A 140,871-nucleotide genomic window follows, 5' to 3' on the forward strand; every position below is an offset into this window, starting at 1 on the left:
GTGGCCACCAGCATCCCCTCCCCTTCTGCCAGTAACTCACCCACTTTCTCTCTCACACACGTGCACACACACATGCATGCCCACACACGCACACACAAACATGCACACACATGCACGCCCACACGCGCACACGCACACACATGCACGCCCACACGCGCACACGCACACACATGCATGCCCACAGGCGCACACGCACACACATACATGCACACATGCATGCCCACAGGCGCACACATGCACGCCCACACACATACACAATACATGCACACACATGCATGCCCACACGCGTTCACGCACACACATACACGCACACACGCATGTCCACATGCAGGCCCACAGGCGCACACACATACATGCACACATGCATGCCCACACACGTACACACACACATGCATGCACACACATGCATGTGCATGCATGTGCGTGCATGTGGAATGCAGGACTTTTGCCCGGCCAATCACAGCACCAAATTCCCTGAGCCATGGGGACTGGCTCAGGAGTGATCACATGACCCAGCTGGTTCAATCAGAGTGACTTCTAAGATGTCTATAAAAGCTACTGAGATACTTTTTTTAAAAAATAAATTTATTTATTTTATTTATTTGTTTTTGGCTGTGTTGGGTCTTCGTTGCTGCGCACGGGCTTTCTCTGCTTGTGGGAAGTGGGGGCTACTCTTCGTTGCGGTGCGTGGGTTTCTCATTGCGGTGGCTTCTCTTGTTGTGGAGCACGGGCTCTAGGCACGCGGCTTCAGTAGTTGTGGCGCATGGGTTTAGTAGGCGTGGTGCACGGGCTTAGTTGCTCCGCAGCATGTGGGATCTTCCCGGACCAGGGCTCGAACCCGTGTCCCCTGCATTGGCAGGTGGATTCTTAACCACTGTGTCACCAGGGAAACCCAGGAGAGATACTTTTAAAATTTCTTCTACTGGACCCAAACTTGAGAGGATGTGAGCCTGGAGTTACCCACGGTCACCACATGGAACTGGAGGAAAATGAAGCCCATGGCAGAAGACAACGCAAGGGATGGAGAAAATGTCCCTAAAACACTGTGCATCTGGATCCAGCTGTACCTGAGTGCAAAGATCCAATAAATCCTCTTTTCTGCTTAAGCCACTTTGGGTTATAGATGACCTGTCACTTGTAACAAAACGAGTACTGATTTTTTTTCTTTGAAAGATCAGTGGTATTGAAACACGATGAAATCTTCCTCAGTATTCTCTACTTTAAGAGAATGAAACAAACAAGCCCACACTGTTTTTCTTTTTGATTGTGGCACAAGAAAATGAACTTCATTTCTGAAAACTCTTTGGGGGAGATCTGGCTTAGAACAGAGCTATGACGGGCACCAATGGACATCAGCCCTGCCCTGCACTCAGTCCCGACCTCTCCCCTCCAGGAGAGGCAGTTAGAAGTGGTGACACCAATGCTAACCCAGCAGGGCCCCTGAGGACGCCACTCTCCCCTGATCCAAGCTTCTTCTCCATGGCCAGAAGATAACACAATATTTCAATGAAACTGGTCCACTCCATGTTGCCTGATTAAATCCCCCCGATCTCCCCCTACTCCACAGTTCATTTCTAAATAGTAAAACAGTATGACAACAACATGAAAGGACTTAAGTTTATGGGGTAGCGGGGAGTCTCCCACTACCCTGTGTGCAACTTTTATTTCTGCACACTCTCCTCCAGTTTTGCCCACGTGCACCCACATTTGACAAAGTCGTAACCAGACTGCACGCCCACGTACGTTTTGTAATCAGCTCTGTCTGCTCACCCACCACCCCACCCATCAGCCCAGAGCACCCCAGACCCCGGAATAGTCAGCCCAACGCCCAGGCCACCAGCAGCATGGGCAGCACCATCTGGGATGGGAGTTGGTGTCTCTTGCTGCAAAGAGGAGGGAGATTTGGGGGCAGGAAAGGGGTGTGGACAACACGGCTGTGTCCAGGCACAGGTGACGTGCTCCCCATAGACTCTGGTGGCCACCACCGCAGTCAGGCAAGCTCAGCACCACGATGGCGGGACAGCCTGACCTCGGCACCTCCAGATGTGCTGCGATATTCATGCCCAAAAGACCTCACCTGAATCTAATTAAGCCTCTAGCTTTATTGTTCCAGAGGAAGCACCCCAGCGGACCAAAGAACACAAGAAATGACACCATGATGGGGGAAAACAAATCAGACAAACCTAGGGGAGCTTCCTGGTGGCCTAGTGGTTAGGATTCTGTGTTTTCACTGTTGTGGACCAGGTCGGGGAACTAAGATCCCACAAGCCGCGCAGTGTGGCCAAAAAAAAAAAAAAAAAAAAAAAAATCAGACAAACCTAGAATGAGAGCCATTCTACAAGGCAATTCATTGGCCTGGTCTCTTTAAAAGTTGATGTTATTTAAAAAAAAAAAAAAAAGCAGGGGAGGGGGCGAAGTGGGGGTGGGTGCACTGTTCTAGATTGAAAGGAGGTGGAGAGACATAGGACCCAACACAGCACGGGAACCTTGATGGTTTATAAAGGAGCAGTGAAGGGACTTCCCTGGTGGCGCAGTGGTTAAGAATCCGCCTGCCAATGCAGGGGACACAGGTTCGAGCCCTGGTCCGGGAAGATCCCACATGCCGCGGAGCAACTAAGCCCGTGCACCACAACTACTGAGCCTGTGCTCTAGAGGCCGCGAGGCACAACTACTGAGCCCGCGTGCCACAACTACTGAAGCCCGCGTGTCTAGAGCCCGTGCTCCGCAACAAGAGAAGCCACTGCAATGAGAAGCCCGCACACCATGGGGAAGAGTAGCCCCCTCTCGACACAACTAGAGAAAGCCCACGCGAGCAACAAAGACCCAATGCAGCAAATAAGTAAATAAATAAGTAAATAAATAAATAAATAGAGCAGTGAAAACATTCCTGGGGCAACTGGCACAATTTGAATGTGGCCTGAATGGTTGATGACATTAAAGGAATTACGGTTAATTTTCTTAGATGTGAGAATGGTATCGGGTTATACAAGAGAATGTCTTTACACTCAGATGCTAAAATAGTCAGCAGGGAATGGCAGGAGGTCTGCCACTCACCTTCCAGGAGTTCAGCTAAGAGAGAGAAAGACAGAGACAGAGAAAACCCATAACGAATGGTACCAATTTCCAAATCACGGTAAAAAAATGTGTTTTCTTACATGTTTCTGTACTCTGAACAATTTTCTTAAGAACAGTTGGAGACAGATGGAGGGAAGGAGGGAGCAGCCCTGGCGTGGCTCCATCACCCCATTGATCAGAGAACAAAACCAAGGCCAGTGAGGGGCCTATGGTGGCTCAAGGTCACACGGCGAGTCAGCCCCAGGACGCCCCCTAGGACTTCTGCCTCTACGGCTTCTCTTGGCACAGGTAAGCCTGGGGTTTTGGTGTTTCCCTTCTGATGGCTCTCCGCTGTCTAGGGGCCATGTCGCCAGTGACCGTTGCCTGGCTCGTGTCCAGTTTCAATCAGCCTCCTCCCTCCACCCCCTGCTGTGCTCCACACCCGCCAAGCACTCTTCCCAGCCCGGGCCACCTGCTCCCTCAGGGGGACTCTGCTCCCACAGACGGCTGTGTGGCCTTGCCCAGGCTTGTGCCCTCTCTGGGCTGAGGTGGGAGACCCTGGGCAGGGTACAAGGGGGGAGTGCAGGACAGGCGCAGGGAAGGGAAAGGGGGGCAGAGACCCCAGGAACAGGCAGGCGAGGTCTCAAGGGTCACTGGCACAACCTTCTACACCGCCCCCCGACACGCACACATCCTGGCTCCCCCGTGCCTGCAGTTCTGGGCTGTCACGTCCAGCAAGCCGCTCGCTGTGACACCCCTTCCTAGTCCAGCAGACGACGATTCCAGATCAGCCCCCCAACTGCCCACACTTCATGTCGGAGACTGGATCTGCCACCGCCCCTGCCCGTAGACCCCCACGCCCGCCCGGGCCCGGGGCCTGCATCCCTGGTGTTCTTCAGTGGCCACAGCTCCCAAGGGCCGGGGGCGGGGGCAGCTTGGGCTGGGCCGGGTGCACACAGAGGATCGGGTTTGCTCCTGGCAGGATGCAGGGCATGGAGCACCAGGCAGGGGAGGCCCCGCGCTACCCCACCCCGGCCCGCCGCCCACCTTCTCCACGTCAGGGACACAGGTTCACCTTCCAAATGCTGCCTTCCCCAAGCTGGGGACCTGGGAGGGCAGCGGAGGTGACCCCAGGCCCGGGAGCCTGTACCCAGGCCTGGCAGGGAGCCACCCTCTAGCTGCAGTGACTCTGGACCCACCGGGGCAGTTGGTCTGAGAACACTGGCCGGGAGCCTGTGAGCTGCAGACCTGGCGCACGTCGGTCATCTGTCCCCGGTCACCAACGAGCCTGGATGCCAGGCACAGGGGCCCGGGGGCTGTTGCCACCCTCGGGGGGCACCCGGTCCTGTGGGGGACTCGCGGCCGCCCTGTCATTCCACTGACACCTCACGACAGGTGAGAGGGGGTCCCGAAGTCTGAAGATGGGGGGAGGCCACCCTGGCCCCACTCCACCCTCGGCCCCTCCCCCCAGCCCCCAGCCTCCAGCCCTGCATCTCCCCCTTTGGTGCGCCAGCCTGGAATAAGCCTGTCACCAGCCTGTTAACAGCTTGAAAGCAACCTTCTGAGGGCACCAGGGGCCCCTGATTGAAAAGGCAGGGGCACCTCCTGGGCGACCCGCCCGCCCAGGGGCGGGAACACGTCTGGAACGTTCTTGCTTCAAAGCCTCTCAGGAGGCACTGACCACTGGGGTGAACCACCGAGGGGCCCCAGGCCTCCTCCTCAGCCCCCGGGGGGATGGGGGGGACTCCAGCTGCACTGAACCCAGCAGCACAGCCTGAGGCCCCAGAGCCTCTGAAGCCAAGAAGGCTTTGCTTTTCCTCCAGACTCTGCTGTAACCAGAATGCTTGTCACTCCTTTTTTTTCCTCTGCAAGCTCAGAACCTTTCCCCGACCGCCTAGCCCAAACAGCAGAGGCAGCATTATTTGTTTTGAAGCTTGTGTGCTTGGGCCTGAGCGTGTCATACATAATCTGTGCTTTGTTGTGGTGACGAACGGCTAGCTGGGGGGTAACTGTCAGGGGAGCCCTGTGAGCCCCCAACCCCGCAGGCCCATAGTCGAGAGTAAAATAAAGCTCTCCTCCCATCATAGGTTGCTCCCCTGGCCTTGGATCAGAGCCTGGTGGCCTCCCCTGGCCCCCTGCTGCGTATGGCCAGCAGGACCCCACCCCGTGCAGGACGGGCACACAGCCAGGGCAAGGGAAGGAAGCCACCCCCGTGCTGCCCAGGCGATCCTCGGGAGGCCAGTGTCCTGCTCCCACCAGGCACCAAACAGCTGGTCTGTCCTCTCCAGGCCCAGGAGCCCCAAGGGGCTCTTACTGGCTGGGAGGCCCCCACGGAGCGGAGGGCTCCTGCACCTGGTCAGGCTGGTCCCACCAGCCTTGTGATGGTTGACTTTATGTGTCAGCTTGGCTGGGCTACTGTGCCCAGTTGTTTGGTCAAACACCAGTCTAGATGTTGCTGTGAAGGTGTGTGTGGATATGATTAACACTTACAATCAATTAACTTTGAATAAAGCAGATTACCCTCCATGGTGTGGGTGGGCTTCGTCTAATCAGTTGAAGGCCTAAGAGCAAACACTGGGGTTTTTCGAGAAAGAATTCTGCCTCAACACTACAACACAGAGTTCCTGCCTAAGCTTCCAGCCTGCTGCCCTGCCCTGCAGATTTCAGACTCGCTGGTCCCCACAACTGCATGAACCGATGCCTTAAAACAAATCTCTCTGTATAAATGCCTCCTATTTTTTGTTTCTGCTTCTCTGGAGAACGTGACTGATACAGGCCTCTTACACACTCAGATTCCTCCTTCCCACGAACTGTCAGAATCACAAAACACTGGCACCAAGAAGGATCACAGTGAACATCTTGTGCTGTCAACTGTCATTGTACAGCAGGAAAACTGAGGCCCAGAGAGGGGAAGGGGCTTGCCCAAAGCCACACAGCAAGCCCATGGCGCTGGATCTTGAAACCAGGTCTCTTGACTCCAGCCAAGAGCCAAAATGACTCCAAATTATGGTAGGAAATGTCAAAAATATATATTTTTAATGCAAGGAGGAAAGTAACCATGGGCACATCCCACCACCCGGCACCAGCCATGGTTGATTTGACTTGGCTACAAATCTGGGGGCTCCCATGACCCCCAATCTGGTTCAGTAATTTGCTAGAATGACTCACAGAGCTCAAGAAAGTGCTTTACTTACGATTACCAGTTTATTTTAAAGGCTACAACTCAGGAACCGCCAAACAGAAGAGATGCACGGAGCAAGGTATGGGGGCAGGGCTGTGCACAGAGCTCCCAGGCCCTGGCTGGGTGTGCCACCCCCCAGCACAGGGATGTGTTCACCAACCTGGAAGTCTCCTGGTTCCAGAGTTTTCACCCAAGTTTCATTACACCGGCATAATTGATTAGACCACTGCCATTGATTAAACTCAGTCTCCAGCCCCTCCCCGCTCCCTGGAGATTGAAGCGGGGGGCTGACAGCCCTAACCCTCTCATCAGGAGGGTGGGTCCTCTGGCCGACCAGCCCCCATCCTGATGCTATCTAGGGGCCCCACCTTGAGTCATCTCATTAGTATGGCCTTAGGTAAGGTCAAAAAGGGCTCATTATGAATAAAATTCACTCCCATCATGCAGGAAATTGCCACGTTTTAGGAGCTCTGTGTCAAGAACTGGGGACAAGGATGAAATATATATTCATATTATACAGTAGCCCCCACCTTCAGGGCAACTCCTGTTCATCCTTTTGACCTCCCTTTCCAACCAGAGTGTGTCAGGCCCCTCCCCCACACTCTCCCAGCACCTGGACCCATCATTCACCCCTCTGGTACCCATCATTTGCACCTCTGGTACCCATCATTCGCAGCTCTGGTACATATCATTTACCGCTCTGGTACCCATCATTCACCACCCTGGTACCCATCATTCACCGCTCTGGTACCCATCATTCACCGCTCTGGTACACATCATTTACCGCCCTGGTACCCATCATTCACCACCCTGGTACCCATCATTCGCAGCTCTGGTACCCATCATTCACTGCCCTAGTACCCATCATTCACCGCCCTGGTACCCATCATTCACTGCTCTGGTACCCATCATTCGCAGCTCTGGTACCCATCATTCGCAGTTCTGGTACCCATCATTCACCCCCCTGGAACCCATCATTCACCGCCCTGGAACCCATCATTCACCGCCCTGGTACCCATCATTCACCGCTCTGGTACCCATCATTCACAGCTCTGGTACCCATCATTCACCGCCCTGGTACCCATCAATTGCAGCTCTGGTACCCATCATTCGCAGCTCTGGTACCCATCATTCACCGCTCTGGTACCCATCATTCGCAACTCTGGTACCCATCATTCACCACTCTGGTACCCATCATTCGCAGCTCTGGTACCCATCATTCACCGCTCTGGTACCCATCATTCACAGTTCTGGTACCCATCATTTGCACCTCTCCACCAGGTACGAGTGGATAGCTGGTTCTGTGATCCTTTAGTTAACATGACTAGGGGGCTCCCTCACCGCCCCCCACCCCCCCAAGGTGGGGCCTGGACTTGATGAAATGGGATCCCTGAGCACCAGGCCCGGCATATACGGGCCCATACGGGCCGTATGCATATACGGCATATAAATGCCGAAATAAAATGAGAATAAACCAGACATTACAAATGGACCGTTTTTCCTCGGCAGTGGGCTTCAGAGCAGCAGCTCCATCACCCCCGACCTGCCTTGCCCTCCACCTGAGTCCACACACGCCTCAACTCCTTCCTGAACCTCTCACTGCCAAGCCCTTTCCCTCTGAGCCAGGCTCTGTGGCCCGAGGATGGGGGACGTGGGCACCGAGGAGCCACCAGCATCGCGAGGCCACGCCGGCTAGAGCCATGGACCGGGGCAGGCGCAACACAGCCGGCGCGCAAAAGAGGCTTCAAATCACCCGACAGTTCTATGTATAATTCATAGCAAAATGGTTTGTTGCTATGAAAATATATTTGCACGTTACACAAATAGACCCTCACAGCAATTATCTTAATGCTGTAGCTACAAATTATCACCTACTTACCTCGGGCAAATTAGCACCAAATTTAATTTGAGTGGCGCGGACGATGTGCGGGCCGCACGGAGCAAGAGCCCTCGGCCGTATTTGTAGGACCTGGCTCTTGGCTTTAGGCTCAGGATGGGGAGCCTGATAAAGGGCTCTGCGGGGAAGAGAGGTGGGCTCAGGGCCATCCACGCCTAACCCTATATTTACAGGGCGGTCACGGAGACCCAGAGAGAAGGGGGCTGGCACAGGGTCCCACCTGGGCGGGGGGGCAAAGTCAAGGCATAAGGGGCAGGGGCTGAGAAGGGGGCCACCTGAGTTAGGATTCCAGAGTCTCTGGGTTGCACCCCACGAAGAGTAATTTTCACCCTTTTGTCTCAGCTATGTCACAAATTTATTTATACAGACCCCACTACCCACTCTTGATCACAAACACCATTGGGTCCCCGACACTGGCGAGAAGGCAGGTGTAGATCATTTGTGCAGGTAGCGGGGCCAGAAGCCACTGGAACCTGGGCGTGACACCCAAACGTGGCAGCAGCAAGGTCCAAATGAGCTGTGATCTGCTACAGGACTTTGTCAGAGGCCTGCCCACAAGTCCCAGGGACAGTGGGCACTCTGAAAAGACAAGGGGGGTCTGCAGAGAGACCTGTGGTTCTTGTAGACACCAACCTCGAGACTTGGGGCCGTTCCCCTCCCCAGCATCCCTGTGGCCCTGCCCACGGTACCCAGGTGCTCGCTCAGGTGTGCACCCCTCACCTGCACAGCCCTCCAGCTGCAAAGAGCTGACCCACCCCACCTCCCAGCCTGCCTGATTACCTAAGAGGAAGCCTATCTCCCCTCTCAAAGGTTTGTTGAGGAAGCCAAGTTGAGCCAATCAGCACACGGCAACTTTCCTGGCCACAGATATAGGTTCATTCAGGCCTGTGAGGTATCAGGAAAAGCTTTCCAGGTGCTTCTGGGAAAGAAGATCACTTGCTGTCCTGAGAGGGCCACTGGAGGAGTTTCTCTCCACACAGCTGTGTATAAAGATGAGGCCTGGAATGGCTGGAGCCAATTTGCTGCCACCCCGAAGATCCAGCAGCCCACAAAAAGGGCAGGAAATTGCTCAGCCTTGATCAAGCCATACCTGATCTCCATAGCATCCCCAGACCACTTCAGCTACATGGGCCAATATGGCCGCTTGGACTTTTGGGCTGGTTCAGAGCTGGGTTTTCTGTCTGTTACAGTCAAAAGCATTAGGATGCCCCCAGATCCCCTACCTACCACAGGCTGGGAGAGGGGCTTCCTCCAAACTCTGGCAGCCCTCATCAGCCTACACCAGGTGTCCATGTGTCCTTCTTGACCCATCACCGTGTGTTCCCTGACAGCCAGGGCCATTTCTGACTCACGCTTGAGTCCCAGCACTCATCCAGCCCAGGACATGAAAGGAACTTGGGGTGCCTGTTGAAGAAGAGAGCAGGCAAAGTGTACACAGCAGAGCCTAGCATTCAAAGCCTTCCTAGCCCGTCTCACCAACCCCCTCCCCCCACCCCGCCCCAGGTCACTCCCACTGCCCACCTTGCTCGCTCCACTGTCTGCCATCCCAGGCTGCTCTGTCCCGGAAGAGGACACAGCTGGGGGCTATGCCATAATCTCCATCATCCATACTCAGACCTGTCGGGTGGGGGGACCCTGGGTCCTCTCCTCTCCTCCCTAAGGGATATTAAATCCCAGGCTCTCCACCCCCAAACCCAGATCTCAGGCCCAGACCTCTCCCCCAACTCTCAACTCGAATATCCCAACTACTTACTTCACACATCCCATGACACCCTCTGAGTGCCAACAGCATCCTGTTGTTCTTAGAATAAAATTCAAACCCCTACCTGAAAGACTCTTGTGGCCTGGCCCCGCTGCCCTCAGGAACTCATCTCATACCGCTCCACGCCACCCTCATTGTCTCTGCTCCAGCCACAAAAGCCTCAGGGTTGCTCCTCAAACATGCCAAGCTGTTCCTGCCTCAGGGCCTTTGCACATGCGGTCCCCTCTAGCTGGAACACACAGCTCCTGCAGGGAGTAAATGATCCCTATGGTTTCTATTACTACCATTGGCTCAAGTCCAATTCAGTAATTCAGTCTGAATCCAAATCTACCTCCTCACTGGCCTCCTTGGAAAGCGAAGTGGTATCCACAGGGCCCCCATAAACCAACACTCCACCTTCAGATGCTTCTGTATAGAAAGATCTGGTTACAGTTTAGCCGGGTCAAATAAAGACTTACTCCTGATGAAGCCAGAGAGAAAAACACCCCAAGTCCCCGGGGAAGGTCAGGCCACTTGTACTTTCCAGAGCCAGGGATCTGGTTCTGATCCCCTCTGTACCCGATCCACAGACCCCTCTGTACCTCTGCAGCGTTGGCCCCCAGCCCCTGCGCCAGCACCGTGAGCATGCAGCACAGATGAAGAGTCAGAGGAATGGGTTCCAGCCCATGTCCCCCCCTACTCAAGGTGCCTCCTCAGTGAGGCCGGTCTGCTCTTCTCAGACCCCACTCCCCCATCTGTGAAATGGGCACAAGCCCTGCCCCACCAGCGCCACAATGAGGATCAAATAAAGGGTCAAATAAAGGTGTGACATCACGCTGAAAGGTCGGGCACCCTGGAGGCAAATGCATGGTAACGGTCACCAGGGCCGTGGAAGCCACGTACAGACCACTCCTAAAGAGGCCAGGCAATGGTCAGAAGACAGATTAACCTTATTTGGATCCTGGCAAAACATATAAGAAATGTTTATATTTGAGGCAATTGGGATTCTGAATACTAACTGGGTATTGGATATTAAGGAATCATGGTTCATTGTTTTAAGTGTGATAATAATATTGCGGTCATGTTATAAAAGTGGAGGCACCCTGCAGTATTTATGGAGCACGAGTATTAAAATAACAGGGGAGCAGGGGGTAAGCGGGGGGGGGGGGAGGGGAGAGCAGGTGGGGCTGAGCCCAAGCCAGGTTGGCTGCAGCGTGGGGGAGGCTGATGCTAGGATGTCTGCTTCCTTTTGAACATCTGAAATTCTCCATCATGGGAAAAACTTAAATAAATCCATCAGCTCTCCTACCTAATATGCAAGGTGTTATAACAGCACAGACCTGGGAGCTTTAGGGACACGGGTGGGAGCAGAGACTTTCACAGCTGCAGGGGCCTCAGAGGTCCCTAGAACTTGATGGAGATCGTGGCCCAGAGAGGAGGTGCTTTCCAGAAGTCCCACACATGCCCTGCTGGTCCACATCCCAACCACAGGCCGTTTTTCTGTGGATGACAAACGCCCCAGCCCAGACAGCCTCCAGGCCACTGGTTTCCTTTGCTTGTTTTAGTTTTATGACCAGGTTGGGGGAGGGAAGGGGCAGCTCCCCAGAAGCTTCTGGACTCCTGACCTGCCAAATCAGTTCCTTCAATGGAACAGTCACAGGCTCCGACTGAAACAAACTTCTCATGCCCTCCTCTGTCCAAGGTCACTGAAGAAAGAACCGTTTGGCCCCCACCCCGGGCAGGACCAGGTTCCACACAAGCTCGGTCCCCACACGTCTTCCCTGGTTGGGCGCAGGGGTCGGGGGGGGAGGCGGGACAACGAGTACTGCTAAGTGTAAACACCTATAAAGGTGCCCTGCCCTGTTTTAGGCACTTTGCACACATTAACTCATTTGTTTCTTTCTCCCGGGAAACCTAGGAGTAGGTGATGACACTGCCCATATTTTACAGATGGGGAAACCAAGGCACGGAGTGGCCAGCTCCTCTGGGTAGCAACTCACGGTCACATGGCCGGGATGGGGGTCGGGGCGTCAGGCTCCAGCACGAGCTGTTAACCAGCGTACACTCTGCCGGCACTGAGCACCCACGTTATTCCCTCTGAGCTTCAGGACACCCTGCTGCTTGATGCCCATTTGAGAGGTGAGAAAACGAGGACCCGACTCAGCCTGGTCTCCTGCCTTCCAGCGACCCAGAAACCTGGACAGTGGCCAGATCCAGCTGCCAGCAGCTCTGGGAGCCTCCAGGCAGATGGCTGGGACGGGACCCTGCAGCTGAGCCCCACACGGACATCTCTGAGGTCATCCCCCTCCCTCAGTGCCGGGCCCAGAAGGGGACCCTCAAATGTACCCTGGGCGGCCCGGGAAGCCTCTGGATACATGTGGCACATCTTCCTTGAGCATCAATTTTAATCAAAGGATTGAGGGAAAAGTTAAGTAATTTATCTGAAAAGAAACTGAAAGCATCATTTTCATATCCCAGAGCTATTCTCACATAGATTTGAAGGGCAGTCACTGGCAGGCTTGGAATGTCTCCACCCAGGAGACAGACCTCAGGGCCCTGGGAGGCGGCTGGCCCGGTGGGGAGGGCGTGAATGCTGCAGCCACTCCATTCACTGGCCATGTGACCTCAGAAAGTCATCTAAACACCCCTGCCTCAGTTTCCTCATCTGTAAAAGGGGACAGTAACAGCCCCTGCCTCATGAGGCTGGTGTGAGTGAGGAATGAGGCAATCAAGTGGACAGTTAGGGCCTGAGAGCCATTAGCAAAGGTGCCCGTGATGCTTTTGGGGAAGGATGGCCAAGGGCGGCCACTTTACAGGTCAGGAGGCTGAGTCCCCAAGAGGGAAAGTGACCTGCTCCAAAACTAGGTCTGTGACTCCCTCTGTGGTTCATTCTCCCCCTCCTGCTGCCTCTGTGCCTTGATTTCCCCATCAGTAAAAGAGGGTAAAATCAGGGAATGGGTATGCACGCCAGGCACTTCCAGGGTGGCTGAGCTCTTGCTGGAAGCCACCATCCATGGTGTGCCCACAACCGACTCAGCTGGAACTGGCTTGTTAGGGAGATGCCAAGATCCATGGGATGTTTAGGCAAGTTTCCAGACCTTAAAACATCTCGCCGCAGCGCCCATCAACAGAGGAGTGGATAAAGATGTAGCATATATACACAATGGAATATTACTCAGCCATAAAAAAAGCATCAAATATTGCCATTTGCAAAAATACAGATGGACCTGGAAGGTATTATGCTTTGTGAAGTAAGTCAGAGAAAGACAAATACTTTTTCACTTATATGTGCAATCTAAAAATTAAACAAATGAATACAACAAACAAAACATCTCACTGAGGTTGCACTTCAGTGACTCAATGACAACCAAATTCCTACCGGCTCCACCTGACCACCTGTCAGGTACTCTACAGGTATTTCTACCCCCACCTCACATGTGACTTATCCCCAGCCAACTACAGTCCCCCAGCCTCTGTGTAACCTCAGTGTGCCACACCCTTCCCTGCCTATCTCTCACCCATCTTCCAACTCAAAGGCCACTTCCTCCAGGAAGCCCTCCCTGACCTCCCACAAGCCCCTGGCTTCCCTCTGTCACACAGAGGCTAGACTTTGAGTCCTCCGTGGGCAGGGGACTGGGGAGGTGGCTGTCCACAAGGACTAGCCCGGCTCAGGCCAGTGCACTGTGTCCGTCTTCACCCCTCAGCCCCTGCCCTGCTGTTGGTTTGAGAAATGGTTTAACATCACTGCATTAAAGGAGAAACTCACAAACAAGACCCTAAAACCGCCAACAGAGACCGACGAAAGGATATTTACTGTTGAGTCTTAGATTTTGAGTTCTCACCAGGACAAATATCAACCCTGCATTTCACCATCAATAAGCACCGCGTGCTCTGGAATCCACACAGCCTCCGTCACAAAACCTCGAAGTCTGTGGCCTCCAGACAGCCAAGGCCAGGTCCCCACTCCGCCGACAAGGACTGAGGAACTCCTCCCCTCCCACCCTGCTTCCTTCTCCTGGAGCCTTAGCCTCCACTCTTCACACACCTGCCAGGCCCTGGGGAACCCCCAAGCCAGTGCTGTTGACAGTGGCGCCGGGCCAAGGTTTGGGAAAAGTGAAAGCGTCCAGGGCCTCTCCCCTAACTGGCGATTTTGGAGGCTGATTTAAGTTTTGGGCATATTAAGTCTTGGGGGTCCATCCCCTGTGATGAGCGGGCCCGCACCCCCAGCCGGAGCCTCTGAGTCTGAATCAGCGAAGCAACTGCTCAGCCTCAGTTTTCTCATCTGTGAAGCGGAGCGATGTTTCCCGCCTCCCAAGTTGGAGCTGAGGGAACTGATGTGTCGGCACAGTGTGCGGACCCGGCCGGATCGGAGACCCTGAATTTGGGGAGGAAAATGGGGGGACGGTGAAAGTTTGGGCTGAGACGGCCCAGCCGGACCAAACCAAGACATGAAAAGGCGGGAGAAGCGAGGGAGCAGGGAAGCAGGGGACGGGGGTGCAGGGAGGGTGCGGGGGAGCAGGACTGGAGGAGTGGGAGAGGAGCGCGCTCGTGCAAAACGGGGGGGGGGTAGGGTAGGGGTTGGGGTGTGGGAGGGGCCGGGAACGCGCGGGGGCGAGCGCGGGCACCGGGGTCCCCGCCCGTCTCCGCGCCGCGTCATGTGGCCCCGCCCCCCTCCCCGCCTCGGCTTGCCCGCCTGAGCAATGGGCCCAGCCCCAGAACCCGCGCTGCGTCCCCCCCTGAGCCCAGGCGGGTTCCCTCCCGCGGACAATGGGCCTTACCTGACTACAGCTCCGCCGGTGCCTCACCCGAGCTCGGCTCGGCCTGCGACTCACCTGGCCCCGCCCCGGACGTGGCTCCCGTGCAGGCCCCGCCCCTCGCCCCGCCCCGCGCGCTACCCCGCCAGCGCTGTTTACCTGGAGCACAGGACCTGAGTGGCCCAGAGTCATTGCGGGCTAGGCCTGCATTTCTGCGCATGGGCAAAGTCACTGTTCCAGCCCTGAGGCGGGGGTCATGTACTCAGGAAAGACCAGGCTGGGGCCCAGATACCCCTAGAGGTGCCACTGACGTTCCGGGGCCCCAGGCAAGAGGATGACTGGTCCTCCGATAGGATCGCATTCCCACCCGGAGAGCCGCTCAGGAGGTGGCGTTCTAAGGGTGGATTTCTAACAGGCCCGGTGTCTGTCGCCCCCTTCTGGCTGCAGCTCTGTCTCCGCTGCCTCCTCCCCGTCTCCCTGGTTTCTGAAGGTCGGCGCCCCGGGACTGGGTCTGCACCTGTTTTCATTTACTCCCCAGCCTCCTGCTTTCAATACAGCCTATACCAGATGATCCCCAACTAATGTCTCCCGACTCCAGCCTCCTGCCTCTGACTGCCCACCTGACATCCTCACACGTCCACGTGGGCTCCTCTCCTGGGCTTCCCATCTGGTTCTCCACCAGCCCCTTCCAAACCCGTCGGGGCATCCTTGGCTCCCCTCATTCCCTCACACCCCATGCGTGGTCCCTGGATGAGCCCCGATAGCTTTTCCTTCAAAACATGTCACAGTGCCACCACTTCTGTCCACCCACACTGGCCCAAGTGGTCCAGGCCACCAGCATCTCTCACGTGGCTCAGCGCAGCAGCCTCCTAATGCATCTCCTGGCTTCTGCCCTTGCCCCTTTCCATCTGTGTTAACACAGCAGCCAGGGGGATCCTTTCATGAGATCCTGCCCTGCCCCTGCTCAAGTGTCCCTCCCCCTCCTGCTCTTGGGGGAGGGGGCTGGCGCTAGCAGCTACACAATCCCAGGTTGCCTTGAGTGGAAGGTGGCACGGATGCTGGCAGCTCTGGGGTCACGTGTGGTGGGCTCTGTGGTCCCCAGTGGCCTGTGTACAGCAGCCAAGACAATCAGGTGTGTTGACCCCTCCCCATTTCTAGAGGGGGGATCTGATTGCAGAGGCCAGCTGGCATAATATCACATGCTGCTACAGTGACTGGTTCCGGTTCCAGAAGTCACTGGGCCTAAGCCAATCACGCAGGCCTTCGTTGGGCCACAGTGAGCAGTCCAGGACACTCCAGTTGGTGGGAGGAGCTGGACTTTGCCTGGAAGTTTGGGGAAGAACAAATCCTGCTCTGTCCTTTTCTCTCCCCCAACTTAGGTGAGAAGCTTAGTGCACTGGGAATAGCAAGAAGCCATCCTGTGACCACAAAGGGATCTGGGCTTAGGATAAAACAGAGATGGCAAGGAACTGGGTCCTTGGTGACCTTGCAGAGCCCCTGCATCAAACCCACCCTGGGGCCCACACTTCCTCCAGACTTCCTCATTAAATGCACCAATAAATTCTCTTATTGTTTGAACTAGTTTGAATTTTCTATTTCTTACAACCAAAATGCCCTCTGATAAAATATCTTTATACCTTTTAGCCAAATTGCAAAGAGTTTCTCTCCTGACAGCATTAGCAGAAAAAAAAACCCAGGGAAGCCCTGGATGGCTGAGCCCGAGACACATGACCATTCCAGGGATAGGAAGGGAGTTAGACCAAAACTTTATCCTCCCCAAAGTCAAGACAGTCAGCTTCAAGCCAGTCGTGCTAATGGCAGCCATGAACCATGAGGCTGTTTGCTCGCTGCAGTATCTCCAGTGTCTAGCCCTGCATCCGGCATGTGGTAGCCACTATCCCCAATCAGTATGAATGAATGAATGACCACTGTTTCTCTCTACCGTCACTCCTGTTTCTGTGCAAAGAATTTGTAACCATCCTAGCACATGGGCCTGTTCACCTCACACAGCACACTTGCATGTTATTATTTGTACCTTCCTTGCTCCCAAAGGACTTTGGGGGTGAGAAAGCAGAACCATCTATGGTGCTGCCTGACCTCTAAGTCTCATGCATACCTGAGCCCCTGGATGGATCAGGAAGAGGGCCTATTTCTGGATCGAAACTCTTCTTCCCTCTCAAAATTTGACAAGGAAATCGAGAGGATGCCTAATGCCTAACTCACACTTGATGGGTTTAGTCTAGTGCTTTGCGCTGGTTTCTCTTTTCCTTTTGTGGCATGTAAACACCTTTTATTATCAAAGTCAGATCGGTCTCATGAAAGCGGGATAATTTGCAGGTTTTCTGGTTCAAAAAGCGACTTTGGACAGAAGGAAGAGAAAACACCCCCCAGCTGGCCTACGGCTGGCAGTGTAATTTCATGGTATTAAGACATGTCAGGGGGAATGCCGCCCTCCTCGCATTTGTGTTTTGTGAAAATCTCATACAAATTCCACTACCATAGCTTAGTGATATTTAAATATATACAATAAAGCAATCATACAGAATGATTGTCAGGAAAAGAATGCAGGTGTATCCTGCCTTTCATAATAAAAGGAAAAAGAAGTAGAAAGAAACTGTGAGACCCAGGCCAGCTCCCTTTTTGGTTCTTCTGTTTTTCCCCAAGCACGTCTAATCAATAACCCACCAGTTAGTCATTTCCTTTTGTAGCTATAACAATAACTCCTTGCATTTCAAATGCTTTGCGATAGAAAAGAAAGAATAATAATGCAAAATGAAGGAATTACATCTGAATGGTATTATTCTCAGCTTTATTAAATTTGCTCTTGGTACAAATGTTTATGAAGTCGGAGAGCTGCTTCTCCCCCAAGCAGCAAATTCCACATCAATAAGCAGTGGGGGATGGGAGCTTGACGGAAGGAGGAAAGAAAGACCCCTGGTCCCTGGTCTTGGGCTTCTCATTTGTTTTTTCCCAAATTAACTCTCCCTGCCAGCTGCTTGAGCCAAGACGTGGTCTGCTTTGAACCTTATTAAAACCATGAAACCAAAATAGGTTGAGCCAAAAGGCATCTGGGAGATCGTGTTCCAACCCTCCCCCTTAAGGGCGCAGAGCAGCGAGGTAAGGGGTTTTCTCTGCTGCTGTGTAGCCAAGCCAGGAACCCCAGCCAGGTTTCCCGACTCCCTGCCCTCCTATCATGTGCCCTGGTCCAAGTTTTAGAGCAAATGCATTTGGTTGTTAGCATTGACTGCAAACTGAGTACAACCCATATGCACACTCCACGATGTCTTTGATTGCTTGGACCTAATTGTTGAAACTCTTTTGATTTGAAACTGAGCAGGTGACATTCTTGATGCCTTTTTTTTTTTTTTTTCTTGATGCCTTTTTGACATCAGGCTGGAGCGCTGGTTGTGTCCTCTGACACCGTGCACCTTTCAAATGCCCTTGCTGTATTGGGATTCCCTGCCTTACGAGTCTCTCCACCCTAGGTGGCCAGACCACGGGTTTACCCAGAGTCCTTTGCAGCCAGGACCCAGACATTGACTAGGCTCCACCATAAGAGAGGAGGTGGCCCTGCAATTTATTATGGGAAAGGGCAGCCTCGGATGTTCAGCTGGGGTGGGGTGGGGGGACACTGCAGTGGGTACACGTTTAAATACCTGGGACGTGATTGCTATTGATGCTGGTGACAGTTGTGGGTTTGGTCCACTACAACTGGAGCATCCTTGTGTGGTGGGAGCATCTCTATGTGGTATGCGCACCCCTGTGTGGTAGAAGCATCTCTGAGGGGTGGGAGCATCTCTGTGCCATAGCAGCCTCTCTGGGCAATGGGAGTATCTCTATGGGGTGTGAGTATCCCTGAGCAGTGGCGCAGTAGTGGCAGTTTTCCCACCAGGCCTGTCATATGCGATGGTTTGAGGCATTGTTCCTGGAAGGTAAGCCTCGAGCTTGGCCCTCCCACCTCCTGACAACTCTAGGAACTCCCAACATCCTTTAATAAACTCCTTCTCTGGGTAATCAGCCAGAATCTGCTTCCATTGCTTGCAAATAAGAGCCCTGCCTTATCCTGCATCCTCCTATTTCACGCTACCCTGTCCCTCCTCCCCTGCCAAACACAGGCTGACATAAATCCCCATAGTGAAAAGAGAAATGCCAACATGAGAAATTCTTCCTGTGATGATGTCGATGATACTTTACATTTTTATAGCTTTTTATAGTCTGTTAAAGCAGTTCTGAGTTTTCTGCAAACACGTCCATCAATGAGGAGAAGGGTTCTTGGGTGAAACCATCAGTTTATTAAGTCATCATCATCTTCAGGTCAAAATCCATTAAGTGCTTGTCGGGCCCCATACACTGTCCTCTGCACAGAGCTTCTTAATCAAGGATGCTTGGTATCTCGGGGTTTGTGATCTTACAGCCCCTGCTCTGCGTGTGTCCATAGTGTACAGACAAGCAGAGAAATATCACCGGTCACAGAATATTACATCTGGAAAGATCCTCACTACGGATGAGGAATCTGAGAATGAGTGACTGGCCCAATATTACACAGCAAGGTAGTGACCAATTCAGGATCAGAACCCCGGGTCCTGGCTCTGCCCACGAGGGGTATGCAACACACATAAATAAATAAAATGCCATATCCCAGTATCAGCCTTCTCCCCATCCACAGACGACCTTCCTCTAGAGTGTTTGGGAAAGAGGAGTGTATCAGTTAGTCATGCCAGGTTATGCTGCAGTAACAAACATCCCCAGTCTCGGGGGCTTACACCAAATTAGGTCTACTTCTCATGCACGCTGCCCATCCACAGCCTCCTGGGACCCGGCCTGCTGGAGCAGTCCCATCTGCATAGTGCCAATCATCACACAGAGAAAAGGAGAGCTCTGGAGGGTCTCTGCCTGGCAATGAAAAGATCCAGCACCAAAGGGGCCCTCTGCTCAGAAGTCGCTGGCCAGAGCTGGTCACAGCACCCCACCCAGCCCCAAAGGGACCAGGAAGTGTGGGCCTTCTGTGTGTTCGGGAAGCAGGGAGCAGACCATTGTGATTTTAGGGACTTATCTTGAGTCTGTGCCCGTTGCATCCCTGGCACATGCTCCTCTGCCCAGCAGCCTCCCCACTTCTCCCAGCATCCCCAAGAGTACTGCCCACTTCACTGCTGGACACGCCTGAGCTTTGGGAACACGATTCCCTGCTGGAATGCTGCTCCCCTCCACTCGGGCCCTTGCAGAGGGGCCCACACGGGCCGTCCACACTCCCCACGGCAAGCACTGCAGAACTGCAAGGAGAAAGGGAATCCTTCATTCCCCCCCCCCTTTCTTCCCTTCGTTCTTGTGTGTGTGCATGCGTGCGTGTTTTAATGTGGTAAAATATATGTAACATAACATTTACTGTTGTAACCACATCTAAGTCTGCAGTGAGTGTTGTTAAGCACACTGACATTGCAACACTGAAACTCGGGACCTCCCTGGCAGACCAGTGGTTAAGGCTCCGCGCTTCCAATGCAGGGGATGCGGGTTTGATCCCTGGTGAGGGAACTAGAATCCCACATGCCGTGCGGTGTGGCCCCCCTCCCCGCCAAAAAAAGTTTTTTTTTTTTTTTTTTAAGAGATTGGAGTTTATTTATTTATTTATTTTTTTATGGCTGCGTTGGGTCTTCGTTTCTGTGCGAGGGCTTTCTCTAGTTGCGGCAAGCGGGGGCCACTCTTCATCGTGGTGCGCGGACCTCTCACTATCACAGCTTCTCTTGTTGCGGAGCACAGGCTCAGTAGTTGTGGCTCATGGGCCTAGTTGCTCCATGGCATGTGGGATCTTCCCAGACCAGGGCTTGAACCCGTGTCCCCTGCATTGGCAGGCAGATTCTCAACCACTGCGCCACCAGGGAAGCCCCCAAAAAAAGTTTTTAAAAAAGAAAATTGAAACTCTGTCCCCATAAACACTGACTCCACATCCCCCTCCCCCTGCCCCTGGCCCCCACCATCTACTTTCTGTCTTGATGAACTTGACTCCTCTAGGTGCCTCATGTAAGTGGAATCCTACAATATTTGTCCTTTTGTGACTGGCTTGTTTCACTTAGAAAGGTTCATCCCCGGTGTAGCACATGTCAGAATTTCCTTCCTTTTTAAAGCTGAGTCATATTGCATTGAATGGATGGACCACATTTTGTTTATCCATCATCCGCTGATGGACACCCTCCCCTCCTGCAGCTATACATAGTTTTCATTGCTGTCCCATCACAAGGACTGTGTTCCCAAGAATATAGGTCCTGGGGACACACACACACACACACCCCAACAGCCAATTTCCCTTCCGCCCTCCCCCCCAACCCAGCAGGAGTTCCAGACTCTACCAGCAATGTTCCTGGAACCAGCTATCCCTTGAGACTGTGGGGAGGCCTCTAGGGTGGTGGGCAGGGAGCCTGTATCCTGTGTGCCCTTCACTCCCTGAAGGGCTGAGTCCAGCTCCTCCGGTGGGGAGAGGTGTCCAGCAGGCCAATCAACCTCACAGTGCCCGGAACAAGTGGCCAGCAGACACTGAAGGGCTTACATGGCCCCAGCGGAGGGGAGTGTGGAGTCCCTCCTGCCCAGAGGTGGGCGGCAGGGTCTGGAGTGCAGCTCTCAGACTCCCCGCTGCCTGGGGAAAAAACTTGGCAAAAGCGACAGCTTTGTGCTCGCTAACCGACCTCGGAGTGGCGGTCAGCCTCTCTCCGACAAATCGGCTTGTCACCAGCAGAGGTGGGGACTGTGGTGACGTCACACCCAGCGGTTGCTGGTTCCACTCATCGCCACCCCGACCCCGGTCAGCAGGTGACCGACAGGAGATCTGTTTACTGATGAGTTAATAAGGCATCACCACTCACACATTTTAAAGAGCCCTTCAAGGTTGTACGTCAGCATAGTTGGTTTCCTCGTCACCCTACGCATTTTATTGTGAAAACACTATTCTAAGACTGCGTCCCTGGGCTTCCTGGGACGCCCTAAGGAGATACACAGGGCAGGTCAAGACCCCCCGAGGTGGAGAATGGCCCCCACTCAGTGCTGACGGGGAGTCCCCAGGTGTGTTTTTTTAATAAAATCTTTTTCACTTCCCCCAGATCTCCTGGACGTGCAGCTCTCTGTGGCCCCTCGTACCCCCTTCACCGTGAGCACCCCTGCTGCAGGTTGCTGGACGGACGGGGCGGACGTCCTACTCTGACTACAAGGGATGTTCTGCAATCTGCTTTTTGGCTGTTTCGCCTGAAGTGCTGTTGACTTTGATTATTTAGCGGGACCTTCCATTTCAGATGCCTCCGGAACACCCGCCTCAGAACCCGAGCACAGCCAGCGTAGCTCACAGCACGCAGACCCCCAGCATCTGGCTGAAATGCAGATCCAGCATCAGCAGGCGTGGACTGGCCTGAGACTCTGCATCTGAGAGGCAAAGGCGAGCGTGGTCATCAGGGTCCCCTGGAAGACCTACAACAAATAAACCAGAAAAAGACAAAAACAGTGAGCTGGTCTCTTGCACCCCAGCCCTGGAGATGCAGACGGACCACCCTCTGAAGAAGGCTCCCCTGCTGATGTTGAGGCCGGATCAACCTTCAATTAACTGAGTAACCAGCGTGTGCTGGGCACTGACCTGGGGCTGAGGGCTCAGTGGGAACAGGGCAGGGGGGCCTCCTGGCCACATGGGGCTGCCTTCTAGTGGGGAGAAAAGCTAATAACAAATTCATTTCTTCCAGAGGGGTCTCCCATGAGCTAAAACCTCCGAGCCTCTCTCGGGCTGTGGTCCCTCCGAGGCAGATGTAGTTTATCCACTGTCTCTTTCCACTATGCTCTTAAAGAAAACCGCACCGCATAAGCTTCTGACCCCACAGTCCCTGTTTCCACCCTGAATTACAGAGTAACAAGCGCTGTGAATGGGTGGGGAAACAGGAGGTGGAAGAGAGGTGGGGAGAGGACTCGGGGCTGGGAGGGGGGTAGGTCGGTGGGACAGACACAGGGCCATAGGCCGGCCTTGGCCGCAGCTAGCTTGAGGCTTGGCCTGAGCTCCCTGGTGGCCAAAGTGAGACATGGTCGGTGATGTGACCTTCATTGTAAGGTTTGGTTCTTGGATGGGACACCTGGGTTTCATCTTAAACCAAGGCCCATACGTCTGTACGTGAAGGTTCTGTAGATTTGGGGGGACCAGCAATAGCTGGTTTTCTATCTGAATTTATGTGTTCCCTGGTCCTGATTTTTCATTTATAATTTACCAATTTATAGCAAGATGTTTTGATGTAGAGTACCTCAAACATTTTTCGAACAAGAGTGGGTTCAACACATGGACACACTCAAAGCCCACCTTGATGGGCTACCCCTTTATGGGGGGAGCGGGGGCAGCCCCAGCTGGAGGCCCCGCCTGGGTGTCTGGAGTTGCCGCAGGACCCAGGCTCAGCACCCATCCCCCTGGGTTCTGTCTCCTCACTGCTGGGAAGGCACGGCTGGCCAGCGTCTGGGGCTCCCCTACCGCCCAGGGTGGAGGGATTGGTCAAAGAGCTCAGGGCCGCCCACAGACAAAGGTCATGCCTGGGCGTGGGGCCATGTGCCAGCAGGTGTCAGCAGAGTCCCCAGGGATCAGAGCAGGCCCAGCAGCCCATGAGGTGGCAGTGCTCAGACCTCCACGATAGAGCCCCCGACACTCGGGAGGTGAGGGCAGGACAGGGCCCAGTGCCTGGGGGAAGGGGGATCAGAGCCCAGGCAGCCAGCCCCCTGCTACAGCCTCCGCTCTTTGCCTGGTCCTTCCGTCTCGAGGGGACCCTGCCCATAATGCTCCCCACCCCACCCCAGGCTCAGCTGGTCCCAGGCCTATCCCGGGTTCCATAAGGGAGCTGGGAGCCAAGCGGGGCGGTTCAGGGATCTCAGCCCCATCAGCGGAGCTGAGTGGCCACATTCTCGTTGGTCCTCAGACCAGGGACAGGCTTCCGGCCCCATCCCCCAAACCTGGTTCCTCTGAGGCTGGCTCACTTTCGCTCTCTCGGCCACCGCTCCTGGGCACCTTTCCAGTGCTGAGCAGCCACGAGGCCAGTGCGGTCAGTACGTCCCCAGATCAGCCCACGGAGCTTCGCTCCTACCCTGCCATCCCCTGCGCACCCCACCCTGGGCAGGAGCAGGGGCTCCTGGCTCGCTTTTCCCACTAGACAGGAGAAACTTGTCCCCCCAGGGGGCGCCCCCCGCAGACCGCCGTGGGCTGACGCTTCTCACCAGGCGCCCACCTCCCTTCCCCGACCACCCGACTCCCAGCAACCCCCAATCACCGGCTCACCCGCCCTGGGTCTGTCCTGTTATCTGCTCATAGGGCACCCCCTCCCCACCTCCAACAAAAAATTAACTCCACGAGAGGGGAGCCCTGGGAACGGGGTCGGGGGCCTCCCCACCCAGCCTGGAAGGTCCCCTCCAGAGGCCCAGAGCCGGCCCTGGGAACCTGCGCCCCCTGGGAGTGGGCAGGGGACACCCCGGTGAGGCCGGGTGCAGCCCGAGGGTGAGGACCCTGGAGGAATGTCCTCGGGGCCTGGCGTCGCAGACACAGCTCGAGAGCCGGGCAGACAAGCTTTATTCCACCCGCTCCCCACCCACAGCCACCCCAGGCCGAGCAAGGACAGGCTGCGTGGAGGGTCTGGGACAGAGGTGCACACAGGAGGTCACGCTGTGGCCCGAGGCGAGCGGGGGGCGGGGAGGCAGTTCTGCCACTGACCCTGGGGGTCACTCCGGGGGCCTGGCCGAGCTGAGGGGCTCACAGTCTCCATGGTGTGGACACTGGAGGGCTGAGCAGGCTAGGGCGCAGGGAACGGCCGGGCCTGCTCCACACACAGGAGGCTGCCCTGCACCTGCTGAGCCCCTGACGCCCCAGAACAAAAGCGCCGGGGTCTCAGGCGGCGACGGTCTTTTCGACAAAGACTCGGGAATGCCACAGTGGCTGAGGCCGACAGGGGACTGGATGGGACAGAGTAGAAAACTCTTGCACTCACGCACCGCACAGGCGTACACGCGGGGTCAGTAAAAACACAAGGCCTGGGTCACACGACGCTCTGCCGGCCCCCTGCCCCCTCGGACTCAGACGTGCCACAGCCACCGCCCCGGCCAAAGTCAATGAAGATTCCTTCCGAATCCGAGTCGACCGACTCCAGGATCTGGTCCACCAGGTTCTCGGGGCTGGAGGAGGCTGGGGAGCTGCGGGCCGGGCCTGGGCCAGGCTCAGGGGGCTGCGCCGGGGGGTACAGTCTGCTGGGGCAGGGCCCCGACGGGGGCGCCGGGGAGGGTCTGAAGGTCCCAGCAGGGTCCTGGCTGGGTGTGTCAGCAAAGCCCTGGGGCTCGGGGCAGGACGTCATCTCGGAGACTGAGTGCCTGCGGATGCCCGTGCCGCCGGCCACCGTGCCCTCGGCCTCGTGCTCCGCCACGGGGTTCAGCAGCGGCGTGTTGTAGCTCTTGGACCGCACCACCGGGTTCTTGGCCAGGATGTCCCCCGATCGGGAGCGGCGCAGGAAGTGCTTCTCTGCAGACAGACAGACAGACACGGCATCAGGCATGGGGCCAGGGTGGGGCTGGCCAGATGCTAGGGAACACCCACTGCAAGCACCTACTATGCGCTCAGCTCTGCATGAAGGGACCGCTACAGGGAAAAGCCTGACTGGTGTAGATCCTGCTGGGGCAGCCTGGAGGGGAGTCGGGGTTTCCACCCCAGCTGATACTAGGTCCATCCCTATGTGACCTCCTTCTCTCCTCGGTCCGGCCTCTCAGCCTGGAATGGGGGCGGGGGGCCTCAAGTCAACCGCCTGGGTTCAAACATGCACCTCGCCAGTGACCTGTGCACGTGCCTCAGTTTCCTCACCTGCGGAAAGTCAACAAACCCAAGCACTTGGTACGTGCCAGCATTTTCTTAGGCAGACACAGCCCCTGTCCTCAGAGCTGGAGTCCTACTGTGTGTGTGTGGGACTAGAAACCCCTCTGGGTGGGCCACAGGTCAGGCAATGGCAAGTGCCCGGATGGGGCAGCACGTGAGGTCAGGGCTGGGGTTTATTCCGAGTGTTGGGGGAGACCCCGGGGGTGGGAGAGGACGGATGTAGGGGCAGGTCTCAGGCTCCCACTCAGGACCCTGCAGTTCCAGAGAGTTGACCACCAGGTGGCAGGGCTGAGCGGGATGAGCCAGGGGCCCGTCCTGGACCACAGGAGACAGGCTCCCTCTTCGCCTGGCAGGGGTCTCGGTGTCCAGGGCCACACAGACCTCAAAGTTCCTCCAGTTGCTGGAGCCCTGCCTGAGCTGGGACATGCTAGCTGGGCAGGCTTTATACGTGCAGGTGGGTGGGCCCTCTGGACGGGGGGACACTCCTGATGAGCCCTCGTACTGCTGCCCCTGGGTTCTCTTCATGCGTTTCTTCCCAGGCCTGGATCCTCCGTCCTTCAGCTCCCAGTCTGGCCTTCCCTGAGCCCCCCGCCCATGGCCCTCATGCCACCTGGGCACTGGTCCCCTTGGGCACTCATCTGGGGATGGTTTACTCATTGGTCTGCCTCCCCTGGTGGTCAAGAGCTCATGAGGGTGGGGCTCGGTCTCTGCTGAACCCTCAGGGCCAAGAACAGGGGCTGGCGCACAGCAGGTCCTCAGTTTACAGTGCTGAACGAACCGACGGGGCCAGGCAGCCCGGGGACGCCCAGTCATGCCCACCTCACAACCCCTCCACCCCCCCGTGAGTCCCCAAGTAAGCCAGGACTTCTTGGGCTCCGGGCCTTTGCACGTGCTGGGTCCTCTCCCTCGCCAACTCCTGACTTTCAGGATTGAGCTCGGATGTGACCTCCGTGGGGGATGCGGGGGCCTCTGCCGGGCTCTCAGGGGAGTCACCGCAGCACCACTTGTGACGTCAGCCCTTGAAGGAGGGACCCCACGTGACCCACCCCCTTTGCCCAGTGCCCCGCACACAGCACGGCTGGTGGATGCTCAGGACAGGTTTGCCGTGGCTGCACATCTGGTTCTGCACGACTCCACTGGGAGGCCTGGGCCCCTGCCCGGGCAGAGGTGGATGGGGCCAGGGGTCACCCCGCTCCCACCCATGCCCAGGCGACCCCTACCCAGGATGCAGGAGTGTGTGAAGGCACCCTCGCTGGAGTAGAGGCCGTAGGTGCCCAGGTAGGGCGACACCACCTTCTGGATCAGCGTCTCCAGGCGCAGGTAGTCCTTGGTCACTCCCCGGGACTCGTGCACCCCCTGCAAGAGGGAAGGGTGTGGGGGTCCGCCGGTCGGCCTGTTCCCTGCATCCCTAGCCCAGCCGTGCTTAGCTCAAAGGGCACCACGAACAGCCCGCTCCCCCTCCCCCGGGGTCCTGGCCCCCAAGGCAGTGGCCCCGCACCCTCCCTTCCCAGCCGTCTTTCGGGTTGGGGCCTCTGAGCCACCCTCCTGCTTTAACGCCCTCGTGGCTGCCCGCTGCACACAGGAGCCAGCGTGGCTGGGAGACCATGATGCCTGCAGGAAAGGGGTCTGTGGCCAAATTAGGCTGGGCACCCTGCACCTCGTCCTCAGGACAGTTGTGTGTCCCCTTCCGTGAGCTGGCTTCCCAGAGGCTCTGGGCAGTCCTGGGGGGGCCAAGCTCGTTCACCTGGACCCGCACCCTCACTCCCTCACCCCATGGAGCACTGTAGGCGGGGAAGGCTGCCCCCTGGGCAAGGCCCAGGTCCAGGTCCGTATCCAAGCTGGGCGGTCAAGGCCCGTCCATCTGATGGAGCCGCCCCTCCCCCTCCCACACTGCTTCCCCTGCCAGGTACCATCCAGCTCCTCCCAACGCCTCCCCTCATTCAGAGCTTTGAAGGGTTTTCCACCTCCTCCCATTTCACTGGAGCCAAAGCCTGGAAAATGAGGCTGCCCACGGGACAGCCGTGATCTTGCCCACTCAGCTGTGAGCTGACCAGGGGGCAAGCTCTGGGTCCCCAGCACCCCCGGCAGAGGGCCGGGCACACAGCAGGTTTTTAGTGAGTGCTTGCTGAATGAATGATGTCTCTGAACGAATGAATCATCCTCAAGGGGCTGCCAGCAGTTAAGAAACAAGATACACCCAGGTTAACGTTAAATGACGGTTCAAGACAGTGAGAACCCAACTCTGTGCTGCCTACAAGAAACCCACTTAAACTATTAAAGACACACACAGACGAGAAGTAAGGGAGTGCAGGATTATACGTGATAACACGGATCACGGATCACAGATCATGATAACACAGATCACAGCGGGAGTAGCCATGTCAATTTCAGACAGGACACACTTCAGACCAAAGAAATTTATCAGGGATAAGGAAGGTCATTACCTAATGATAAAGAGGTCAATTCTCCGAGGTGACATAACAATCCCTAATGTGTACGCACCTAACACAGAGCAGGAAACTACGGAGGCAAAAAGTGATGGGGCTGCGAGGAGAGACAGAGAAATCCATTCTCCTAGTTGGAGACTTCAACACCCCTCTCAGAAATAAATCCAGCAGGCAGAAAATCAGGAAGGACACAGATGAACTCAACAACACCATCAACCAACTGGATATAATTGACATCTATAGACAACTTGTCCAATGGCAGAATCCATATTCTTCTCAAGCTCACGTGGGACATTCTCCAAGACAGCCCACATTCTGGGCCATGAAACACACTGCAACACATTTAAAAGAACAGAAATTGTACAATGTCTGCTCTCAGACCACAAAGAAATTAAACCAGGAACCCATAACACAATGATAACTGAAAACCCCCAAACACATGGAGATTAAACAACTCACTTCTAAATGACACAGGGGTCAAAGAAGAATTTTTAAATATTTTGAATTAAATGAAAATGAAAACGTAACGTCCAAATTATCGGGATGCATCGAAGCAGTGCTTAGAGGGAAATTTCAGCACTGAATGGATACATTAGAATATAAAAAGTCTACAATCAGTCATCTAAGTTTCCACGTTAGGAAACTAGACAAAGAAGAGTAAATTAAGTCCAAAGTAAGCAGAAGAAAAAAATAAGAATCAGCAGAAATCAACGGAATTGAAAACAGAAAAATGGCTGGAGAAAATCAACAAAACCAAAAGCTTTGAAAAGATCAATAAAATCCACAAGCCTCTAGCCAGACCAACTAAGAACAAGAGAGAGAAGACCCAAATGACTAATATGAGAAACGAAAGAGGGGACATCACTACAGACTCCACGGATCCAGCTGTGTTTGGACAAGGAGGGGGTGCCCCTGGAAGTCATCCAGATGAACCTGAAGGAGCCGTCCCCGCCCCCAGCAACAGTGCCGTGGATGTGGATGACGTAACTGCTGAGCTGTGCTGGGCGTTTCACAAACTTTATGTCCCTTCATTCCCAGAATTTGTTTCTGATGTCTGGTCTCTGCTCCCCATTGCACAGTGAGGAAATGGGGGCCCCGGGGCTGCATTATTTGTGTACGCTCATATGCAGGGCTGCTACTCAGCTTCTGGGACCCCGGTGAGAAGGAACTGTGATTCTGCAGGTGAAGCATGGGGCACACAGTAGGCCCTCAACAGATACGCTGACCAGTAGCTGTGACCTCAGGTCCATCTGGGACTTGAAAAGAGTGGGGACAAATTCACCGCAGGGCTGGGACAAGGCCATTCACAGTGGAGGCCAAGGCGAGAGCAAAGGGTTGAGGTTGGGGGTAGGGATCGCACCCAGGAGGGGCAGAAGGACACTCGGGGGGAAAATGGGGCCAAGCCCAGAAGCTGCATGAGGCACAGCGACCACCAGGGGGCAGCACCACCCCGGCCTGGCCGCCACCCAGGGGCTGTTCATGCGATCAAGATGAGACCTTATTCCTTGGCTTGAAATCCCAGCCTCATCACTTCCTGCCCCCAAGAGCAAGTGCACCATGGAGAACTTTGTGTCCATTTCTCCTCATTATCCTTGGACCTGCCCTGCCAGGTAGGTGGTCTTACTCCATCACACAGACGAGGAAATAGGCCGAGGGATGCAATGTCCCTCCAGTCGCTGCCCTGCGTGGCCGCCAGGATGACCACCGGCTCCCACCGAGTGCAGCCCCTCGACCCTGCTAACGTCCACGTTCATCAGCCCCTTCTTTGCTCTGGAATCTTCAACCAGCTGCCCTGGGCCCCAGGACCAACCTCACAGACATAAATTTAGAAGGACTTCCACGTGCATGGGTGGGTTCAGGACAATGAACAGGGTTTGGAGCCTGTCAGCCTCAGGGAAGGCCAGGCTCCTGGCCATCATAGCTCCAAGCAAGCGAGGACTCTACTTCCCCACTTGTAAAATGGGGTGGTTGATGGTGCCCATCCTGGTGCTGTGACAGTGAGATAGGCTGGCAAACTGTAGGGTGCTGTGCCCGTCACAGGGCTTGGGGTGCAGCAGTTTGCAGAAAGGTCCATCAGAAATGTCTGGAACTGCTGTGGGCAGTGGGAGGAGGTGGCCCCCAACCCCAGTGACTGACTGACGGGGGAGTAAAGGCCTGGCCCCGCTGCCCTCGAGGGACACTCCGTCCACACTCCCGGGCTCCCTGTGGGCTCCCGGGCCGGCCTCCTTGTGAATGAACCCACACCTTCGTCCAGCTCCTTCTCAGCCCCCGCTGCTTCCTTCTCCCTCCCAGGTTTCTCCTGCGAGTCCCTCCCCCCGCCCTCCCCCACCGTTGCGAAGTCATGTGGACCCACATCCACATCTCAGGCTCTGTCCCCGGGGCGCCTGGCCTGAGACACGCTGCCTGTGCCCGGCACCGGGCTGAGCGCAGCCCCCACGGGCCCCGCCCACCTGCAGCACCAGCAGCATCTGCACGACGGCGGGGGGCACGCGGGCGTGGGCCCGGGCCAGCGCGTCCTCCAGCTTCACACTGAGGGTGATGATGTTCCGGAAGTGCAGCAGAGCCAGCTGGCGCACCGACGGCTCCTTGCCCTGCAGACGTGGGGGCCGCCGCTATCACGCGAGACCCCTGCTCCCCTGCCCCCACCAGTGCTGGGGCCAGATACAGGGCCGGACCACGGACCCCCAGGCCCCCTTCCGCCCCGTCGTCCTCCCCAGATGACCCTCGCTCTGCGGGGACAGGGCCCCACGCGGCTCCCTCAGGTAAGGGAAGGGTGACTGTCACGCACAGAGCCCCTACTGCGCGCCGGGCACGGCCTACTGTGTGCTGCTCAGGGCTTCCCAAGGCTCTGAGCATGGAGCCGTCCTTAGGCCCACCTTGGGGGTGGGGAGCAGGCTCTGGGAGGTCCGGGGGCGAGCGCTGGCGCAGACGGCCCGCACGGGGCAACAAGGGCAGAGGTGTGCCCACCCCCAGGCCGGGATGGGCTCTCCCTGCGGCCCAGGAGCCGCTCACCTGCACCGGGTAGAAGACGGCCTGCAGCGTGGGCAGCACGTCGCTGAAGAAGAAGTCCCAGGTCTCTGCCAGCGAGTCCAGCAGCTTCTGTCCTGTGGGCACAGGGACCGTCACCATTACCCCAACGGGCGCCGGCAGACGCTTCCCGCCTTCCCAGGTCGCGAGTCACCTCTCCTGCCAGCAGGAGGACGCGGGAGCTGAGGGCTGGGCCCTGGAAGGCCCCCCCACCTGCCGGGGCGATGGGCCCGGACCCCCAGCTTCACCCCCCTGAGCCTCAGCTGCCCCACTAATAGAACGGGGCTGTAGCAGGGCGAACCCCTCAGAGCCGACAGGAGGAAAGGAGATGAAGCAGGGCCTGGGGCAGAGAAGTGCCAGTGGGTGCGTTTCCTCTGCACACGAGCCCTACAGGCACGGCCCGACAGGCGCTCCACTCACACCCTTGTCTCATCCGCCCTCCCCCTCCTTCCGCACACCCATCGGTCTGTCCCTCTGTCCACCTGACAGACATTCACGCAGCAGCTACGCTGTGCCAGGCCTGGCACTGGGGACCCAGCTGAGCCCAAAACTGCCCCAGTCCCACCACGTGACAGGGCAGCAGGACAGTGAACAGCCACCCTGGTGAGGGAGGAGTGACCCCCACCGGGCAGATGAAGTGCCTGGGCCTCGGAGACGTGCGGGTCTCTCCCTCAAGGGCCTGGGTCCCCACCACCCAGGCTGCCTGGGGTGGGATCTGGGGAGCCAGGGAAACCGCATCCAACAGCAGCTGTTGTCCCAGGTACGAGGGGGTCACGCAGGGAGAGCTTCCTGGAGGAGGTGATATCCAAGCTAATTCAGGAGGACCGTTTTGCCTGGTGGACACCCTTGGCACATGAACCATGGAAGCACATGTGTGGAAAGCAGGCATTCGGACAAGGTCTGTGGGCCTTTCTGCCGGCTCTGGGGAAGCAGCAGCCCCAGTCACAAGGTGGACAGACTCTGGGGGTGGGGACAGCTGAGATGCCCCCAAGCCGGCTCTGGGCTCCCCCAGGAAACGCCAAGTGCTGAACCCTCAGCCCCTCTGCCTGGAAGGAGAGGAGAGCTGGGATGAAAGGCTGCTGGGTCAGGATAAGCAGGCCTCCGGGACATGTCGCCGAGGCCTCTGCTGCTTGGCGGGACCCCACCTGGAAGCCAGACTAGCAGCTGGCTGGAGAAACACGGCCGTGGTGCTGGGCATCTCCAGGAGTGGAGGGGCCAGGGCCACGGGCTGGCCAGCCTCCCAGAGCGCACTGCCCATGTCCGACTCCTCAAGGTTTCCATGGGAACCAGGAGGTCGGTCAAGGGCCTTTGCCTCTTGTGCTCACTTTTCCTGGGCTCTGAGCCCCCCGCCCCCCTCCCCCCGTAAAGCCCCCGGGTCTCTGTAGGTGCCGGGCTCTGGGAGGGGAGCCTGGTGGGGGTGACCGTGGAGAGGGCGGGTCAACCTTTCCATGCAGCCCGTCTGCTGGCACTGGAGCACCCTGCCCGGCGGCCAGCTCCTGGTCCGACTGGGGGTCCACACCCCACACCGGGCTCTATGGAACCCAGGATGGTGGATGCCCGCCACCTGAGGAACTCTGCCTGCATACAAAGGTCCCTTGAGGTCCCCGCCGTCACTGGCGAGAAGAAAGGCGGCTCAGTTCCCTGGGCGGCCGTGGGGCGGCTCTGGGCGTGGGCCAGGCGGCGTCTGCGGAGCGCAGGCTGCTCTCCAGCCCACGGGGCGGAAAGGGGATGTCATACAGTCCAGGCCCCGCCAGAGCCACACGCCGACCAAGGGGCCAGGAAGCTCGGCTCCGTCCCCTGGCCGGGCTCTCTGCTGCCCGGGAACTGTGGTCTGGGGACACCAGGGTCGGCAGGGGTGAGTCAAGCACACGGCGTCGAAGCCCCTGCCTGGGGCCCCAGGGAGTCCCTCAGCCCGAGCCTCAGCGTGGTCCTCTGTAAAATGGGCATGATCAACGTGTCCACACTCAAAGGCCAAAAGCTGCCCCATAGCAAGTGCTCAGCTGTTAGCCTGGCGCTGACTAGTGGGCCCGCATGGTCTTGAGGCCGCGCTGACGCTCAGCAGGACCCACGCCACCCAGCGGCCGTGCCCTTGAGCTGGTTCTCCCAGGATGGGGTGTGGGTAAGCCTGTCTGTCTTCCTTTCTTCAGTCTGATTGTGCAGGCCCTGGAGACAGGAATGCACCAGGCTGATCTCAGCTCAGATCTCAGTGGTGACCACAGGGCAGTTGGAAAGGCCACAGCAGGGGCTTGGAGGAGGGTGGCCAGGCTCGGAGGTGAGCGTGTGAGGGCCGTCGCAGTGCAGTTTGGTGGCCTGACCTTAACAGGCTGGGATTCCTGCAGGACAGGCAGAGCCCAGGGCCTGGAACCTGCAGAAACCCCGGGCTCCCCCTCAGAGTCCCAGAGCGTCTGGCTGCTGAGAAGCTACCCCCGCTGCAGCCGAGCTCACTGAACCACCACCTTGAATGTGGCCCCAGGGAGGGAGGCCTCCACCTCAAGGCCCCTCCAGGCCTCCCACTTCAAGGAATCACTGTGCTCGGGTTCAAGGCCTTGCTGGAGGCTGGAGGGGGGCAGGTGGCAAGGTCCTGGGCTGCCCCTCGTGGGGCTACCCACCACCTCCAGCAGAGGCACGGGCTGAGGACATGGTTGGCCGCAGGGAGCAGTCTTAAGGAAGAGCTCTCCCTGGGACCCGGTAGAAGGCAGAAGGGGGAGGCTCCCAAGGCAGCCCCTCGGGGTGTGATGTCAGCCACTGTCCCCACTGCATTGGCTGAAGGGGGGCAGATGCCCTCCCGAAGAGATGTTTCGAGGCCTGACTCAAAGGCCGCCACTTCCACGCAGCCCTCCCTGACTGCCAAAGTGGAACTAGCCCTTCCTTCCCCAGGGCTTCCCTTCACTTTGACATTCATCACAGTGGACTCTCACTGTCTGGTCCACGTCTGTGTCCCCAGCTGGGCTGTGAGCCCCCGCCAGGCAGGGCCTAGGTCCATCTCCAGGTCCCCAAAGGCTACCTGGGGCCTGACCTGTAGTGAGCACATGGGTGGAGACTGTCTAACCCCCTGTGCTAAGGTGGGGACAGAGGGAAATGACAGTCTGTGGCTGGATGGGAACTGGAGGCCGGGCCCTCTGGCCCCCAGCCTGGGGCTCTGTGCCTGTCCCTGAGGCCAGGGGCGGTTGGATGGGGTCGGTGCTCCCTCCTGGGTGGCCTGGCGGACACGGCCACTGCGGGCAGGACTCCACCAAGCCACACAAAGCGCCTCTTCTCCAAAGGTCCCAGCTCCCCTGGGCCAGAGCTGGTGGGAGGGCAGGCACTGCCGGAATGTGCTGAGTCAGGAGAGGGGCGTGCGAGGGCATCTCCGCCAGCAAATCCTCCTGCTGGCTTGGTGCTGCCCCCTCCAGGAAGCCCGCTCAGACCCCCAACGGCCTGTGCCTCCTGCCCCCACGCCTGTGGTTCTCACAGCCCTTCTCAGCCTCCTGCCTTGGCTGCTTCCACCCGACACACGCAGAGGCGGTGCAGGAGGAACACAGGACACGTGGCTCTGAGTTATGCTGAGCACCCCAGGCCTCGGTCTCTGCCTCTGTGAAATGGGCTGACCCGTGCTTTCCGGGGTCATTGAGAACTCGAGGAGGAACCTGGAGCAGCAGAGAGGAGTGCAGGCCCAGGAGCTGGGCTGCCAGGTAGGGCTGTGCGGCTCGGGCGAGTTACTCAGCCCCTCTGTGCCTCGGGTTCCCCAAGTGTTCAGCGGCTACAACAATGGAACCTCCTTCACAGGGTTGTTGGGTGATCTAGGAGTCAGGCAATGGAAACTCTCGGGACAAGCCCAGCACAGGGTGAGGACGTGTGGGGGCTGGTGCCTGGCACACAGAGGGAGGGTCGTGGCCTGCACGGGGCCTGACACACAGCGGGCCCGTAGCAAGATGTGTCGGTTTGAGCTGGGTTCCCCCCATAATTTGATTTCTCTCTACACCAACTCACTCCTGCCAGGAGGTGTACACACAGTACTTGTCACCCCCAGCCCATGGACACAGGGAGCCCAAGGGTTGCGGGACCGGGCACATCCTGCCAGGGCTCTGGGCCTGGCAGAAGGAGACAGCGGCCAGCCAGGACCCTCCCTCTCCTTGCTGAGGCCCGAGCTGGGCAGCGAGGCCAGCTGTGACTTGTGGGCCTGCCCCTAGAAGGGCAAAGGGGGTACGCTCTGGAGTCGGGATGCCCTGTGTTCGAATCCCACCTCCCCCCCTTACGTGCACTGTGGCTATGGACAAGTTGAGGGCCATCGCTGCGTTGTCCCCCAGCTGTGAAATGGGTACAGTGACCCAAAGGCCTCACAAGATGGGTATGAGCATTAAAAGAGAAAACTTGCCCAGAAGGCCCCGCACCAAGCCTGGGTCCCAAACCCTGGCAGGGAGCCCACATCAGCTGGTCCTCCAGACGGCAGCTTCCAGCTCTACCTCTTCCCCCGGGTCTAGACCAGTTCCCCTCTGGTCCTCAAAGATCCTGATGGGGGTTCTCCCAGGCTGCTGGGACAGGGTTCACGGGGGCCAGAAGGCCTCGTGGGCAGTGAGGTGAAGCAGGGGCCTTCTCCCAGACAATCCTCAGCCCTCCTGGGCCCCAGCAAGAAGGGGGGCAGATGCTCTTCCCAGCAGGGTCCCCTCCCGGGGTCAGATCTCAGCCCTGCTGCCCTCAAGGCATTGCTTCTGTCCCTCTGGGCTCTCTCGACCATAAGGGCCACACCACCCACCCAGAGCCCCAGGTGGAGCCCGGGTCAGGCCACGGTTCCCAGCGGCCACACCCGCAAGCAGCGTGGCCTGGCACCCGGTCCCGGCAGTGGGCCACCAGACTCACCTTCGTAGAAGCGGATCTTGTCTCGCAGGATCACCATGCCTTTTGTCAGCAGCTGGTTCTGCAAGGCACACGTGGAAATGCTGTCACCGCCCCGGGGGTACCCAGGGCCCCCAAGGCTCCACCAACAGGCAGCCGAGGCCCAGAGGGGGAAGGACTCACCGACGTCCCAGTCCAGTTGTCGCAGAGCTGGAACCTCAGCTGCCTGGGCGCACGCGGGCAACTGACCCAACCAGGCTGTCCCAGATAGGAGGTGGTGCAGGGACCCCACCCTCACCGCCCCCAAGAGACAGGCCAGGCCTGGGCCTCCTGCTCCAGGCTGAGCGGGCGGGCAGGCAGCTGCCCCCGCCTCCCACAAGGAAGGAGGGACTTTCAGGCAAGAGGGGCCCCGGGACCAAAGGCCTGGCTTGAGCGCTGCCATCACCCACTGCCATGAGGCTCAAACGGCAGCCCCCCTGCACTCTCACCCTGGGCGTGGCTGAGTGACACCACGTGGTCTCAGCAGCAGTCACAGCAGCCAGAGTGGAAACAACCCGGGGACCACAGACGGACGGATGGATAAGCAAAATGTGGTCTCGCCACACAGTGGAATATTATTTGGCCGTAAAAAGGGATGAGGTCCTGATACAGGCACAACATGGATGAACCTCGAAAACTCTGTGCTCAGTGAGAGAAGCCAGACGCCAAAGGCGACGTGCTGTGAGATCCCACTGACACGAAATGTCCACACAGGCAAATCCAGAGAGACAGAAAATAGACTAGTGGTGACCTAGGGCTGGGGGAGAGGGGAATGGGGACTACCTATCTATAAACATGCGGTTTCCTTTTGGGGTGATGAAAAAGCCCTGGAATTAGCGGTGACGGTTGCCCAACTCTGTGAATACACTAAATACCACTGAATTGCACACTTTCAGTGGGTGTGCAGTATGGTAGGTGAATTACACCTCAATAAAGCTGTTAAATTAAAAAAAAACCAACCCTAAACCCACAGGATGGGCGGAGCCGCAGCCTGGTCCTCACCTCACCCTCTCCCAGGCGGGTGGACACCATGCTCCGAGCCTGCGTGAGGATGCCCCTGCCTGCAGCACCTCGGCCTTCCTGCCTGTGCGACCTCGGGGGTCCTCTCCCCTCCCCGAGCCCCAAGGTGCCATGTGTTCATCCACTTTGCAGGCCTGTGGCCGCAGCGCCTGGGACAGCTCAGCCTCGGCGACACTGGTGCCACCCTAACTTCATCACCACGCGGCTCAGGGCCCTGGGGTTTGTAGATGACCCACCCGTGGGCTCTGGGGACCCACACTGATGCTCCAGGAGGAGGCGGACAACTCATCACAAATCTGACCTCGAGCCGCGCCACATGCCAGGCAGAGCGGTGAGTCCTCTCCTGCGTCCCATCGTATAACCTACCCAGCAAGCCACACTGGCTAGACAGGGGAAACTGAGTCGTGGCCAGGCGGGGACCTTGAACCCGGAGCTCCACGTACCCACCGGGAGCCGGCGGCCCCTCCCCCTGGCCAGCTCAGGAAGCAATCCCTCAGGAGAGCAAACAGCACCCACCTGCAGGTACTCCGTGAAGAAGGACCCCAGCTCCGTCTTCAGCAGCTGCCTGTGGGCGGGAGGGCAGAGGGAGGGCAGGAGTCAGAGACCCCACGGTGCCAGCGAGGGCTGGCGGCCGCCTGCAGCGGGAGACCAACCCCCTTAGCCCAGTGACGTGAGGACATGACTAGATATTTCTCCAAAGATACACAAATGGCCAATAAGTGCGTGGGAAGATGCATCATCATTAGTAACCAGGGGAACACAAACCCAAACCCCGAGATGGCACTTCACCTCCACTAGTGCTGTGAGAATCAAAACCCCAGGCAGAAAAAAAAAAAAAAAAAAGCCGGGCAGTAACAAGTGTTGGTGAGAAGGTGGGGAAGTTGAACCCTCATACACGGCTAGTTGGAATGTAAAATGGTGCAGTCTGTACACAACAGCTGGGCAGTTCCTCGAAAGATTAAAGGTAGAGCTGACATATGACCCAGTAATCCCGCCCCCAGGTGCAGACCCGAGAGCAGTGAAAACGCAGATCCACACAAGGTCTCCTACACAGAGGCTCCCAGCGGCACTGTTCACAACAGCCAAAAGGCAGAAACAACCCAAATGTCCATCAACAGATGACTGGATAAACACAGTGGTGTTTTTCACACAGTGGGGTATTATCTGGCCATAAAAAGAATTGAAGCGCTGATACCTGCCCCAGCCTGGATGACCCCGAGTATGGAGGACCATTACGCTGAGTGAAAGAAGCCAGATGCAAAAGGCCACACGTATGTAGTACGACTCCATTTATATGAAATGTCCAGAATAGGCAAATCCATGGAGACAAAGTTGATTGGTATCGGCCAGAGGCTGCTGGTGGGGGGGGGGGGGGGGGCAGGTAACAGGGAGTGACCGGTAAGGGGTACAGGCTTTTTTTGGGGCGGGTGATGAGAATGTTCTGGAATTAAATAGCGATAGTTATACAAGCTTGTGAATGTGCTAAAAACCATGAACTGTACATTGTAAAAGGATAAACTATCTTAAAAAAACAAAACATCTATATATCTATTTGGTGTTGGCCTGGGGCTGGGGGGAGACAGGAATGGGGACTACCTGACTATAAATATGGGGTTTCCTTTTGGGGTAATGAAAAAGCCCTGGAATTAAAGACAGTTGCACAACTTTGTGAATACACGAAACCACACACACACACACACACACACGTATATAAAATGGCAGAAAACAAGAATGACGGCCAGACATCAGAGCCCTGTTACTCTGCACCGCCCCCGTCCCTTCCCATGGCTGGGCAAAGCCGAGGGATGCAGCGGCGTATTAGGAAAATGGGGGTCCTGGGGCCCCACCCCTGAGTGGCCACATGAGCCCGAAGAAAGCAGGACCCCCCTGGAATGGTCACACACATCAGGCCTGGGAGAGGCAACAAGGCCCTGCTGTGACCTCCGGCAGCCCCTTTCCCTCCCTGGGCCTCAGTTTATCTGTCTGTAAGGGCCATTTTAGCCATTTAGGGTTGGAGTGGGGGGACCCTGCCCCAATTACCCTTTTACTCCTGCCCCAAGCTGATGAGGTTTGCTGCCTATTTTTCCCAGATATTCTTTTGCTGTAGGGACGGGGTGGCACAGGCCAGGGCGTGAGGGAAAGAGCACACAGGCAGGAAACGCCTCCTTGCGGCAGCTGTGACCCCGGGCAAGTCTCTCGACCTCTCTGAGCTTCAGCCTCCTCCACTAAAATGCAGGACTAATGCCTTGGCTTCGCAGATTCCCTCAAAGCTGGTCCATCCTGGGCTCCTTCACAAGCGCTCAGTTCTCAGCTATTCACAGGAAATGAGGGGTACTCGGCGGGGCTGTGATTGCTTTTCTGGGAACAACACTCCCATCATTAGGCAGGTGGGTCCTTCCTCTTTTTTTTTTTTTTAACTTTATTTATTTATTTTTGGCTGCGTTGGGTCTTCGTTGCTGCGCACGGCTTTCTCTAGCTGTGGGGAGCGGGGGCTACTCTTTGTCGCGGTGTGCGGGCTTCTCATTGCGGTGGCTTCTCTTGTTGGGAGCACGGGCTCTAGGCATGTGGGCTTCAGTAGTTGTGGCACATGGGCTCAGTAGTTGTGGCTCGCGGGCTCTAGAGTGCAGGCTCAGTAGTTGTGGCGCACGGCCTTGCTCCGTGGCACGTGGGATCTTCCCGGGCCAGGGCTCGAACCCGTGTCCCCTGCATTGGCAGGCGGATTCTTAACCACTGTGCCACCAGGGAAGTTCCAGTCCTTCCTCTTTTAACAGAATAAATACCCCTTGTGATGCTTAACACCAGCCGGGCACGTGGGCGCTATCCTGAGCCATCGTCCCAGTCCCCCCCTGTCCCGTGAAAAGGAGTCTTCAGGAGGGTGGGGGTGAAGGTCACGGGACAGGGCCTGGGGTCAAGGTCCACATGGTGGTCACCACCCACCTGGGCTCTAAAAGCGGAACCTGAGGCTGGTGGACCGGGGTGCGGGGGGCAGGGGCCGGGCCTCCCACCTGGCACAGCCCTCCCACCACTTACAGACCCAGGCCCGGATGGGACAAACAACCACTCACCGGACACCCTCGTTGAGGCTGAAAAGCTCCTGGTCGGGCAGCCCCTTGCGCTGGAAGACGGCGATCACCCCGTTATGGATGCTGCGCGGGGGAGGGAATAGGAGCATTGCCGTCCAGAGGCCCTAAGACCCCTCCCCTCCTTCCCTCTCCCACGGAGCCCCTCCTGCTCTCCTCGAGGAACAGAAGGGGCCCGGTCAGAAGCAGGGCGCCAGTCCTTTCGCTTCGAAGGCAGGCCTGGAGCACAGGGACCGGCCGCCCCATTGGACCCCATCCGCCCCAGAGCCTCAATTCCCATCTTGAGCGCCAGATCCTGTGCTCCCAGCCCCAGCCTCCCTGGAGCCCCAGGCCGGTCACCGGTCACCTCTCCAGGCTGTCCTGGGTTACCTTCCACACACTCTGCCTCCCTTCCCATGTTCTTGAACCCTCTGCCCCCAGGCCAGAAACTAGGGGACACCCTCTGATGGTCTCTCACACCCCCAAACATAACCAAGTCCAACTGGCTTTCTCACCCTGTGCTTCCAGGTGCCCGTGAGCTGGCGCCTGCCTCACTGAACTGGGTACCTGTGTTATCTGCACCTGGCCCCACTGGGGAAGCTGCCCTCACCACAGGGCCTTTGCACATGACCTTTCTTCTGCTTGGTCCCCACCCTCACCCCCCACTCCCATCTACGTGGATCCTTCCTTCAGATCACAGGAGGTCACAGCGTTTACAACACTTGTCAGTGTACACCTACATGTTTATCCGTGATTCGTTTGATTGATTGGTTGCCACCGCTATCTATAAACCTCGGCGCACAGGGCCCTGTGCTGTTTATGACTGTGTGCTCTCACCTGACTCAAAGGAGCAGCCTGGTAGTTATCTGGTCAAATTCATCCTGTCTCTCCCTGGCCCTCCAGATCCAATAGATCCTGAAGCCCCACCAGTCTCTACCCCCTAGATCTCTGCTGCACCCTTCTCTCTCCTCCGTGCTCACCTGACCTCTGATCGCATAGGTACCTCCTCACTGCACTCACTGACCCCTGCCCTGGGCCCTGCAGACACAGCCCAAGGCCTGAATGTGGCATTCAAGGCTCGTCTGGAATGGTCCCTCCCCGCATTCTTGGGCACCCACTGCTCACAGAGTACTGGAGCTGCCAGGGGAGCCACACCTCAGGGTCTTTGTACCCACTGCCCTTCCCACCTGGCGGGGCCTTATGCTATCTACTAGGCAAGTAGCTATTCATACTGGAGCTCTGGCTCAGAGGCCACTGCCTCCAGAAGCCCTCCTGACCGCCTCCCTTCCCCGTGCAGACTCAGGTCCTGGCACTCTGCCGATTTACTTTGTTAGCCCTCACCACCAGCCGTAAGCTCCCAAGGGTGAGAACCAGGTCTGGGTGGCTCCACCGCCCTCGACTCAGGACTGGGTTACTGCTCTAAACTCACCACCGCAGACGAGCTGTGTGATTCTTGGTGTACAGGGACAGCTGGACACGTGCTGCCTTTCACATCATGGAGTAGGCAGGGGCCATCAAGCTCCTGCTGCCCCTGTCTGCTCTCACCAGCTCCACCCTTCCCAGCAACGTGGACTGGCCGCCCACTTTGCAGATGAGGAAACTGAGGCTCAGAGGGACCAAGTTCTGGGAGGCCACAGAGCTCACCCAACAGCTGCCCCCTCTCCCCACGGAGCCAGCTGTGGGCAGGGCTTCCAGCTCTGCACCCCGGAGGGGGCAGGGCAGGGTCAGGGCCCCGCATCCCAGGTGGGTGAAGGCAGCTCTGAGCAGTGCAGGGACGTGCCCCAGGGGTCCACAGCTGGTCCCGACCCGGCCAGGCCAGAGGCCTTGTCACCTGACCCGACGATGCCTGACTACCCAGGCACCTGGTGTTGAAATGTTGGTTATTTGCATGTCCAGGCACACACGCCCTCTAAGTTCTGTTTCCTGCCTGTGAAATGCGGGCCACGAACGTGCCCGCCCCCAGGTTGCCATCAGGATGAAAGCCCGGCCAGCGCCAAGCCTTGGTGTGTGGTCGCGGCCGGGACTGAGCTCAGCTCTGTCAGAAGAGCCTGGTGGGCTCAGGGGAACAGTCACAGCAAGGCTGTTCCCCATTTACAGACTAAAAAAAGGAAAAAAGTCTGACGGGAAGTCTAATGGCTGCCACCCTGAAATCCTAACAGATGGGGACTCGCGCCCAGCCTGGGGGCTGCTGGGGGCAGAGGTCAGACCCTCCCAAACCCGCAGGAGCCTGGGAGCTGGCAAATGGGGCATCCTGAGCATGGCCCCTCCTGAGGCTCAGAGGGGCCTTGCCAAGTCCTCCCTGGGGACCAGGCCTCCATCAGGCCGAGGGGACAGCGTGGGGGACCCTCATCAGCCTGCCAGGCCTGGCCCTGCTCTTCTCACCAGCCTTTCCAAGTCCCTCCTTCCTCCTCCTCCAGTAAAGCTTCAGGAGGGAGCACAGCCCACTCTGGTCCCCGGCCCAGAGGCACCTTAACCCCCAGTTTTGGATGGGAAGACGGGTTCTTTGGACGAGTCTTTCCCCGAGGCCCTCAGGGGTCCATCGCCATCTGTGTCACCTGAACCGCCCCCGCCCCTGCGTCTGAGCAGCACTGGCCCCCTCCTGCCTCAGGGCCTTCGTCCTTGCTGTTCCCTCTCCCTGAGGCTCACCGTGAGGTCAGGTCCCTCCCCCCTCGCACCTGTGTGCAGAGAGCATTTGATCCTGGCTTCTTTTGGGAGAGGGGAGGTCTATTTGGTTTACCACTTAGGCCCCGCTCCCCCCAGCCCGGGCCTTGCACCACCCTATGTGTATCTGAGCGGCGCCCCGGCCAGCCCGAGGGTCACCCTTGAGTTCTCCTATCCTCACCCCCATCCAGCCCAGCCTCCACCCCGGTGGACCCTGATCCTGCCCTTCCCACATCCAGCCCCGAGGCTCGTTCAGGTGCGGGCCTGGGGTCGAATCCCAGCTCCGGGCTTCCCTGCTGCCCGCCTCTGGAGACCGGCCCGTGAGTGCCTCAGCTTCCCCCTCCGTACAATGGGACTCGTAATCACAGCCCCTGTGGGGTTACGTGTGCCATGGTATCATCAGCAGTGGCTGCGGGGGGCGGGGGGCAGGATATGTGCCCCCGGAAGCAGCCAGCACGGCTCAACCATCTGCCCCGGGCTTTCTCCATCTGCTTCTAACCACACCATGAGGTGGGGACTGTGACAGCCCAGGCTGCAGAAGGAAACACTGAGGCTCAGAGAAGCCAGGGGACGGCCCAGAGTCACACAGCTTGATGCCTGGCAGGGCCAGAAGGGAGCCCGGGGCCCACAGTCCTCCCGCCCCACACAGCTGCCCAACCTGGGGTTGCTGGACAGGCAAGGCCCCGCTCCTTCCCGCTTCTCTGCAGCCGAGGTTCCACCTTCTTTCCAAAGTCCAAGTTGGGTCAATAACAAAGCCCTGCTGTGAGCCGCCCGACAGAGAGGAGGAGGGGTGGGGAGAGGAGAGGCCCTCATGTGACTTATCCCCCCCCAAACAGAAGTGAAACTCCGGCCCGGGGCCTCCCACACCGAGGCCCAGCCGGGGGCACTGGCAGTGGGCCCCCTGGAAACGGCAGGCGGCCCGGGGCCCTTCTGGGTGAGGCCCGAGCGGCAGCTGACCCATCACCTCCTCTCTCCGGGCCTGTCCCTCTGCCCCATGTAGGGAGACAGGAGGGCAGCGACAAGTCTCAGCATCTGTCACCTGAGCATGGGGTGAGGGGAGATGCCCAGGACCCTTAGTGGGGATCCATGGCACCCAGGATGGTGCCGAGGCCTGCTGCCACCAGGGCTGGCCGGGGGCCCCGTGGTCAGGCTTGGGGAGGAAGGGCTGATTGTGAGGCCCCTGGGGGGACCCGCCTGTGGCCGCCCTGGCTCGGCTGGGGCCGGTGTGGCGCTGCGAGCAGGTGGGACCCCAGCGAGGCGGGTCCCTGGCCCACCGTCACCGGTCTCAGTGTTGCCCATCTGCCCACACAGGAAGGTCCGGCAGAGAGTGAGTGCGTGGGGGACCCCACAGCCTGGCCTCTGGGGGGTCAGACAACACACCTCCAGGAACCCCCAGAGAGACGGAGAGGCCTAGAGGTGGAGCTCTGCCCTTTCTCAGGCCCTACCCTGCTCTGGAGCTGCCTCTGGAGCCTCAGAAATCAGAGGGGAGGGCAGGCCTCCGCCAGGTGCCCCTCCTCACCCTCTTAACTACTTGGTGTCCCCAGAAGGCCGACCCGGACCCCGAGAGGGGTTGGCACTTCCTCGAGCCCCTCCCCCTGGTGTCGAGGCCTGGCTCTTTCTCAGGACCTGGCCTGTGGGCGGGGGTGGACGAGGGTGGGCGGAGGTGCTGGGCTCCACCGGGTCCCCACGGTGCCCGCCTGGGCTCCCACCCCAGACAGCCCAGGCTCTAGTCCCCGCTCTGCCCTGTCCATCCAAGGGTGATCAACCCTTGGGTCAATAACAAAGCCCTGCTGTGAGCCGCCGGAGAGAGAGGAGGTGGGGTGGGCAGAGGAGAGGCCCTCATGTGACTTATCCCCCCAGACAGAAATGCAACTCGGGCCCGGGGCCTCCCACACCCTCATCATTATCCCAGGGGGCCACGGCCAGCCCTGAGACATGAAGCCCTGCTTCGCTCTGCTCCGGTCGCCCCGGGGGAAGCATCCACGGGCCTCCTCTTCATGCCCAGGTGAAGGCACAGGGGAGGCACAGGGGAGGCAGGCGACTCGGAACCCAATCCGACCCCCTGCCGGGCCTCAAGGTGACCCTCTGGCAGATGCGGGTACCTGAGGATACCACTCTCAGGCCTGCGGGCCCGTTCCCCTGCTCCTCAGCAAACCGGCATCATGCTCACCCTACTTTCGGTCCCCTGGCCCTGGCTCACACACCCCCCAATTCCCTCCCGGGCTCCTGGCTGACCAGGAGGAGCCCCACTCCCACCCCTGCTCCCCCCTGGGCTCCAGGCAAGAACTCAGAGCTTTTCTCCAGAGCCCCACCTGCCCAGGGAGGCAGACGCCTGACTGCGCTGACCCCCCCGTCCCGACAGGCTGCAGGGCTACAGCGGGGTGCCCACGCCGCCCCCATGGCTGCCTGGCTGCACGGTCCCCCCCGTCCAGCTGGAGGCCAGGTTCTGGTCGCTGGGCTGGGGGCCGGGAGGTGGAGCGCGGATGGCCCTGAGCCCCGACTGCTGGGCGGGAGAAGTGAGGGAGGGAAGCCCAGCATATGAGTGTCCTCTGGCTGCTGTAACCAAAGACCACACACAGCGGCTGCAAAGCAGCCAAAAGTTGGTTTTTTACAGCTCTGAAGCCGGAAGCTCTGTCAGTGTCACAGGGCTAGAATCAAGGTGTGGCTCCTTCAAGGCTCCAGGGGAGAGTCCATTTCCTGGCCTTTTCCAGCTTGGTCAGGACTCCTCCCTCCATCCTTACAGCCAGCAGTGCAGTGTCTTCAACCTCTCGGTTCCCATCCTCACGTCTCCTTCTTGAACTCTGACCCCTGGGCCTCCCTCCCATTAGCACCCTTGTGGTGACACTGGGCCCACCTGGACCACCTCCCCATCTGAAGATCATTTACTTAATCACATCTGAAAAGTCCCTCTTGCCGTGTAAGGGAACGTATTCACAGATTCCCAGACATCTTTTAGGGCCGTGACTCTGCTGGCCACACCCAGACAGCCTCAGAGGGGCAGGGGGCTCAGGACCCAGGCCCGACTCAGAGCAAGTTGTTGGTGAGGGTTGGCCGGGAAGCCAAGCACCGGCCCCCCACCGGCCTCCACCTCCAACTCCCAACCAACCGGTCACCCTGAGGGCTTCAGCCAACCTCCTCCGGCCCCTGAGACCCCGTGAGGTGGTGGCAGAGACTCTGGACTTAGACCTGGGCAGTCCCCGCACCTCTGAACCTCAGGATCCTTATCTGCAAGACGGGGGTAGCAAGTCCCACCTCGAAGGCCGGTGCAGGGATGAAAGCAGCTCTTCCACGCCTGGGGCTGGGACAGGGCCCGGCACGGGTCGGGGTCGGTGGGCACCGCGTCCGGGGGATAGAGCAATCACGGCCCCGGAGGAGATCTAGGTGCAGGACGCCCTGTGGGGCTTAGGCCAGCAGTGGCCCCGTCCAGGACCAGGGACGGGCAGACGAGGAGGGAGGGCTGCACCTCGGGCTCTCACCACCACCCCCCGCCTCGCCCGGCCCCAGCAGACACCAACTCACACGTGTCCCTGGGCAGCGGCTTCAAGTCAGGCCAGGGTTCAGACTCAACGTCAGCAGGGGCTCTTGGTCAAGTCCCTCTCCTTCTCTGGCCTCAGTTTCTCTATCCGGATGCTAAGGACCATCAGCCCAGCCTCGGAGGTGGTCCCGTGGGAACAAGAGTGCGCGGGCTCCACCTGCACGGGGCCTCTGCTCTCACAGCCAGAAGGCGGGTGGGCGCCAGGCTCGCCAAGTCTCAGGCATTCGGGCACATCCAGGCCTGGCAAGGAGTAGGGCTCCATAATGGTCTACACCCTCTGGCCCAAACGCAGGTACAGGGCACTCCTGCCTGCCCCCCAGCTGGCCCCTCAGCTCAAGAACATGACCTTCGTGCAGCTGGAGGCCTTGCGTGGGGTGCACACCCAGCGAGGAGCTAACTGGGGCCAACACAGGGACAGACAGGGACACAGCATGCCATGCCCGGGCCCTTCGGGAGGGAGGGGATCAGGGGCTCCAGGTGGGAGTGACAGGTGAGCCTTCTAAGTCACTCCTGCGCCCTCCTCTCTGCAGTGCCGGCACTGGGCCGGGCACAGGGGACAAACCCGCCCCGTAAAGCAGCAGCAGGGGCTTAGGAAACAGCTTCTGACGGTTCTGTTCTAGTTTCCGGTTTGTGAGCGTGGCCCAGCCAGCCGGCAGCCTGGCACCCAGCACTCAAACCTGCCCTGCGCACCCGCAGGAGAAGGGAGCCCGGGTCCCCGCTGTGTGTGGTCAGCACCCGCGCTCCCCCGGTTTATCCTCTTCCCAGCGCTGAACACCACCTGCTCGGACCAGTGCCGGACAGTGAATGAATGAACGAATGAATGAATGGCTAGGTGAGTGCACGGATTCCACTATCACAGGAGCAAACTATGTATTTTGCCCCATGTCCAGATGAGGAAACAGAGGCACAAGGAATTTAGGGGATGGATCCAGGGTCCACTGTAGTGGGTTGAATAGTGTCCCCTAGAAATTCATGTCCACCTGCTACCCCAGAGCTTATGTGCAAACAGGGTCTTTGCAGATGTAATTAGTTAAGAATCTTGAGATGAAATCATCCTGGATTTAGGGTGGGCCCTACATTAGGTGGCCCAATGACTTTCTAAGAGAAAGGAGAGGGAGGTCTGGACACAGAGAAGGTGGCCAGATGAAGACAGAAGCAGCGAACGGAGTGATGCAGCCACAGGCCGAGGAGCCACTGGGAGCTGCAAGAGGCAGGAAGGAGCCTTCCCTGGAGCCTCCAGAGGGAGCGAGGCCCTGGCGACACCTTGATTTTGGACTTCTGGCCTCCAGAACTGTGAGAAAATGAATGTCTGTTGTTTTAAGCCACCAAGTTTGTGGCAATTTGTTACGGTTGCCCTGGGAAACTAACGTGGTCACATGGAAAAACGGGGTTCATCTTGGACTAAAAATAAGGAGTCTACAACCTAGCAAGGCAGGACCTGCACTGCCCCGCCCCCCGAGGCTGTGTCCTGGGGGGCCCTGGCGGGGACCACTGCAAGGATCGGGGCTGGGCAGGCAGGCAGCGACCAGAAGAGGCCCCGACCTCCCCACGGTACCTGCGGAACGCTGGCGGGGAAGGCACTGCACCTCCCTGGCTCAGGGCCCCCTCTGCCCAGGAGAGCAGTGGCTCCGCTCTGCGGCGTCCACACGGGCAGGCTTCCTGGTCCTCTCTGCGTCCCCCTCTGCACCTCTACATGGGGGGTGGTAGTCATAACTCCCTCCCTGGGCTACAAAGTGCACCAAGGGCTGTGAAGGGGCCCGGCACACAGGAGTGCGGCATGGCAGGCGGAGCTGACGTGGGTCCAAGGGCTGGGCGGCTCGGAGCCTTAGAGATGCCGGCTGTGGGCCGGGCCGCTCCCCTGCGGTCTGCCCAGCCAAGGCACAGAATGGCACTGAAGTTTGAAAGTTCCTTTAAGTGAGAAGCAGTGGGGGGGGGGGGGGAGACCCAGGTGGCCTCTCCCTACAGGTACCTCCCTGAGCTCCAGAAGACTCCGAGCCTACCCCAGGGTTCCCCACCTCTGCCTGGAGACCCCCCAGCAGGGCCGACCATAGCAGGAGAAAGCTGATGTTGGTGAAAGCTCAGGAACCAGCCGACGCCTGAGGGGCCCCCCCAAACCCTGTCCCTACAGGCCCTCCCTGACATGAGTTTGTCCCCAGCATGAGTTTGAGCTTGAAATATGAGTTACGGAGGCCCTACTACGTGCCAGGCACGTGCTGAGGACTTTAATACAGATCTTCACATTTAATCTCTACAATGACCCATTTTATGGAAAAGGAAATTAAGGACCAGGGAGGCTAAACAGCTTGCTCAAGGCCACGCAGCAGGGAAGAGGCAGAGCTGGGATTTGAACTAAGTCTGTTTGGCTCCTTGCGCTAAACCACGGCAGGGAAACGAGGAGGGAGACTGCTTCTCTCTCCACAAGAGGAGGAAACGCCTCTTAAGGCAGTGTGCAGTCATTGGGCTGATGAGATTACCCAACGAGAGTCCTTCCTTCTCTGTCCCCACACCAGTCCTGTAAGAAGGAATGTGCATGCCCGCTGACCGATAGGGAAACTGAGGCAGGCTTGTCCCAGCACTCAAGCAATTTGCAACTTGGTAGGGGACAGAAGACAAGCATGTGACTGGACGACCGAGTCCTGCGAGTGCACAGAGGAGAGTCTCAGGCTGGCAGCCCTGTGCCCACCATGACGCTCATGAAACGACTGATAAACAGAATGAGTGTCCACATTGACAGTTGGCTTTCTGGTGGCCAAGACCACAGACGGTGAAGCATCTGGCAGGGTTTCACTGCCAGGTGTGTGTGGTGATGGGGGCAGCATCCACAGCCCCCTGGATAGCCTGCCCCACTCTCTTCTCCTGCTCTCCCATTTTCCTTTTGGTGGAAATATCTATTTTTGAAAAGGGCTCATGAGCAAACACGGTGGGGAAATCCCACTAAATAAATCGTCTCTTTTCCGGATCCCAGCCTTGCTCTTCAAACAAAGTGGGAGGGGGTGGTGGGACTTCCCACGCCCCTGCTTGTCTGAGAAGGGCCCGCGAGGGGAGGGTCGTCTAAAGAATGCCGGGCAGCTGCTGCACCCCTGCTGACAGCTGGGAGGGCAGGGGGCCGCTCAAGGGAAAGCCACCCGCCCACCGCCGACCAAAGGGACCTAAACGCAGAACAGGAAGCGCAGCGGCAACCCACCGACTGCGCCCGCGAGGCTTATCTGCGAAATGGGATAAATACTTCCTGCTCTATTTACCTCCCAGGTTGCCATGAGCACTGGAGCGAAGACGTGGGAAGACCCCGGGGGGAGGGCGGGGGAGGCGGGCTCGCGGGATCCAGGCCCACCCCACCACCCACCAGCTGGGCGCGTTGGGACCAGCCCCGGGTCCGCGGTCTCGTCCCTCCGTTCTAGAAACACGTTGCACTAAACTTCCCTCCCCGTCCGCACAACTCCGGCAGAGCAAGTTCTCTACAAGCTGTAAAGTGCCGCGCTGCCCCCATCACAGTTCCTCGCTGGGGGCCGGCCCTCGCCCGCGGACCTGCTTCAGGGCTCCCCCTCCCCTGGCTCTGGGACCCGGGGCCAGCGGCCCGCGGGCCGGCCGGGAGGGCGCGGCCTTACCTGTTCCAGGTGGCGTTGGCGCAGGCCCGGCGCTGCTGCGTGCCCCGCTCGTCCGCGGCGGCGGCCGGCTCTCTCTTGCCCAGGTCACTGAGGCTGGGCGAACTCATGAACTTCAACCTGCGGAGAGTCCTCATGGTGACCCTGGCGACAGGCTCCGCGCCCACGCGCGCCCGGCACCTCGTCCTGCGCCACGCCGCGCCGCGGGCCCCGGCCGTTGCGGCGCCCTCTACGAGGAGACTTGGGCAAAAGCAGGAAGCCGAGCGTCCCTCCAGGGTCCCGCCCCGGCCCCACGCCTCCGCCCCGGGCCCCGCGCCGGCCGCCCCGCCAGGTTAATCATTGCTCGGAGCGGCCGCAGCGTGGAGCTCCCAGAGCGCTGCCGGTAGCGCGGACTCGGCGCTAAAGGGGCCCGGGGGCGGGGTTCAGGGCCGGAGGCGGAGCATGGGCGGTCCCGGGGGCGGAGCAGGAGAGGGGCGGAGCCGAGGCGGGGCCTCAAGAAAGAGGGCGTGCGCAGAGGCGGGACCAAGATGGGCGGGGCCACGAGCTGGGGGCGGGGCCGCGGCCTCCGCAGCCTCAGCCGCCGCATCCCACTCGCCCCCCACCCCCACCCCAGGCAACCTGAGTCCGCCCTCCTGGGGGTCGCACTTTGGCCCCCTCTGTCCTTCCAAGGGCCACCAGTGCCCACAGGAAACCAACACGGACGACCGCACAATCCAACCCCAAGCACCCACCCAGCGCCGGCTCCTGCGGCCACACCCACACGGTGCTCAGCTTCGTGCCCCCTCCCAGACCCCTAGTGCAGTGGTTATCTTCCCCCTTTTCGCCATCCCTCCCCACAAAGGCTGTGCCCACACACATCCCTCAGGACCCCGCCACGTGGACACAGACTCCTCCGTGGTTATCATGAAGACTGGGTCGAGGTCTTCAGCCCATTTTCCAGTTGAGGAAACTGAAGCTCAGAGGGTGAAAGAACTTGCCCAACATCATGCAATCAACAAATGGCAAGGCTGGGCCTGACTCAGGCCTCCTGAGCACATGGCAGGACACCCCTCCAGCTTCTGGGATCCCCATGGGGCTCTCCTGCCCCCTGCCCCCTCCATCAGACAGGGCAAGACAGTGTTGCCGCCCTCCTCCACTTCCTTCATTTCTTTCCTGAAGCAATGCCTGTGTCACCAGAGCACCGACCTCATGTCTTCCTATAAATGCTTCCCGCGTGAATCAGAGGGGGAGAGGAGGGGCCAATCCTAGAACTTCAGCATGGGAAGTGTGCTCAGAGGCCCCCCCACCCATGCTGTACAGAAGAGGGAACTGAGGCCCAGAGGCCACTGGGTCCCTGGGTCCTCTATGCCAGGGTGTGTGCATGAGATGCTCCCCCCCAAGGGCAGAACCAAAGCACCTGCCCCCCGGGCCTTGTGGGGCTTGCTAATTCAGTCTGACACAGCATAAGTCGACGTTATCGTCCCCACTCAGAGACAGGGATCTGTTCCTCGGGGTGGAGGAGGTGGTGGAGGGGGCCTGGCTCAGCCCCCCAGGCCGGGGCTCTTTCTGCTGAATGCCACAGGCAGGGTGGGTTGCCAAGGCCAGGCCGAGCGGCCAATAAGCCTCTTTTGTGGCTCCAGGAACCAGGAGAACCGCATATAAGGTGTATGAGACCCTGGTGAGGAGACGTCCAGTGAAAATCAACCAGCATTTTCCAAGCACCTACTGCGTGCCAGACATTACCCTCATCCTAGGGGGGCAGAGTCATGTCCGGCAAACCCCCTGACCCTGAGCTCCAAATCGAGGGAACAGAGACCTTTGACTCCCCCAGAGCCCATAATCCCCAAGGCCGAGACCTGCGTGACCCGGTGTGAGTGACAGACCAGGAAGGACTGAACTCCCAGTGAAGCCCCTGGTGGTTTCTCACCCTTTTAGAAACTTCTGTGAACCCCGTCTACTCCTTCCACCTCCACTGTCACCTTCCCAGGCCAGGACAACAGACACTCCCTGACCGCTCTCCCTGGGGCCACACATGTCACGGGACAAGCCCATCCTCTGGGTGGTGGCTGGAGTGATCTTTGGCACACACACGCGCCCCTGCGCTTAGAGCTCCTGCGTGTTCCCACGGCCCCGAGGATCAAGTCCAGAGCCTGGAGTCCAGAGCCAGAGCTTGGAGGGCCTTCCCTGCCTCTCCTGGCTCCCCCTTCTGACTGCCTTCGCCCTGGGTTAGGCTCAGGGGTTGCCCTCTGGTCGTCTGGTGAGTTTTCCATCCGATGCCATAAGCCAGGAGGGCTGGGACTGTACTAACTGGTTCGCCACTACATTCCGGAGCCCAGCATGCAGTAGACACGCAGTAAATATTCGGTTAAATGGATGGATAAGCATCTGTCTCACTGGCAGGAAGGGATTCAATGCTTTGTAAAAGTTGCCACACTGGACAGAGATAGAACCACTGTAACTGCCGCTGGTGTAAATGCAGCAGAGAACCCCCGGGATTGGCTCAGACCCCGGGTGGACGGGATGAAGGATGGCTTCCCGAGCTGGAGGCAGACTCTCGGGGGAGGGGCTGGCTTCGTTTGCTTGGCACCCTTGGGTGCGAAACACTCAGCCACTGGCAGGGCCTGGCTGGCCAGAGCGGCCAGCTGAGTGCGGAGGGAGGCTGGACTGCTCTGGATGGGGAACCGAGGGAAAACTGGAGGTGCGTGGTAAGGGCAGCCCACGGTGGGAGGGCAGGAAAAGGCAAGAAGAGGAGGGGCTGGGAGAAGAGGCCAGCAAGAAATGCCGGAGGTGGGGATGGCTGAGGGGTTTAAAAGCCATGCACAGTCAGTGTTAAGGAATTAGCTTTAGCTGCCCCCTGAAGCCAGCCGCAGACTTCTGTAAGATCCGTCTACACCCAACAGCCCAGTACTGGGGGTGTAGTGGAGACCCAGGCAAAGGTGTCACTGCCCTGTGTTTGGGCTGGTGACAGGCAGGGAGGGGCACGGGGCGGGGAGGGGGCCTGGACAGCCAGGGGAGCAGCCAGCCCCCAGGGCCAGAATCTGAGGCTGAGGCCAGGAGGAGACAAACCCTCCCACCCCCCAAAGCAGGGGGCAACTGGGTGGCCGATGGCCAAGTCCAGCCCTTAAACGTGTTCCGCACAGCCGGCAGTGCGGGGAAAGAAAACAAAAAACCCCAACTGCATGCAGCCAAGGTTTTACAATGGAGAGACTGACATAGAAACCCTGATTTCTGGCTTCCTGGGAAGCATCAGATGACGGGGCCTCCGGGGCCTGAGGCCCCACGTGACAGCTCTGGCTGAGCTGCTGCCCCGCAGGCAGGCCCGGGCCCTCCACTCACTTACAGAGCCTTCCAGGCCAGATAAGGGGTTGGGGATTGAGCAACCGTATGGGGGGAGGGGGGCTGCTGGGCTGGGCCCATGTGTGTCTGGCACTCAGGTAAGGGAAATGCCCTCCATTCAAGGGAATGGGAGATGGGGGTACCCATCACGCACCCCCAAAGCTGCCAGAGTAACCCTGCTCCAAGAACTGCGCCAGGCCTGACGGCATCAACCATGTCCTCTCCTTCAGGATCCAAACTTCATTCCAACCCCTCCCCGACCAGTGGGGTGTCAGGAGCTGGTACAGGACCCTGGTCACTAAGGGGGACTGCCCCCCGCAGGGCTCTTCCTTCTGTTGGGAGAGGGAGCCCTCGGTCGGGGGGCCAGAACTGGGGTCCACTGGCCCTGCCAAGTCAAATGACCTCTAGGGCCTCGGTTTGCCCATCTGTGAGATGCATGGGGTTGAGGGTTGAGGGACAGGGGAAAAGAGACCCCATAAAGCCTTTCAGAGGCCACGTGCCCCCCGTAGATGTGGCAGGAGATGGTGACCTAGGTGTCTTTGGTCCCTGAGGTATGACTGTGCTCAGGAGATGGCCAGAGGTTTTGTCTTCATGGGCACCACGCTAGGACTGGCAGTGACCTTTAGGATGGGCTCAAGGCACTGGGACTTCGCATCAGGAAGTCCCCTGGGGCTGGTTCAAAACCCCGGTCAGGCTCTTTGGGAGTGGGGCCTGGGATTGCTCAGGAGCATCTCAGGGACTCTGGCGTGATTCCCTGGGGTCTGCAAACCCCCGTGCCTGGCTCAGCCCCTCACGTCACGGATGGACAGCCTGACGCCTGGGGACAGGACTGCAGTTAAGTCTGTGCAGCTCTGGAACCCAGGCCTTCAGACTTCTAGGCCACCGGGGTGAGGACACGAGCGGGGAAGAGACAGCCGCCAGCTCTGCCAGCTCTGTCACCCTCTCATCCCTCTCTCTGGCGCTGACTTCAGCTGGCTGCTCCCTGCCCGCCCCAGGCCTGCCCACTCTGAGGGGCACTTCCGCCCCCTGGTGGCGAAGGCTCGTGCTCCCCACAGCTGATCGGGAAAGTCCCTCCTGCTGGTTGGGGACCCCCGGGGCCTGGACACCCAGGGAGGGGCTTGGCAATGTGCCGGGCGCAGGGAGCTGTGGGGGGAGTGCTCGGCCCATCCCTCCCTTCTCTGGGATGGATAGGGATGGGGACACACCTGCCCCACGATGGGCTGAGGTGGGACGAGACCATTCACGTCGTCATGGGGTGCACGCCAAGGGCTTGCTTACTGCCGGCTGTGACGGTCGCACTGCAGAAAGAGATTCCCGAGTCAGGGCTAAGCCCACGTCACCCATGGTGACTCCAGCCTGGTCACCTCCGAACGCTTTGCAACGCGCCGGTTCTGTGCCAAGGCTGGACGGCCGGTTCTCATCCAAGGCTGGATGGGCGTTGGCCCACCAGAAGCAACATGTGTGGCATTTCGTGAATGGGGGGACTTACAGATGCTCCCCATGCCAAGCCTGGGTTGGGGGCACCAACACCCAAGGTGGGTGGGTCCTGCCCTCACGTTGCTCCAGAGGAAAAGTCCCTTCCAGTGGCTTCAGAGCCAGTACCAACCATTATTACCCCGATTTCACAGATGGGGATAGTGAAGCTGAGTGGGGTTAAGCTACCTGCTCAAGCTGTCAGCCAGAAAGCGCGGGAGCGGGGACACTGTGCTGCTGGGGGGACGAAGCCCACCTCCCCAGTGCTTTAATAAACGCTGAGCACCTACCACATGCCTGGCACTGTTCTTGGTGTCGGGAATATAGCAGGGGACAGGAAAGACAGGGTCTCTGCCGTCACGGGGTGAGCTCGCCGTCCCATCCTAGCTCTGTCATCCGACATCTCCTGACACGTTCATGGTCCCCTCAAGTCTTCTCTCTACCAGCTGAGTCCCCACTCCCACCCCACGGCCACCAGGACCCCTCCTGGAGCCCCTTCCCCACACCAGTAGTCTCTGTCCTCTGCTCTCAGAACATTCCCCCTTCCTTTCACTTTGGATCCCACTCCTGGGGTGGGTGAGGGGGCTCGGATCAGCAGAGGTCCCTTTTCTTAGATCCCACAAGGGCATCCACAGGAGACTCTGTCCAAGCCTCAGTTTCCCATCTGTAAACGAGGTCTCAAACAATCAGTCCTCAAGGCCCCTCCTGGGCGGGTGTTGTGTAACCCTGATTCTGGTCTATAAATAGGTGCCCCGTGGCACAGTGAGGGGAGTAGAGCAGAAGCACGGCACAGCAGAGATTCCAGGCTCCACGGCCCCCCGAACCGGGTCTGCTCCCTGCCCGGCCACCTCCCCTGCAAGCTCCTTAGCCCCCTGAGCCTTGGACTGCTCTGCAGAATGTCCCTCCCAGCGTGAGGGTGAAGATCAAATGAGGGCAGAGGTCACAGCCGATGCTTGTGGAGCCCTTACTGTGACCTGGCTGTGTCACGGCACCCACCCTTCAATTTCCATAGCAGTTCCACCGGGAGGGAGCTGCTCCCATCAACCCAGTTTACAGGTGAGCCAGGGGCGCCCCTGGAAAAAGCGATGGGTCCAAGGTCACGCGGCCTGGCCAGGGATTCAAACCAGCAGGCTTCGGCGTCTGGACGTTTGCTCAGTGACCTCCTACGCTAATGAGGATGCGCGTGTCTCCCCGGGACCCAGCGCGGAGCAGGCCCCGAGAAAGCAGCAGCCACTGCTACCTTCCTTTCAGCGATGTCACAAGAAGAGGCAACACTGGCGCAGGGGGGCCACCACCACCCAGGTGCCTCCCGTTCGGAAAAGGACCCCACCTGCCCCGTCCAGCTCCGCACGATCAACTTGAAGACAGGAGAAGCAATCTGCCTGCTGGGCTGAGTCCTGGGGTACCCAGACTGCTCACCTGTTGTTGTGGCCCCCAAAAGACACGCTGGAGTCCTAACCCCTGGTGCCTGTGAACTCATTTGGGTGTAGGTCTTTGCAGCTGTGCTCAAGCTGAGATAAGATCATACCGGAGTAGGGTGGGCCCTGCAGCCAGTGACTGCTGTCCTTATGAGAAGGCCGCCTGAAGACACAGAGATCCAGGCACAGAGGGAAGACAGCAATGTGGAGGCAGCTGCCAGCAGAGGCTGGAAGAGACGAGGAGCGATCCGTGACCTGCTGACACCTTGATTTCAGACTTCCAGCCTCCAGAACTGTGAGAAAATCAACTTCTGTTTTAAGCCACCCAGTTTGTGGCAGTTGGTGAAAGCAGCCCTGAGACACCAGTATATTGCCTTTCCCCAGACAGGGCCTGCACTCCCCCAGACTCTGGCTTTGACCTCCATGTCCAGAAAACTCCCACATCCAAATGTGGAAAGGTCAGGGCCCAAAGCTCAGCAAACTGGAGACGCCCTCATCCCGCTACTCCCGACTTCTCTAACAGGAGCACACAAACTCCGGGAGACGGGCGGTGACAGGTTACTTCTGGCAGAGGCATCGTGGTCTGGCCCCTGAACGCTCACAGAGCCGGGTCCGCATCTGCCTTTCCTGACCTGGATAAATGCAGCTGCCCTGCAAGGCGGCCCTGCCACCATCCCCACTGTGCAGACAGGTGGACTGAGGGCACACAGGGCAGAGCTGGGCGGATTGGGCTTGATGTCCAGCTTTATATCCTCCCGAGGCACTTTCCTGGCCAGCAGCCTTTTCTTAGAAGAATCCTTGGAAAGAACAAGTACTGCTCAGGACATCAGAACTCACACTGATAATGAAAGCCCCAGGAGGAGGAGCCTGAGATCAGGGACCAGGTTGGTGGACGTGGGAGCTTTGGAAGTGCCTTTTCGTGTATTCTTCCAAACAGCCCCGTGAGGCAGGAATGACTAGCTCCAGTCGGGGGGGTGGGTGGCTACGTTCTTGACTTTGTAAACAAAGCCCAAAGAGCCCAGAGGGGAGGTGACGCGGGGTCAGCTGGGCTCTGCCAAGTCTAAGGCTTCGCTCCCAGAGGAGGGGCATCCCCCCAGGACGGCGCTCCACTCGCCATCCTCCCGCTTCTCCAAGGACGGAGCTCACAGTACACGAAGGGATGCATTTAATGCAGGAGAAACTGTTGTGGAGATTCGCTGTAAGGTTTGGCGGGGGGGGGCCCATCTCCTCCTAGGGGTGAGAGGTACCCCTTGCTGAGGGCTCGCCCCGGCCAGCCTGGCCCACGGTCCCCACGGTAACCCCGCCAGCTGGGTTGCCTCATTCTCCACTGCAGATGGACGCTAAGGCCACAGATCCTGTGTCACCTACCAGGTCACAGGCTGAGAGGGGCAGGGCCAGCATAGATGCAGGGGCCCCTATTCCAGTCCCCGGCTTCTTCCACGGTGGGCCGTGGACTGAACCCAGGCCCGCTCCTGGAGGAGACTGGGACCCTCCCCGCCCGAAGCCTGGGCAGGTAGCACCCCCTTGCTGTCCCCCAGCCCCTGCAGGGCCAGCTAGCGTAGGCCCCGTCCCTGTCCCTGGAGCCTGCCCACCTCTGGGCCTCGAAGGCTCCAGACTTCACCACCTCCCCTGCCCCAGACACGGCCTCCTGGCCTCACAGCCTACGGGACTCCACCCTGCTGCTGGCACACTCACTCTGCCACCCAGGTGTGACCTGTCCGCCTGCTCAGAGGCTTCAGCCGAGGCCCCTAGCCTGCAGGATGAACTCCACGTTTCCGGCAAGGTGTCCAAGACCTCCGCAGTCCGGGCGCGGCACTGATCCATCTCTGCTGCGTCTCCCACTAAGCCCCTCCAGGCCCCGTCCTGCCACCCACAGCCCCCGAGGAGACAAAGCAACCACTGTTCTACAGCCTTTCTGCCTGCTTCCCACCTCCGGGCCTTTACCCAGCCTCTGCCCTCTGCCTGGATGCCCTTCCTCCCTTCCCTCCAACTTGTTTCTTTTTCAGTGATTATATTAATAGTAAAAGGCAGTAAAGAATTGTGATTCTGGGCATGGGCTCTGGAGCCAGATGGCCTGGGCTGGATTGTGGCTTCACTAGTTGACAGCTGACCATCTGGGGCTGAGTATTTCTGTTGAATTGTGCCTCAGTTTCCTCATCTGTAAGATGAGAGTCAGAATAATACCTTCCTCCCTGGGAGATCCCAAGGCTGTAAATGTATTCAGAGACGTCAAATGCTTAGGATGGGCCTGGCACACAGTAGGTGCTCAGCAGCCTTAGCCATTATCACCAGCTGGCCTCCCGCTCTCCACTCCCAGTCCTCTGGCTTCCCCTGGGCACTGGGTCCCCACCCCAGTGATGCAGACCTTTCTCCCCTCGACCCAGCTCAGCCAACAATCCCCAGGCCGTCCTCCCTCTGTCTTGCGTTAGGATCTCGGGACGGGCCTACCTTCTCCATCAGATGCTCTCGGAGGCCGAGGCTTCTGCAAGCTGAGGTGAGAGGCAAACGCCCAGCGGACACGGACAAAGACTTTCTTCTTGACCTAACTGTAATCAGTCTCCTTGGAGCCCTCTGCTGGACGAGGCCTGACCTTGGGCTTCCCTCTCTGTCCTTGTAGGATCCACTGTGAGCAAGAATCCTAAATCAGTTCAGTGAAAATCCTCCACCCCCACTGTCAGACCACCCCGCTGTCTCACCACCCTGGCTGGCCTTGAGCAAGGATTCGGCTGAGTGGGTCAGCAAGAATCCTCCTTCCCCAGATGTTTCCTCTTCCTACTTTCCCATCCACTGACCCCCGCCCTGCTCCTTGGCTATAAATCCCCACTTCTCCTTGGCCGAGTGAGAGTCCAGTCCAATCCCCCGCCCCGACTGCAAGACTCCATCTGTGATTCAGAAATGCAAAGAGCTCTGAAAACTCAGATTCTTCAGGGCTCATTCGGCCACAAAACCTGACCTGACCAGAAGTGAGGTTATTTAGAGTCTCTGTCTACCCTACTTAGTGGAGATCTTGTGCAAAAACTTTCCCCAGGATGCCTCCCTGATCCCTTCTACAGGGCAGCAACAGACTGCATTATCATTCAAAAACAGTAGGAATTCCAAAGCCACATCTGGCCCTGGGGGTGTCAGTCGGATAAAGGACGGAAGATTTGCACAGACCGCAAGATGTGTCACAGAGCTGGCAGGTATGTGGCTGAGCTGGATTCCACCGGACTCCAAAGATGGCCTGCAACTTAGTAGGAGAATTAGAGACAGGTATCTACAGGCTCTGAAAGTGCTTGGTAAGAAGTAGTAATACCTGGAGAGTATGATCGTTATTTTGCATTAACCACTGAAAGGTCAATTTAGAGAACTACACAACCTGAAAACTCTTTCCTACATACCGCCTAGAAATGCTGGATAAAAAATTACACACATCTAAATGCATAACTGAGCTTGTAAGAAAGTGAGGATGATCACCAGGGGCCAGAATAATATTAGGATTATCATTAAGATAATCTTATCAGTGTACTTATATCATATTTAATATTAATTTTACTGAAGGCCAGTATAATGCTTGCAATATGCAATAATTCAATAGGGAGTGATGTTCTCAAGTGTCTTAATGTATCAAGCCCTTGTGAAAATTAATAAACAGAAACCTCATTTAAAATGGATTTGGGAGGCCAGAAGGGGGAGCTCTCACACCCCAGCACTCCTGGTCAACCACAGACCCAACAGGAAGAGACATATCTTTGCATCTCCAACAGGAAGAAGGTTACTACTTTACTAGCCAGCAGGAGGAAGGAAGAATTTCTCCTCACCTGGCAACAGCCCAGCCAATGAGAGACTGGTACAATTCAGCCAATGAAAAGCCACTACACTTCAAACTCCCAGTTTCCTCCAATGGACTCTTTGTTTATAACAGCCCCTCCCAACTCCCCTTCTCTCTTATTAAAGAATGGTACCCTGGACTCGCCTGTGGTTCACCATAGATTGTGCATCCTGAATTGCAATTCTTTGCCGTTCCCGAATAAACCCATTTTTGCTGGTAAAATAACAGGTGTTTTACTGTTTTCCGTCAACGCCCTCTAGCGCTTGCAGCAACCCCAACTACTGCTATTCCCATTTCACAGATGAAGAAACTGAGCACATCTCATGCTGGTGGAGCTGGGATTCAAGCCCAGGCAGTCCAGCTCCAGAGTCTGTATTCTTAACTATTACACTCTACTAGCTGTACTCTAATTAGCATAACATTTAAGTCACAGGAAAACACTGTGAGCTAAAAACCCAGACGTTAAATGAAGGTGCCTTGTAGGGTAGGGAGAGGGATGTTGAGACAGAGAGGTTAAAACCAGCAGTTGGGAGATAAGACACCAGCAAGCAGGACGATGGGAGATGCAACTGACCTCTTCACAGAAAGCCAGGGGTCTTGAGGGGCTGCACCCCTAATAAATGGGTAGCCGGGAGAAAGATCTCCCCATTGACAGAGATGACAAGAAAACCTGTCTCTGACCACCTGAACTCGAGGTAGGAAAAAGCATGCACGGCTCCTGATAATCTGTAGCCAAGGGCCTACCTTCACAGGCTGCTGGGTTAGGGTGGAGAGAGCCTAAACTGATTAACATAAACGTGGCCCCAGGCTGTGACAGCCTTAGGCTGCCAGGCAGAGCAACCACAGAGAAGCTCTGGAGGGGTAAGCGCACAAGCCAGGCCTCCTGGGGTTTCCACAGTTAAAGCCTGGCTGGAAATAAACTCATGATCTCAAATTATGCGACACACGGAGAAACAGCCGCTATGCGGGAAGGAGAGCAAATGCTACAAATGTCAGGATGAAATTCCTAAAACTTCAGCCACGAAACTATTGGAAAGAGACTGTAAAATGAATTTGCTTAACATAATCAAAGACAAAAGAAAGCATGAATAGAACAAGATGTTATAAAAGCCAGGTACCAGCTTACTGGGCACCTACCCAGGTGTAAAAGGGGATGGGACCCAGGACAAGGGAGCACCGTACGCAGTCTCAGCGTTGATTTCCCTGTCCTTCCCTGGTGTCCTGCAGTCAGTGTAAAAGTCCTCACTGACTCAAGTGCCTGGCGTGTCCAGGAGGGTGTTAGGCACCAGGTCTACTCCTGTTTGGGCCACAGTGAAAACGTCTGGCTCTGTACAGAATAGACAGCCTCAAGATAAATTGGAGCTTTCTGCTGCTCTGTGTCTAACAGAAGCCCATCTGGGAGGAAAAATTCTCATGAGCTTGGTCCAGAAGATATGCACTTACCCCTGTCACCCCAGATCAGAGCCTGTCAAGCCAGGGCCCTGGAGGCCCTGGAGTTTTTCAGGATCTGTGAAAGCCTGAAATTGTCTGCATACCTCCCGAATGTGAGTGTGCCTTTTGTTGGGGAGAGGAGTGTGGCTTTCCTGGGCTTCTCTAAAAGCGCTGGGACCCCACCTTACGGCAAAGCCAAGGAATGAGCATGGCCCATCTGTATGGAACGTCTGTGGTACCCAAAGATTTTGAGTGGAGGAGGGAAAACATTATTTTTATAGTTAATACAGACGCCTTAATTACAGACTGAGGTGAAATCCTCATGGATTTTGAAGATAACACATGAAGCTTCGGTCATCTCAAGGTTATGGGCCTCACTGGGTCCCCCTTGCAGACCACCTGAGGATGCCCCTCTCCATCTTCCCTGCAGTTAGGAAAGCCTGAGGGTCCTGCTCCAGATACTAGGTCCTTGGATCAAGCCAGGATGCTGCTCACCACATCACACAGGGAGCCCTTTATGATGGCACCTAGGAGGAGTGATCCTCTTTCCCTCTTCGCTTTTGTTGCCAGGAAGCTCAGAGTAAAAAAATCAGTCCGTATCTCACACATGTACTATATCTCCTAGCATGTTTTGTTTTTGTTTTTTAAAATCCAGGAACATCTTGATAATGATTACAGCAATAGCACAACCACCGTTATTACATTATAAGCATTTTCTAATAGCCAAGCACAGGCCTGAAGGGTGTACCGTACGATCATACAGTCCCAATACCCTCTCACATAGGTATTGCCATTCCTGCTTCTGCAGACAGGGCTAATGAAGCTGCAGGAGGGGCGGTGATGTTCCCGGGGCACCTGGAGGGTGAGATCAGAGCAGTGGAGCCTCAGACAGGGCATTTCCCCTGGCAGCCTGCATAGCAGGGTAGCAGCAGCAATCAGGCTCTGCTTCCTCGGGAGGGGCTGGGGGCAGGGGTGGAGGGGGGGTGGGGGGGAGCAGGAGACTGGGAGGATTCCACTCCTAGAGGTGTCTGGAGGGAAGGGACCCAGGACCCTGGAGTCCTGGACCCTCCAGCCCTCCGTTACTCTCCCCTCCTTACACACCTGACTCTGCAGTTCCTACACTTTCCTGGCCATGAATGTGGTTTAAGTTTGGTAACTGACACAAGCAGCTAAGAAAGAGCATTTAACAAAACCCACCTGGCCCTCCTTTCCTACAAGAAAGGCCGGTCAATACAGTAAACGCAGTGGGAAGTAAGAGAAGGGGATTCCCAAGAAAGGGTGTTGGGTGACCTGGCTCTGACGCTGCTTCTCACGCCCTCTGCACTCCACTCTCTCCCACAGGAGGCCAGGTCCAAAGGCCCCCGGAGTTCATGTAGCCCAGCTGTCCATTTTACAGACAGAAAGACGGAGGCCGGGAGCAGGGGTGGGACATGCAGGGTCACACACAGAGCAGGACTGTCCTAATGTGTGGCGAAAAGAGCAAATACTGGGGTCCTACTGGGTGCTGGGCCCCCCCACTCCCTCCCTCCTGGGGCAGCCAGGTCAGAATTTCCACCCACATTTTTCTCAGGAGGAAATTGAGGTTCTAAGGGAACTGACCTACCCTGTTGCACGGCAGGTAAGTGGAAGTGCTGAGATTGAGCCCAGCTCTGACCTGGAGGGCCCACACTACACGCTGTCACTCCGGGGGACCCCCTCTCCCCCCATCAAGTCATTAGTGATCGTGAGCACCTACTGCAGGCCGGAACCTGTCCCCAGAGGAGGCCACGTTTCCCCTTCCCTGGAGAGTCGCAGGAGGCCGGGAACAGAGGAGGCAATGGGTGGAGGGTTATGGGAACCCCGAGGACACCAACTGCCTAGGGCAGCTCCGAAGTGCCTCCAGAGGCAGTGACATTTCAAACGAGCCTGGAAGGATGACCTGGTGGCAGGAATTGGACGGACCGCGGCATCGATGAGGACGCGGGCTGAGCCATCAATAGAGGACAGGCCCTGCACTCAGCGGTCCCCGGGAGGGACTCTGGGCTCTGGAGGGGACGGTCAGGGCAAAGGCAGGAGGTGGCCCTCTGGCCTCCCCTTCTCTCCTCGGCACTCCTCACCCCCTTGCAGCTGCAGGCCCCAGACCTGCCCGGGGCATCTGCGTGGGGGGCGTCTGGGGATGGGCCGTGGCTGGTGCTCAGATGGGCCAGGTCTCTCTCCAGGCCGAAGGGGAGGGCATCACAGAAGGAGGGCAGAGCACACACAGAGCAGAGGCGGGAGATGCAGCCCGGGGAGGCGGGAGCCAGAGCTCCAGGGGCTGTGAAGGGTGTGAGGCCACCAGGCAGGGGGCCCCAAAGGCTGGGAGGACAGTGGGTGCCACGATGCCGCCTCGGGGTGCGTGAGGGGGTTTTGGGGGGAAAGGTTTCAGGAAGACCCCGTGATGAGTCCGAGTTGCCGCCCAGGGATTTTACAGTGACCACCCGGCTCACGCCCAGAGATTGGACAGTTAGATAAGGGCCTGAGCTTAGGATTCCGCCCCGAGTTCCCGCTTTGCTTTCCCAGGGGCTCTGCTTTTCCCGGGGCACTTAGAGTTGAGGCTGAGAAAAGCCAGCGGCCTCCGCCCCAGACGCCTTCTAAGCCACGGAGGCTGCTGCCCTGCTCTCTACGTCCTTCTCGCTGGTGACCTGGGACAGGGGCTGCCCTTCCCCCTTCCCCCCACTCATTATGCTCCCCCAGCCCCATTTCTGGGATCTGTAAGTAATGACTCTTGTGACTTTGCTTTTTTTGTGTGAGTGTATTGAAACTGTGCCTTCAGGGGTCCTGGGGCGCGGCTGGATGCCATCCAGCCGCGCTTGGGCTCAGGGAGGGGACTCCCCACGGGCCCATAAGTTGCCCAAGTGACAGGGCCTGGGCAGATCAATGGCCTGACAGGGCCAGGACCAGGAGCTGGCACAGGGACACAGCGTCCTGGCACCTATTCTCCCTGGAGCCCCCCTCTGGGGTGCTGGGCGTGGGAGGGCGGCCCTGCCCAGCCCCCAGCCTGACCCCCAAGCGGCTCAGGTCTCAGCAGTTTCTGTTTTTGAGTCATGGAGGCCTGGGCTCTTTCTCTGTGGTTCCTGGTGTGGGTGGCAGATCGGGGGCGGGGGGGGACCGAGATGAGAAGTCTGCCTGAGAGCTGAGGCCGCCATCTCCACTGTAAAGCTGCATGGTGCCTCCTGCACTGGCTGGGCCCACGGGATTTCCCCAGACTCGGGGGCAGGTGACAGGAGCGGGGTCTCCTGGGCTTTGCCGCAGGGATGAGACAGAGGGTAAGCAGTCAGTCACAAGCTACCAGCCCCTTACAGGGAGGCCGTCGGCTCATGGGTTGTCTGAAGGGAGAGGAAGGGGAGCCAAGAGCCTTCCTGAAGCCTCCCAAACAAATGAAAGCAGAAGTCAACTTCTTGGTGGAAGGTGCAGTCCTTGGAGGCCAGGCCCAGTTCACATGCTTGCCCTTGTCCCACTGTCTGGGATAACCTTTCCCTAAGCCTGGTCTGCTTGGCCAACTCCTATTCATCCTGCAAAACCCTGCTCAGGGTGACGTCACCCACCTAAGCCTTCTCCACAAGCCCCACCCGACCACACATACCTGTGCATTTGGAGGACAGTACTGCCCAGGCCACCTGTTGCAGTGGCACTTTCCCCAGGAGGCTCAGAGAGTGAGATCCCTCACTATTAAGGACATGCTCCTGTCTCTTTCCTTAGCTGGCTCCTGTGGTCCTAACCTGGCTAGCAGCTTAGTACTCCCCCCACACCAGGCCTGTCTGCACAACATTCCTGGGTGGGGTGGGCCTCGGCAGCCCCCTTCCCTGAGGACACAGGGACTGAGAGGGCCACACAATTTGCCAAAGGCCATGTGCACTTTTTCTCCAGTAAGTATTTCATGCCAATCTAATATGTACCAGGCCCTGAGCTAAGCGCTGGATTTGAAACTGACCTTGGCAAAATCTTCTACCCTGTGGCAGCCTCAGTGTCTGTCTGGCCTCATAACTGTTCTGGGAGCAAGCCAGAATGTGGGGGAGGGAGGGGGCTGTCCTCATTTTTCCAGCGGGGGACAGAGGCCCACACTGGGCACACGTCCAGGCCCCTGGGGGTCCACCCCACACCGCCTTCTCTGCCCACCTTGCCCGCCCACCTGAAAGCCACAGGAGCAGGGGACCCTCACCCTCTCCTGGTGAAGCAAAGGAAAGAGAATGGTGGGCCCTGGCTGGGGCCTGGGCGGGCCTCTCCCTCCCCCCTCCTCCCCTCTCGCCCACCTACTGCCTACAGCACCCGTCAGAGCCCACTGTATTAGCATACATGCAGGGAGGAAACCCATCTGAGCTCAGTAACATCCCCCCTACCCTTTGCCCGGCACCAAGGCCTGCAGCCCACAGACCAAGGTGATGGCCGGTGGCCTTGACCATCAGCACGGAGGCCTTTTCCCTTCGTTGGCTGGTTCTTCTCTGCACCTTCAGGTAAAGCAGAGGACACCTTACCTGCACGGGGGCCGCCCCCTCTGTGGCTCGGTGGGCAGCTGTGTTCCCCACCTGCCTCTGAGTCCTCAGCCGGCCCGGCCCAGAGCATTCTGAATGGGCTCCCTCTCCAACCGGCCTGCTTTGTTTCTGCCACCCCTGGGGCCCGCTGCCCACACTCCCTCGGGTCCACACCTGGGGCTGTCCACGTTGACCTCCTTTTGGCTGCTTGAAGTTCTTTCCGGTTGGTCTTGTGAAATCAAACTCATTTCCCATTTCTGTGGGTTCTCCTCAGAGCCCTGTCCCCTAGGTGCCTCCTGTGCTTGTGTCTCGTCCCCCTAACCTGCCACCCTGGGCGATGCTCTAACCGTAGATGACAGAAATCGTGAACTCAGCGAATATTCAAGGGGTGGACCTGACCATTAGTTATAAGAAGGGTGCTCATTTGGTCTAAGATGTCAGGTTCTAATCCCCACTCTATGGATGACAAAACAGAGGCCCCAAGGCTCAGCGACAAGCAAGGGCTGCAGGAGAGGCCAGCTGGTCCCAGTTGGGCTCTGGGGACAAACACACCTGGATCTGAAGCGCAGCTTGGTCACTCACTGTACTTGGCCTCAGTTTCCCCATTCTGTAAAGTGGGGACACAGCAGTGCCAGTCCCATAGGGTCCCTATAGGGGTAAGGGTCGCCTGGGCTTCTTAGTGCACAGTGCCTCCCCCCCCAAAAAGGCTGGTGGGTGGACCCTCAGGGGATGCAGCCATTGTGATTCTAACAGGAGCACCCCTCCTCCCATCCCTCAGGATCTGGTCCACACCCTCTCCTTGCAGGGTCTCTCACCATCCTCACCTCACCGTCATCCAGGTCTCCAGCCAAAGACCACTCCCCAGTCCCAGCACACCGGCCTCCCTAGCAACCCACCCCCATGCGCGCCCCCCGCCCTCCCCCCCTCCCCAGTAAGGTCCCAACTTCACAAGCCTGCAGGCTGGGCCAGGGGCCTCCTCTGGGCTTCCCACCATGACAGCTCCATCACACCATGGGTCTGAGTCCCAGCAGCCTCCTCCATCAGACCATGTAGGGTCAGTCCGACGGAGAAGGACTACCTCTCTATCAGACTGAGTGTTCCAGCAGCACGGGCTCTGTCTTTATGGCTCAGTTGCCTCATAGGGTTCAGCACAAGGCTCTCAACACCCATGCAAAGTCACTGAATGAACTTGAGAAAATTGGAAAAACACAAAAAAGTTGCAAGAGGAAACAAACCACCAGAGAAAGTTCTTGCTACCATCTTGGTCCATTTCCCTCCAGCCTTTTTTCTGTGCCGGTTGTGAGTGTTTGTCGGACACCCCCGTGAGTGCCCCATGAACGCAAGCCTGCCGCCTGCCCACTTCTCTTCCACGAATAAATGCTGAGTTTGCAGAATGGACGTGAGGCCTGACAGAGGGGCTGAGTCGCTTGGGGTCATGCAGCTCCAAAAGGAGGGGCCCAGCCCTCCCGACCCCCAGGGCTCAGTACCCCCTGCCCCACAATAGTCTCAGCCCCAGAAGTCCTTATTTCCTGCTGTCTAGCTGAACGTCCATCGTCTGTGAAGACCAGGAAAACGGGGGTCCCTCACAGAAACACAGGGAGTTCACACGTGGAGCATACCTTACAGGTTTGCAGCTGCCCCTTACCACACGCTCCTAAAACCCCAGCCCAGCCCTGATGTCCGACATTCACTCTCTCGTTCCTCAGACATTCTTGGGGTTCCACTCTGTGCCAACCCCGAGCTGAGCCCTGGGACCCAGAGATGAATCCAGCAGAGTTCCGCCCTTGGAGCCCCAGGCTGGAGGGGAGGAGACTGGGGAGCAGATCCAGTGCTGGATCAAAGATATGAGCAAAGATTCCAGGGTAAGGGGGCATGGGAGGGGCGCCTACCCACCCTGCCTGGGGTGGACGCAGGGCAGCCAGGAGGGCTTCCTGGAAGAGGAGGGTATCTTCCAGCAGGGGCTTGAAGAACCAACAAAAGCCTCCAGTGAAGAAGGGAAGAAAAGAATTCCAGACAGAGGAACGGCAGGAGGAGGGTCCAGAGGAGGGAGAGGCAGACAGCGACCAGGAATATGAGATGACCTGCAGGCAGTGAGCGGGGAGATGATCCGGGCCACCCACAGGCCTCCCTCTCACAGCTGCGGGCAGCGAGTGCGGCTCCAGAGGCCAGTTCCCTTCAGAACCAAGCTTGGCAAAAACTTCCACCTTCAACCATCAGACCTGCAAGGCCCCTGGGGCAGTGGTTCCGGGTTATTTCCTGGGAGAACCAACCTCAAGGCCTGCCGGGATCTCTCTGGAAACCAGACCTGTCCCAAAGGCCAACTGATGTCTGTCAGGCCAACGTGAAGATGTGATGGAGAACAAGGACACAGGTGTGATCCTCACTTGAGAAAGCAGATTCTACCCCCCATTCACAAATCGGAGACCAAGCCACCAGAGGTCACAGAGCACGTAAGCAAGCAGTAAGTGGGCTCGGGCTCAGAAGCCAGACCTCTCTGGCTCCGAGGGCGCCCCCAACCACGGCCTAAGTGTCCCCCATTGGTCCCCAGGGCCTGGAACGCTGGCCCCTGGCCAGTGCACCCAGAATGTATTTTATGAATGAGTGAACAAAAGAATCCGAAAGCCCTGTCCTTCCGCCCACACCTCCGGCAGCAGGAAGGAGCCATCTGCTACTGGTTTTTGTTGTTGCTGTCACTCTGAAAATCAAAAGCACAAACCTGAAGTCACAGCTGTGTCACTTCGGGGCGGGCAGCACCCCCAGCCCCTGACCCCGGACTAGAGCAGAGTCCAGCACCTCGGCGGAGGGGTCAGACAGCTGCGGACCAAATCTCCGCTCGGCCACTGACAGCATGAGACTGGACCCGTCACGCCCCTGCTCTGAGCCTCGGTGTCTCCGTCACTAAACGGAGGTGCTGAGGACCTACCTTGCTGGGTGGGTGCAGTGAGGACTAAGGAGCTGGGACCCTGCAGGGGTGGGTGCGGGGGAGATCCCGTCCCTCTGGCCTCCTCTGCCTATGACCTTGGCCGCCGAATGAGCTCTGAAACCCTCAGCACTAACCAAGCTGGATGCCCTGGCCCTGTGTGCAGCCGAATGGCTTACGTATTATGAGGCATCCACGTGGCCAAAGGGCAGAGGGGCTGAGGAGGGCGCGGGCAGGTGGCTCACCGGGCTCGCGCGTGACTCAGCGGGACTCGTCGAGGCTGCAGGTCTGGGGTGGGAGCTGCCCCCAGCTGTACGCTGTGCAGGGAAGCCCGGCTGCCGGCATCTCTGATAAATATTTTATCACTGCTCACAGAGCAGGCAGGCCCCAGGAAGGTGCCTGCAGCCTCTGATTCCACAGAGCACCCCTTCCTGCCCCGACAGAAGGAAGTGGCTGGGTGGGGTGCCGGTGGGGTCAGGAGCCCAGACAGCTAGCTCATTCCTGCCCTGCTGTCACTTCAGGTCATCTCAGCCCAGCAAATGCCCCTGAGCCTCAGCCACAATCTGCCTCGCACTGTGCTGGGTGCTGGGCTCCACTCTGCCCTGGACAGCTCCCAGGCTCCTTTGCACTGCCCCCAGAACACCAGCACTCTGCACCTTGGCCTTGTCAGACACCCCTTCCTGTTGGCCCAGAGCACTGCCACCTCCTCCAGGAAGTATTCCTGGCTTTTTTCTTCCCACTGTGTGACCTTGGGCAGGTCCATCACACTCTCTGAGCCTGTTTCTAAAATGGGGCTGGTGGTCCCCACTCATGGGGGACCAGATGAGACTGTATAAACAAAGGATCTCCCAGCTCCTTGCCCACATGGACTCATTCTTTTTGGAGGGACCTGAACATTTGGAATCAGATCAATAAATATTATAGAGCATGTCTAGGGGTGGGACACAGGAATGTATAGAGCCTGGCTCCTGCTTGCAGGGCTCCACAATTTAACTGTGGAGATAGGACCTAAATAATAATAATAATAGTAATAATAATAATAACAGCAACAGTAATAACAGCTACCACATTTCAAGCCCCCACTACTGCCAGATAATTGACATCACATCCCCTTGTCTACTCCTCCCAGCAGCCCTGTGATGTGAGGTTCCTACCCTCATTTCATAGCACGGCAGGAACCTGAGACTCAGAGAGGGGCAGGACCCTGCCTGAGGTCACACAGCTTGGCGGGGCTGACCAGCTGTCCTGCTGGACCTCTGGGGTGTGCCCTCGGGGTCAACACCTGCTTTTTACATCATTGTCCATGTGGGGGCTCCACTGAGACGGGGATGGTCCAAGTCAAATGATGAAGATACACAGGATACGGTGCAGCCAGTAAAAAATCGTCACTGCTCTTTAGGAGCTACTGGACTATTGAGGGAACAGGGGAAATGCTAGTAGTATTACAGTAAGTGAAAAGGAACAGGATACGGAACTGCGTGTGGTGTGATGACATCCTGTGAAAATAGTTCTACATCAAGATGTATTGATTCAAAAAAGACTGGAAATGATACACAAAATGCTAATGTTCAGAGGCTGAGGTTACGGTAAAATCGGAGCCTATTTTCCAGACTTTGTACAACATGGCTATGTTGGTTTTATAATTTAAAATTTTCCTTAGAAATAGGATTGTGGGGCTTCCCTGGTGGCGCAGTGGTTAAGAATCCGCCTGCTGGGGCTTCCCTGGTGGCGCAGTGGTTGAGAGTCTGCCTGCCAATGCAGGGGACACGGGTTCGAGCCCTGGTCTGGGAAGATTCCACATGCTGCGGAGCGACTAGGTCCGTGAGCCACAATTGCTGAGCCTGCGCGTCTGGAGCCTGTGCCCTGCAACAAGAGAGGCCGCGATAGTGAGATGAAGAGTGGCCCCCACTTGCCGCAACTAGAGAAAGCCCTCGCACAAAAACGAAGACCCAACACAGCCATAAATAAATAAATAAATAAATAAATAAATAAAATTAAAAAAAAAAAAAAAAGAATCTGCCTGCCAATTCAGGGGACACGGTTCGATGCCTGGTCCGGGAAGATCCCACTTGCCGCGGAGCAACTAAGGCCGTGCACCACAGCTAGAGCCTGCGAGCCACAACTACTGAAGCCTGTGCACCTAGAGCCTGTGCTCCGCAACAAGAGAAGCCACCGCAAGGAGAAGCCCGTGCACCACAACGAAGAGTCGCCCCCGCTCGCTGCAACTAGAGAAAGCCCGCGTGCAGCAAGGAAGATACAATGCAGCCAAAAATAAAAATAAATAAAATAAATAAATTAAAAAAATAAAAGAAGTAGGATTGGTCCACCACAAGGATTTATTGAGCACCTAGTGTCTGTCCTCCCTTGCTGAGAGTTTTCTCCTCTCTCAGCCTCAGATTTAGTCAGTGGGAGGAATGAGATGGACACCATTGTAAGTAATGACGAACTTGGGACCACCCTCCCCATCTCTCCATGGTTGGGCCTGTCAGCAGCTCAAACCCAGCACAGCCAAAGCCAGGCTCAGGATGTTCTCCCACATTAAGTCAACTGTACCAGGGATCACCACCGCCACCTACTCAAGTCCTAGACTAACAATCACAGGGGCTCACGAGGTAGTGAGCTCCCTGTCATGGGAATAACCAAGCAAGGAGCGTCATGTCTCTCCATCAAGACGTGGCCTCAATGGCTGTCTTTCAGTCCATCTTAATTAGACCCAAAGTCTTACCAGCTGTGTGACACTGGACAAGATACTGACCTCTCTGTGCCTTGCCCTCCTCATCTGTACAATGGGATCATACGATGACCTCATAAGGCCTCAGAGGGTTAACAGAGAGCAAATATGTAAGATGCCTTCCAGGTGCCTCGCCAGGACTATTATTATTTCACAGCTTTACCTACCCACTTGTGGGAGCTAAGTGGGACAGAAATAAAAATTCCTATTTCACAGATTTGAAAACTGAAGCACAGAGAGTAACCCCCCTCAGACTCAAAGGGGTGTAAGTGACTCCAAGCGGATTGTTTTTGCTGGAGAAACTGCTTTGGCAACACAAAGAAGGCCTTTAGCCAGCCCAGCTGATGGCACAGAAAGCAAAACCTTAAGAACCTTCCAGAAAATGAGCAGGACTTCTGCTGGGGTCAGAGGAGCCCACGGTGGCAGCTCCTGACAGTGAGGCATCTTGGTGACATTCCCTCACCTTAAGGCATGTAGCATCGTGGAAAGCGGACGCGCACACCTCATGCCAGAGACCCTGGGGTTTTGAGCCCCAGCCCTGCTCCTTGCTGCCCTGTGTCTCTGGGCAGCCCTTGGCCTCTCCAAGCCTCAGTTTGCCCATCTGTTAACTGGGCATGGCCACGATCACCTTCTGGGCTGCTGGGAAGAGTAAGTGGGACGGTGCCTGGGGAAGACTTCACACAGGGCCTGGCACACAGTAGGTGCTCAGGGAATGGCTGTCCCCTGCTTCCTTCCAGAGGTAAACCCAGGCTTTGGAGTCAGAACCGAGGAGAGCAATACTCCCCGCTGCAATGAACTACATAGATTTTCCTGAAAATCTTTTCAGAAAGGAGCTGGCCCTGGCCCCTCCCCACTTGCGCTTGGGTGTAGTACGTGGTAATGCAGTAGCAAATGTCACGTCTGTCCTCTCTGCTCTCCCTAGAGGGTACAGATGGGCACCAGCATCACCTGAAGGCTTCCTTGTGCACCAAGGGGCCCTGTACATGGCTTCACCCATAGTCATCACGTGACCCCACAAGTGGGTTTCCAACAACAACATTAACACTAATACTGATAGGAACTCCAGGGCCGGTGCCAGGCCAGCCTGACTGCAAGCCACTGTCACTGCAAGACCACACGTCACTGCACGACCACTCTACCACACCAACACAGGGCACTGTCCTTCTGGAAACCTTCCATGAAGCCACGTTGTCCTCACAAACACCCTACGTGGTAGGTGCTACGATAATCACCACGTCATAGATGAAGAAACCGAGGTGCACAGAGACGTTTGGTGACTTGCCAACATCACACAGCTGGTGAGAGGTGGGGCTGAGATTCGAACCCAAATAGCCTGGCTCCAGAACCCAGGTCTTAATCACCTAAGTGCGTTTTCCAATCCACTCTATACAAATGAGAGCACTGAAGCTCAGCAGGTGGACCTGACTCTGGGGTCTCCAGCCTTTGCGGCCCCTCCCTGGCCCCTGCTGGCTCCCCTTCCAGGCCACCCAGAGCCCAGGGTCTGAGGTCAGAGCCAAGTCCTCTAAGGCAGCGGCACCCGGGCTGCTCCCCTGAGACATCTGGATTCCTGAGTCACTAGAACTCTGCTCACACAGAGTTTCAAAGTCCCTGTGCCTCTAGGTGCTCCCCCACTGAGGTTCGATTTTGAGACATGAAAGAGGGATGTGGTTAAAAGAAAAAAAAAGGTTATACCGTCACCAGGAAGTCACCTCCTTGTCCCACTCTTCCACGTCTTCATCACAGCCCATGGTCCTAATTCATACCTCCCTACTCTAACTCTGGTCCTCCTCAGCATCTGTACCCCTGAGGGCCACCCTGGGCTATGGGGTGAGTCCCGCAGCAGGACGTCCTGACTCCGCTTTTGACCTGGAGGACGACTGACAGCACGTCTGACCCAATAGCTCCCCATCCAGGTTGCTTCTGTGGCCTCCCCCTTTCTGCGTGGGTCTCTCTGCCTCCCTGGGGACACTTGCCATCCTCCAGGCCTGAAGAAGGCCTGGGGGAACGAGTGAGTGAGAGAGTGAATGAATGAATGAATGAATGACTTTTCCCGTTCCTCTCTGGGCGTCGCGAGAGCGCTGCTCTCCTTATAGATGTCCCAGAAGATGATTTTGTTCACGTCCATGAACGTCCACAATTTGGGGAACCTGGTGAGGGCCCAGGGCTTTCGCCTTCCTTCTCCCATCCCGGCCTCTCCAGAATCTGCCGGGAGTCGCCCGGGGACAAGGGTGTTGTCTCCCAGTGCCTGCCTTGAGCAAGAGAGCTGGCACTGGCATGCAGCCGGATGCCATAAAATGCCGCCTGAGGCTGCGAGGCAATTCCGCGTGGCCATCCTCAGGCCTTTTAAGCCACCCATTAGAAACAAAAAATCCATCAGCTAACAAATGTTTCTGCACAGACCACTTTCCCTGCTGATGAGAAATTAAGTTCATGTGACTGTCCCCATCACCAGACAGTTAAAACAGCTGAGACACACGGAGTGCCAGCCACTCTCACAACGGGTACCCACCCCCATGGCCAGTTTGCGGCGAGCTTGTGATATGTCGGGCGTTGTGCCTCTTTGGATCCTGACTACCCACAAGAAGCCCGTAATACTAAGATTCGCAGTTTTCAGATAAGGAAACTGAGGCCCAGAGAAGCAGTGACTTGCCCAGGGCCACACAGCCAGCCAGTGGTGTATGCTGACCCAGGTTCTAACCCAGGTCAGCTTGATTCTATAGCCCTCACCCACCCCTTACTGCCATTTAAACAAATGGCTCAGAATCCCAGACCGTTTGGCAGGAAAGACCCTAGGGAGGCCCTAATCTCCTCTGACTGACGGGGCCTTGGGCTCAGAGAGGGGAAGTGGCTTGCCCAGGGACACAGCAAGGCCATGCCCCCAGGATGGACTCCTCTTGGGTCCGCTCCACTGCCTGCCAGCCAGAGGGAGCTAATATGACCTTGTCCGATCACCCAATGACACCACCCAGCGGCACTCACACTTGAATGTGCACCAGAAGCGGGGAGTGGTAAAATGCAGATTCCTGGTGCCCCATCAGAGGTCAGGATAGGAGCCCAGGAATCCGGATTTTATCAAGCCCTGTCATTAAAGAGGACAGTCTGGTGGTCCCAGGCTCTTCTCCCAGAGCCCCCAGCTTACCCCTCCAGGGAGGGTCTTGGGTTGGGCCTGGTGCAGCAGGTCTGAGAGGCCACAGAGAGCTCGCCCTCCCCCTCCAGATGCAGTCCAGGGACCGGCCTTTGGGATCCCTGGGAACTCAGGCACAGCCACGCTCTTGCCAAGAGCATCGCTAATCACCTGGACACGCTGGGTTCTCACAGCAGCTGCACACAGCTCTCAGGGCTGCCCCGAGCCACGGATGGGGAAATGGAGCTCGCCCTCAGGAAGTGGCCTGGCCGAGCAGGGCTGAGACCACACCCTGTGACCTTCGGGCCAGGGACCCTCCCCCAGCCCAACAAGTTCTCCCCTACCTTGGCTCCATCGGAGAAAATCTTAGAAAGCGTCAGGCGCTGCTCATGTGAACGGGGTCTCGTGCATGATGAGATTTTGCCAGAGGCCCAGACCCTGGACGGGGCAGACCTGCCCCGTGTGCCACCTCTCAAGGGATGGGAGGGGGCTCACCAGGTTGAGGGCACGAACCTCTACAGGCTCCGCCTCTGCCCTCAGATGTGCCTGATGCCCCAAACGCACCCGGCACAGCCCTGCAGGGCCAGCTCCCTGCAGGAAGGTGGCGGGCGGCCCAGGCCAGAGGCCAGAGGGGTGGGGCCGCACGCCGAGCCAGGACAGGGCTCAGAAAGGAGGTGTCTCCCTTCTGACCATCTTTGTTTGCTCTATTAAGGGGGGGGGGGCAGTGGAAAGACAGGGGGGAGCTGCGATGGGGAGGGGCAGTGTCGGGGGTGGGGGAAGATCAGGAAACAAGGCAGCTGGAGAAGCGGCCGGACGGACACGCAGAGACCCACCCACGGAGACAGAGAGAAACTCAGAGACAGAGAAGAGAAGTGGGGGCGGGGGGGGCGGGGCGTGGGCGAGAGAGACTGCGAGAGAGGATGCGCTCCGGAGGTCCCAGGAGACGGGGGTGGGAGAGGCTGGACCCCCAACCAAGGGGAAGGCCCGACCCCCGCCCAACCCATGTCCCCGCACTCGGCGGGGACGCGCGCGCGCGCGCGCGCACACACGCCACTCCGCCGGCGCCGCCCGGGCCCCCGCCCTCCGAGGGGCGAGCGTGCCGCCCCCTGCCCACACGGACCCCTCCCCCGGCGGGGCCTCCGGGACCCGTCCCCGCCACTCACCTTGGTCCCCGAGCCACCTCCGCCGCCGCTGCCACCGCGCAGAGCCGGAGCCCGGGGCCGGGGGAGGGCGCCGCGGAGGCCCCGCCCCGCCCCGCCCCGCCCCGCCCCCTGGGCCCGCGTAGGGCGCCCGACGCGGCCGGAGCCACCGGACTCCTGGGCTGCTGGAGATGCGCGGCAGGCAGCCACCTGGGTCGCGGGTACGCCCACCCACCGGGGCCCGCCCGAGCTGGGAGCCGGGGGCCGGAGGGGCCCTCCCGGGATCCCCCCACCCGGGTGCACTGCGCAGGCTGTGGGCGGTGCCCGCCGGGGAAGGGGGTGTCCCCGGCCACCCTGGCGGCCCAGATCGGCTCTCCGGCCAGCAACGCATTTCTCCGCGGCCCTCTAACGCCCACGGAGCGCCCCTTCCCCAAGCCCCAGCCTGTGGGGGTCGCTGGTAGCGGGGAGGAAAAATCAGACCCTCGGATTCAGTCCCTGCCCTGGGGCTTGGGGTCTTGAGGGAGGCCAAGGGGTCAGGGATGGGACAAACAAACGCTTCCAGCGTCTAAATATCCCAGGGCCATGGTTGTCAAAGGATGGCCCGACTGCTCCGTGGGCAACACCCTGGAACTTGGTAGGATGGAAATTTTCGGGCCTCACCCCAGACCTACAGAAACTGGGGATGGGGCCTAGGAATCTGGGTTTTAACAAGCCCTCCTGGTGATTCCCAAGCTCCCTTGAAGTTTGAGAAGTTCTGCTCTGGTGGAAATAGCCCACACCCCATGCCCCACACCCATAGTAGGATGTGAATTCCCTGAAGGGGGGGATTTGTCCCTTTTCTTCCCCCAGAGGGTCCCCAGTGGTTAAGACAGTGTTTGTCTGTTGAAAGAACACATGGATGAATGGCCCCATCGTGAGCAGCGCTAGTCACTTTTCACTTGTGGCATCCCCTGACCGCCAGATCCATCCGCCGCTGGCTCTGCGCCGACCCTGGTGGGCTGCATCCCCCACTGGTGCCTGGTTGGGTCTGGCCAATGGGGGCAACAGCTGGAGATCAGAGGGAGAGAGGATGGGGCATTTCCTCCCACTGCCATGTGCTGTACACTGACGCTGTCGGTGCCCCTGAAGCCGAATCCAGCCTCTGTCCCCTGACACTGAATTAAATCTCAGAGACAGAGTTTTCGGGGAAGTAGAAAAGAACAGCTTTACTGCTTTGCCAGGCAAAGGGGGCCAAGCGGGCTCCTGCCCTCAGAACTGTGTGTCCCACCTTGGAGAGGGTAGTGGGAAGTTTTATAGTAATGGTTCAAAGAGGGCTCCCCACCTGTCATGCAGGAGACCGGGGTTCGATTCCCCGACAGGGAGCCAAAGGGAAGGGATGGGAGACAAGAGAGAAACAAACGGTCAAGAAAAACAACAGGGCAGCCTTGGGGCAAGGTCCTGCATCCCCATCAACGTATACACACAACAATATCTTTGAGCTGTTTTGCGGATACTGAAACCCCCTCTAGGTGGGAAAAGTGAACAATTGACCAAGGTATGCTGCCCACGTAGACCCCAGACCAGCTGGAACCTGAAGGTTGATGATGCTGACTCCTACTTACCTCACCACCAACCAATCAGAAGAATGTCCACAAGCTGATCACACCCTCTTTGAGCCATTACTATAAAACTTCTCACTACCCTCTCCAAGTTGGGACACAGTTTTGAGGGCGTTAGCCCGCTGTGGCCCCCTTTGCCTGGCAAAGCAATAAAGCTGTTCTTTTCTACTTCACCGAAAACTCTGTCTCTGAGATTTAATTCGGTGTCCGGGGACAGAGGCTGGATGCGGCTTCACCTCTCTATGACCGCAGCTCCTGCTGGGAGGCCCTCTGTGACTCTAGCTCCCACCAGCTTCCGCTGGAAGCATCATCTCCTCTGCTAGTTCCTCCAGCCCCAGGGATGGTAGCATCTTCCCGCCATTGCCAGTCTCTGGGTGCTCCTGAACCTGCCCGCACCTCTGTAAGCAGTCCCTTTGGTCACGTGCCTTATTTGGACCACCTGGGGTAAATTCGATCTGCTGGGACCGTGACTGAAACAGATAGATATGATTTTTGCCACTTTACAGAATTGGAAACTGAGGCATGGAGAGGTTATAAAACATGCCCAGCCAGAAATCTTAATAGACACCTCACCAAAGAAGATATACAAATGGCAAATAAGCATATGAAAAGATACCTTGCATCTAATGTTATTGGGGAAATGCAAGTTAAAACAACAATGCGATACTATTATACACCTATTAGAATGGCCAAAATCCAGAACACTGACATCACCAAATGCTGGCAAGGATGTGGAGCAACAGGAATTCTCCTTCATGGCAGGCGGGAATGCAGAATGGTGCAGCCACTTTGGAAGACAGTTTAGCAGTTTCTTACAAAACTAAACATACTCTTACCATACGTACGATCCAGCAATCACTCTCCTTGGTATTTACCCAAGGGAGTTGAAACTTATTTCCATGCAAAACCTGCATACAAATGTTTATAGCAGCTTTATTCATAATTGCCAAAAGTTGGAAGCAACAAAGGTGTCCCTCAGTAAGTGAGTGGAAAAACTGTGGTATAGCCATACAATGGAATATTATTCAGTGCCATACAATGGAATATTATTCAGTGCTAAAGAGAAGTGAGCTATTAAGCCATCAAAACAGAGGAAAGTAAATGCATGTTACTAAGTGAAAAAAGCCAATCTGAAAAGGCTACACATTGTATGATTCCAACTCTATGGCATTTTGGAAAAGGCAAAACTATGGGGTCAGTAAGATCAGAGGTTGCCAAGGGTTGGGGTGGGGGGAGGGAGGGATGAATAGGCGGAGACGGGATTTTTAAGGTAGTGAAACTTCTCTATGATATTGTAATAGTAGATACATGTCATTATACATTAATCCAAACCCATAGAATGTCCAACACCAAGAGTGAACCCTAATGTCAACTACGGACTTTGGGTGACAGTGTGTCAGCGTAGGTTCACCAATTGTAACAAATGTGCCACAAGGTGGCTGATATTGATAATGGAGGAGGCTATGCATTGTAGTGGGGGGAGGGTGTATATGGGAAATTTCTGTACCTCCCTCTTAATTTTGCTGTAAACCTAAAACCCTTCCAAAAAAATAAAGTCTTAAAAAAATGTCCGGGACCACGCAGTGAGGAATGACAGAGCCAGTGTCCCAACCCAAGACCCCTGGTTTAAAGTCTATATCTGGGGGATATTGGGGGATTTTGGGGATTTTGAGCTCTTCTCCTCTGAGGGGCCCAGGACTGTGGGGTAAACGTGAAGGGGGTGCGGGTGATGCAGAGGCAACTGACCCCCAGAGTCCCATCCACCTCGTCCAAGCAACCGGGTGAGAACTGAGTGTGTCCCCGGGCCTGGCAGGAAACCCCAGCATGCACATGTGTCACCTCCGAGCCGCTCTGCGGGTCACAAGAGACTGTGGGAAACCGTGGGAGGTTCAGGTGAGGCCCCAGCCCCGCCGTGGCAGCCAACTTTCTATTTCCTTCCCTGCGCCCCGGTGGAGGCCAGCCCCACTGTGTGCCAGGACCGTCCCAGCGCGGAAGGGCACAGGCTCTGCAGCTAGCAGACCAAGGGTGAGTCCCTTGTCGAGTGACCCATCCATTCTGAGCCTCAGCCTCCTTGTCCCTACAGTGGATGGTCATACCTGCCAATTTCACAAGTTTGTTCTTTTATTTATTTATTCATTGGTTGAGTCACTGAACATTATTTAGTGAGCTTTTGCTCATTGCCCGGCATGTAAGAAAAGCGCTTTGCAAATCTAAAGCCCTGGACAAAGATTAGTTCTCTGATGGGTGAGTCTGGCTATTTCCAACACTGCCCCTGTGGATCTGGGGTCCCTTCTGGGATCTCCTACACCCCACTTGGCCAAGAGGGGCTCTGGTGCCCTTGCGGGATGGGGTAATAGCCCAAAGATCCCAAGGGCTCGCTGAGCCTCTTCTCCATGGGGAAGACCCTTGGAGACACCTACCCAGTGACTGCCCACAGGGAGACGGAGGCCAGCAATGTGCAGTGACTTGCCCCAGGTCACCCTGTGTGCCAGGCTTGTAATGGCCCCCCAAAGATGTCCACGTCCTAAGCCGCGGAGCCTGTGGATATTACCTTTCATGGCAAAAGGAACTTTTGATTAGATGAGATTAAGGATCTTCAGATGGGGACATGATTCTGGGTTACCAAGTGGGTCCGATGTCATCCCAAGGATCCTTATGAGAAGGAGGCAGGAGTGAGAATAGGGTGACATGGCAACAGAAACAGAGAAAGAAACTGGAAGATGCTGCGCCTATGGCTTTGAAGATGGAGAAAGGGGCCACAAGTCACGGGATGCAGGCAGCCTCTAAAAGCTAGAAGAGCAACGAGATAAATTCTGCCCTAGAGGCTCCAGAAAGAATGAGGCCTGGCTGGCTTCTGGCCTCCAGAACTATAAGAGAATAAATTTGTGTTGTTTTAAGCCTGTATGTTTGTGGCCATTTGTTAGACTAGCCATAGGAAGCTAGTACGCCCAGCGAGGCCAGGGCTGGAAGCCGGGTCTCCTGCAGCTGGGCCTCGCTCTGTGCCTGGCCTAGATCCCTGTTCCATGGCCTTCCATCCTGGGGCTCCCAGGCTGTGAGACTGGCCGGGTGCTTCAGGATTGATTTTCCTCCAATGGGGTGCTTAAAATGTCAACAAGAATATTATATACATAAAATAACTTGAATACTAATGGAAAAAACAAAACCCCACCAGTGCCCCTGGTTTTGAAGCCCGTGTGCCCACACCCACACCCACCCAGGGCAAACGCCCCTCACTCCTCCCAGAGTTACTGACTCACCTTGCATTTTAGCTTCTCAGACTTGACCTTTTGTCTTGGGTCTTGCGTTTGATGGCATTGCGGGAGCACGCGGTGTCCCCCGGGTAGACGCCTGTTCATTAAGGAGCTGGCGTGGCCGAGCAGCCTTGATAAACAGGAGTAACTGTTGGGGTCCTTTCCTTACCCCCTCCTCCTCTTCCCTGGAATGGAAAGTCTTCGAAAGCAGGGAGCCTGCCCTTCAACTCTGGGTCCCTAGGGTGCAGTGCAGGGCTTGGCCCATCATAGGTGCTCAGTGACTGGCAAATGATGGATGTACCTTGCAGAGCGCGGGGCAAAGTCGGCACTCAAGAGATGTTTTGGTAAATGCATGCCTCACCTGGGCCCTACATCTGGGCATCACACCTGTGTACCAGGCACAGGCTGGCAAGTAGGAAGGACCCAGACTCAGTCAGGCCTGAGGACCTCATACTCTTCTCCCCAGCCCAGCCTTCACCCTTGACTGTGTCTCTCTTAGAAGGTTCCAGCCTCTTCCTTTGGACTCTGGAAGTGCCAGCTCCACCCCAGGGGTCATGGTCCGAATGGAACCCACCCTGACAAGCTTGTATCAAGAGGCTATTTCCTAGTGACCGAACCTCGAGCCTCTCATCTTGGGAATGTCCAGCCCTGCCTCTTGGCCTGTCCACCCAGGGTCCCTGGGGCTTCCGGGCGGCTGCTACACTGCCTGGCAGTCCCTTTACCTGGCCCCCGAGCCCTACAGGAGACCCAGGGGCCCTGGGAGACATCAGGGCAGAGCTTGGCCCCTCTGCCTCACCGGCACCCGAGCCCTCCCACCCCAGCATGAGGTGCCTTCAGGAATTTTCCTGAACATTTAAGGGGCCTTGCACCACACAGCCCTCTGCCTTCCCTGGGGAGCCCTCCCTCTCTAGAACAAACAACGTGTGCTCCCGTGGAACATAAACACTTGCACGGAACACCAGACAAAGCTGATCAAAAACGAGGCTGCCGGCCTGGTAACCACTGAACACAGGCGACAGCATGAACATCCACCGGGCCACAGCATGACCAAACCTCCCCCTTCCCGGCTACAGGAGTGACCCCTCATGCCAGGCTCCCCTCCCTGCAGACAAGGTTTACTAAGATCCCTGATCACAGAATCACCCGCCCTTCCTGAGAGCATCCAACCCAGGGCAAAGCCGCCTCCTCAGACCCGCCTGTCACCCAGCACACTCCCAGCGCCCTGAAGTCCTTTCTAACACCTTGGGTAGGTTCTCGGGTGCGCCCTCCCTCTAGGCAACAAGCGAGGCACCCACGCTGTTTTCCCACAGGGCTGCTCCTGGCCGTCCTGGCAGGGAGGGCTTTGGCAATGGAGACCCTCTCCCTGGGCCACCACGAGACAGCCCCCTCCTTCAGACCCTCAGACCGAGAGGAACAGGGCAGGATGAGACGTGAGAGGTGGCAGCCGGGCCGGTGCTGGTGCCAGCTGGTCAGCAGACCATCTGCCCCCGATATCCCCGTGGCGACAGGGCCAGGCTGGGGGAGGTGACCCAGCTCGGGCAGTGGGCAGCCTTGCCAGGCTGGCTAGGGGCTGGGGGCTCTGGCAGAGAGCTGCAGCCTCCTGACCCCCACCCGCTGATTCTGGCTCCAACACTAGAGTCATGTGCACCCCACTGAAAGCCAGGGGCCCCTCTGTCTTCAGTGCTGGCCTGGCCTGCCGGCCCACGGTCACAGGGGCCGAGTCTGGTTCAATTCAAGGAGTGTTTCCACGTGTCTCATCCGTGCTAGGCTCTGAGTTTGGGCCTGGATGCACACGGGAGCCCTGGGGAGCTCCGAGGTGGAGGCAGGGGAACCAGAGCTGGAAACCAATTCTGCCAGGTGGTGGCCGAGGACTGTAGTACTGGAAGCCCAGAAAGGGTCTTGGGAGCTGGAACTGGAGGTACCCCCCGCGCCCCCTCCTGGGAGTTGAGTGGAAGCTTCCCCCCGCCAAGGGCAGAACCAGGCTCGGGACTCTGGGACCAATGCGCATCCCGCAGGCTGCCACCTGGAACATCGCACAGGCCTGGTGCCTGCCTGTGGCGGTCTAGGGCTCAGGTCCAGGTGCTGAGCCAAGGCAGGGGTGCCTGAGAGGGTGGGCTCGGAGGAACCAGCCTGCCAGCCCTGTGGGCCAGATTCCTCCTCCAGAGACCCACTCGCTCACCCCTCCCTCTGGGAACAGCTCTGACCACACAATTGACACTCCCTCCCCTGGCGGGGATAACTTGCCGATGAAAGGGTCTGGGCTGAGGCCTTTCACACGCAGCCAGCCGCCAAAACCCCACTCCTCCAATGCACACTCTGAGAAGCTGGCAGCCAGCCCCCTGCACTCGCCGAAGCGCCCAGGGCTGGCGAGCAGAATTAGTGCAACCCCGCAGTCCCGCCAAGGATCTGTCTTCAATTGCTGCTTTCGGATTTCCCAAAGAGAACAAGCCTGGCCTCTGCAGGAAACCCAGGCCCAATTTGCCTGGTAATAACTCAGCAGAAACGGCGCCTGCGGCCCTCTCCCCAGGTTCAGTCTTCCTGGGTTCCCCCAACTCAATGCAAGGACCGTACCTCCCTCACTGGGGAGAGGCCTCGGGGGCATATTGTAGATTCTGCAGGGTTTTCAGTGTGGGCTACCATGTTGCTGGCACACAGAGGTGGGCTGTGACCACAGGACAAGCTGGATGGAAGTGGGGACAGTGGACATCCTGTCTCCCTCCTGGTCTTTTGGGAAAAGCCTCAGTCTCCCCGCTTCCCCTGTGATGTTAGCTGCAGGTTTTCTTACAGTTCCTTTATCCAGTTGGTGAAGTTCCCTCCTATTCCTGCATTGCTGAAAATTAAAAACATCTTTTTAGCATGAATGAATTTTTTCATGTGATATTTGCATCTATTGAAATCATATGATTTTTAAAATCCTTTATTCTGTTAATTATGTGAATCATTATTTATTTATTTATTTATGGCTGCGTTGGGTCTTCGTTGCTGCGCACAGGCTTTCTCTAGTTGGGGCGAGTGGGGGCTACTCTTTGTTGCGGTGCGCGGACTTCTCATTGCGGTGGGTTCTCTTGTTGAGGAGCACAGACTCTAGGCACGCAGGCTTCAGTAGTTGTGGCTCGCGGGCTCAGTAGTTGTGGCTCGCAGGCTCTAGAGCGCAGGCTCAGTAGTTGTGGCACACAGGCTTAGTCGCTCCGCAGCATGTGGAATCTTCCTGGACCAGGGCTCGAACTCGTGTCCCCTGCATTGGCAGGCGGATTCTTAACCACTGAGCCACAGGGAAGCCCATTGATTTTGTTTTTGGTTTTTTGGTTTTTTAAAATTTATTTATTTTATTTATTTATTCTTGGCTGTATTCCATCTTCGTTGCTGCGCGCGGGCTTTCTCTGGTTGAGGCGAGTGGGGGCTACTCTTTGTTGCGGTGCGCGGGCTTCTCACTGCAGTGGCTTATCTTGTTGAGGAGCACGGGCTCTAGGCGAGCGGGCTTCAGTAGTTGTGGCACTTGGGCTCAGTAGTTGTGGCTCGCAGGCTCTAGAGCACAGGCTCAGTAGTTGTAGCACACGGGCTTAGCTGCTCCGTGGCATGTGGAATCTTCCCGGACCAGGGCTCGAACCCGCGTCCCCTGCATTGGCAGGCGGATTCTTAACCACTGTGCCACCAGGGAAGCCTCCATTGATTTTGAATATTGAACCAACCTTGCATTTCTGGAAAAAAGCCCACTTTGTCACATTCATTATCCTTTGTATATATTGCTAGATTTGATTTGCTAAAATTGTGTTGAGGATTTTGCATATATGTTCATAAGTGATACTGGTCTGTAATTTTCTTATAAGGTCCTTGCCAAGTTTTGTTATCAGGGTAATTCTAACTTGTTAAAATACTTTTTTAAAAAGTATAAATGAGTGCAAAACCAAAAAGACATCAACAACCTACCAAAAACCCTAAATCAAACCCTAGACAAGAATTGTTTCCTTAAATGAATCTTCCACCCTTTCTGTTGGATATCAGAATACACTTACCTGAAATGCAAAAAATAATCTGTGAGACACAGAGGCATTGTGAGGTGTCCTTTTTTTTTGCACCTGGGTGTGGGCCTGGTGTGGTGTGAGCTCTGGCTGCCGGAGCTGGAGTCCAGGGGCTTTTCTGATATGCCCACAGACCACCCTCGGAGCCCCATTTTCTTAGATGCCCATAGTGGATGGGGAGGGGCTTGAGCTTATTCAAGGTGGATAAAAATACCTGTACGCAAAACCAGCCACCGGCACTTCTAATGCTTTCCTCACTTTATTTTAGGTTATTTTATTTAATGTTATTGTATTTTTAACACCTGAGTAGAGGTTTACATATTCTGTTTCTAATTCAAATAACATGCATCTTCTTATTTAGCACTTGAAAGACTTTATGTGGCTTTATGTGGGCAGCATTTCTCGCCAGGGACCTTCCTTTTCTGCCTCCATTTTTTCCTGGCTCCAGTCTCTGCACCGTCCTCCTGGCCCAGCTCCTGTGCCCAAGCAATGGACATGAGTTCTCCTGGAGAAGGGAGGGGTGAGCCCAGCAGCTTTATTGGGGTGTTCTGTGCCTGGGCTGTCAGAGGCTTTGCACATTCATTGTGCCCATCTGTCTGCTGGCATGTGTCACTGCAGCTCCTGGCAGCCCCTCTCACACACGCCTGGTTATCTACCAAGAAAGCCCAGGCAGTGTAGTCAAGTCCAGAAGGAGAAGTCAGGAGACTAGTGGGCATCCATTTCTCCTCTGCCAGTCCTCCTCAGTGTGGCCAGGGGCAAGTCACTTGCCTCTCGAGGAGGGGGTCTCCCTGCATGTGGGATGGGAGGAACCTGGGAGAACTGGGTGGAGAGCAAGACCCCGGGCAGAGACTCCCACTGAGCCATCCAGACTCAGCCTGCAGGGGCTGGATGTTGGGGCCCCCCATGTCCTTCCCTGGTGCACAGGACCTGGAAAAGTAGACTCAGGCGGGAACATTCTCGTAGCCACCAGCAGAAGCCAATCGGGAGAATTTTAAGAGGGCAATGCTGCTTGAGTTCTGGGGCCCCGAGCCCTACCTAGATGGGCAGGGGGCGGGGCTGGCCCCTCCAAGCCAGTCCTGGGAGTCAGGTTTGAAGGCTCAGGGAGCTAAGGAGGGTTAGCACTGCCATGGTGGGGCTATGGGAACAGCTGCAGGGATCTGAGGCTGCGAGGAGGTTGGGTGAGGCTCCTGCCCAGGCCCCTGCTTGCCTGGGCCTCTCCCTGGACCACCTCTGCTGGTCTCCCATCCCTAGACAGGAGCCCTGCCTCTGAGCCACGCCCCAACCCCAAGACAGAGTGAGCCCCTGGATGTGAGGGTCAACACCAGGCTTGGGGCTCTGTCTACCTCAGAGGGCCTCTGGGGCAGAGGATGGGGACGACAGGACCTCAGAATCCTCTCTGCCAGAGGGCTGAGGGGTTTACCCCAGAGGAGAGGGCAGGACAGCGTGGGTCAGATGGAGGAAGCAGGGTGAGCTCAGGGGAGAGGTGTGGTCCTCAAAGTCTGCAGCCCCAGTACCGGGACCTTGTTAGAAATGCAGACTCTTGGGCCTTCCCTGGCGGTCCAGTGGTTAGGGCTCCATGCTTCCACTGCAGGGGGCACGGGTTTGACCCCTGGTCGGGGAACTAAGATCCCACATGCCGTGTAGTGCAGCCAAAAAAAAAAAAAGAAATGCAGACTCTCAGGCCCCACCCAGCTTTCTGAATCAGAAGTGTCCGGTAGGGCCACAGTCTGGGTGGTAAGGGGCCCTCCCTTCAGGTGATTCCGAGGCACACTTGCAGTTTGAGGTGGTGCATGGAGCTAGATAGGGGGCCCCTGGGTAGAAAGGTAAACGCACGACTCTCATACAAATATTAAATCAACATGCACCGAAGATTGTATTTAGCTCATTAATTAGTGAGGAGACCAGTAAGATGTTACAATCAATTCAGAGGAAAAGCCAAGAGCAGACACATGTGTAGGCAATCAGGAAGGCGGAATTGAATTTGCTAACAGATGCAAAACTGGCTACTTCCATGGGGTAGGGGACCCAGTGTCCCTCCACCTGATGAAATTCATTTGCATCTTTATGGATAAGAATCTTGGCATTACTATCAGTTTTTTACAACTTACAGAGTTGTGAACTCGCTCCAAGAAATGAAAGATACAGACGCTTATAGGATTAGCTAATGTGCTTAGAATATACCCAGCCGTCTCTTGAAAGGGCATCTAGTGATTCCCTCCCTCCCTTCCTTTTTTCCCACCTCCCACTCCCCCCATCCTGCCGTGCACCACCCCCATTTTACCTGCATGGCTACTTTCGAACTGTAGATCTGCCTCTCTGAGCCTCTGGCTCCTTATGTGCAAAATAGGCAGATGTCACCTTGTCATGGGGATTAATCCAGATCCCGGCTGCAGAGCCTTTGGTGCAGTGTGTCTGGCACCTGGTGAGGGCCCCGAGCGTGTGGGACGAGTGGGTGGGTTGGCTGAGTGGAGTTGGCGGTCCCCCGCACCAGCACAGCCATCACACACACATACTGTGTTGTACCTGCCAGCCTGGGAAGCAAGACGGATGAGATCCCTGCCTTCCCACCGAAGAGGTGGCCCCTTTTCAATTTTTTAGGTAACATGTTGGCCCGACAGCTCTTAAGACGATGATGGAGATCTTGAGGGAAGTGGTGTGGATAGGAGGGGCTGTGTTACAAATGTGGCTGAGTCTTCCGCCGTCAGACAAGAGACAAGAGGAGGAGATGGTCGAAGGATGCTGCTTGTGAAGAATACGCTTTTTGTCCCCGGCAGCAGGGGCGTGAGCCCTGCCAGACCCATCTGGGCCCCAGCAACGTCCACGTTTCCTGCTCTGCCCAACCTCTCTCTCTTCTGCTCTGACCTCTCTTTGATCAGTGGAAACTGGGCACGAACTCCGGAGGCCGTGCCTAGAGCTGCAGTTCGGCAAACTGACTAACCCTGCCTCTGACTCATTCTTGGCCTTGGGGGAGCCCCTGCCCTTCTCTGAGCTGCCAGCTGAGAGGGCTGGGCCCAGTCTTTCCAGCTTTAAACATTTTGAAATCCACAGAAGCTTTTCTTCAAACAATCTTCGGTGGAAATCCCATATGTAGCAATGATATGATATAAGTGTTTAAAATTTTTCTTATTAGCTGGTAAAAAATTTCCTTTACAAAGAGGGGGGAAATGCCATGGTGAACAGTTGGGACAGAGGTAAGACCCCCGCCAAGGGCAAGAAGAGGTGGGTGGGTCTTCAGTTCTGATGAGCAAATGCATCACGGGCCTTAGAGACGACCCTCCGTGGGTTCCCTATGGTTCTGTGTGTGTCGTGATCAAGACACCACTGCCCTTTGTTCCTGACCATCTTTTCAAGGCTTTTGGGTAGTGATGTATTTGTTCCCACAGTTCCTGTAATAAATTACCACAAACTGGGTGGATTAAAAACAACAGAAATTTATTCTTTCAGAGTTCTGGAAGCCAGAAGTCCAAAATCAAGGTGACAGCAGGGCCACATTCCTTCTGAAAGTTCTAGAGAAGAATCCTCCTGGCCTCTTCCAGCTTCTGGTGATGGCTAGCAGTCCTTGGTACTCCTTGGTTTGTGGCAGCATCCCTCCAATTTCTGCTTCCGTCTTCACATGGCTGCCTTCCCTCTGTGTGTCTATGTCCAAACTTCCTTCTTCTTACAAGGACACCAATCATATTGGATTAAGGGCCCACCCTAGTCCAGTATGACCTCATCTTAACTTGATTTCATCTGCAAAGACCCTATTTCCAAATAAGAACAGGTTCACAGTTTCCTGATGGACATGAATTCTGGAAAGATGCTATTCAACATAGTGTAAGTGAAGAGCCTGGAAAGATAGAGCTCCTTTCTCCGTCCAGAGCGAAGGACAGGCATACTTACTGCCTCCCAGGAAAGATTCAGGGTCCCTGAGGTCAGGGTTCCTCTCCTATAACACAACCACTGAGTACGCAGGTGCCATCTGACCCTCTGTGGGGTTTGGAGCTTGGGGGACTGGCCCATGACAATGCTGATATCTGACTCCTGCTGCTGCCGTGAGTCGTAAACCATCCTTTGTTTCTGATCCAGGCATCTCACGTCTTTGCCAGCATCCATGGAACTGTGGCGGCTCACTTGTCAGCTTGCAAGTAGGGTAAATCTCCAACCGTCCCAGTTCCTGACGGGGTGGAACTTCCAGCTGAGTGAATGGCTCAGCATAATACAGAGGAGGGGAGTGTGCAAATCGTGCGGTAAGAATCAAGGAAGAGAGTAGATGATGCAGCAAGGCGAGGGCTGGGAGGAGAAAGAAGGAGAAGAAGATGCCCCTGTGAAGATCTGCCCAGGAGGGCCTGGGGGACCAGGTGCCCAAGGAGGCACCCCCGTAGCTGAGTGGCAGGCAATGCAAAGCCCCTGCTGGCACCCCCCCCCCCAAGTCTCAGTCAAGCTCTCACTCTCACTAGTGTTAGTGCCAGTGGACAGAGTGGGTTGGGGTGGGGGGGGGGAAGGGAGGGCAGCGAGCCTGAGAAGGGGCTAGAATCTGCTTCCAGGTGGACGTGAGCATAGGGTGAGCCCCCAAAAGCTGGAGGACCTGGGAAGAGCTGGCCTCTGGCTTACATGTGACATGGCCCAGCAGAGCTGTTTTGCTGTAAGAGGGACCCAAGGACCCCCTGCCTGCTCCCTCCACCTTTGGGACCCCCAGAGCTCCAGGGGGTATTATTTGGACCCAATGGCCTCTGTCTGATTCTGATGTTCTGAGTTTTGAGCAAAAAATCTCCTGGGGACAGGAATGATTGCCTGCTGTGGCGCCAGCCCTTGCCCAAAGCCTCCCACTTGCTTCCTTACTGACTCCATATAGCTGTTGTTTGTCCCTGACTGGTTATTGGGTGTGAAATGCTTTGACAAACATTCAATGCAGAAGATGGAAAACTGATGCCTCACTTTTCTCAGCTGTAGAATGGGGTAACAATCCCCCCAACATGGGCGTGGAGCCCATCCAGGGTGCCGGGGTTTCTATAGGGCTGCTGCGTGCTCCAATCTTGGCACCAGTCCTGGCAGGCCCTTCTCGGGGCCCCCTTCTCACTGGAGCCCAGCATCATCTCCCCTCTGGGGCTGTGGTCCCGGGATCTGATTTAGCGGCTGGTCAACTCCCAGTCCCCACCCCTGGGCCTGGGTCAGTGAGGGAACAAATGCAATTTAGGAAGGAGGAGAGAAATGGACTGAATATTCTGGTCAAAGTTTGTTGAATACAAGAAAACGTAAAGACATCAGCAACCTAGGCAAACATGTGAAATGCTCTGGCGAAGTCAGTGAAGAGAGAGCCTGGCTCGTGGGCAGGAGGAAGAGCCTCACCTGGTTGGTTCCCCACGGACCCGCGTCCTCCTGGGACCCAGCACTGGGCAGCCGCTCCATGAAGATTTCTCAATTGAATGATGGCTGCAAGGGGAAGGCTCCACCCAGCGTTGGGTCAGCCAGACCTGGGTCCATATCCTGGCTCTGCCCCCAGAGGGCTGTGTGATCTTGAGCAACTCATTTACCTCTGATAAATGGAATACTTCCTGCCTTATCAGTAAACAAAGGATGTCACAGTCATCAGCGATTGTAGCCTTCGATTAGGAGCTGATGAGCCCTGAGGAAACTCAGGAAGGAAAGAATACCTGCCATCTAGCCGCCATCAGACTGCAGCCACTCCTGAGGGTGAGCCCTGAGGAAACTTAGGATGTGAAAACACAGGATACTGGCCCTGGATAGCTGAGGTGCCTATCAAAGGAATGATTTCAGTGAGCCCAGACTCTCCCATCTTCCCATATATGGAAAAGCACTAAATTCCTTAACTTGACATATCTGGTTTTCTTTAATTAACAATAATCTTTTGATGTTCAGACTACCTGCCCTTTGTTGCAAAACTCCCGTATATCCTGGCTCCCCCCACCCCTCGCCTCCTCGGAGCAGTTCTCTCAGGGTTACTTCAGATGCTGCCTCCCAGGCTTGAAGTCCTAAAAAATTCCCACCGAATAAAACATAACTCTCAACTTTAGGTTGTGAATAATTTTTTAGTCGACACCTCCTTGGTCCTCGGTTTCCTCATCTGTTAACTGGGGAGAGTAGTCCATGCTCTGCAAGTGTTGACATGGTTTTAGATGACAGCAGAACTCCTGGCTGCCGCAGCATCAGGCCTGTGGCAGTTGCTCACCCTTTATTGCTGTTTCCGGTGCCTGGGCGGGCTCCTGGGGTCCTCACCTGGTCTATCTAGAGGACTCAGGTGTCTCTGATCCCCGCACACAGTACTGCCCACAGGGGACCCTTTGATATCTTGTTACACGCCCCCCCCCCCATACTTATAGGTGTCTTCCTTGGCTTTCTGGTCCCTGAGCATCTAGGAGCAGCTTGATTGCTTCTAGAGATGGTGGGCTCACTACACTCAGCCGTCGCTTGAGCTCTCATTGTGGGGTTCAGGTTGGAGAAAGAGCTTTCTTGCCCACCTTTCTGGTCCTCCTCTGCTGTCTCAGCTGGACTCTCCACCTAGGGGCTGGGTTCTTGGGGGCTGGAGGCTGGGTGCCTCAGTTTGGAACAGAATTAAGGCAGGAAGTTGGATCTAGCACACACGGAAGTCAGTTAGGGAAGAAACTCTGCCAATTCTTACTCCATTTTCTTTTCTTTCTTTCTGTTTTTTTTTTTTTTGGCTGTGCCATGCGGCTTGTGGGATCTTAGTTCCTGGATCAGGGATTGAACCCGGGCCCTCGGCAGTGAAAGGGCAGAGTCCTAACCACCGGACTGCCAGGGAATTCCCTCTTACTCCATTTTCTTTAAAAGCTGGCCTTGGTATTTCTGTGGTGGGCTTGTCTTTTTGTATCCTGCACCCTGTCTCCCTAGAAATCTCCATCTTGTCCTCCAGGACCGGCCACAGGTACACAGCCACTTCTGAGAGGTGCTTGCAGCCTCCGTGTCTGCCAGCTGTCACCTCTTGTGGCCACTGGGTTGGAGCAGGTCAAGAATGGGGCAGTGACTGACCAGCGGGGACCGTCAGGCCCTGGAGACGGGCTGGGCCTCAGCCACTGTGGTTCCACATGGCGGCAGAGTCCCGGCCCTGGGTTCTCCGCAGCAGAGGGTGGGCTGTGGAGGTGATCGCAGCCCCACCCCCTCCCAGCTTCCCACAGCTGCTTCCTGCCGGGGCTGCCTGCAGAAACCCAGCTCTCCCCGTCTCCCCCAGGACAGGTGCTGTCACATGTTCTTCTGGCTGACCCTGCCCCAGGGGCTCGGGGGCCCTTGTCGGTGACATCCTGGCCTCCCTGCCGGCCCCATTGGAACATCGGGGAGCCAGAGAGGCTGGTCTTGGGCTCCTGCTGGTGGCTTGGGTCTGACCCTGGGTGAGCCCTGGCCCTCACTGGACATTTATCTGTCTCCGCCAGCAAGGACCTGGGACAAATTCAGTCCCCAGCTCACAGAATTCTTACAATGTGACTCTCCCATAAGTGCTCAGAAAATAGATCTTCAACAACGGTCTGAATGTAATTACATGTTCCGGCGCCTATCTCTCCTCCAGAGCCTGACGGCTTTGTCTGGTTTATTTCTCCATCCCCAGCCCCAGGCCAGCCCCACTGCTGAGGACATGAGGAAAAAGGGCCAATGAGTGAGCAGGTGAGTGGCTGGGGCCTCCCTGAGCCGGGCCCCCGGCTCTGCAGCCGGGCTGGGGGGAGCTTCTGGAAGCGGGGGTGGGCATCCCCAAAACGGGGCCCTGGACCTCCGAAGTAGGAAGAGGTTCTGAGACCTGCGGATCTTGACAAACCCCATCTGTTCTCAGCCTCCAAGCCGCGTGGCTGGTGGAAGGGACGTGTAATTTAAAAAAGGTTTCTCTTGCTAAATGGAAACTTCAGCCAGGCAAAGAGAAATAAATAAGAAGTCTAATGAAGACTAATGAAGTCCAGGAGCCCCGTGCGTTTGATCTGCTGCTGTTCTGGGAAGAGGCAAGAGTGGCTTTGGACCAGGGAATGGCGCGTCCCCCCAAAGCGGGCCTGCAAGGGGACAGGCTGCGAGAGGCAATAATGCAGTGGCCTCTCAGTGTCTGTGCCCGCCATGTACGTGTCCCCATTTACAGGTTAGGGAGCCGCTGCCTAAGGCCGTAGACCTGGATCTGTGGGCTTCTCAAAGCAAGCAGTGTCCGCCCGCAGTCCCCTAACCCCCCGACCCCAGCCAGGCCCGGAGCAGTGATGCCCGGAGCAGACGATGCCCTGGGCACCAGGAACATCTGCCGAGAGACACACTCTTATCCTTGAGGGTGGTCGGAGGAATGGCTCTCGGGCTGGGGGAGCGCCCTTCCAGTTTCAAGTCGGCAACATCACAGGTGATAACACGTGTGTATGAGGGATGCTGGCAGGGGAAGCGTGGTACCTCTGGGGGGAATGTATTGATAAACGTCTACAAACTTGCTGGAGACCAATTTGGCTGTTTATTTCAGGAAGTGAGCTGACTCAATAATTCCACATCTGGAAACCCATGCTAAGGAAGTATTCCAAAACTTAGGAAAACCTTCCCACTCTTTGTCAGAGCATTATCTGTAGGAGAAGAAAACAGGCGCCATGTCAATGCCCAGCAAAAATGAATCATGAAGTGACTACACATCCTTTCTCTGGAATATGATGCATCCATTAGAATTAGGTTTACAGTTTTTAAAGACATGGGAAAATGCTTATGCAATCATATTAAATGAAACCCCACTAAGATTCAAAATATCATATGGGATATCGTCAAGAGGGTGTAAAATGCAGAGATGAAGACCCCAAAGCCACACATTCTGTTGCTATCAGTGGTGATCTTTGGGTCCTGACAATATGGAAAGTTTCTGTTCTTGCTAGTTTTCCAAATTAGCATGTTCCCAACATCTGGTAAGAAATATGTATGATTTTGATTGTGGGAAAACACGTAAGTGCAGTTACCCTGTGGACCAGGAGTGTCCACACCACAGATGAAAAGAACCACCCGTCTTGCATCATATCCAGAGTAACAGAGAAGCAAGTCGTCCACTGCAGTCTCCTGCCAAAGCGCCATAATGAGGATGGAGAGCCACACTCACAGCTGAACATTTAAAAATAGTCTCCCCATCGCTCCCACGCCCAGGATCTGCTGCCATCTCAGGTGCTCCAAGACTCTTCCTCTTTTCCTCCTTAAATCTCCAGCTCCCTGGTCTGAGCCCCTTCTGGGCTTCCCCCGCTGGATCTGCTCAGTTCAAATCAACCCAACCTCTCTGGCTTCTGCCTCTGTTAGCCCATTTCACAGATTCTGCTGCTGAGGAAGCTTAGAGATCTGGGCGGGGAAGGTGAGCAAATTGCAAACAATTATAATAGCTGTGTGTATTTTGCTTTTAAACCCTGGTCACATGGAATCTTTAAAAACATTTAAGAAAACACTCTGATCCCTAAAAGCCAGTCCTTCTGGGGCCCTCATCTCGTGTCAGATGCTAAGACCTACCCCTGCTCGACCCCACCTTAATCTCAGCCCTTCTTTCCTCACCTACTCCAGGTTTCTAGCACGTGCTGTTCCTTCTGAGGACAACCCTCTCCTCGCTTTCCCTACTGCGCCCCTTCTCCACTTAGCTGGACGCCCCCCTTTTTCCTTCTGGGTTTCACATGGAAAAGCACCTCCTGTAGGAAGCCCTACCCATCCCCATGGTGGCATCAGCTGTGTTTCCCTCCAGGCCTTGCGGTGAGAAGGAAACTGCGAGGGAACCCAAGCCCACAGCATGGGTTTGCTTGCTCCTTGGACCTTCAGTGTGGGACGAGGTGCCGGGCACATGGTAGGTGTTCAGGAAACATCTGCAAGATGAGCCCTGGGAACACACCGCAAATGAGCTTTGCTGCCCCTGATGGATGGACGAGGATGCACCCAGGGATGGAGATGCCTGCAGGGCTCCCTTTGAAGGGGTCCTTGGTTTATGTAGATGAGTGAGTGGGAGTCCAGACGGAGCCACTCATTTTGTGGGACCTCAGTTTGCCTTTCTGTGAAATGGGCACCATGAACCCTGCCTCACCTACAGTCTTCCTCCTGTGTCTTCGCTTTACGCTCACACCACTGCCACATTCACAGCGCTTCTGACACTGTGTGTGGGTGTGGGTGTGTTTTCCCCACACCCAGCATTTCTGTGACTCCACCTGGGTGTCCTACGATTTAACTTGATTCTGACACTACCTGGAGATGGCGTCAGACCCCACAGGTCAAGGGCTCAGCCCCACGAGACTGCCTCCCCTGCACTTCAGATGCCAATCACAAGAAGTCGGTCCCCAGGTTCCCCGCAACCTGTGTCTGACTTGGCTACCAATCTATAAATTGAGAGATTGCTGTGACGTCCTCCCCCTTGGATTTGATCGTTTGCTAGAGCAGCTCACAGAACTCAGGGAAACACGTTTACCAGTTTATTAAAGGATATGATCAAGGATACAGATGAACAGCCAGGTGAAGAGATGCATAGGGCGCCGTCCAGGAGCTTCTGTCCCCATGGAGTTGGGGTGCATCACCTTCTCGGTATGTGGATGCGTTCGCCCACCTGAACTCCCTACCTTTGGGATTTTATGGGGGTTTCCTCTCGTGGGTGTTAGCAATTATCAACTTTTCTAGCCTTTCTCCCCTCTCTGGAGAATGGGGGCTGGACCTGAAAGTTCCAAGCTTCTATTCATGGCTGGTCTTTCTGGTGACCAGCCCCCATCCAGGAGTCCACCCAGAACAAGAGACGCCCCTAGTATTCTTATCACTTAGGAATTTACAGGGGTTTCAGGAGCTCTGTACCAGGAACCGGGGGGCAGAGAGAATGTGTATTTTCTATGATCTCACATCTACCTCAGAAGGTAGTGGGGGTCTAGTCTGAGAGTAGAGGTGGGGTGGTTAGGAGCTGATGCAGCCAGCGTACCCTTTGGCTGGATGGGATGTGTGTCTGTGTGGGGAGGCGGGGGGGTACCCATGAGGATCTAGGCAGCTAAGGCCCAGTTTGGGGTATGTCTGTCTTCTCTCCTGCTCGTGACTCTCTGAGTCTGCGCCTTCCCCGGCTCAGCCAGGGCCCTTGGCTCCACTTGGCTCAGAGCAGGGCTGGCCTGTCTGCCCTGAGGGTGCTCCCATGGGACCTGCTCTCACTGCCTGTGCCCGTAGCAGGGGAGGTTTGGCTGGGCTGTGAAATCCAGGGCAGAGTGGCTCTGACTCTTACCCCCCTTAACTTAGCTCATTTGGCCTGACCATCCCCTCCCACCACCTTTGTCCAGCCTGGAGCCACTGGAGCCAGCAGGGAGAGAGAGGACCCAGGAGTGAATGGTGGCCATTCCCTTGTCCCCAAACAGGGTCACTGGATAGACTTTCTAGGCTCTTGAAAACCCATCCACCCACCCATCCATCCATTCACACATTCATCCATCCATCCATTCACACACCCATCCATCCATCCATTCACACACCCATCCATCCATCCATCCATCTATTCACACACCCATCCATCCATCCATTCACACACCCATCCATCCATCCATTCATCCACTCACATATCCATCCATTCACACACCCATCCATCCATCCATTCATCCACTCACATATCCATCCATAGTTCACCCATCCACCTATCAGTCTGCCTGTCCATCCAGCCATCCATAATCCCTCTGTCTGTCCATTCATCCATCCACCCATCACTGCTCCTTGTCTGAAGCCTGCTCTGTGGAGCCCCTGCTGGGTGCTGTGTACATAGGGGTATCCTCTGGTCCCCGACCTTGGGGAACTCACATTGGGATGGGGGAGATGGAGGCATACAGGGGCCACCTCAACGCCAGGTGATGAGTGCTGTGACAAGGGGTACCCAGTGAGGCTGGGATGTGACTTCCTGGACTTTCTAGGGTGGTGGAGGTTGACTGGGGGTTTCATGTGGGAGATTTATGGGGGCTGCCCTGGAGGGTCCCAGAAGCTGGATAAGGAGTCTGGGGAGGTCTTTAAAAAAAAAAACTGAAATCAATTCACGTACCACAAAATTCACCTTCTTTAAGTGTACAATGTGTTTTTTTTCTGGTAATTAATTAATTTTTGGCTGCGTTGGGTCTTCATCGCTGCGCGTGGGCTTTCTCTAATTGCGGTGAGCCGGGGCCACTCCTCATTGCAGTGCGCGGGCCTCTCACTGCGGTGGCCTCTCTCTGTTGCGTAGCATAGGCTCTAGGTGCTTGGGCTCCAGTAGTTGTGGCACGTGGGCTCCGTAGTTATGGCTTGTGGGCTCTAGAGCACAGGCTTAGTAGTTGTGGCGCACGGGCCTAGCTGCTCCGCGGCGTGTGGGATCCTCCTGGACCAGGGCTCGAACCCGTGTCCCCCACATTGGCAGGTGGACCCCCAACCACTGCGCCACCAGAGAAGTCCCTGTTTGTTTGTTTTTTAACAATGTGGTTTTAAGTATATTGGCAAGGTTGTGCAACCATCAACGCTATCTAATTCTCACCTTTATCTCCCCAAAAAGAAGCTCTGTCACTCCCCATTCTCTCCTCCCTCCAGCCCCTGGTAACCACCAGTCTGCTTTCTGTCTCTGTGGATTTGCCTACTCTGGACATTTCATATAAATGGAAACGTATAACGTGTGGCCTTTTGTGTCTGGCTTCTTTCACTCAGCATAATGTTTTGGAGGTTGATCCAGGAGGTAGCATATATTTGTACTTCATTACTTTTTATGGTTGAATAATAGTCCATTGGAGGGATACACCACATTTTCTTACCCACTCATCAGCTGATGGACATTTGGACTGTTTCTACTTTTTGGCTACTGTGAATAATGCAGCTACAAATTTCTGTGTGGACATGTGTCTTCTATTCTCTTGAGTGTGTACTTAGGGGTGGAATTGCTGGGTCATACTGTAACTCTACGTTTGACTTTTTGAGAAACTGCAAGGCTGTTTTTCAAAATGACTGCACCATTTTATCTTGCCCTAGAAATTATTAGGGTTCTAATTTCTCCACACCCTTGCCAACACCTGCTATTGTCTGCTTTCTTTCTTTTTCTTTTTAGTAAAGTCAACCTTGTGGGTGTGAAGTGGTATCTCGTTGTGGTTTTGATTTGCATTTTCCTAATGACTAAGGATGTTGAGCATCTTTTCACGTGCTTTTCGTCCACCTGTATAGGTTCTTTGGAGAAGTGTCTCTTCAAATCCTTTGATCATTTTAAAATTGGGTTATTTGTTTTCTTTAATTGTTGACTTGTAGTTCTTTATATCCTTTGAAGCACAACAGGTTTTAATTTTGATCAAGTCCAATATCTCTGTTTTTTGTTTTTTGGTTGCTTGTGCTTTTGGTGTCGTATCTAAGAAACTGTTGCCTGATCCAAGGTCACAAAGATTTGTACCTCTTACATTTAGGTCTTTGATCTATTTTGAGTTAATTTTTGTATGTGGTGTGAGATAGGCATCCAACTTCATTCATATGCATGTGGAGGTGCAGTTGCCCAGCACCATTTGTTGAAAAGACTATTCTTCTTCACCGATTGTCGTGGCCCCCTTGTTGAATATCAGTTGACCATAAACGTGTGGGTTTGTTTCTGGGCTCTCATGCCATTCCACTGGCCTATACATCTTTCCTTATGCCAGTGCCATACTGTCTTAATACCTATAGCTTTGTAGTAAGTTTTGAAATCGGGAAGTGGGAATCGTCCAACTTTGTCCTTCTTTTCCAAGATTATTTGGCTTTTCAGGGTCCCTTGCTTTTTCATATGAATTTTGGGATCAAATTCTGCAAAACAGGCAGCTAGGATTTGGATAGGGTAGAGGTCCTTTATCTGGAGGGCCATGGAAAGCCATGGGGGAGTTTTGAGTGGGTGAGTGACAAGGGCAGATTTGGATTTTGGGAAGACTGACCTCAGCGTGGAGAAGGGATTTGAGGAGGTGGGTTAGGTCCATCCAAGGAGATATAAGGAGAGGAGATGGGGACAGGGGGCGGCTGAGGGACCGAGGGACAAGAAGCCATGGAGGGGCTGCAGAGGGGTCAGGGCCTGGGACTGGTTAGCTGTGAAAGGAGAGGGAGAGGGGGTCACCTCTCTAGCAGACCCAGCCCCCAGTCCCCAGCCCTGCCCCTGGTTTCCTGGCCTCCTTCCCTTCTCAGCACTGGTTCTTGGTGGGGATGGTTCTTGGTGGCACAGGGAGGGGACTGGACTGGGTGCTGGGACATCTGGATTCAACTCTGCCCCTGTTGCTGTCCCACCATGGCCTCCCATGAGCAATTTCCCAGGCTCCCCCCGCCCCAGCTTCAAACTGGCCCACCCAGTAAAGCTGGAAGGGCCTTGTGAATCCATGCAGGCCCACACTCCATTTTGCAGATGGGAAAACTGAGGCCTCATGTGATCCACCCCCACGAGTTCTGCACTTCACAGCTCAGCTTTTGCTCTTGCTGGTCGGTCCCTGGCCCTTTCCCTGGGTCTGAGAACAAACTGTCTGCAAGCACATGGCTCACTGGACTGAGAACTAAGATGTTAATATGACCATTCCAGAAATTTCTTGCCCAGGAAGATAAAATTGCAAAGCACTTTATTGTTTGGGGAACTTCCTGAAAATCCATTTATCTGAACTCTGGGCAAATTCCTCGTCCTGAAGTGACTGCTGGCTCGCCAAAAAGTGCTCGGAAAGCCGCCCCTTGCTGCATCCACCAATCCCAATCTGCCACAGCAGGAATGTGACCCTGCCCCAGCCAGTCTCCCCTCAAATCCAGACCCCAACCCTGCAAAGGCCTGCCCTTGACCTCCCCTTTCCAAGACACTCCTGAGACTCCGTCCAGGGGTGTCCCCACCTTACAATGCAGACACTGAACTTGGCTTTGCTGTATCCATAGATCATCTGGTGATTCCTGGCTCCACCAGGTGGGATGGGGTCCCTCACACACCCTTGGGCCCTGACTTCCAGAGACGTCTGCGCCTCCTTTATGGCACTTCTCGATCTGACTTAAAACTCTTTTAAATCTATAGACTGTATTTTTTAGAGCAGTTTTGGGTTCACGGTAAAATTGAGTGCAAGGTACAGAGATTTCCCATATACCCCCTGCCCCCAAACGTGCACAGCCTCTCCCATTATCAGCATCCCCCATCAGGTGGTACATTTGTTACAATCGGTGAAGCTACACTGACACACCCCTGTCACCCAGAGTCCATAGTGGACATTAGGGTTCACTCTTGGTGTTGGACATTCTATGGGTTTGGACAAATGTATAATGACATGCATTCACCATTGTGGTATCATTCAGGGTGTTTTCACTCCCTAAAAATCCTCTGTGTTCTCCCTATTCATCAACCCCTGGCAACCACTGGTCTCCATAGTGTTGCCTTTCCTAGAATGTCACAGAGTTGGAATCATACAGTCTGGAGCCTGTTCAGGTTGGCTTCTTTCACTTGCTAATATCCATTTAAGGTTCCTCCATGTCTTTTCACGGTTTGATAGCTCATCTGCTTTTATTACCGAGTAATCGTCCATTGTCAGGATGCATCACAGTTTATTTATCCATCCACCTGCTGAGGGACGTCTTGGTTGCCTCTGGTTGGTCTGCCTTTTAATACAGTTCATTGGGTACAAGACTTTTCTCCTGGAGGCTCTAGAGAGGAGACATCTCTGTGGCCCTGGGTTATTCAGCACCTGTACGTGGAGGTGACAAGGGAATGGACCCAGGGTCAGGCTTCCTGCATGAACCCTAAAGCCCTCAGCAGGACTGGGGAGCCCAGAGCAGAGGTCACAGGTGGGGCTGCCTCTGAGAATGGCTGAGAAAAGGCAGGTAAGGGGGACCACCTGGGCACCCCTGGGCAAATGCCAGCGGGACACCTCTCCCCGGGAAGCTGGTGGCTGTGCCCTGGGGGGCTGGCCTGCAGTGTTGGGAGGAGGCAGGGCTGGGGGTCACAGAGGCTCTGCTGAGGCCAGGGGAAGGTGATGGTGCACGGGGAGAAGACCACTCCTGCAGAGGCACAGCCCGTGCAAAGGCCCGGAGAGGGACCCAGCACAGCTCAGAGGGTCTGGAGCAGAGGACCCGGATGGGGAGAGAGAATGTCCAGGGTTTTGGAGACCAGAGAGGGGTTTAGGCTCTATCTCAGGACAGGGAAGTGACCGCAGGGTGTTTAAGCAGGGAGCCCAGACTCTGATTTATGGTTTAAAATTCAGGTCGGAGATGGAGATGACCTGACCTTGGGTGGGGCTCTGGGAGATGAGGGGAGGAAGACAGGACCTGCCCTGTCCTGAACAGGGGTTCAGGAGGCGGCTCCCAGGGGCCACGGGGGCTTAGCGGCATCTCCAGGGTGAACCTGTGGATTGTGGATGCTGGTCTCAGGTATTCCCTGGCACCCCATCGACACCCCTGCCTTTGGGGGGCATTCACTTGGGTGTCACTTGGGGCAGAGAGGATGCTGTGGTCATCCACCCTCGCCCCCAGCACACTGCTATGTAGCCAGATGCGTGGTAGGTGCTCGGGGGGTCTGTGGAGCTTGTCTTTGACCCTGAGCTTTGGCCAAGCACTCTATAAATACTACCTTGTTTAATCCTCCAGGTCGGCCTAAGAGGTGAGACCCTCCACCTGTCTTACAGGCGTGAGCACGGAGGCTCAGGCAGGTGGATGGAATCCATCACAAGGTGGGAAGGTGGCCAGGCTGGGATTTGAATCTGGATCTGAGGGCAAAATGCTTCTTCTTAAGCATTGTTTCCCCTGCCCTCCTGCCCTTCCCCCTCACGTCACTCGCCATCTGTACATTGTATAGGCGGGATTAGAGGTCCATTTTCACTTCTAAAGTCCCCTGGACACCTGTGGGCATCCATGAGGGCAAAAATGGGATCTCTGTCCATGGCGGCTCCTGTCTGTCTATGCAGGAGGGTCGGCCGGTAGGAAAGAAGATTGGAAGCTGTGTTTGAAGCCCTGGAAAGAGGATGAGGACCATCCCCTTGGAGGAAGGACCTGATGGAGATGCTGGGGCCCCAAACCCCAAATGTCCTCTGAGCAGCCTGTCACCTCTCCATAGGGGGGCTTGGGGCTTGGCTTATGGACACCCACCTGGGAGTCCCGGGGGTCCCGGCTACTCACCAGTGTCATGGCCATGTTCACTTCCCCTTGGTCCCTTGTCTACCGGGCGAGCAGACAGAGCAGTGACTTGGAGAATGGTGCTGGGACAGGGACAACGTCCCCCTGGAACTCGCACCCCTGTCTTGGTGGCCCTCCCGACCTGGTGTCCCGGGCTCCACCTCCGTTGCCGGCCCCACCCACCTGCCACCTCCCCAGGTGGGTGTGCTGTCTTTCCCCCATCAGCCGCGAGGTGGCAGCAGAGCGCCATGGAGCTCATCTTGAGCCGCCTTGTGGCTGGGTGACCGGCGAGCTGACCGCCCATCTTGGGGGCTCCTCAGGACCTGGGCCTGGGCGGGCACCATCCCGGACAGGTCTGGAGGATGAAACCCCAGGTTTAGGCCCTTTGGGGGCAGAGCTGGACACCCACCTGCACCCTCTAGGCAACCCCCCAGGGAGGCCCAGGGTGAGTGAGCCAAGGGGAGGCGTCTTGCCAGCCCAGAGATCCGGGAAGGCTTCCCGGCTGCTTGGACACAGTTCCATGGACAGGAGGCAGTGGGGACAGCGTCCCCCTGTCGGGGAGCACAGGGGGCACGGGGCAGCCCCAGCTCACCCGGCAGCCTGGGCTGGAGGGGTGCATCCACCAGCTCAAGGGCTCCAAATGGTGGTTCCTACACTCAGGACCAGGACGTGATCTGTGGGGCACGGTGCCACGTGACTGGGAGGGCCTCTTGTTCAAAAATGGTTAAATTTAAAGGTGGGGGCAGCAGAGCATAAACCACGTTCTGGCCCTTCTGAGCATGGGGACCTGCGTGACCGCGCAGGCTGCAGAGCCAGAAGCCGGCCGCTCCCACCCCTGCCCCGTAAGGAGACCGTGTGCAGAGCACCCGCCTACCAAGCCTTCAGCATGCTCACAGCGCCCCCAAATGGGGGGACGGGGAAAGACGGGGGCTGTCCAGATGCCCATTTTACAGATGAGGAAACAGGCCCAGGGAGGCCCACCCCCTGCCCCCAGATCCCCATTTCCGAGGGGTGGGGAGGACTCACGGATAAGGCAAGGAAGCTGCCTGCACTCAAATGTGCAACAGATACTGAGGACGAGACCCAGTGACGCGGCTGTTTAAACACACGGTAACTGTGCTGGTCCGCATCGCACTGAGAACCTGGATGGCCCAGGATCCTGGCTGACGGAGTTACGGGGGTCCTGGGTTCCCGCCGGACACGTGAAGGGCGCTGTGGCCAGCAGGGGGCGCCGCTGTCCCATTGGAGGGCTGGGAGCCTCGGAACCAGACTCCAGGCCGCCGCCCTCCCGCTGGGCCCCCGCCTTCCTTGGGCCTCCACTTTCCCCACAGTTTGCCCGAGTGTGGCCAGGCCTGAAAGGGTCCTTGGAGGCGTCGAGTCCGGCTCACCTGTGGTTTCCGCGGGCCTGGCCTTCTGGGGGACACCTCGGGATGGGCTGGCGGCGCCGGAGGGTGTCGGCCCTGGTGGCGGCCGTGTGCAGGGGTCGGGCGGTGGGAGCATTTGTTCAAGAGTAGAGTCGAGCTCTCCTTGTCCCACTCCCGACCAGGCTGGGCACCCCCTCTCGCCCGCCTTCACCCACCCGTCGCCTTCCCGCTGTTCCCAGGGCTGGAGCTGGGGCAGGTGCTGGCCTGGGTACCTGGACAGAGGCTGCTGCTGCCCAAGGTCCCTGTGTTGGGGTCCTGGGGCTGCCGTGACAAATTGCCACAAACCGGGTGGCTTAAAACAATAGAAATTCATTCTCTCAGGGACCGGTTGTCAGAAGTCCAAAATCAAGGTGTCATCAGGACCCCACTCCCTCCCAAGGTTCCAGGGGAGGATCCCTGATGCCTCTTCCAGCTCCTGGTGGCCCCGGGTGCTCCTTGGCTTGTGGCTGAATTGTCCGGTCTCTGCCTCCGCCTTCACATGGCCCCTCCTCCGTGTCTTCTCTCTTACAGGGACACTTGTCTTGGGATTCAGGCCCCACCAGATAATCCAATTTACAAGCACTTTCCAAATAAGGTCACAGTCACCAGTTCTTGGGTTTAGGATGTGGGCATCCTACCTGCAATCTCCAGCCAGACCTCAACCCATTGCAATCCCCAAACCGGTCAGGGCAGAGCTGGCCCGAACCCAGGAACCTGGCCCAGCCCAGGGCTACATGCTCCTGGGTCCCACCTGGCCAGCCGTGCGGGGGCCTCTGTCCATCACACCCCGTCAGCATTGGCAGCTTCCCATCCCAGCCTGTTCTCTGGAGTACCCTCCCCATTCGGAGGGTCTGTGAGTGGGTTCTGGTGCCCTTCACCAGCGCAGGCCTGGCACAGCAGAAAGCCTGCTTAGGGAACCCACAGACAGACTAGTACCATTCTCCCCTTTGCCTGTCTCTGGTTGTCACCGAGGCCCGGTTTCCACACTGCCTCCTCCTAGAAGCCCTCTCAGGCCCCCAGGTGCTCCCTCTCTCCAGCCCTGAGCACTCCTTCAGATGGGGTGTTCCCCCAGGCAGGAGTCTGGCCTCCATGCTCCTGGCCTTGGGGAGATGCCCAGAGGATGCCGAAAGATTGAGGGGTGAACCAAGGCCTGGGCGGGGGGGTGTGCCCACCGCCGGCCCCCTGCCTCCTCTTCTGGGCAGCCTGCTTCCTGCCAGGCTGAAGCCCCCATTTCGCCATGAGCATTGGAGGGTTCCATGTGGAGCCCCACTGTGGCCCTGGTCAGAGCTGGTGGAGAGAGTGGACCCCAGTGGTCCTTGGATCAGAGCCCCCTGGAGCCAGGAGCCATGCAGTCGTGCTGGCTAAGGCCCTGCATCCCGCCAGGACGGCCCAGCAGCTGGAGGGACGGCCCCATCCGGCCCCTCCCCTGCTGCACAGATTGGGCAGGTGGGGCTCCGAGGGACCTCCAGTCCCTCTGGAAGCTGGACTCGCTTTGCGGTTTCACCACGAAGACAGGTCAGGGAGCCGCAGCCCTGAGGGGTCTCCCTCGGCTTCACGGTCTGCCCATAACCCCCAGCCACTCGATGGAGGGTCTGAGCTCCTTGGCTTGGCTCCTGGCGACCGGGCGCCTGTTGACCACTCAGCCTCCGGTTGGGCTGTTTCTCTCACACCCAACACCCCAGACTTTTGGAACCATCTGAGTTTCTTGAAATGACCTCTCTTGCCTCTGGGCTTTATACATGCTGTTCCCTCATTCCTGCTGTGAGGATTGTCTTCCTCCATCCTTGGCCAGCTCCTACTCAACAGAAAGGGCTTAGATGGATGGCCTCCTCCAGGAAGCCTTCCCTGATGCCCAGCGTGTGATAGGTGCCCTTCTTGTGCTCCCACAGTCCCAGTGCCTGTCTGTCATAGTGCCCTAGGGGAGCTCATGGCTCAGTGCGGGTGCCCAGAAGGGGAACAAATAGCTGCAAGAGTCACAGGTAGATGTGTGTGCAGAGCCCAGGGTGGGCAGAAGAGGGCAGTGGGCAATTCTCTGGGGACAGGAGGAGGGGAGGTTTAGGAAACCCTTCTTTGAAGAGAACTGAGCGCACCAGAGTCTGGTACCTACTATGTGCTCATTTAAACGGGTTAAGTCTAAATGCTCATTTAAACTTAAGAAGTGGAAGGAGGCTGGCCATCCAGGTTTCTTGCCTGTGATGGATGTCAGGCTGCAGGATGGCTCTTGCATCTGTCATGCTGAAGGGCCTCCCTCTGTGCGAGGACCACCTCCTGCCCTGTAAAGCCACCTCCCGCCCACCACCTCTGTGGGGCAAGCCCACTCTATCAGATGTGTCCTGGGCATCAGGTGGTCAGCCCAGGCCCTGATACAAAGCAAACGTCCCAGGACTTCTCTGGTGGCGCAGTGGTTAAGAATCCGCCTGTCAGTGCAGGGGACACGGGTTCGATCCCTGGTCCGGGAAGATCCCACGTGCCACGGAGCAACTAAGCCCGTGCGCCATGACTACTGAGCCTGCGCTCTAGAGCCCGAGAGCCACAACTACTGAAGCCTGCGCGCCTAGAGCCCGTGCTCCGCAACAAGACAAGCCACTGCAATGAGAAGCCTGCGCACCGCAACGAAGAGTAGCTCCCTCTCAGCTCAACTAGAGAAAGCCCGCACGCAGCAACGAAGACCCAATGCAGTCAAAAAAATTAAAAAAAAAAAAAAAGCAAACGTCCCTAAGAGAGGTCCCAGAGGTCCCAGGCTATAAAGCACACTCAGTCCTGAGAGAGCTGGCATGCCTGGGGCCCCGGTAGATATATTTCTGAGACAAATGGGGCAGGGCAGCACTGAGCTAGTGGCCAGAGTGGGCTCTGGGGACCGAAGTCAGAGAGGGTGCCACCACACATTGGCCATTGTATTTGGAAAGTTTTGCTGAAATTTCAGACCCTCAGTTTGCCGCACTGTAAAATGGGACAGTACGCAGTAAATCCCACACACATCAGCTGTTCCCAATTCCTCTTCCATCTTCCCTCTCCCTCCCCGCTCCCTCACCCCACACCCCTCACCGCCCTGTCTTCCCCTCCCAGACCCTCCTGATTCCCTCCCTCCAGCCTTCTCTGAGCAGGGCAGGTCAGGGCACTCAGTAGGACTCTGTTGGTGGCCAGCACGGGCCCACCTCCATGCCTCTGCCCATGCAGTCTTTTCTTCCTTGTGTTCCCTTATTCTTCTCTTCCTACTGTATTTCCATTTCCTAATCCCTTTCATCTTCCTAATTTCAGCCAAAAGGGGGCCTCTTACAGGAAGCCTGCCCTGATTTCCTGGTGGAATATGCTTTCTCTCCCCTTTGAGCCTGGCACTGTGGAGCCTGACCCTTCTCATGGAGTGGGGTACTCCCTTCCTCATGTTGGGGTTGTGGGTGTGCTGGTCACAGCTCTCCCTGCCCAGAGCCTGCGTGCCCCCCTCAGGCACAGGGACTCAGAACTTGGGAGCCCAGTACCCAGCCTGGGCCCTGAGCGGGACTTCTGGGCACACTCAGTAAGTCGCCCCGAGGCACCCCAGCAGCATCTGACCCAGGAACGCATCCAGCGAGGTGCTAAGTGGGCATGCGGGGTGAGCTGTGCCGTGCGTGGTCCCTTCTTAGATCCACATCTACCTTTTCCCCCAATACAGCTGGCGGAGAGGGATGCCCAAAATCAGATGATGGTGAATCTTACTTCGTTTGGACACTTTTCTGTATTGCTAAAATTTTTTTTTGCAATGTTATTACTATTCCATAAATCAATACAATTTTTCCCAGTTTTGAAAAAAACCAAAGCCTTGTGTGAGATGGTTCCATTTCTGATTCTCGCAGACCAAGGAGGGTCTCTGCACGTCCCCTCCTGCCCCGGCCTACCTGGCTTGTCCCCACAGGTGGGTTTTCTGAGACAAGGGGGCTTCTGGACACACGTCTGTCCCCAGAGCTGGAGGAGAGACAGTAGGTGCCCAGGACAATGCAACTTGGTTGCTAGGTAACGGTGGTCACCACAGCAACACTGTCTCCTTGGAGGGAGCAGAAACCTCAGCCTCCCCACCTGCAGAAGGGGGGAGGGGAAGGCAGTGGCGGGGGCTCTTCCCTGACCACCTGGCCGGCCAGCTCCCGGGGCTTTTCTTTGCCTCTTGCTCTCCTGAGTTCTTCCTCCCTCTGGGCGGGGGCTGTGGGATGAGCCCTAGGCTGTGAGGCGAGGGGCCCTGGGATCTGCCCCCCTGCTCCCTCCTCCACCGACTCCCTTGTGCCCCTGCCCTGAGTCTCGGTTTCCCCGTCTGCCCAATGCGACGGTGACACTGCCCTTCCTTCCCCATTCACAAGTGTCTGCCCCGTCCAGACCTACACTTGGCCGACCATCCCTCTCCTGCCTGGCACGGTGCTAGGCACACAGTCAGGGATTTTGGGACGAGTTACGAGGGTGTCGTGGAAACTCGTGGGGCCGTGAGGCAGGAGAGCTGGGTTGGGGGCTAGTTCTGCCACTCAAGCTGGGTGACCTCAGCCAGTCCCTTGGCCTCTTTGGGCCTCAGTTTCCCTGTGTGACGGGGTGCAGGCCTCCTTTGCTTGCCTCCTCCAGGTCTGCTTTGAGACAGCAAAGAGATGGTCTGTGACCATGTGGGGAGCATGGGAGGCACAGCCTACACCCCAGGGCCTGAGGACGGGCTCAGCTCTCTCCGCCTCTTTCGCATGGCTGCCTCTTCCCCTGCGTTAGGCTCCCCCTTCCCCAGCTTCATTTCCTAGGTGTTTAATTACATGCCTTTCCATCACCCCCATCGAAGTCAGTGTGTCCCCTGAACTGTGTCTCAGGACCACATGCTCACCCCCTGACAGCTTCCCCACTCCGTGCACACCGTGCTGTGTGACCTGGGACCAGGCCCTTGGCCTCTCTGTGCTTCTGTCTCCTGGCATCAGATGGGGGTGGTCAGAACACACTCCTGGAGGACAAGTGGTCGGGATAAGGGGTGCCTGGCCCAGCCAGCACTGGGCACACTGGTGACAAGCCAAGGAGCTCTGTTTGGGGTCAGACCCCTTCACCCCTCGCAGCCTCGGTTTCCTTATCTGTGGCCCGAGGGAAAATCAGCCTCCTTGTCACAAGATCAAGGGGTGGCTAGACCAGCTGACACGCAGTGCTGGCAGTTGGTGACCCCTCAGTGGGGCAGGTGTCCTCCTGGGGGGCTCAGCACCCTGACCACTGCCTGGCCCCCACGCCCTTCCCGCGGCCCCTGTCCCACTTTGTTTGCTCTCCAGCCTCAACCCGTCCTGCTCCAGCTCACCCAGGGTTCCCAGCGTGTTGGCTGCGTGATGGGTCTGCGGGGGTCCGGCCACCCGCAGCCCCTCTTGGGTGGCTGATTCCAGGAGGGGCTGCTGGGACCCAGCTCCCGCCAGTGGAGAGGGATGTGTGAAGCTGCCCGGCTTCCCTCAACCCCTATCAGTCGCCATGGAAACCTCCCAGCAACCACACAAACAGGCCGCGTGCACGGGTCCCTCCAGCAGCACAGCACGCCTGTCGCCAGGGCCAGCCAGGGTCACTTGGGCAGCTGAGGGTCAGGCCGAGGACAGGGACCGCTGGGGCCATCTGGTCTGCCCTCCGTTTACTTCATTTTAAATAACAGCGTTGCCCTGTTGCTGTGCTGCGTGAGACCTCTCACATGTAGCAGCTCTGAGGGTCGTGGGAACCTCCATTTCCACAGAATGGGCCTGTGGATCCCTGCTTGACCCCTGCCTGGTAGGGTCAAGACTGTTTCCTGCCATTTGGTGTTTATTGGACGTCATGAGGCTTGTGGGTGAGGACGTGGGTCGTGAGAAGCAGATTCCCTCCCAGGACCCACCCTTCCTCCCCCCTACCCCGTCCTCACCCCCAACCTGGCTCCATCTCCATCATGAACTTTTCCATTTGGTGTCATGAGGAGGTGGCCCTCTATACACACACACACACACACACACACACACACACACACACACACACACACAGAGCCCACAGAAACGCAACCTCACACAGACACACAGAAATACATACACAGAGACACACGGACACATATAAGCGTATAGACACACACACACTATAGACTTGCACAGACATCCACTCTTACAGTCCCCTCCCCCAGCCTGGGATTCCAGCATTTAAGGGGATGTATGGGCGTGCTGCCTCGAAGGGACATCAGCCCATTGGACTCCCCCAGTCCTCTGAAACCATCCGGAGAGCGGCCCCCCTCGGCACCCCCCTCCCACGTCCTCACCCCACTCCCACACAGGAGCCCCTCATCTGGTCCTGAATGGCCCCTCTGCCCCCCAGGGAATCAGAACCCCACACTGGCTGTGGCCTCTCCTGCCCCTGCACCCAGCGGTGGGCTCACCGCTGGTCTGGCCTGCCCTCCTCCCCATGGACCCGAGGGAGCAGGCGGCCCAGGGAGGACTTGGGGGGCTGGACACTGGGAAGCCCCCAACGCTGGGTTGACCTAAGGCCTGGGCCTGCCTGGGGCCGTTGGGGAAAGGGAGACAGCACAGCGACCTGGGGGCGCTGGTCCCAGGCTGGCTGAAAGGACAGCGCTTCCTTCAGTGCTTTTTTAAAGAGTGGCATACGGTATTTGTTTTTCTCTTTCTGACTTACTTCACTCTGTATGACAGACTCTAGGTCCATCCACCTCACTACAAATAACTCATTTTTGTTTCTTTTTATGGCTGAGTAATATTCCATTGTATATATGTGCCACATCTTCTTTATCCATTCATCTGTTGATGGACACTTAGGTTGCTTCCATGTCCTGGCTATTGTAAATAGAGCTGCAATGAACATTTTGGTACATGACTCTTTTTGAATTATGGTTTTCTCAGGGTATATGCCCAGTAGTGGGATTGCTGGGTCATATGGTAATTCTATTTTTAGTTTTTTAAGGAACCTCCATACTGTTCTCCATAGTGGCTGTATCATATATATGGAATCTAAGAAAAAAAAAAAAAAAGGTCATGAAGAACCTAGGGGTAAGACGGGAATAAAGACACAGACCTACTAGAGAATGGACTTGAGGATATGGGGAGGGGGAAGGGTAAGCTGTGACAAAGTGAGAGAGTGGCATGGACATATATACACTACCAAACGTGAAATAGATAGCTAGTGGGAAGCAGCCGCATAGCACAGGGAGATCAGCTCGGTGCTTTGTGACCACCTAGAGGGGTGGGATAGGGAGGGTGGGAGGGAGGGAGACGCAAGAGGGAAAAGATATGGGAACATATGTATATGTATAACTGATTCACTTTGTTATAAAGCAGAAACTAACACACCATTGTAAAGCAATTATACTCCAATAAAGATGTTAAAAGAAAAGAAAAAAAGAGCTGCATCCCAGCCACATAATCTCAGTTGTCGGCCATGTAGAGCTGCAGGCACCTCCTTGCTGCTGCCCCCAAAGCCTGGGGTGAGCGTGTGTGTGAGTTTTCTGTGCATCTGGGGTGTGAGTGGGTGTGAACGTGGGAAGGTGTCTGTGTCTCAGTATGGTGTGTGCACGTGAGCACATAAGTGCCTGTGTGGTGTGCGTGTGTGTATTTGGCATGTGTGCATGTGTGCCTGCGTGTGCATGTGTGTGGAGTGTGGCGGCAGGGTCAGATGTGGAAGGGAGATGCACAGGTCAAGGCCTGTGAGGACAGGAGGTGGCCATGTGGACAGGGCCCCCTGGGGAACACTGCCTTCCCCTGACTCCAGCTGAGCCTTGGAGGTTCCTGTCCTGATTTTTGTTTCCCAGGTAGAGGGGTGAGCGTGTGGGGCGGTGGAGGATTCTAGAATCAGAGGTCAGAGCCTTTCCTGCCCACTCTTTCCTCCTCCCATTTCTTGGCCCGTGCAACAGGGTGGGTGTGGCAAAGGCTTGGAGGTGGCCAGGGTGTACCCTTGTGGCTGGTGGGCTCGGGGAGCAGGACCCCGGGTGCCGTTGGGGACAGGTCAGGCTCCCTGCATGGTGTTTGACAGCCTTGGGGACCCACCTCCGTCCATGTTCAGCCGAACTCCTGCTATTCCTGCAGCCTTGAACGTGCTGTTCTCTGCACCTGGGCTGTCTTCTCCATCCTCCCTTTAGTGAACCCATCGACCAGCCTGCGAAGGAGGGCTGAGGTGACACATGGGGGACAAGGAGTCATGCCTGGGAGAGGGAGGCTGGAGGTCCGAGGGCCTTTAAGGCTTAAGGAGAGACCCTTCCTCTTGCCCTGGATGGCACAGATGTGGGAAGGCTGGCCAGGCCCCATAGCCACCAGCCCAGGACTAGGTCTCAGGGTCCCCTACACAGCCTGGCCCCAGGGACCGCATGGCTGATGCGGGTTCAGAGAGGCCCCGCCCTCAGATGTGTGCCTGCGATGCTCCAGGCTCCAGGCTGTGTGACGTTACCCCCTATGGCACCGTCACCTCTCCCACATCCTCAATCTCCCTTTTCACTGGGAAGTTCCAGGTGTCTGCTGAGATGCTCCGTTGGGTCTTTACTCTGAGATGTTAGAGAGGTGGCCTTTACAGAAGAAAGTGACAGTGACAGGCTCCCTTGGGCAGCGGACACCAGAGCCTCCGCTCTCGGCAATCTCCCGGCTCTGCGTTGATGTCCCCATGTGGCCCTCGTCCACCGATGCTGTTATTGGTGCCACTGCGGTACATGACTACTCGTGCGGTTTTTATTGCTACTGTGACGACTCTCGTCGTGGTTCTGATTCTCAAAATTATTGTCTCTACAGTCACCGTTGCATTTATCAGTGTTCCGTCCATTATTATTCTTCTTTGGTGTTCACCCCCGGCTGTGTGCCAACCTCCCGAAGAGAGGAGAGCTCAGCTCGGGTACTTTTGCCCCCAGGAGACCCTTGACGGTGGCTGGAGACATTTTTGGTTGTCGCAGTTGGATGGGGGGCTATGGGCATTACCACGTGGAGACCAGGGATGCTGCTGGACGTCCCGTAGGACAGCCCCCAACAAAAAATGACCTGGCACAGAGTGTTGATAGGGTGCTGGCTTATGGCGTCATCCTAGGGTAGCTTGGCGCCCCCTGGGAGGGCAGGGCCCAGGTCTCCAGAATCCTCTCTGGAGAGTGAGGACGGGGGAGTCACACTTAAACGTCGCCCTGTAAACCAGACATCTGGGTTGCTGCTCAGCTTTGCCACTTCCTGCTGTGCTGTGATGACTCATTCTATGCGTCAACGTGTTCGGACCCAGGGAGCCCCGGTGGCCGGTAGACTTTGTTTCTGGGTGTGTCTGCGAGGGTGTGTCCAGAGGAGGTTAACATTTGAATCGGTGGACTGAGAATTCGGTTTCACCAGAGTGGCCCGAATAGAACACAAGGCAGAGGAAGGGCAGATTCTCTCTGCTGGAGCTGGGGCATCCACCTTCCGCTCTCAGACAGGGTGCCCTGGTTCTCAGGCCTCTGGGCTTGGGCCTCCAGCCTGCAGACCGTGGGCCTTCTCAGTCTCCATGATGGCACAGCCAATTCCTCATAATATATCATGAATGTATATCATATGGTACATATCAATACATATATTTTCCTATTGGTCTGTTTCTCAGGAAAGCCCTGACTAATGTAGTTGCCTTAGGTCTTAGTCTACTTGGACTGCTATGACAAAACACCATAGGCTGGGTGGATTACACAGCAGACCTTTATTTTCTTACAGTTCTGGAGGCTGGAAGTCTGAGATCAGGGTGCCAGCATAGTGGGGTTCTGGTGAGGAATCCCCCCTTGAGTTGCAGACAGCCACCTTCTCACAGTGTCCTCACATGAGAGAGAGGGAGAGGGAAAGAGAGAGAGAGGTCTGATCTTTCTCTTCTTTTAAGGGCACCGATCCCATCATGGGGACCCCACCCTCATGACTTCATCTAAACCTAATCACCTCCCAGAGACCCCCACCTCCTAAAATCATCACACTGGAGGTAAGGGATTCAGCATATGAATTTTGGGGAGACATGTACATTCAATCCATAACATGTGTGGTCTTTTTCTTTTAAATTTGTTTTCACTTATTTATTCCTTTCTTATTTCATTATAACCCAAACTACCCAAATCTCTCCTTCCCCCTCAGTACCTTTCCTGCACGGGTGATGTCCTACAGCTTCTACCACCATAGAAAGCTTTGCCTGTTCCTGCTTCATACAACTGGAATCACACAGCAGAGTCATTTCTGTGTGAATTCTTTTATTCATCACTATGTTCAAAAGAGCCACCCTTTTTCTTTAACCTAGAAGTTCTTTTTTTCCCTTTTGCTGTAGTATTCTATGGCATGAATATACCATAATTATTCATCCCTCTCCCATTGACGGACATCGGGTTTGTTTTCAGTTTTTGGCTCTTTTGAAAAAAGATGCTATGAATATTCTTATCTATGCCTTTTGCTGGGCATGTGATCTCATTACTTTGGGGACTATATTTAGGAGTGGAATTGCTGGGCCATAGGGTAGAATTATATTTAGCTTTAGAAGATACTTCCAAACCTTTTTGTAAAGTAGTCATTTGGCATCTTTAAAAAATAGACTTTATTTTTTAGAGCCGTTTTCGATTTACAGTAAAATTAAGAAGACAGTACAGAGAGTTCCCACAAACCTGGCACCCAATTTCACCTACAAATAGCAGCTTACATCAGCATGGTATATTTGTTCCGATTAACGAACCAGCATTGATAACGGTCTCATTAACTAAGTCCATATTTTACTCCAATTTTCTTTGTTTTTTCCTAATGTCTTTTTCTGTCCCAGGATCCCATCCAGGACATAACGTCACATGCAGATGTCATGTCTCCTTAGGCTCCTCTGGGCTATGACAGCTTTTGTTTTGGCCATTTTTTTTAATGTTACTTAAAAAAATTGAGATAATTGTAGATTCACACGCAGTTGTGAGAAACAATACAGAGGGATCCTTTGTATGTTATGCCCGTTTCCCTCCCATTGTAACATTTCACCAAAACGAAGATGTTGACATTGACCCCCTCCAATGATCTCATTTGGATGTCCCACTTTAACTTGCACTCATTTATGTGTGTGTGTAAGTTCTGCACAATTGCATCACCTGTGTCGGTGCCCATATCACTGCCACAGCCAAGACACTGAATAAACATTCTTAGCACCACAAGGACATCCGAAGATCACCCTTTTATAGACACATCCACCCCCTCCTATAGCTCTCATCCCTGCACCCACTGACTTGTCGTCCAATTCCAAAATTATGTCACTTCAAAAATGTTATTTAAATGGAAACATGCAGTATGTAACATTTTGGGGTTGCTTTTTTTTTTCACTCAGCAGAATTTTCTGGAGATTCTTCCCAGCCATTTCCCGTACCACTAGTTCTTCCCTCTGTACTGCTGAGCAGAATTCCCTGGGACGGAAGAAACCGTTTTTTTGATTGTTCATCTACGGAAGAACATCCGGGCTGATTCTGTTTTTTGGCCACTACAAATAAAGCTGCTATGAATTTTGGCGTGAACGTAACTTTTCATTTCTCTGAGATAAATGCCCAGGAGTGCAAATGCTGAGTCGTACAGAAGTTGCATTTTAGATTTTTAAGAAATTGCCAACTGTTTTCTAGAGCAGCTGTACCATGACATTTGCACCAGCAGCGTCTGAGAGATTCAGTTTCTTCACATCCTCGCCAGCATTTGGTGTTGTCACTATTTTTAATTTTAGCTATTCTGATTTTGTGTACGTGAGCGGTGTGGTCTTGAGTTAATTACCTAACTTCTCTGGGCCCAATTTCCTCGTCGTAAGCCAACTGATAGGGCTGTAGTGAGTTCTAAGCAAGTAAATACAGGTCAAGAGCTTAAAACAATGTCTGGTATATTGTAAGTGCTCAAAATACTTTCATTATTATTATTATTAAATTGAACTATATGAAATTACCAGCATATGATAATTTTTGAACTATAAACATGGCAATTTTATATGATTCACCTAATATTGTTATTATTATTAGGGAAGAAACACCCACCTGGATTCAGGTGCAGGGCCATGTACGCTCCAATAGGACCTGACCACCCTCTGCGCAGCCCTCATGGCCTGGGGGATGGGACCCCGCCCAGGCATCTGTGTGCGCCCAGCATGGCCCATGGAGGGGGGTTGTTGATTTGGGTCCAGGAAGAATCACAAGAAGCATCATTTGTGCAGGGCGTTGCTGCTCCCAGAACTCTCTCTCCCCCACCTCATCAATGGCAACTGGAAACTCCCTCCTTAGGGAGGCGTGATAGGTTCCTCATTTGATAGGCGGGGAAACTGAGGCTCAAGAAAGGTCCCTGGGTGAGTGAGGACAGAGTGCACCCTGAGTGCCCCCTCCCCAGGGTGGCAGGCCCGGTGTGCGGGGTGGTGGGGGGAGGATGCAACTTCATTTCTCTCTCCTGCTCTACCCCCCTCCCCCACTTTCCCGAGACCTCAGGGGAGCAGCACTGATTGAGGGTGACTCCTGGCGGGGGTTGGGGGAGGGGAAGCAGCTCAGAAGACAGGCAGGTGAGCATCTCACAGAGCATCTCCCCCTCCCTTTAGGACCAAGGATGAGAGCCAGGTCATCTATGTGGCACTTGTGGGTCCAGAGAACGGCCCCCCCCTCCTCACATCCTCCTCTACTGGCCCATGGGGAACCAGGATGGAGCCCTTTTTGAAAGCCATTCAGGAGGGGGGATTAATTCCCTCTGATTGTCATGCAAATCGCCGGGCTTTGCTGATTACCATACATGCATATTAATCCTGCCGGGCAGGGATGGGCAGGTAGTCTGGGCCTCAAAGCAGGAGGCTGCATGGGGCTGGTCTGGGAGCCCTGGAAAGTGATGGAAAAGGCACCTGCTCTGTCTGGCCCTGCCTACGTGACACGGCAGAGGAGAGGTTGGTCTCTGTGGGCCCCGCCAGGTGTGAGGTGCCGGATGTCTGTGGGAGCCCTGGGAGGATGGGGCACAGGTGGGCACACCTGGCAGGCTCTGAGATGGGACATAAAGGTGCAGAGGGCAGGGTGTCCTGTGTGTGGTGACTGACACGCACAGGGAGCACGGGAGTGGGGGCCTGCCCCGTCCGGTCTTGAGAGGGTTAATGAGGTCGCGTTAGGAACACCCTGCCCTATTTGTCATCGGCCCAGGTGAGTGAGGTCCGGTGGTCAGGAGAAATGAGGCGTGATTAGCTGGATCCCATAGCGAGTCCCTCCAGGATGGGGAGAGGCAGCTGCCAGCTGGAGGTCCAGACATCACAGACCTGGGGGGCCTCAAGAGGCCGTGTGAGCTGGCCTTCTGGATTCAGGAGGGTGAGGAGTTTCGATGCTCACTTTGCAGGTGCAGCACCTGAGGCCAGGAGAGGGATGGCAGCTGGCCTCGGTCACAGAGCAGGTGGGTGTGAGAACTTGGGTTTCAAGCCAGGGCGGCCTCTTGGCTCCACTGAAGCCGAGATCCTGGCTGGCTTGGGACAGGACCCTTTCCCTCTCCAGGGGTCCCAGTCCCCACAGTTTCTCCCTGGGGAGGCTTTTGTGGGAGGGGCTACCTCGGCTTGGGGGCCGTGGGATAAATGAACAAGCATACCGCTCAGCCAGCTTCCTGCTCTGGGGTCCTTGGATGTGAACTATTTTGCCATGTGGGCCAGTGAGGCGGGAAGCCGTGATGTGGGTGCAGCCGAAGGTGCCGTCCTGGGCTGGGGTGCCTGGGCTCGGGTGCCTCTGTCCCTCTGCTGACCCAATTCCTACGATCCCCAAGGATGTCGACTCTCCCTGCAGAGGAAGGGCAGATGTGAGGTATCTCCCTCCCCTCTGGTGGCAGGCAGGGCACACAACCCTCCCCCTCCACCGTCCAGTGGCTCAGCATTAACCCCTGACCCCTCTGGGTTTTTTTTTCTTTTTGGGTCACACCGTGTGGCATGTGGGATCTTAGTTCCCCGACTAGGGATCGAATCCGTACCCCCTACAGTGGAAGCGCGGAGTCTTAACCACTGGACAGCCAGGAAAGTCCCACCCTGACCCCTTTGTTAGTGTGCTGGGGCCGCTTAACAACAGGCTTTATTGTCTCACAGTCTGGAGGCCAGAGTCCCAGATCAGGTGTTGGCAGGGCTGGTTCCTTCTGAGGTCTGAGCAGGGGAGTCTGTTCTGGCCTCTTCCCAGCTTCCGTGGCCTCAGGTGTTCCTGGACTTGTCAATGGCCGGCTCCTCCCCGTGTCTTCACGCTGTTTTCCCTCTGTGTCTGCTCTGTGTCCAAAACCCCCTTTTATAAGGATATGGTCCTATTGGATTGGGGTCCACCCTAATGACCTCATCTTAAGTTGATCATCTGCGAAGACCCTACTTCCAAATAGAGTCCATTCACAGGTACTGGGGGTCAGGATGGCAACATCTCTGGGGGGACCGGATTCAAGCGTAACCCCCTCCTTTCTGCATCGGGCTCTGAGCACCTCTGCTGGCTGGAAGCTTCCTCCCAGTCTGTTTGCAAGGCCAAGTCTTGCCCAGCCTCCCCTTCCTCTCTGACAGCCCTTTCTGGCCTCCTCTCCACAGAGTGTGTTCCAGGGACGTGCCCTGGCGCTTCCCCTCTCCGTGCCTCTCCCTGGGTCATCTTGGGCTCTCCCAGGCCTCCCGGCATCTCTGTCACGGTGACTCTCTAATGTGACACACGACCTGGACCCTCCCATGACCCACTTCCATCACCCAGCCTCAGCATCCCCATACGGAGGCCCACGGCCCCTCAGCACATCCCGATCTGAGCTTGCCCCCTTCCCCGTGTTGCCACTTCAGCCACCCAAGCTGGACACCTGGGCATTGTGCTCAACCTTTCCCACTCCCTCCTCTCCTGGCCCTCCTACCCAACAGCCCCTTTGTTCCATCCCTGTTCAGGCCTCACCATCCTCCCTGACTCCTGCCTCTGCTTTCCGACTGTCTGCAGCTTCTACTCGCTCGCCTCTTTAAGGAGCACGGCCAGGGCCTGGACGGTCTGCTCGGACGGTGACGCTGACAGGGCTGCGGGTGGAGGTGGTGCTGCTGGGTGGGTTGTCTCATGTTTCCAACTCTTGCTTTTGAAGAATTGGTTTCCACCTTCTGATCCTCCTAGGTTGCCACCAAAAAGTCCAATATTTGAAAACATTCTGTGGACCTAAAAGGGCAAGAGACACTTTAATAGGGCTCCACAAATGTCTGTTGAATAGAAGTAGGAGGGAGGGAGGGAAGGAAGGAAACCCAGGGGGACCAGCACGGGTGAGGGAGAGCCGTGTGGCCCAGTGTCGAGTGTTTCGGGAGAGCTGGCAGGGAGGCCAGGCAGGGTGGGCACAGACGCACAGCCGTTGTGGGAGTGGCCAGTGGGGGTCCTATGACACTTGGTCCCTTCACAGGGCCTGAGGGCCAGCGCCTCTGCCCCAGGATGCTCGGCTGCCCGTCTTAAAGGGGCCCTGCACGAACACAGGCCCCTTGAGTCTTGTTTGGGACTTCAGATGCCCCCCGAAGGTTTCCAAAAGTCAAGACAAAAAACCTGGTCCAAAACACCAAGTCAGCATCCCGGTGGGGAAGCAGAGCCTGTGTGGACCCAGGTTCTGAGAACCTTTGGGAGGCAGTGTGACACCAGGCTGTCGGCAGCAGGGAGAGGGGCACATCTTCCGACATTCCATTTTAATAATATTCAAAGTAGTCTAATTAAAGTCTCCGTGCTCCCTTTGAAATACCAGCAATTATAAAGGTGAATAATTGCATAATAAATATGAATTTGCATCATGGTAATGAGGTGCAGGAGCATCCTGCTGTTAAGTGAGAATTTAGCTCTTTCCACTTTTCCTGGTTGGGGAGGGGAAGGGGAAGGGATTCTCCCAGCCCAGAAGGGGCTCAAAGGACCCGAGATGCCCGGGACTCTAGGGGCCCTGGGCTGGACGACCCCACCCACTCGGCCTCTGTGGTTATCTCACCCAATGGCGAGGGGCTCAATCCTTCTCTCTTCTGGGACGCAATTTCCCTAAACTTGACAATGACAGACTGCCAACTCCGACAGTCCAGGAGGTGACCAGAAGTTTCTGAGTTTGTTATAATACGGTCAAGCCCTGCATCTAGAATCCTTGATTACCGGCAAAGCTGCCTGAGAAATCCATGGATGGGAAATCCTCTCCATCTAAAACAGCCCCCTCCTGACCCTGCCTTCCTGGTGCTCAGCCCTTCCCGATACCATATCTCATCCCCTGGTTTACGGTCTGCCACCTACCCTGGGCCGAGTGCTTCCTGGGGGCAGCGATGGAACCGTTTTGCTCCCTTTTATATCCCCAGGCCCAAGAACTGTGCCTGGCATTTAGGAGACAACCAGTATTTGTTAAATAAACCACAACATCCCTCTGCCTGTACACAGCATCTTGCAGCTTCCAGGGCTGGTTATCTTCCTCGACTCCTGGAAATCAAAACTGACAACCTGGCTGCCTCCTGCTGGAATAAGGCATGCTCATCCCAGCGCACCGTCAGGATAGGGAGCTGCGGCAGCTTGCCACGGAGATAAAATAAACCAAACAACCAGGAAGACAGAAAGGGCCACGCCATCTACTCCTAATCTCCCAAGTAAATGAAATGGAGCCTTTCACATAAATTTCTGCTGCTCCTGACTTTCGGGATGTATGTGACAACCTTTGCAGACATGAGAATCATGGAAGGAAATTGCTGTGTTTCTGTCACAAACAGTGAACCCAGCATGCTTTGTAATCTTGGGTCTTGGTTTTTCCTTTAAATATTTGTTGTGGTTTTTATTTGGTGAGCCATCTTTCATAAGTCTGGACTCCCTTGAGTCTGCAAACTTCTTTGGACATAAACAGTTTCTTGGGTATCTTAAATTGTTAGAGGTTCCATGGAGAAGCCACAAGAATTCCCCTCCAGGCGTTGATGATGCATGGCTTCAGAAGTGCATCTCGTGGGTTCTGTGTGTGTGTGTGTGTGTGAGTGTGTGTGTGTGTGTGCGCCTGCGTGTGCGTATTTTTGATGGTTATGACTGGTGCATGGCTGCTGAATTTTGATGTTGGGAAGCTGGTTTCAATGGCCTGACTGGCTCTCTGTTGGGTGGCAGGAAGTCTGGTTACCTCTTTACGTTTGTTATGTTTGTTTGTTTATTTTGAGGATTCTGCCATGTTCTGACATTAGTGACACCTGTCACTCTATCACTAGGTCCCATGACAGCTGGTTGATTGGCTGATGGCCGATCATGATGGTGGGCTTGGGAGGACACCTGTGTATTGTCCTGTTACCAAACCGAACTTGGGTCCACTAGCCTGTGCACAGTAGGGTCAACCTACTGACATGGAGTCAGGGTGAAGGAAAGTGTAGCATTTATTGCGGGCACCAAGCAAGGAGTCCAGGCAGCTAGTGCTTAAAAGACCCGAACTCCCCGTTGGCTTTCAGGAGAAGGTTTTTAAGGACAAGGTGATAGAGGGGGGTTGTGGGGTGTGTGATCAGCTCGTGGACGCTCTTCTGATTGGTTGGTGGTGAGGTAAGTGGGAGTCAGCATCATCAACCTTCTGGTCCAACCGGTCTGGGGTCTCCATGCTTTTGGGCAGCAGACAGTTAACTTCTCCCACCTGGTGGGGGTTTCAGCATCTGCCAAACACCTCAGAGGATGCGACTCAGAATATCATCTCTAGCCCTTGAGGAGGAACTAAAGGTCCTTGACTTTGTTTAATGGCTTAATGATTATTATTTTGTCTTGCTTGAATGTCTTCCTTTGTTTCTGCATTTTCTCACTTCTCTGATTAAATTTATTCTTTGGAACTCGGGGAAGGCCTAGGAAGCTAAGGTTTTTCTACAGACAAGAGGCAGGTGGAGGACATGGTGGGTGGGGGGGTGGTCTGTTCCGAGAAAGTCCCATAGTGTCCTGCTGGATTACAGTCCTACACCACGTGTTGATACTTGGTCAGTCTTTTTTTTTTTTTTTTTAATATGAAAGCCACACATTATTGTATTGGCTTTTTTTTAAAAAAAATAATTAATTAATTAATTTATTTTTGGCTGTGTTGGGTCTTCGTTTCTGTGCGAGGGCTTTCTCTAGTTGCGGCAAGCGGGGGCCACTCTTCATTGCGGTGCATGGGTCTCTCACTGTCGCGGCCTCTCTTGTTGCGGAGCACAGGCTCCAGACGCGCAGGCTCAGTAGTTGTGGCTCATGGGCCTAGTTGCTCCACGGCATGTGGGATCTTCCCACACCAGGGTTCGAACCCATGTCCCCTGCATTGGCAGGCGGATTCTCAACCACTGCGCCGCCAGGGAAGCCCGGTCAGTCTTTTTGATCGTGGATGGAACCTCCTACGTTGTTTATCTTGTTTGCACATCCCTATGAGATAAAGTCACTCCAGAAATAAACTGGTGGGTATGGGAACAGAGAGCAGCCTTTCAGGGCTGTGGGCCTCTCACCTCCCTGTTTATGGAGCTCCGATAACTGACCAGAGAGTTTTTGTCCTGCATTACTTATGACTCACGGTTAAAGTTGAAAAACCAAGCCTGCGAGTTCTCTTGTGTGTGTAAATGTAAAAAAACCATTTTTTCCTCCTCCCAAGGGGAAGGTCCTTAGCCTTCTGCCATGGTCTGTTTGTAACAGAAACCCCTTTCTTTATCTTGGCCTGTGTGATAGCTCCCTCTTTCACAACTATTGGAGATCAAGTGGCAATAAATATTGACCATTTATATGCCCTTTAGGGATTTCTAGCACAGACAGACTTCTATAACAACGAAGAGATGTATGTCATGTGCTAGGGGCTGAATTGTGTCTTCCCACGAATTCTGTGTTGAAGTCCCAACCCCCAGACCCTCAAAATGTGACTGTACTTGGAGATCAGACCTTTAAAGAGGTAATTAAGGGAAAATGGGGGTCATATGGGTGGGCCCTAATCCAATATGACTGGCATCCTTATAAGAAGAGGAGATTAAGACACAGACAGAGGGACAACCACGTGAGGACACAGGGAGAAGACGGCCTCCTGCAAGCCAAGGAGAGAAGCCTCTGGGGAAACCAACCCTGCAGATGCCTTGACCTTGGACTTCTAGCCTCCAGAACTGTGAGAGCATAAGTTTCTGTTGTTCAAGCTGCACAGTCTACAGTACTTTGTGATGGCCGCCTTAGCAAACTAATACATCATGATTAAGAAAATATTAGAACGGATTTTTCATAGCTTGGGGAAGGTTCTACCTGGTTTGTATAACGACTGTTTGAGCGGGGTGAAATCATTTTTGGCTGGTTTGGAGCTTCACAGCAGCTAAGAAATCAGAAAGTTTCTAAGTGTTGTGACTTATTCCATAGGCATATACAAGTGACATGAGGGAAGCTTCACAAGCTGATGGGAAGCTGGCTCTTCTCTTCATATCTTAAATGTTAGTTAGGAAGTGGAGTGGCTTGGGGTTACATCCCCTCAGGGGGCTGTGTGGAAGGCAGGATTCTGACACAGCCTCCAAGTTCCTGGCCCTGGGGGATGCACACCTTCTGTTGGTTACTTAACCAAAGACTAATCTAGGTGCTGCTGTGAAGGGGGTTTGCAGATGTGATTAAGGCCCCTGAATCATTTGACCTTAAGAAAAGTATCCTCGGTGGGCCAGACCTAATCAGGTGAGTCCCTCACAGAGACTGGGCTCTCTTGGTGAGAGTCAGAGTGAGACAGGGATTTGACATGAAGGAGATTCTCCATGGCTGGCTTTGACGATGGAGGGGGCCATATGTCAAAGAATACGGGAGAGAGAGCGTCCTGGCTGACCACCAGCAAGGAAACAGGCACTCCATTCTACAGCTGCGAGGATCTGAATTCTGCCCCAGCTGGTTGGGCCAGGAAGGGGCCCCTGAGCTCCGGATGAGGATGCAGCTGGCCGACACCTTGATGTTCGCTTTGTTAGACCCTGATCTGCGAACCCAGCTGCGCCACCCTGACGTCTGACCTACACAGCTGTGAGCTCATTAAGTGTTGTTTTGAGCTAAGTTTGTGGTAACTTGTTACAGCAGAGGAAACCAATGCAGGCGAGGTGATGTGGCCGAGATTCAGAGAGGGTTAAGGGAGGAGGGGTCAGGGAGATATGGAAGGAGAGGTCTGCAGAGGTCGGGGCTGGAAGGACCTCCCAGTCAGGCCCTCCTGAGGGCAGTGGGGCATGTGGAAGGTTTAGAGAAAGATCTGATTTACGCAGGGGAAAGATCCCTGCAGTCATTCTGAGGATGATAACCAGGAATAGAGCAATGGCAAGGGTTCACCCAGGCACGGGGCCGAGGAGGAGCCTGCTGTGGCCGTCCAGGAGAGAGAAGGTGATGGATGACCACGCCAGCCTTCTCCTGGCCCTGGCCAGGCAGAGCTGGCCCTTCTCCAAGCGGCCCAGGGGGACAAAGAGAAAGTCCCCTCTAGGTCCTTAGAGGCAGTGGGATGGCTGGACATAGAGTGACCCTGGGGGTGAGTCCCAGCTCTGAGATTTGTGAGGGGTCACTTGATCTCTCAGAGCCTCAACTTTCCTTATCTGTTAAATGGAGATAAACGGGTCCCTCCCCGGCGATGGTGGGAAATCGCTTTGCAGACTAAAGTGTTGACCCATGTCATCCGGCTCTGCTGGCTGCTCCGGACTCCCCCCCAATGCCCCCACTGGGTGTCTGCACTCCTGTCCTGCCAGGCTCCTCACAGAGCCCTCCCCGAGGCCCCGTCTATCTTTGCGGCTCTCACCACGATTGGAATTACCCGCTGCCTGTCTTCTCTGCTAGATCACAAGCTCCATGAGGCTGGGGGCCGGGCTGGGCTGCTCACCAGTCTGTCTGGGACAGTCCCTGGCACAAAGTAGACCCTCAGTCAATGTCTGTGGGAACAAATGTGCCTTCCGGGGTCGGCAGGACCCCCTATTTCAGCTTGCACTGTATTTAAAAGGGCGAAAGTTCTACCAAATGCTGACCAGCCCGGGGGCAGGGACTGGGGAACACTGGAGCCTTCTGCGCGAGGGCAGGCCCAGCCCTGGAGGATGCCCGAGCCCTGGGAGCTATCCAGGCCGGGCACTGTGAGCTGCAGATTCTCCCCCTTCCTGCTCTGTGTCACAGCCGCTTAGTGGCTTTTTACCAAAGGCGGGAATTGGAGTCTCTTGGACTTCAAAGCTGCAGAACTGATCATTTCCAAGTAATTAAAACATGATTTGCAAATCAGGGCTCCAGAAGCAGCCTTGCCTCTGCCAGGATTTGCAGCCTGGGTCCCACTCATCCAGAAACGAGCATCTAGGGCCAGAAGGTCTGCTTTCTGATGCTCAGGAGGCCACGTTTCCCCACCGCCCTCAATCCCTGGGACCTCAATGTCCTCAGCCACGGCCAACCCCATGGGTCCTGTCTTCTAAATATACCCTAATGTAGCGAATGCTCAGCTTCTCTGTGGTCAGAGCCAGTCTGCTGAAACACAAGACAGGCCCTGTCATGTCACCCTCAACACCCTCCAGGTGCTTCCCAAGTCCTCACCATGGCCTGCAGGGGCCTTCATGGCCTGAGCCCCGGCGCCTGGCCTCCCTCCCTCCCTCCCCCCTTCCCTTGCTGGCTCCAACTCAGCCCTTGCTGTCCTCTAAGGCAGGCACATTGCTACCCCAGGCCCTTTGCACTGGCTGTGTCAGGGAATTCCATCATGGTCTCTCACCACAGAGCTCTTTTTCCTCCCTTCCCCTCCTCTCCCCTTCCCTCCCCTCCCTTTCCTTTTACTAGGTCTTTGATCAGAGCCACAAGGGTTCCTCTGATCTTGGTCTGTAATAAATATTTGCAATATGTTGCTCTGCGATTGTCCCTCTGGTCCCTCTGTTAGGTGCACCAGAGCTGTGTGTCTGGGCGTCCTTTTTCTCCCCCAGGGGGGCTGGGCTGGCCATTCCCCGCTGGGTCCCCAGTGCCGACAGCAGGCTCTGGCAGGCATGTAGAAAAGTTCAGTGAGCATTTCTGGAATACATGCTTAACTGAGTCCACAAAATGGGCGTAGTGATGCCTCACTCTCTTCCCTGAAAATTGGGTTCATCTCTTGGGGGGTGCCGAGCCAAAAGACACAACAAAGCCAAGGATCGGGAGAAGGAAGGATTTATTACTTGCAGCAAGTAAGGAGAGCACCTCGGAGCTTTCCCAAAGCAGTGTCTCCCCAAACAGCAAAACTGGGGAAGTTTTAAGCTAAGAATACATGCATATTCATGAAGGGGCTTGGGTGGGTCTTGCATATTCATGAAGGGGTTTGAGCAAAGAAGAATTTAGCCTAGAACTGGGGCAAAGTTTGACAGAATCCAGGCTCTGGTTGACTGAAGTCACGAGGGTCAGAAAAGGTCAGCACCATCATTCCTTGGGTTCCAGTTGGTCTGCTGGTGGTTGAGCGCTAGCCGGGGGTTGGATCCTGCAAAACAATTGAAGAATGTGCTTCAGGCTCATCTTTACCTTTGAAACAGAACTGGGAGTCTTTACTTCTGATTTATTGTCTCCGATATGGTTAGGTTATCTCCCTGACCTGGTAATAGCTTTTTGTTCTTATATTCTTTGTTCCTTTAAAATCATTAACTCCTGAGGCTTATTCTTCTGCAAGGGCAGGCATTGTGGCCAGACTTAGATCACAAAATGGCCTAGGCCTAAGATGGCTTCTCTTATGTCAAGAAGGCCATGCCTGGTTCTCCTTCTCGGGTGACCCCCTACCCTATCCTTTACCACCTCTCCATCAGCCTGGCAGGATTTACAAAACCACATTTATTTGCTACTATTTGTTGAGTGTGGTCGGGGGCCAGGCACCTGCCAGCCCCCTGTGCGCACGGCCTCATGGCATCCCCCGTGGCCCTGGGGGCTATGAAGTATTGTCCCCATTTCACAGCTGAGGAAGCTGGGGAGGACCCGGTGTGGCTGGGGGTGAGTGCACTTTGCAGGATAGAAATTTCTCCCTATTTCTCCCTCTTGGTGGTTGGTTATTACCCATAGACTCAGGATTTGGAAGTTTCCATTGGAAGGAGCCCCAGAGGGCCTGATGTCTGCCCACCCCTATCCGGTCCACTGCAGCCCTGACCCCACTTTGGGGTCACGTTCTCTTCCTGCCCATCCGCCACGTGGCTGGGAGCTTCTTAATGGCAGGGAGGGGTCCGAGTCACTCCTTGCCCCCAAGAACTCTTTCTGGAAACATTTGCTGTGGAGACAGAGGTGGGGAGGTGGGTTGTGTCTGAGTTTGTTTAAACTGTGCTCAGGAAACAGGGCCGGTTCTGGTCCCCGGGGGAAGGCTCTGGACGGAAGTGGGGTGCTCTGGGGGAGGGGGAGTATAGAGCCACCTCCCGAGACAGGGCAGTGAGGGCCGGGAGCAAGCATGACATCGGGCCGTGCTTGTCTTGGAGATGAGACAGGACCCACTGCTCCAGTGGGCTGTGGATGTTTACCCGCTAAACACGGAGCATCCGTCACCACGGCAACTGCCCAATCACAGGAACAATCCCCCACATCTGCCCGGCACCTGGCATTTCTCATTGTGCTGTCTCAGGTGTTGACTCATCCCATCCTCTCGATGTCCCAGGAGTTGATTCTGTAATTGTCCCCTCCTGCAGGTGGGGTAACCGAGGCTGGGAGAGGGGAGGGGACTCAGCCAGGGTCTCTCGGCCGAGGAGTGGTCATCAGTGGGCTGATCACCGTCATGCCTTCCTCGGGTGTGGGCCTGGGCTGGGTGCCCCTCCCCTGGGCTCTGACAGTGGGGAAGGCTCATGAGGTTGCAGGTCAAATGGGGTCGGGGACCTGCTTGATTAAACGGTGTAATTCCTGCTGCGAAGTGAGTCCGCTGTCTCCAGGGAGCAAGTCTGACCGGGCCCTGCCTCCAGGGCCTCAGGATCCGTGTCCTCACCTGTGATGGGGATCGTGACGCCGGCACCAGTTGGCTTGGGACGTTAGTGTTAATATTTCTCCAGACTTGTCCAGCAGGGGCTGGCCGGGTTTGGGGTGAAGGGGACGATTTGTTCTGGGGGCCAGCGACCCTGGCCACTGGTAAGCCGGGCCGTGCAGGTCAGGCCGGATTGACCACAGGCTCCTTCCTCCCTTCACCATTTGGGTGAATTCTTTCCAGGCGTCTCTGGTCTCTTATCCATGTTAAGCCCCTGGCAGGCACCCCATCAGTCCTCCTAATGGGCCCAGGTTCAGCAGCATCCCTACTACACACTCTCCTTTCTGTGATCATGTTGGACCATAAATGCAACGGTGTATTTTAAAACCACAAAATGCTGCTTCAGTGGGTGAAACGGAATTGCAATCACCAGCCAGAAGCTTCCGCCACCGCTCTCCCAGACACCGGCCCCCAGCCCCCCCCCACCCCCGCAAGCTTCCCTACCCCCTATCCCTCCCGCTCCTGGGGAGGAGAGATTACCGGTGTGCTCAGGCGGGACACCGCTGGCTGTATCCACCTGACGCTGTCAGGACAAGCGCTAACTGCCTGCTTTGTAAATGTCAGGTCGGCTGTTAAATGACCGGGAAAGGAGCTGGTCCATTAGGCTCAGGCCAGACTTACTGCTGCAGATAAACACAAACAGCCGCTGTGATTGCTTCCTCCGACCAAACGGTGTGACATTTGCATCATAATTTGGTGGTCTCCTAGGAGAAGCCGCCAGCGTCAGCGTGGGATGACAACTGGGGGAAAAAGTCTCAGTAACAGCACAGCTGGGCCATGCTGCCTGGGCCCCACCTGAGGGGGTCTCAGGGAAGGGTGGGCCTGGGGTGGCTCTTAAGGTCATTCCCCAAATTTTGTGGTTTTTTTGGTCACTCATTCATTCATTCACTAATTCAGCCGACGTTTCAGATCATTGTCCTTCTCTCCTCCCTAAACCTCCGGCTTTGAGTCCTAAAATACCAGCCTGTACAGCTCACTACCCCGCCGGTCACTGTCGCTGCCTCCGCCTCGGCTCCCTGACTTCTTTTTTTTTTATAAATTTATTTATTTATTTTTATTTTTGGTTGTGTTGGGTCTTTGTTGCTGCGCGCGGGCTTTTCTGTAGTTGTGGCGAGCGGGGGCTACTCTTCATTGCGGTGCGCAGGCTTTTCATTGCGGTGGCATCTCTTGTTGTGGAGCATGGGCTCTAGGCGCACGGGCTTCAGTAGTTGCGGCACGTGGGTTCAGTAGTTGTGGCGCACGGGCTTAGTTGCTCCGCGGCATGTAGGATCTTCCTGGACAGGGCTCGAACCCGTGTCCCCTGCATTGGCAGGAGGATTCTTAACCACTGAGCCACCAGGGAAGCCCGGCTCCCTGATTTCTGATGGCTCCTCTTCTCTCTTGACACTCCCTTCCCAGGAAGCGCCCCCCCCCCCCCAGCCTCCCAGTTTCCCCCGAATACATCTCTCTAGCCCGGACCTCTCCTTTGACTCCTAAACTCAGAATGCACCTGTCAATATGCTGTCCCCACCTGGGCATCCGGAGTGGACTCACAGGCACCGTGCCATTCCTGCGGTCCCCCGAAACTGCTCCCTCCTTCCAGTGGCTCAAAGTCTTGGGGTCACCCTGACTCCTCTCTTGACACCCACAGTCAAGCCACTTGCAGATCCCGTGGGCTCCATCTTCAAAAGACGCTGGAATCAGGCCACAGCTCCCGCCTCCACGGTCATCACCTGGTCCAGGCTCTCTTCATCACTGGCTTGTATTATTGCAGTTGACCCAGACAGGCCTCCCTGCCCCTCCCCTGTCCCCATGCTGTGTCCTCCTTACATCATGGCCTCAGCCGGCTCCCTTGACACCTGAGTCAGGTCAGGGGTCGCCTCCATCTTATCCGGGCAAAGCGGATGTTCTCACAGGGCACTGCGCGACCAGTCCCTTTATCTCTTGGTCTCATTTGAATTTGGTAGTGAGGGGCAGCCTTGTGATAAGGTGGCATCTGAGCAAAGACGGAGACGCAGGGGGTGAGCTGTGAAGCTCCCTGGGGGGCTGAGGAGGGCAGGTTGTGCAGGGCCTGGGACCTCCTACAGACTTTGGCTTTTACTCTGCCTGAGGCGAAAAGCTCCTGCAGGGTTGGGATGAAGTCAGCTGCTGGGATGCAACTACAGTGGGTCTCATGGGGTCGAGAGAGAGAGTCGGGGTTGGAGGTGGGGAGGGGACAATCCAGGGCGAATGATGAGGTCCGGGGCCGGGCAGGGACCATGGACTTGTGACAAATGGCTGGATTCTAGGTACCTCCTGAAGAAGGTCCAAGAGTACTTCCTGACTGATTGGATGTGGGGCACGTGAAACAGGAGGGGAGAATGATCCCAGGGGTCAGGGCTGAGTGACGGCAGGGTGGGTTTGGTTTCCTGAGATGGAGACAGCGGAGGACCGGAGCGCTGTCTGCAGATGCTGATTTGGAGGCGCTGAAGGGGCACTCAGGCCGGTGGGGGGCTGTCTATCCTGCTCTGGGCCTGGGGACTTCCTGGGTCTCCTCATCTGTTGGACAGATGAGCTTCCTGGGGTTTCCATAACAAAGCGCTACAGACGGGGTGGCTTAAAGCAACAGAAACTCACTCTCTCACAGTCTGGAGGAGAGAAGTCCAAAATCAAGGTGTGGGCAGGGCCGTGCTCCCCCTGGAGGCTGCAGGGGAGGATGTTTCCTGCCTCTTGAGCTCCTGGTGGCCGCTGGCATCCTTGGCTTGTGGCAGCATCAGCTACTCCAGTCTCTGCCTCTGTCCTCCCTCTGTGGGTCTGTGTCCAAATTTCCCTCTTCTTATAAGGACAGTCGCTGGATTAGGGCCCATTCCACTTCAGGACGGCCTCATCTGAACCTGAATACATCCGCAGAGACCTTATTTTCCAAGTAAGTTTCCATTCACGGGTTCTGGGTGGGCTTGAATCGGGCAGACACTAGTCAATCCAGGGGAGGAGTTAGGACCCAGTGAAAGCTGACAAGGGTGTTGCCCAAACACTCAGGCTTCACAGCCTCTGAAGAAACAATAAGAAGATCGCAAACCTGCCCTCTTCCCCAAATGTCATTCCCGTTTCTCCCCGAAGTTCACCTTCACACTGATTTTGCAAAACCCCCAGTGGCACTGAGAGGGTCCCTGAAACATCTCTCTCGGCCCTCACCTGCTGTGCCTCCAAAAGGGGAGCCAGACCCAGGGCTGCCCCGAGCCGGCTGACCACTGCCTCTCTCAGGGATGTGTCTGCCTTTTTCAGGGCGGCTGGCATGGCCGACAGGGTGGGACAGCCCCTCCGCGGGGTGGGTGCTCCCCCGTAGAACAGCCCAGGCCCAAGGGTTGGCCCCAGGAGCCCCCCCTCTCCCCCGAGAGGTTGATGCGGCCCCTGCATGGCCTGGGCCCTACCTGCCCAGGACCCATGACTCTGGCATCAGGAAAGGGGGGCAAGCTGGCTGGCCTGTCCCAGCTGGGGTCACTGCCGGGCCCCCTGAGAGCCAGGGCACCAGACAGAATCTCGGTGGGAGGCCCAGGGCAGAGACCCTCTGCCTCCTGTGAAAATTCATGGCTGCAAATCCATATGAGGGATGGGGGTGGTTGAAGGCCTCCTGAGGGTGAGCCTCGGTACCCTGGTACCCAGGATGCCCGATTCCGGTTGCCGCCCCAGCTGGGTGCCTGGTGCCCGGCGGGTGCCCCAGCTGCTGCTGTGGCCTTGCCGTCCTTGTCGCTCAGAGGACAGAGTTCTGGCCCCGCCGGCCCCTGTGGGGAGCCCTTGAAGGTTCGAGCGTTGCAGCGACCTTGTTGCTGGGGGTACAGGGAGAAGGGGCGAGAAGGACGCAGCTATTGCAGGACCCTCAGGACCTGAGAGGCTGTGGAGAGGCTCCCGGAAGGGGTGAGGGGGAGAGAGATTCTGGAGGGGCTTCTGAGGACAGCCAGGGGAGGGGGACAGCTTTGTGGTTAGCCTTGTGGGAGGGGACAAGCGCTTCCTGGGCTTCTGTGCCAACAGTGGGCGGGACTGTAAGGGCCCCCCATTCCCCGCCCCCACAGTCAGTTCTTTGCATTGCAAATCCCATTGCATCACCCTTCCAAGGACAGCACGCTGGTGGCTGCTTCCAAGTGCCTTTTGTTCAAGACCCAGACCCTTAAATTGGGCTCTGAGACCTTTGTGGTCCCCCTCCAACCCTGCCAGCTTCTGCTCACACCCTTCCTCTCCTGTCTCTGCCACTCTGGCCTTCCCGCAGTTCCAGAACATTCCACGTCCACCACTCACGGTCTCCGAAGCACTGGACAAGGGACTTGGTCTTTGGGCGAGCTTCACGATGAGCTCCTCCTTGTGAAGGGGGCGAGAAGGTATCACTTCAGAGGCTGTTGGAAAGTCAGGGGAGGTGCCCTGGGTGGGCATCTATCTGCCAGGCACAGAGCCTGTGTACATGACGGTCATTGTTCTGTTCTTGTGTTGATTTCACCCGTGGGTCTGGCTTACGGATGAAATGAAGTGATGTGTGTGATGGAACCGCTCCCGGGGGGCTGTGGTCGTAACCTCCCCTTGGCCCGGCCTGAGAGGACGGCATTTGTGTCCCCAGAGTCAGACCGTGAGCATCTTCCCGACAGCCAGGACGGCTACGTAATTCACAGCGTGTGGTGCAAGATGAAAACGTGGGCTCTGCCTCCAGAATTAAGAATTTTGAGATGATGACCCCAGAGCGTTAAACCACTGGTCGTGTCCCTTCTGAGTGGGTGGCCGTGGGTGACTGCACAGGTCTCATGTCCGTGAGGTCTGCTCTGCTGGCTGGGGTGGGGGAGGGCATCTCAGGGCCTTGATGGGGTGGAGGAGGCGGCCGGGGGAGAGCTCGGAGAAGCCAGCCTCGTGGTTCCACGTCACCTCATTTGTGCTGGGCAAAAGTCACTCTCCTTCCTTTTCAGCCTATTTTAGGCTCAGCCTAGCATGAATATTTTATCGGGAAAGTCATTTTTCTCCTTCAAACCCCGGACGTTGAGAACCCGGCTGCAGGCAGGGGCTTGGGAGCCGGCCAGGTGTCCCCAGAGGGCCAGTGGAGGCTGGGTGCTGGGGGCTGGGTGGCTCCATCCTCTGCCCGGCTCTCCTGGGCAGGGCACCTGGCTCTGAGGCCCGCAGGGTGGAGCTGGTCCCAGTGGGGAGACCTCGGGAGGCAGGTTCTGTCTGGCACGAGGGAGCCTTCCCAACGGGGGCCAGGCTGGCTCTGGGGAACAGGCTCCCTGTGCCCTGGTGTGGGCTGGGCAGGTGGGTGTTTGAGCCTCAGGGTGGCGGGAGGCCAGGTGGCCATGGTGATCCCTTCCAGGGTGTTCCTAAGCATGACGCTGCAAATCCCAGAACCTCATTATGAAAAGATGACCCCCCACAGATACCTTCTGCATAAACCAGTTCTTCTAGAAGGGTGCACTGAGTCAGAAGTCACCTTGGATGCTACCCCAGGACCTCCTACTAATGCTGGTGGTTAAGGGCACAGACTGGGTGATGGTCTGCCTGGGAGTCTGGCTCAGTCACTTCCCGCATGGGGCTGGCGCAGGTTACTTCACCACCCTCTGCCTTAGTTTCCTCATCTGTGGAATGGAGCCAGTGGTACACCCTCCCCAAGGGTCATTGTGACACTGAATGAGCGAACGTGTGTAAGTGCCTCGCATGCCTTCATCCTCAAGCCAGTGGCAGCTCTTGCCATCTCCCCTCCTATGAGAAGTGTGGTTGGCCAAATAATGGCCCCCAAAGATGTCCCTGTCCTAATTCTTGGAACGTGTATGTCATCTTCCATAGTCAGAGGGACCCTGCAGATGTGCTGAAGCTAAGGATCTGAGATGGGGAGACTGTCCTGGTTTCTCCAGGGGGCCCAGTGTCATCACAAGGGACCTTAGGAGAGGGAGGCAGGAAGGCCAGGGTCAGAGAGGAGATGTGAGGACGGAAGCAGAGGCTGGAGGGATGTGAAGCCCACAGCCAAAGCACATGGGCGCCTCCAGAAGCTGGAAAAGGGCAGGAAATGGATTCTCCCCTGGAGCCTCCAGAAGGAGCCAGTCCTGCCCATACCTTGACTTTAGTTCCAGGAAACTGATGTCTAACTTCTGACCTCCAGAACTGTAAGAGAATACATCTGGATTGTTTTAAGCCACTGCGTTTGTGGTCCTTTGTTACAGCGGCCACAGGACACTCACCCAGGGGGACCCCCATGGGGCAGGGATGGGGGGCAGAGACTCTCTCCCCAAACCCGCCCCCAATCCCGGCTCAGGCTCAAATCCTCTCTGTCACTTACCTGGCTGCCTAGTCTGGGTCAGGACACCTCTGCTCTCAGAGCCTCAGTTTCCATTTGAAAATGGGGTACAGCAGTATCCTTGCAATGGTAGTTGGGGTACCCTGAGCTCAGTGCAGACGGGTAACAGACCCCGAGAAATGCCAGGCTTCTCCTCTCCCCCATCTGAGAAACAAGGGGCTGGATTAGCTGCTCTCCTCCACCCGAAGCGGGTGGAGGCTTTGTCCAGCTGGAGTACTGCGGCCACTGCTGGAGAGAGGGTCCCCCTCCCCTGCTCCCGCCCTAGTTCTCACCCGCACCTCCCTCACCCCCCGCCTCGTGCAGTGTTGGCCCCCAGGTGCCTCCTGCTGCTTCGTCTCTGCCTCCATCTGCACATCCAGATGCAGCAGGAACGGCTGCCGGCTGCCGGGTGGGGCTCGCAGCACACAGTGGAAAGGGGAGCGCTTCCTCCCACACCGGGCTCCCTCTACCTGCCTCCATATTGTTATCTCTGGAGTGGCTGGCAAAAAAAAAATGTAGTTCCAAAGGATTGTAATAACAGCTTGGGAGGCTGTCGCCTGGGAGGCCTGGGGTCTCAGTGTCCCTGGGGCGGGAAGGTGTGGAGGACGGGGGCTGGGAGGGGCCTGCCTGGCACTGCCCTGGCTTTGGGGACGAATAACTCCAATCTGTGGGTGGTCAGCTCATCTGGCCTTCCAGCCGGATGGGGAAGGAGTTGTCATCACTCAAGTCCTCCAGGACTGGGACACGATGACTTGGTGTGTGTTGGGGGGTGACCTGCCTTAGGCGCAGCCACTGGTCCGTTGGCTGAGGACCGAGTCCTGCCGCCTGCCGGCGTCCTCCTCGAGCTGCAAGACTAGGAGGCCTCCCCAGTGGGGGGGGCACCAAGGGGTGACAGCAGCATAACAGGGCCCCGACTGGTGAGAGAATCCCTCTCATAGAATGGGGCTTCTGCCTAGCTGTCATCAAAGCGGAGGGACCTCCGCCAGGGCTCTTTGTTAGCGGCCCCACCCCTGGGCCTTGGGCCCTTCCCACCCTTAGGGACTTCCCACCTCCCTTGGGGACAAGAGCCCCCTGCCTGGGGCTGGGTGCCTGCTTTGTCCCTTGCAACTGCGTAACCTTGGAGGGAATCACGCTTCTCTCTGAGCCTCAGTTTCCTCATCTCTACTATGGGCATACTATATTCTTTTCCTCCCCGTGTTGAAAAGAAATGAGATGAGATAGGCTGGGCCCCCGGTGCCGGCTGTCCCCTGCTCCTTCTCCTGGTTTGCCTTTGGTGCATCCCCACTTCCTGGCGATTTTCTGGCACTTTACCTGGTCTCCTCTCACTCAGCTTCCAGCTTCCAAGGAACCTCTCCTGGACCCATCCCTGAGGTCTCTTTCTGTCTCCCCACCTGTATTGACCCAGATGAGGTTCCCGTCTGCTTCCAGCCCTTGATCTTCCCAAAGCCTCAGACTCTGTGGAAAGTTCTAGACAAAGGGAGGTGGGAGTTGCCTCCACCAGCCCAGCAGGCCCAGGAATTCCACCACCAGGCATTTGTCTGCTCCGAGGGTCAGCCTGGGGTCTCGTGTGGTCTTGATCCCCCTCCCCCTTCCCCCAAACCCGCAGTCCCCACTTGATGGTCTGAGATGGTATGTTCCTCCTTCACTGTCTCTGGTGAAAATTTCAAAGGACTAACAAATATACAGGTTTCCACCTTATAGAATTAATCACGTTAACACTTTGGTATACTTTCTTCGAGTTTCTTCTTCTCCCTTCTGACTCTCCTCCCTCCTTCCCTCTCTCCCTCTCTCCCTCTCTTCCTTCTTTTCTTCTTCCCTCTCTTCTTCCCTTCCTTCCTCCCTTGCTTCCCTCCTTCTTTTCTTCCTTCCTTCCATTCTTCTTTCCTTCTTCCCTCCTTCTCTCCCTTTCTTCCTTCTCATCAAAAAAACCACTCTGTTGTTTTTATAAAATGATATATACTTATTTTATCAGTCAGAATAACCTAGGTTATGCTGCAGTAACAAACAGCCCCCAAATAACAGTGACTTTAGAGCCTGTCTTTGAAGTGACAGCACTCGCTTGCTCACATCCCATAGGCCAGAGCAAGTACGTGAGCATGCCGAGGGCCAAGGAGACAGGGAAGTGAAATTCTACCACATGCCTGAGGGAGTGATCTGGGACGAGCAGCCTGCATGACCACCACCCTCAACAAAGAGGACAAATAAAGCACAAAAAATACACCGTTGAAAGTGTACAAAGCATCCATATCCTACTGTCCAGAAGTAATCACCCTGCAGATTAAGTGAAAATCATTCTAGATAGGTAAAGGAAGAGAGAAATGGACTTTAAGAAAATATTATCTCACTACACAAGATTTTTAATGAAAATATTATCTTTAATTTTTACATTCAGGTAAAATTAAGAAGAATGGAAGGAATTAAACTGTGAGTAAACTATTTTCTAAAAGATCCCTTTATGAAAAAAAGAGATTCTGAAAAACACTAAAAAATTAAAATGATTATAGGTATTTATTCACCTACTTGTGCCAATTTCAGATAGGTTCAGTTAGTTCCTTGCTATGGAATATGAAATTAGCATGCCACATCCCCTCCCATCTCCCTTCCTTTCAGCTCATGGTTTTTATAGTTATAGTATTATTGCTTTTGACAGTTTATGACATTCACCTTCTTTTCTGTAACCATAATTCCTATAATAGCTTACTCTCAAGTGCATACTTAAATTGATTGGATGTTCACCCATTCTTTAATTACCTGGATTTTTTGTAACTTGTTTATATATTTTTCCCCCAGAAGGGCTCATGGGTGTGTGTTCCCTAAGTCTTTCTTGTCCTTGAATGTATTTACAAACAGCATCCTGGGTGTGAATAATTTTCTTGAGTCACACTTTCTTTCCTTCAAAACCTGGTGCTTCATGGTCTTATGAAGTGGATGGTTGCTGCAGAAGCCTTAAGCAGGCAGCTCTTTTCCGTCTTGTAAACAGTTTTCTTTTTCATCCTAAATGCTTGAAATTCATAATTTTGCTAAGAAATATGTGTGGAGCATTCTGTAGCAGCATTTCTGAAGCATGGCATGCTGTTTTGAAATTTGGATTCAATAATTTCTTTATTTCAAGGACTCTGATAGCATGTTTACTACATGATCTGTAGCTATTATTAGGGCTCTGAATCAGGGCCACCAATTGTCCTTGTGTTGTACCGTTTTCTACATCCATACACTTTTCTCCAACTCTCTTTTATCTCTTTATTTTCTCCAACTGCAATCATTGTGATTATCTCAAGGTTTTCCTCTGTATCATTAATTACATTTTCATCAGTGTCTGTTCTGTCCATTCATTCATTTACCTCATATTCATTGATGGCTTACCATTTGCCAGGCATATTTCTTGGTATTACGGAAACAGCAGGACAGGTAAAAGTTTCCCTTTTGGAAATTGTGGGGGGAGAGAGAGAGATGAGTGGCCAAATAAATAGATCATAGAGTATGTGAGAAGTTGCTAAGGGCGGTGAGGAAAATAAAGCAGGGATGGGGGAGGGTGATCAGGTCGGTGTCGGTGAGAAGGGGACATTTGAACCAAGTCAGGAAGGAGGCAAGGTTCTTGCTGCTTCTCATCTATTACATCCACATGCGTGTTTTGTCCTTAATTTCTTTCCTTAGGTCTGACATCTCCCTTCCATCTCATTCTGTTGTCTAATGATCCTCTCTGTGGGTTTTAGTTTTGTGGAATTCGTGTTCTTGGTCAGTTCTCCTACAGTGAGAAGCAGTCTGTTTTTTGGCTGATTTCATCTGGGTTGGGCTGTTGGTCTGTCTCCTGTATGTGCTAGTTCTCCCCCTCCCTTTCCCTTTCTCTATTGGGTGCCATGTGTTTGCACGGTTGCCATGGTGTCTTTTCATCTTGCTTATGCTTGGGTGACTCAGTCCTGATCGTTTATTTGTTCTGGAAATTGGCATACTTGCTTCCAGTTTCTCTTTTTATTTTTCTCACTTGTTTTTCTTTGAAAATCACGTCACAGTGTTTGCAATGATACACACTTCCCGTGGGTGACTTTGGGGTGCCCCTGTGACTGGCTCCCCTCTCTTGAGGTCAGTCTCTATCTCTTCTGGCTTTGGTCCCCCGTGGGCATCTGCTTGCAGCCCCTGCCCTGGGACATAGCAGAGGTGATGTCGTCCTGGTGAGAAAACCTGACTGTTTTCTCCCCTGAGATGGTGTTGAATGTCTACACCAGGGCTCACCCACCTACATAGGACCCTTCTGTAGGGGGCAACCCCACGGTGCAGTTTGCAGCTCCAGAGCCTTCATGCCAGTTGATGAGACTTATGGTCTTCGTGCCCCCACTACAGCCATGTCCGCTCCTCTGTGGTCCCAAAAGGATGGAGCTCAGAGCACCACCCACCTTGCTGTTTTCAAGATTTGCTTTGCTCCTGATCTTCAGAGTGAAAGGATGGTGGGAGTCAGGGCACCAGAGGGGCGAGCTGGAAAGGTGGGTGGTAGCGGAATGCTTCACACTGGGAGGAGCGGTGGGCTTGGGTGACTGGGGATGACACGGTGCGGGCTGGGCACCATGCCTGTCTGATGGGTCACCACCTGTGCCACGCTGGTTGTTAGGGACCTGAAGTCACTCCTGACCCTGGGAGTGGGTGGCTGAGGTCAGGTGGAGGAAAGATCATGGAAGGAGAGGGGCCCAAGATCCCAGAGGCCAAGCTGTTGGAAGGATCAAGTCCATGGGCATTGCGATCACCAGGAATTCTATTAGGAGTGACATTGGAGGGGGCGACAGTGATCCAGGGGCTAAAATCTCCAGCAAGCAGCAGAGTGTGACCTGGGGTGGGGGGCACCTGTGACAAGGAGGGGTAGGAGGGGGAGAATGGTCTGGGAGCAACAGTGGGGAATGAGGAGGCCATGGTGGTGTGAGGTGGGGGGTAGGGGACCCACTGGGGTAGCGACGTCCTTGGGGGACAGATAGGGTCTTGTTGCAGTTTGGAAGTGGAGGTGACATTCACTCGGAGCTTGAGGGTCTGGGGGATCTTGCTGATGGTTGACTTAAGTCCCAGGGGTGCAGTGGAGGGAAGGAAGGGGAGCAGGGTGAGAGGCAGCTGGGGAAGGGGGTGTACAGAACCTCACGGGGATGAGGGGTGACGGGGACTGATGCAAAGGGCAAAAAGAGCTTGTTTATGGCCTGCAGACGTTCTTACCCATTTTGTCTTCAGGTGAGAGGTGGTGGCTCTAGGCTTTCCTTGTCGTCCCTCTCCACTCCCCACTTTGTTCCCTCTTTCCCAGTTTCCTGTTTTCTATCACTGCATGTTTATCACATCAGCCAATATTCATGGATGTTCTTTACTAGTGAAACCATGACTTTTAGGCCTAAAACTTCCTGAATGTACTATTTATTGATCGCGAGAAAGAATACTCGCTTGTTAAGAGTTTGGGCCTCAGATGGTTTTGAAGGATGGTCTACTCATTATCTGTGTGACCTCGAGCCGATCACTTGGCATCTCTGAGCCTCAGTTTCCCCACCTGTAGGAGGGTGGTGGTGACAGGCACACTTCATTCAGCTGTCACAGGGGTGAGCCGTGAAGCCCTCTGTGCTGGGAGGGGACCCAAGCTCATGCTCTGCAAAGGCTGACTGCCCCCTGACCAGGTGCCAGGCTTCCTCCTCCCTGGCCTCATGGCCCTTATGGGGGCCCTGAGGTAGGTCCTCGACCCCCACCTGGCAGAAGAGGAAGTGGGTCCCCCAAGGCCCACATCTGGGAGAGGGGGGCCGCCATTGGAACTGAGTCTGGCTTCTTTGGAGACACAGCGGTACCTCCCCTCTCACACCAGGACACGGAGATGTCACACCCCAGCCAGACAGCAGAGGACCTGGCAATTTGTGTCCAAGGGCTGGCATTTGCTCAACATGAGTCTAAATCCAAAAACCTCTCCTCCAGGCAGCCTCCCGGTTTGCCAGCCAGGCTCTTAGATATTCCGGAAGCCACAGTCCCTGCCCACTCCATGCTACAACCCCCTGACCTCCAAATTCACCCCGCCTGCATCTCATCTCCATCTTCTTTGGGTCGGCAAGGATTTAGCGGGCACCCACTGGGTGCCAGGTGCTGTTCTGGGGGCCGGTGGAGGTCTCAGAGGAGGACAGATGGAGACCCCCACTGCATGAAGTTGACATTCTAGTGAGGGCATCAGATGATACCATGTACCAAAAACGTGTTTAGGTAAAGCATATAGCGGGGTGGACGGCACTCAGTTCTGTGGAAAACTATGTCACTCTAGGGTGCCAGTGTGCTGGTAGAGCTGGCAATTTATTTATTTATTTATTTATTATTTATTGGTTGTGCCACGCAGCTTGTGGGATCTTAGTTCCCGGACCAGGGATTGAACCCGGGCCCATGGCAGTGAAAGTGCCGAGTCTTAACTACTGGACCTCCAGGGAATTCCCAACCTGGCAATTTTAAACGGGATGGTTGACAAGGTGACATTTGAACAGAGACTTACCGGAGGTGAGGGAGAGTCCCTGTGGATACCCAGGGGATGAGTGTCCAGGCACCTGGAGCTGCTAGAGCGAGGGTCCAGAGGCAGGAGCCTGCCTGGAGTGAAGTGAGGAAGATGTAGGAGCTGAGGTTGGGGTAAGGGTCATATAGGAACTGGAGGGGCTGGGGGGCACTTGAGGGTCAGGAGCAGAGGACCGGGTGGGGATGTGATAGGAGCCACATTCTAGGGTCACTCCAGCTGCTGCATTAGGAAGAGACCTTGTGCTCTGGCTGGGTTGGAGGTGGCAGGGAGACAGAAGCAGGGAACAGTTAAGGCTTGGAGCTTTGTTCAGGAGTAGACAACTCAGGGGTGTTGGGGTACTCAGGAAAGTCACTGAGGCCAGGTTCCTTCTGGATTCCTACTCTGCCACTCTCAGCATGTGTCTCCTCATAGTCACAAGATGGCTGCTCTGAATCCAGACATCACATCCACATTCTAGGTGGAAAGAAGAGAAGAGAGTGCTGCTGGTGGCTTTGACCAAGGCCATCACAGTACGATGTAAGAGAGAAGACTAGTGATGTTCAGAGCCTGTGAAATCCCCCATGTCCTTGTTTTGCCCTCTCTGAATAGCTCACTTAAACGAGGACCCTGCAGGGTTACTCGGGGGATTAACCTTTCAAGGTTCTCTGGGAGGCATGAAGTTCCATAGCTTCTTGCTCCATCATCCTTCCTGTTCCACACGTGACAAAAGCGCCTTGGTCCTGGACTCAGAAGTGCAAGTCCCTGGCTGTGCACTGATTCGCTGAGTGATTTTTGGTGTGTCGCTTTCCTTCTTGGAGGCTCAGTCTCCACATTTGCTTGATGAGGGATGACTGAGTTCCTTCCAGCTTGCTTGGGACCTGCGGAGGGAGGAGAGAAGTCATTAGCACCAATTTCCTGTTTTTACTGGGTATGTTATTACTGGAAAAACCCGGCAACATCGGTCTCGGCCTCTGCTGATACAGAAGAGCCCCATCCTTGTTTATTTCCAAGACCAAAACACAAGCAAACCTCCTCCTGCAGCCGTCCTCTGCTTCCTGCTTCACTGAGCACCAGGGACGGGGAGGGAATGGAGCTACCGTTTCGGATCTGACTCAGCCGCATCAGCAGCGGAGCTCTGTGTGTTCGCTGAGGCCCACCCTGGGCCGGGTGCTGTGGACAGAGCTGAGCCAGTCCTGCTCTGGGCGTGGGGCTTATCTAGTGGGAAACACAGGAGGTGGACAAGGCAACTCCAACATCGTGGTGGGTAAGAAGAGATGCGTGTGTGTGTGTGGGTTCTCTGGGGGGCTAGACGTGGAGGTCAGGGACTGTTTCATGGACGAAGTGGCCTTTTAGCTGGGTCTTGACTGTTGTTTTAGGTTTGGACAGCCAGGAGTGGCAGGGAAAGGAGAGTCCAGACAGAACAAGCAACAGGAGCAAATGGAGGCAGGCATCAAAGAGCAGGAGGTGGAAGGTTGGATTTGAGAGTGCACGGGAAGAAGAGAGGGGCTGCTTAACCAGAGATGATGGACTTGAGCAGCCTAGTCTAACCCCCTACCTTCCT

The 140,871-nt window shown here is 56.0% G+C and overlaps 2 protein-coding genes and 1 long non-coding RNA gene across 10 annotated transcripts; 1 reads left to right on the forward strand and 2 right to left on the reverse strand.

The window, feature by feature from the left end:
- Positions 1 to 8,250: 8,250 nt before the first annotated feature.
- On the reverse strand, positions 8,251 to 14,712 carry LOC133100564 (uncharacterized). 4 transcript variants are annotated; one of them, XR_009702495.1, is made up of 6 exons: positions 14,652 to 14,712; positions 13,919 to 14,248; positions 10,226 to 10,302; positions 9,959 to 10,139; positions 9,360 to 9,536; positions 8,251 to 9,112 (listed from the first exon to the last, which is right to left on the reverse strand). It is a non-coding gene; the product is annotated as an uncharacterized LOC133100564 (long non-coding RNA). The 4 variants fall into 4 exon arrangements; XR_009702497.1 differs by having other exon boundaries at positions 8,251 to 8,711; positions 8,913 to 9,536; XR_009702494.1 differs by having other exon boundaries at positions 8,251 to 9,536.
- A 9,460-nt stretch (positions 14,713 to 24,172) lies between these two features.
- Positions 24,173 to 75,573, reverse strand: PRR5 (proline rich 5). 5 transcript variants are annotated; one of them, XM_061204800.1, is made up of 9 exons: positions 75,552 to 75,573; positions 49,682 to 49,798; positions 39,887 to 39,967; positions 37,338 to 37,386; positions 35,787 to 35,844; positions 30,936 to 31,027; positions 30,374 to 30,514; positions 26,697 to 26,832; positions 24,173 to 25,128 (listed from the first exon to the last, which is right to left on the reverse strand). In XM_061204800.1, exons 2-9 carry the CDS (start codon positions 49,786 to 49,788, stop codon positions 24,653 to 24,655), a joined length of 1,140 nt encoding a protein of 379 aa, XP_061060783.1. In that variant the 5' UTR covers positions 49,789 to 49,798; positions 75,552 to 75,573; the 3' UTR covers positions 24,173 to 24,652. The 5 variants fall into 5 exon arrangements, with proteins under 5 accessions (XP_061060783.1, XP_061060782.1, XP_061060786.1 ...); XM_061204799.1 differs by lacking the exon at positions 75,552 to 75,573 and having other exon boundaries at positions 49,682 to 50,026; XM_061204803.1 differs by lacking the exons at positions 49,682 to 49,798; positions 75,552 to 75,573 and adding an exon at positions 46,061 to 46,070.
- On the forward strand, positions 75,309 to 76,046 carry LOC133101608 (proline-rich protein 2-like). Its single transcript, XM_061206616.1, has one exon. The coding sequence runs from the start codon at positions 75,309 to 75,311 to the stop codon at positions 76,044 to 76,046; it is 738 nt and encodes a 245-aa protein (XP_061062599.1).
- Positions 76,047 to 140,871: the final 64,825 nt, after the last annotated feature.

The sequence above is a fragment of the Eubalaena glacialis genome, chromosome 11 (assembly GCF_028564815.1).
Source record: "Eubalaena glacialis isolate mEubGla1 chromosome 11, mEubGla1.1.hap2.+ XY, whole genome shotgun sequence".
NCBI lineage: Eukaryota > Metazoa > Chordata > Mammalia > Artiodactyla > Balaenidae > Eubalaena > Eubalaena glacialis.

Coding starts and splice junctions, on each gene's coding strand:
- LOC133101608 (XM_061206616.1), top strand. CDS start 75,309: ATGCGCTCCGGAGGTCCCAGGAGACGGGGGTGGGAGAGGCTGGACCCC.
- PRR5 (XM_061204799.1), bottom strand. CDS start 49,815: ATGAGGACTCTCCGCAGGTTGAAGTTCATGAGTTCGCCCAGCCTCAGT. Junction 37,387..39,886: donor AGCCTCAACGAGGGTGTCCG/GTGAGTGGTTGT, acceptor TCCCGCCCACAG/GCAGCTGCTGAAGACGGAGC. Junction 26,833..30,373: donor AGATGCTGCTGGTGCTGCAG/GTGGGCGGGGCC, acceptor TCCCTCTTGCAG/GGGGTGCACGAGTCCCGGGG.